The sequence below is a fragment of the Battus philenor genome, unplaced genomic scaffold, assembly GCF_028537555.1.
Source record: "Battus philenor isolate CCGP_79_NKW_IND1 unplaced genomic scaffold, ilBatPhil1.0.hap1 SCAF_3, whole genome shotgun sequence".
Taxonomy (NCBI): Eukaryota; Metazoa; Arthropoda; class Insecta; order Lepidoptera; family Papilionidae; genus Battus; species Battus philenor.
In genome coordinates, this window is record NW_027181693.1 from 7854122 (window position 1) to 7977653 (window position 123532).

The 123532-nt window shown below is 31.8% G+C and overlaps 2 protein-coding genes across 6 annotated transcripts; both read left to right on the forward strand.

The window, feature by feature from the left end:
• Positions 1 to 2479: 2479 nt before the first annotated feature.
• Positions 2480 to 35718, forward strand: LOC137926715 (myosin-IIIb-like). 5 transcript variants are annotated; one of them, XM_068770394.1, is made up of 22 exons: positions 2480 to 2647; positions 24375 to 24562; positions 25307 to 25462; positions 25549 to 25830; positions 25902 to 26204; positions 26287 to 26568; positions 26796 to 26984; positions 27062 to 27264; positions 27344 to 27524; positions 27596 to 27743; positions 28047 to 28257; positions 28340 to 28635; positions 28957 to 29249; positions 29319 to 29593; positions 29674 to 29839; positions 29914 to 30139; positions 30779 to 30916; positions 32156 to 32304; positions 33465 to 33643; positions 34081 to 34170; positions 34263 to 34370; positions 34636 to 35718. In XM_068770394.1, exons 2-22 carry the CDS (start codon positions 24398 to 24400, stop codon positions 34988 to 34990), a joined length of 4395 nt encoding a protein of 1464 aa, XP_068626495.1. In that variant the 5' UTR covers positions 2480 to 2647; positions 24375 to 24397; the 3' UTR covers positions 34991 to 35718. The 5 variants fall into 5 exon arrangements, with proteins under 5 accessions (XP_068626495.1, XP_068626496.1, XP_068626497.1 ...); XM_068770395.1 differs by having other exon boundaries at positions 24378 to 24562; XM_068770396.1 differs by lacking the exon at positions 34081 to 34170.
• A 1121-nt stretch (positions 35719 to 36839) lies between these two features.
• alpha-Catr (alpha-catenin related) lies at positions 36840 to 119549 on the forward strand. Its single transcript, XM_068770519.1, has 13 exons — positions 36840 to 36887; positions 40756 to 40936; positions 99007 to 99149; positions 101907 to 102116; positions 104125 to 104262; positions 109444 to 109701; positions 110809 to 111004; positions 112843 to 112925; positions 114183 to 114461; positions 114828 to 114991; positions 115115 to 115268; positions 115808 to 116014; positions 117753 to 119549. Exons 1-13 carry the CDS (start codon positions 36840 to 36842, stop codon positions 117885 to 117887), a joined length of 2196 nt encoding a protein of 731 aa, XP_068626620.1. The 3' UTR covers positions 117888 to 119549.
• The last annotated feature ends 3983 nt before the right edge of the window (positions 119550 to 123532 follow it).

The window sequence follows — 123532 nt, forward strand, 5'->3', positions numbered from 1 at the left end:
TTGGTGACATCTTTGGTTATTATATATGCTATTATTTCGTATCGGATCGTGTCTATAAATTAGGATATGTTTGTTCATCATTGAGTAACTTATACCACTATAAAAAAACTTTAACTATTGGTATAAAGTTAAACATATAAACCAAATAACTAGTGCTAAAAAATTCCACCAAAATTTAGGTGACGTACGACAACTTGATGAGAAAAACTGAGTGGCGCAAGTTAATATAAATTCGTAATACTAAGCCCGAGAATGACGCCGAAGAGGTATTCAATATTTTTCCTAGTAACTTCGCTGCTTGGTGGGTCTTGTATAACCGTGGCTTCCTGGAGTTGTGGGAATGTGTCAACGGTCGTCATATAGCAGATCGTCATTCATTTTACTACGATACTTATGTTTTGTTTATCTGTTCAAAATACTTAACAGAATTAATTGTTTGTCAGCAGACATAATTGTTCTTATTACATTTAACATAGCATAATTTATTTTTTTTATTTTATTGCATAATACAATTATTGCAACATTACTATTATTATTATTACTATATACGCAATCTTCCGTAGATTATTTATCTTAGCCCTTACCCTTCATGGTATCAGCTCATAGACGCCCACTGCAAGGCATAGGCCTACTCCAAAGACCTCCACGATAACCTGTTTTGCGATGCCTGCATCTAGCAACTTCCCGTGATCTTAATAAAGTTATCTATCTAAGTTGTGGACATTCTAAGCTGCGCTTCTCCGTGGTCGCCTCTTTAGAACCTTCAGGTCCCAGCGGCCATCTGTTTTGCATGATATATGGCATAAGCACTGCCAATTCAACTTGCCAATCTGTTGGGTTATGACGTTTACCTTAGTTCGACTACAAATTTCCTCATTCTTAATTCGGCCGCTGTTGCACCATGGCTCACTGAGCGGCAGTGTGCTTGCTGATGAGGCTCGTTGTGATGAATCACTTCTCCCGTTAATAATAACGCGTAACACATATCAGTGGTTGACTTTCAATTTAATTATAAATGAAATTAATTTTTTTGGCTTCCTAAATATTTGTATAAAAATGGTGATATTTTACCTTTTAAGCATGCCATGTCAATTTTTATTTACAGTCACGAATTTCCCAGTTGTAGTAAGAACGCAATTATTTAATACATGTTGTATATGTAAATAATGATGGGAGACGAAAAAGAACGATTATATTTAAACATTTGTACATATACTTATTAATGTTTTTTTTATTTGAATAGTCATTAAGACTGTCTCGAATTTGAATTTCTGATCAGTTATATTTGACTTCGGCATTTAATTAAACTTGTAAACTTGTAAAACAAAGTTAAGATTTTAAAATAATATTATTTTTCTACTTGGAAATAATACATCTTCAGAGAAATAAATTATATATTTATATCTTATATTATATATTAAATTATTGCTCATAAGTTTCATCTTACTTTAACAAAGTTAACAAAATCATGAGGAAATATTTACTAAAACATAGTCACTATTGTCTCGTCGTGTTGGGTACATCAGTTATTTTTGTGATATATATGGAACTTATCTACTGAATTGACGTGGTGATATTTAATGCTTGAAAATTTTTAGGTGAGCCACCCAACTTGATGTCCGTATTCTCTAATGATGTCACTGTATATTTGGTCACTTTGAAGCCCATTTATCCTAAATGTAAAACTAAAGTTCTATAGCAAATAAAGTGTTCCTGTAATTAAAAAAAATAGCACGGCATTCAAATTATTAAAAAAAAAAAAACATTTTATTTAATACCAATTATCGTTCAATAACATTATTGTAATATATAACATACAGAATTACTAGTATTTTCATCTCAATACTTAAACCATATGTAGATATTGATACAGACAAAAGGCTATAAAAAAGTGAAGGTTGTGTTTTTTTGTTAGTTTGCATTTATAGCGTACAAATGATTCATAGCTAAAAATATTTTTTCTGTCTGATTATTGCGTTTGTATGTAGAAAATATGTTAATTTCCATAATTAGTACATTAAATTCAATGATGGAAAAGACGGTAAATTTGTACTAATAAACTATAACCGTTGTATAAATAAATATTGTCAACAACTAATGACATCATTATTTAAGTTTAAAATGAGCAATAAGAATAAATAGGATGGTAATTCATGTATTTATTGAAATGTCTAAAAGAACAATACGTAATAGAATATTATCTTATCGCTGTGAATGCACATTTCAATACATATGATATAATTTCAAAATAATATCAAGCGATGTAGTACAATGACTGTATTCATTGGTTTTGTTTGGAAATGTGTGAAAATTTTGAATTATCAAATAAATTTTTGGTGTCTGTAAACAAACAAGGTGCCTGTTTTAATCTTATCTGTTTATCGCTAATACGGCCGATCTGAGGGGAGCGGGAGGGGAAGTTCCGTTACTCGCGGTGGTTCAAGCCACAGCTGATTTCACATCGTATGCGTCTGGCTGAGGTATCGTTCGCTCGCTTGTCGCTCCGCGCTGGCTCTAAACCCGACAATGTTTCGTATCCGAGCCTGAATATAGTTTCAATGAAAAGTGAATGGTGATTTTTTGGAGACTAAAATTAAATTCGAAGGATACTACTTGTAAAGGAACAATTGATATCAAATTTATGCGGGTGAGTACATTTTGTAAATTTTTAGTGTTATCACCATGTTTTCAAACAAACGTCGTCGAGTAAGTCAACAATCTCCTGTAAATTAACCGGAGTTTTATATTCTGTAAACGCAATTCGATTCATTTAACATTTTAACATTACGAACGTCTTGTCTTTACACTTCAATGATTATTAAATTAAAATATTGAGATAAAACATTAATTATAATAAAAAATTATTTCTATATTTTGTATTATTAATATGTGATTATAATATTTGATTTTTTTAATCTTTCTCGATAAACTATTTCTATGTTATTGCAATTAAATTGCATGAATATGTGAATTTTATTCGCTATTTCCAAAGTCGTTTATTGCCAAACTGGGTCTAATGCGTAGAAAATTTGCACTATTTGTGTAACTACTATTGCATTTATGTTTATAATCGCATAACACATTTGTAACATTAAATGGCTATTGTATTAAACTGAAAAAAGCCTCGGTGAGTAATTTCTGTACTGACCTTGGTTTCGGTAACAGTGACGACAAATACATCTCGTAAAGTACTAGTACTGTGCGTTTAGGTGGGTAATTGTTGCGTAAAGAAATAATTGCCGTTATAGAGAGAAGTGATGCGTAGACTTTGAATATGTATATACTATACCTAATGTGAATTGGTTCGTGTTTTGTAGATCATTAATCTCGAGCAACCTGATGCAACGAGTACGCGTACTATTTTTTTTATCTCTATCTACACCTACCTGTGTTACGATAGACAACGCAGCGTCTATTCATGTATTGTTAACTCGATTCGCATGATTTCCGATAGGGAATAAACTGTCAGTATTGTTCGTTTAATGCAATTACATTGTTAAAGATCGTCGAGTAAGTTGGGGTTCAGTTTATTATTTTTTAATATGCGTTCGTTGGTCAATGTTCAAAGCGTACTCCTAAAATTTAATCGGATGGCATCTATGTGTGGCGATGCAATTTGCAAAAAGATTTAAACACTGCATTATTAAACGTGTTAAATATACCACACGTATATAGTTAATACGTGCTATCATTCAAGTTTAAAATTGCGTTTAATTCATACAATGAAAATATTATAATACAATAAATTCACATAACATAAATAAAGTTGTTTTAAGGCTTTGTTATTTGTTATTTACAACATCATAAAGGGTGGCGAAAGACTTCAATGCACGATTCAGTTGTGAAATGCTATTAGTACTACGTATAGTTCCTATTGTTGGGTGCATAACGTCAACCTTAAAGTTTTTTTATCGTTTATAGGCGAAGCATTTTACCTTTGTCTCGTACATGCTTACATAGAAGAAACCTATTCACTTATCTTGAAGACTCCTAATTTATAGTTGGCTTGAAATAATAAGGCCGGTAGGCTGTTTCACTCTTTGGGTGTTAAAACTATAAAAGTAGTAGCTAAACCTTTAGGGTAAGTGGAAGCGATTTTAACTGTTTACGGACGCCGTAAATCCGTGCGTTTAACGATGGAAGAAAGGAAAAGGGGGAATTATTTGGTGTAATTCCGACGCACTCTGTCCAAAATGCAGTCTATAGAATACCAATAAATTGGAAACTCTTCACTTATGCTCTAAGCTTTGAAGCATAGCACTCACCAAAGCACCGTCCAAAGCTTTGAGTAGGTACATCGCCGATCTATGCCACAGATGGCTACATTATATAATACATGACCGGACCTGTGGTACATACAAACTTAAGAGCAGTCCTGGTGTAAAGGATTGCCGAACCTTTCCTAGAATAACTAGACCAATAATATTCACAATATTTTGAAGTATTCTAGTTTTGTGTCTTAATCGCTGTTAAGTTGTAGAAGTAAGTATTTTTTACTCGCGAAAAAACAGTAATCATCAAACATTAAAAACAATATGATTTCGATGCCAATTTTCCACGTCAAATTTTCCATAGGTATTCTTATAGTCCAGATTGATGCTGCCTTAGTTGAAGAAATAAATACGTGAAATGGCTGACATCACAATTATCACAGCAAATTATAGACAGACGATATCACTTACAATTAGATGGTCATCCAGCCGAGCGGGTCAATTTATAGTACAATAATAAACATTCGTACGTAGAGGTCTAGATTGATGCTTTTTGATTCTGGAACGGTAGTGAATAAATGTCATTACGATTAATATTATGAAAGTCTACAATGGCATTGTACTCTCGCTATTGTTTCGTATTCCATTTAAAAAAGGTGAACCCGTAATGCTTTCTGCACTTAACTGCACATCGTAGCGGAGGTGTTAACGCATGTTTACCTAAATTTAAACATCAGCGCGCGTTTAAGCTGTCCCAAACACCGCATAGCATTAGAGACGGTTCGCGGGTAATGCACAACCGACACTCTTCCGGATCTAATTGCGAAGCGTCAAGCCGCGTCAACAGTCGAGCGCGTCTTTGTACGTGCACAGAGATCGGCTGTTTAATGGAAAACATTTCAATTTATTTCATATCTCCCTCGGATTGGATGTTTTCAATTCGCTCATTAGTCTCGGTAGCAAAAGTGGCCCACCATCGATACGTCACGCCGATGGTCAATCGGGGCTGGCGAGAGGTCTGGGTACGATTGCACGATCTTTATTGTCAGCGATTTCACTGTCCACAAATAAAAAGATTCATTTGCCCAATTTTTACATTGTAAAGAAAATTTCAGGCTTGAATGTGGCTATGTACTGTGCGGTTCCGATATAGGTTTCCTCATTAAAATATTTCTAGAAAGCAATCATTTGTGTAAGAACTTTGCGACACTAGCATATAGTGTTGCGCTTTTAACTCATCGAAGTAATTCATCTACCTGATAATAAGTAAGACCGTGTGCGTTAACTTATATACATCATAGATACTATGTACTGTTTGAGGTATACATTATACTACATATAACTAAGATAAAATTATTAATTAAACACATACTCCCCACACAGATTTATAATACCATGAAAACTCATTCTTTTTTCTTTAACGTGCATTTGATAATTGTGTGTAAATTGCGTACAAGCTAAAAAAGAATAAATGTAAAATTTTTCTAGTAACATATTTGTTATCATCACGTTACAAAAGATAATACGCCATTTGTTCAGTAAATCCTATTATACCTTTGTCATCGCAAAGGCGTTGTAGTGATGAACACATAATCGCCTTGGAAAATAAGCATTAAGAACTAGTTCATAAATACAAATTGCTACAATCTATACTATTAAGGTACATAATAAAGAAACTACATCTCTTCTTTTCGACAAAAACGCAAGTAATGATACTATAATTACTTTCATAACAAGATATTTGCATCACTGTAAATGAATGCTTCTGTGATTTGTAATAGTCACATTTAGAGTAATGACGAATAGAATAGGGATAATCTATTTCTAAATTTGTAGTTAAGTAAAATCATGTTCGTAACGATTTAATATTAAATATAGTTGGCGCGTTTGAATAGCCATTTATGATGGTTAAACAATTATTTTATAATTAAACTATGGCGAATAGATACGTACTCAAGTAAATATTATTCAATATTTATAGCAGCAACGTTTATTTAAGTTAGGAATCGGGTGTGGCAGCCCTAAAAGAAGGAATGACAGATGGCCATGCAACAACATCGAACACATAAAACTGTACAACAAAACATGAAATAAATACCAATGGCATCCAGCAAGGAGTTTATATTATTTCACCAAAAGTGAAACTCAAAACCATATACGTTTTAGTGTGTACGTTATTTCGTATTGAATAATTCGGAAAATAATATTTTATTAAAAAATTCATAAGAAACGGCAAAAAGATGATATGTTAAATATAATGTGATCATTCCAATTATGTCATCTATATGATATAACGTAAACAAACTTACAATTACAATTGAATATTTAAAACAATTGTTAATTGTGAGCTACCGTAAACACATGAGGCGATTGGAATGAACTAATTGGTATCATTGTGTGCTGGACGATCGATTGGCCGATGATAAATTGCAGTAATTATGGTCTGACATCAATTTGTTGTTTGCAATGACTTGCGATCTAAATTGTTTAGCAACGAAATGGACCTTGTTGACAAGAGAACATATTCCTTAATCTACTATAAGTACTATATACTATACTATAAGTTAGATATGCCCTGATAGATTTGACAACTATTTTGTTGTTCCACGTTAATGATAATGGGGTCTCCATTTTTTTACTTTTCTTCATACAACACTAAAATGCATATGACAAAAAACAGAGACGAAAAAAGGGCCTCCCTGTACTGAGTAGAAAAATGCTATGATATTTATTAATTTGCGTGTTTTTAAGTCATTAGTGATAAATTTAAATATACTAAATAGCTTGAGCATGGACAGAAATAAATATTACTGCAATAAAATATTTAATTACTTAGAAATAAAACTTGAGTTATAAAGCTACTATGAAAATTTTATTTATAATTCCGAATAACTGATTTCAACGAATGCGGAAATTTTGGAACTTACATATATTATTTATTTAGAACACACATACTGGCAATGTGTGTTATTAATTGGTTTTATATGTAACATTAAAGGAAAGATAGTAAAAATATTTTTTTTTAAATTGACCGTAATCGTTCAACAAGCCACAGATTGAATTATTCTTGGGAACTCACTACGAAATGAAGGAAAGTAACCGAAATAACTCGATCAAAGTGGCGGTGGACAGAACACATAGCGTGCAGAACAGACGGCTTCAGGGATTTTAGAGTTCTGGTGTGGAGGCCACGGATAGGAAAGTGCGGTGTAGAATGTACACCCACAAGGCGAACAAAAAGACGCTTGAGGCAGACTCTTTCCATGGGGTTTTATTAGAAATCAATGGTAGAGGCTTATGTTCAGCAGTGAATATCCTACCGTTGAAATAGTGATGAAAGTCCTTATATTTAAAATATATTAATATTGTATACGTGTTTTCAAGTTGGCACAATTTAGTGACTCAATGATAAAGTCATAATTTAAGTAAGATAAAGTTCTCTGTATTTTGAATAAGAACTGTTTATCTATTAATTTTACCATCGTAATGAATAATTATTCTGTTTGGAGCTTCTTTAGTACTTGATTAGAAAACGCCGAGCGACGTTCCTTCACTAAATACTGTTAAATCATCCCAATTACCATGTACTCAACCGAATAAATTATCATGAATGCATTTTCAAACAGTAACTATGTAATTTGAATATACTGTTATGAAAATCATGATATTTAGTAATGTTATTAGTTAAAATCGGTACTAGAAGTAAATTAAAGGAATATATTAAAATCATAATATGAGTAAATTTTTAAACTTTACCATTACATGTACATTATACGGACGAGGTATGGCCAACAGAAAAAAAAACCAAAGATTATTTTAAATATAATATTTCAATGTTGTTTTAAAACTTTAGTAAAAACTACATTTTCGATACAAAATTATTGCTTCATAAGATGTATTTTTCGTATAAATATCCAACTTGTTGGTTATAATATTTAAACGGAGTGAAAGAAACGGCGGTCGAGTCGAGTCATGACTAGTTTCAAAACCTGTTGGCAAACTTTAAACCGCCTAATTATTCACCCACTTTTATTATTAACGCTTTACCTAAACATCATTTTATTGTTATTTTATTCACATTCGCAAGAAATAGTGCTGACAGCGGCTTGAATATTTTCTTAATTTAAGAGGCTTATTGACGTTGCAACCTCTCCACCAACCATCGTTGGTTACGTGTTGGAAGGTGACGGTCAGGATTACCCTCGCTCTTGACATTGGCAGTGAAGTCCTGCACGTGATAGTATATTTATAGGTTTATATGAAACCATTCTAGTGCTATAATACTCCGACAGAGCTGTACTCAAGTTCGTTCGTTATAAATTTGAAACTTGTTAAATTAAATTTATGTAGATGTACATTTGTTCTTAAAAAGTATACAAAAGCGTTAAAAATAAATTATAAAGGACGTCATTACAAACTTTGAGTCGTTCAAACTGTCTACAAATTGATGGGCGATTAATATTTTTAATGAAGTTTCCAGCATTAATTATTACTATAGTGTCTAGATTTTTTTACTCGTTATTTTTGTGTCATAGACAAGACAGCTGCATTTTAATTTTGACACAGTCTATGGACTTTTACCCGTTTTACAATAAAAGGATATTTAAAATGTTTAAATTGTATACTTGTGAAATTGATACAATTATAGACGTGACGTCATAAGACCGAACCTTGTAAATGAAGGACACGACGCTCAGAATTGAGAAGCATGATAATCTTAATCGATAATCTATTATTTTTCTGTTGAACAAATTTAAACTTCAAATGTTTACTTCGCTTACGAGTATAAATTAAATATGAAAATAGCTTAAAATTCGTTAAATTTCCTCGAACGGTTAAGTTAAAACTAAAGATTAATTTAACCTTGTTAAGTATTATTAGATAAATTTACACACAATAGTTAGATCCGGTGTAGCATGTAATTTAGTTACCAATTGTGGGACGGGGTCCGCGCACTCATCATTGTCTTCTTAAATTCCCTGTACAAAGATTTACGAAAACTTTTGGATTTCATAATATAAATAAAAAGTGGCATTTCGAAAGGGGATAAAATGATTGATAATAAATTGATAACAAATTAAGGTATCACATCATATGTAACATACACCATTTGATTAAAAATATAATACTGTGATTTAATTATTTATAATGCCAATAATATTTTAATTTTCCGCTATTTTGAAGTAAATTGAGAGGAAAGGTATGGATGTAGTTAGTTGAAATACATATAATCTAAACAACAGTGTACAATATTGTATAACATGTAAGATTAACAGTGTATAGTGCATGGTCAAATCAATTTTTTTTAAAAAACCCTAAAACTCATTATCATTATAATTGAATTCTGCCATAAATAATTGAACTGTGTATTAAGCGGGCGAAATAGCTACGATTATCTAACAAAACACATTTAAATGAAAGCACAATGTTATTAATATAATAATGCAAGGTATACGCCTCATATAAACGTATCTATATATATATATATACAATGCATGGCCGGCGGGTTGACGATCGCAGTGTGGTACGCAGAAGAACACTGCTCTGGAAACTTGTTTTGTGAGCAATGAAAATCCTAGATAATCAATGCTCGAAGTGTAAATTATACAAGGTTGTATCCCGAGAATCGAACCTGAGAACTACAATGGCAAGAATCAGTCCTCTATCGCTGGGCTAGCACTGCTCATTAATATATACATACACAATAATCGAGTAAAATAAAATGCGACGATTTATAAGATACAGAAACAAGTTCTTAATTTTGTGGGTCAAATGTAAATGTCTTTGCTTTATAAATCCTTACGTAAATAAGTAGTTTGGCTGTGATTTGAATAAAATTCAACATGGGTCAAGCAGATATATAATTTATTAATTGATCTTTTACGTCTGATTAAAATTTCACCCAAATACTAGTTAAGAGATTTAAACATTAAAAGCTTAAGGTTCAAATTTTAATTTTTTTTTGGCTTTAAATTTCATATCCTGAAAAATCGTGAACTTGATAAATGCCGTTTAATGTAATGTACTTTAATGTAATGTAAATAATAACGTTTAATGTGATGGTAGAATAATATTTGATACACACGTTTTTTCAGCCATACCAAAAATACAGACTAAAATAGTCACCTGATAAGTGATAGGTTTACCTTTTTGTTTCATTTTTACTTTTTTGCCTTCTTCTTTTCAGCCCATAGACGCACTGCATGCCATAGTACGTCCACTGAAAAACATTGTACTCGCCCAAAAGTCTACCACGATGACCGTTCTTTCACTGCTCATACCCGCGACCTTACTATGTTGTCGGTAACCGAAAGAAATATTAATATTTTGAAGAAATTTTAAATGGTATAAAACCTTTTGTAGCTCATTATTACTGGTCAGAAGTAAATACGTTCGAATTCAATGAAATGAAAGGCGATATTTGCGTGCTAGTGGACTGTAAGAACATTAGTAACGCGATAGTGTTGACGCAAGACATTTACTCCAATTCCTTGCAACCGCAAATATAAAATGGCCTTTTAAAGTAAAATATACTTCATATTCATATGTCTGATTCGGACTGATATTTTTTTTCTATGTAGTTTATAAATTATTATACCAGTTTTAAGTTTTTTTATATTCAATACTTTGTACACAAATTTGTTATTTCATAAAACTGTGTTTTATATGATAACGGCCATCACACGAACATTGCTCTAAGAACTCAAAATATTTAAAATATAAATAGCTTAACTAATTTCCCTTTTTCAATCATCACCATCATGTGTTTAGACCTCATATTTCCAGTAGGATCGGTGTCTCATCAATATTAGGAAAACCTTATGCTTGATTTTTAAGTTGTATCGTGTTTTTGTTGTGGTCACCTACCTGTGGTTACCCACCTTCACTAGACAAGATAATAACTTCATCGTTCTTCGTCAGTTACCTGGCTATCTCCATATACGTTTTGCTACTCGATATGGTATATATTGTAACTCCAGCTCTTAAGAAATCGAAGAGTTCAGTCTCTTTTCTTTCGTATATTTTGTCAGTCACTGTCTGGCGTTTATATTTATTGTTGTACTAGTAATACAGCTAAAATATCGTAGTAATCGCGGCAAACAGGTATTGTATCATTTCGAATACATTTACTAAAGTTAAAGTTATTTTATGTACTATTAATATCATTTTAATTGCTTTAGACAATTGCATGCTAACGAGTGCGTCGATACGTATTCATAACTGAATCGCGGTACTGTGGACCGTTATGAACGATCGATTCACTACGGACATGCTCTGGCATCAGTACGCATAACAAAGCATTTTTGTGCACGATAAGCTTATCGATTTGGACGCCGATATTCTCCACGTGTGCAGTTTTTAAAAGATAAGCAGTTTTTATACGTATTTTTAAACCGCCAAATGATATAATAGATCTAAAATTATATATGTAGATCATATAGAGCAGAAGTCAACCTGTGATTCGCGAGTACCATACGGTTATTTCAAGGATGTTTTGGCTTTGACTATTTGTCACATCATTTAAAAATATTTTACGGAGTACCGTACAATATACGTATTTGAAACTTTCTTTTTTTTACTTTAACATTCGGCAAATTCGAACACCGATCAGCATTAACTAACCAGCATTTGAAAGAATTTCTAAGGAGAGCTACTACCATTTATTCATAAAATTTCAAAGCATTATCAAAAGAAGAAAACTAAATCCGTTTATTTTTTTAATATTTAAACTCAATGTACTTGTTTTACAATTTTATTCTTATAGGTTTTAAATTATTAGAATTTAAATTTTTTTTAATATCTTCTAAATACGCATTCAATTGCGGCTCGCAAAAAATTTAAATTTTGAAAAATGGCTCCGTCTTTCAGGGATATTGGCTACCGTTGATATACAGAATGTTCCTAATCGGTGCTCTCTATCTAACATTAAAATATCTATTTGATTATTCACTTTAAAAAATTCAGTAAGAAATCAAAAAAAAAATTAAAAGAATAATTATTTCTTAAAATCATTTTTTTAGGGCATTATTACTTACACAAATATTTTCTATTATTTTCACATCGTGTCTTCATCATATAAATTGTACCAATGATTATTATGAAAACTAGTATGCATTCAGGTATACTATACCAGCTGCTTAAAATATTAAACAAAACCATAATTGATAGTGTTTTTGTCCTGAGAAAAGTGTATAGATTTGTGATTGTAGAAATTATTCCCACAAGTCTAAAACAATGGTGCTTAAGTTAAATATCTTCTATTGTTGTGTTGACATTCCTTTAATCAATAATAATATTAAATATTTCACATAGTTAAAAATATTATGTAATATTTAAAATACGCTGCCTGCTAATGTTGACAGAAATTTTTTGATACAATAATAATGTTATTAGGTTTTGTAGTATTTCGTTCAATTTTTTGATTAATTTAATCCATTATAGACATTTTCGTCTATTTATATTACGTATGTGTCTTGTTGTATTTGATAAATTATGTCGAAACGTGAAAATAACTTGTTAAACATTAGGAAATAAATTTCCGAAGCGTTTGTAAAAACTAATGTTTTGGTGTTCGAATAATGCAAATGACGTAACCGGCTCTCATTGCATAAGCGAATAACGAGCATAAGTCATTTGGAATTCTTGAAATCGATGCAATCCTGTCCCACGGATGTTATCATTGATACTTAATTGAAAACGATTATTTACTTTTGATTATGTCGAGAAAGTATTACTTTCTCTTCATGGTGATAACAATAAATTGAACCTTTCATTTATTTTGGAAGACGCCACGCTCGTATTGTCTTTATTTGCGCCAACGGAGCGTTAACCTAAGTAATATTTTTTAAACGACCCGTGTCCAACTAAGCTCGTTCCAATTTATTGCATAAAAAATCTAGTGCAGACCTACTAACCTCTGTATTTTTGATAGGAAATGCTAAATTAAAAATTAACGCGCATAAGGACTAAAGGTTATATTAATTATTAAGATAATTTTTATATAACTAATGAAGATATGACCACACAAGTTAATTCAAAGATATTTTTAAAACATTGTTTTATAAATAAAATATACATGACTTCGGAATAGTCTTAATTCATTTTTGTTACTTTCAAAAGTCTATGAAAAGTCGTCGATGAACGGATGTATACTTTTGGCGAAAATTCCGTTAAGTTTTATTAGCACTTGAATAATTTGTTTCCGGCTATTTTGGAAACATCAGGCGAGCCATATTTTTTGACGGTAGGTCATTGTTGCCGTTACTGGCTTTTATATATTTCGACAGCTTAAGGCGGCTTAACTCGGAGGGCACTTATTCTCAATTTCGGTAAAAAGGCTTAAGAACTCGCTCGGGAGCCTCCGCTTGGGCCGCTACATATTATTCTAAGAACCGGATTGGAGGTCGCAGACCTCTTAAATCGCTTGAGCGTCCTAAGGGTCACGCTCCGTGACTTGGCCAGTTGTTATCGCCAGATTAACATTCTTACCACTTCGAAAAGTGTTTGCGCTGAAAGAACAACCGGTGGAAGTTACTCCAATAACTGGTTTTGATTGCGAATTGTTTTATATGTGGCTTTTCTTACTGTCATATATTTACTCAGAAACTCTAGGGTGTGCAGACGCAGATCGGGGCGACATTTGAGGGTCTCGGAGGGATTGGTTATTGGTTGCACTCTCTGCAATCAAAGATCTGGACAGTCAAAGTAATAATTGGATGCCCGTTTAAAGAATTGGCCGATAGTTGGCAATTTGCAAGCAGGTTTTCATTAGGCATAAACTACGGCACTCCCGTGGCTCTGCGCATGACACCGTTCTGTATGACCTGAAGTCTGTGGACGACTGTAATTATGTGAGGATGTGTTTTATTACCGCTGCGTAGCGTTAGTTTTAATATAGATATAAGAAACAAAAAATTTTTTATTGGTTTTTATTTTCTTATTGTTAATGCTTTAGATAAAAGCGCTAAAGTAAGAAAAAACGTAATTGTAAAAGCTTAAACAAGTTATGATTAAACATTAATTAGGCATAAAAAGATGACGCGAATTTAAAAGTAGCAATTACCAACATCTGTAATTTTGAAGAAATCTTAATTAAAATAGTTTTCAATGCGATGTCTAAAGGTTTGAGAAAGCTTTGTGTTAACAAAGATAATAACTAATTTTAACATAAGCGTGATATTTTACTGAAACATACAAACAGCATTTCTGTGACACTATTTGTACGCTACCTATTTCTTCGTAAACTTTGTCCGTATGTGGTGGGCTTTTTAACATGCGGTATTAAACTTTAAAACTTTTCCTATTTTCCAATTTGGGCATGTATGGTATGTTTTGATAGATGATTCAAATTTATAATAACTTTAACGGATTAACTTCGCTTTGTTGTTCAAGTGAAAAAAAAAATAGTAAAAAGAAATAAAAAAGGAGTTTATTTGCTGTTTTCAAGTTGAACATTCCTTAAATCCATCCATTCCAGTTCATTACTGGAAATATATTATTTCTAGATTATGCGAATTTTCAATTGCCGATGTTAAGTTTAACAAAACATTTACCGTAATAGGTAAATAAATAGTCATCGCTGTATTTTTTGGCTAATGTAATCATAGTTAAATAAAGAGAATAAGTTTATTTACTCAAAATCTATATTTCTCTTAGTTCTTAATATGTTTCGATCTATGTCACTACTTATAGTAATGATGATTTTGTTAAAAAGTTAATTGTATATTGTAAGTTTTAAAAAGGGAAAGGTGAATAATTTACGAATTAACGCTTTAAGGTTAAAGTTAAATTTACTTGACTCGACTTAAATCCGAGACGGCATCCGGATTCGTACGTGCCCGGCCACTTAAACACGTTTGCCGACGGCTTGCTCCTTCGTCTAGCTAAATATAGCCTTTGGGCGCTCTGAACAACCCGTCGAGCATTTGTTTAGAGGTTTAGATAGTACATTTGTTTAGGTTTACTTTGAGCCAATATCTAAATTTATGGTGTGGACAAACATAAAGGTTTTAATTATAATGTTATCAGTATTATGTATTTCACGATTAAAATATATATATCAAGTGTTATTCAAGACAGTTTGCACTTTATAGGAGTCGTAATGCTATCTGTTTTACAGACGTGGTAGCCGTCGCTGCTACTTATAAATTAGGTTGAAGGGATTGTACCTTTTAAAAGGCTTCATAGGCCTGACATTTTTATTAAAATCTTTATATTTAAAATCTCAAGGTATGCTACTCTCTTAAAACATGTACTATTTAAAAATATATCTGCATCTTATCTGCGAAAGAATCACAAAAATACTTTAACGTTTTAAATTGTTATATTTTAGGTATGTAAAATTTGTATTATATCCTATTTACGAGTTACTTTGCGTCTTTAGAATAACCACTTGCAATTATCATTTCGTTGTAATTGGTTTCGTTTTAGATAAATGTGACAACATAAATTACATTAAAATTTATTAATAACTATGAATGGTTCAGCTAATATGCACTTTTGACATGAGAAAAAAACGCTGTTAGCTTACCTTAATGAGAAACTTTTAAAGATGCTTGTTATTAAAACTTAAATAAATACCTTAAACTTAACTGCTGAAGCTAATGGTAAAATTAACTTGTAGTGAATCATCAAATTAATGATAATATCATATTTATGGTAATTATGGAAATTATAAACAATATAATTATAGAAAAGGCCAAAAATAAACAGTAATTTGTCGGAATGTGGCTGATTATACTTAATAAGGGTTTCTGAGAGGAATGTAATGAAACTAATTTTCTGTTCATTGAGCGAGATTTTGGTTTATTTTTAACATACTGTGTATTTAATTATATTACTACTACTATTATTAGAGATTATTAGACTCTGTTTGGTAATTTTTTTTTTACTTTTTTACACATTTTTGATTTCATATTGCCATTTATGTAATTTTTAACACGTAGAAAATCAAATGGGCAAGGTAAGTATTCTATACATGTTAACCAATTACATTTTAGATTTATATACGGTTTGTCGTATAAGACGGCTGAAACAATTTGTGAGTCGTGAGAACATGAGTGCCTCGAAAATCATTGTTTGTTCACAATCGAGTCTCTGCATTATGTAACGTCTGTCTCCGTTTTTGAATGATTAAATGGTTAACGTAAATGTATACAAGCGTATATTTTGTCATAAAACCTGGTGAGCGCTCGGGACTGAAAGCTCAATTAGGGGCAACGAGGTATTCACAAATAAAGAATAACAGAGATATTTAAATTGTCCTCTAACCAATGTATAATCTTTTTATACATTTGATAATAGTATTACTTTCAAGCTTGTATTTTAAAACTCAATTTTTTGTAGCATCCTGCATGCAAATGACCTAGAATGAAAATTTGTTCTTGAACTGACTTTGACATTATTGTTTACATGAGAGAACTAACAAAGAAATGAATTTTAATCGTCAAAGCACAATATAAAAAGCTGCCTTCGATGTCTTATATAACAAACAAAACCCTATTCTTTAGTTATGCTACTTTTGTGAAGATTTTTTTTATGAAACATCATCTATACAGCAATATATATAATAAGATAAGCATTTACGGGTGATCGTTTTTAAAAAGTTTAAGTGCAATGTTGTCAATTGTAGTTTGTGTCGTATACGATCTGAATATTCAATAAATCGTTAAACTAAGTTACTTGTATCTTTGTTTTGATTTTCTAAATACATATTTAGTTAAAATCGTTGGATTGAATGGTCTCATAACTGTAGGCGTTATGATTTGGCAGTCAAAATGTTGGATAGCATTGTTATGGCCTGCCTTATTACTTTATAAGGATGCAACAGTTAAGCTTGAAAAAAAAAAACAGTGAAAGTGTCATCTTCAATCGCGTCCATCCGTCCGTCACGGCAAGCGAGACGTGTGTTTGCATGAAAATATTTTAATGCCACCATTACATGGCATTATGTGCGCTAATTAGCTGGTGCGGTGACTTGAGTGTTATGACGGATTAAGATCAGCGCCTTGACGGCTGCGACCCCGCTGTTCTATTGAAACTATGTTTCTTATTTAATTATTTAATTTCCTTCGTTTTTGTCGCGCTTATCGTACGCTCTAATTACTCAAATAAGTACTTTTTTAAATGATTTTAATTTATTATTGTTTTTTATTGATAACATGTGTATGTTAAGTCTTATTGATTTAATAACGCTCTTCAAATTAAAAGTAATTTCATTAAACCGTGGATGTGATAACACGTATGAGCATTTTACTAAGAATAAATAATTCTTCGAGAAGATTAAATTTTATTTTACTTCGTGAATCTATATAATGGTATGAAGATTTGAAATAAATACCATTTCTAATATTTATACTCATCACGTCCGTAACTCAAAAAGTTGCAGGAATTGATCTCATTTACTTACTTACCTATCGCTTTTCGCCTTTCAAAAGTATTATTGCAGTCTGTAGGTACTTTCTTTTTCTTTATCTAAATTGCAAATAATGACGTGACTTGAATAATTATGTATTCAAAATTTCACAGATACAATAAAAAGTAATTGTTTGCAATTTTGTAACACAAAAATACACCTTTCACGTATTCTTGTAAACGAATCACATATCCATGCTTCTTAAAGAGTACAAAATCACCATGTATACAATTTGAAAAAAAGTTTTAAGAATTGTACGGCTTCAAGGTTATCGTTCTAATTGTCAAATCATTTAACAAGTATTCGTAAAAGTTGATTATAGATAATTAATTTATAACTTGATTTTCTTAATGTTGAAATAGAAAGGTAATAGTTTTTATCTATGGCTGATTTTATTTGTAAAGGTTAATCTTCTGGTTTATATAACTTCAAAGACAGATAAAAGTATAAAGCATTTATACTTTTATCTGTCTCTGCTCTAGACCGTGTCGTCATAATCATTGCAAACGTAGGACGTGCCCTACTGGACATAGGTCTGCTCTTAGGCCGCATACTAACCTAATATTGAAAGATTTTCCTACTTACAATTTACGTGTAAACAGACATCTTTGTAGTTTGAGGAATAAATGAAGATTTTCTTTTTAGTGTGATACGGTCTCTAACTTTGTTCAAAGAATCTTTAAATCGATGTCTTTTAAAGTTTTTTAAATAAAACCTTGATCAACACTATTAAATTATTCTGTCATTTGAAACTCTTATAACGCTTTACGAATAAATTGCATAATTTACCATCGTGAATTTTGTGTAGTGGCAGTTGCAAGTAGTTTTTATAACACCATTATTATCGCTCAACAGTGGAAGATTAAATATCAGCAAGTCATTTCGTATTGCAAATATCCAATGTGACCGCGCTGTACGTGTTCAAAGCGTAAATATTTATTACCATGTCATGTTCGGTTACGGCATTCCGATATCACTCATACACGGTTGACATCAATTTGACAAAGCATTCGGGTACTGGTTCAAAACTGTGGCAATTACGTCACAGGCGGTACCAATATAAGAATGTCACAGAATTTAACGTTTTCTTGTAATGGTTACTCGAGCTCGGTTATACAATAGTGGGAATGTTCATTAGAACATGTTTTGCGGCGTTTCTATTGCGGCTAAAGTTGATAAATGTTACGAAAGTCTTAGTTAGACATGCAGTATTTCGGAATACATTAAGTGATTCGTATTAGTGCTATATTATTGTTGAGCCAGTGTTATGAGCCAAATTTTAACTACATTTACATTATAAGTTTCACTGGCAAACTACGAAAGATTAAAAATATCACTGTATAATCTAAACAATATACCCAATCGTAAAATAGTGTATGCATTCTGTCTTCGGGCAAAATACTCTCTATTTTACTAAGTCGCGATGGTTAGTACATTATTAGAAGATTTTTTCATCACCATCATCGTCATCGTTTCAACCCTAGGACGTCTACTGTTGGGCATAGGCCTCGCCGTGTATTTCCCATAAGACCAAAAATAAGTTGTTTGTATTTAAGGTCTTCCGAAGACTTTTGGAAGAGTGCCTTTTTACCTTGTGGGTGGACTTTATACATTGCGTTTGCCAGTCCGTGGACTTTACTGCGGCTCCTTAAGCCCCTAGCCGCTATCTCATCAGATCTCTTCATTCTTGATTCGATCTTGAAAAGAAAGACCGGGCACAGCCCTCTCGAAGCAGTTCTGAGCGGCTGAGAGCTTGTCAAAAATATTTAACAAAATTAAAATTTTATAAAAAATACCAAAGTCTTAATTGTTATTATGAAAGTATATATTTCAATTTGGCATAGTTTTATAACAAAACAGATGCCTGTTATATTGACCAATCCGTTTGTTCAGCAATGTACACTTCTGTGCTTCTGTGATTGCAATGATTATGATGGTTTACGCAAAAAAACGCGAAGCGCGAACGAAGCGATTATACTTGAATTCGTTTTCCGGAGTTAGCTCAATTAAGACATGGATTAGGTAAGCTGTAAACACGACCAGATGATAGTAAAGTTTATCCTACTTATAGCAGTTATTTTTATTGATGAGTTTGAAATTATTCTGCATACTGACCATCATCCTTTTCTTCGTATGGTTATCCTCTTGCGCGCTAATCTTTCAGTGAGTAGTGAAGAATAGCAACATTACATATTTTGAAAGGTACATCTTTAAACTTTTTAAAAGTACAATAAATTATGTAATTGGAAATTAGACATATTACATGACTAAATAAAAAGTTAAAGATGTATTTTATGTGTAAAGTGAAAAGCTTTCAAATCAGATTATATTCTTACTTTTATTATTGCCGACGTAGTTCTTAAGCTGCCAGCAATCTTGTTACAAACAAAAAAATTCTTAGTGGGCACTTGCCGAATTGGTCATTAACTACTTATAAACTTAATTCAATAGAACGAGTATTTTTTACTTATTCTTAAAATGATTATACTAAAAGCATTCATTTTGACGTTAAGATATTAATAAAATAAAAAAAATTATCGTGTAGATTAACTCATATTATCTTTATGAATAAGCTATTCGTAAGGATAACTTAATATAAATATTATACTACCGAAATTATTGATGATAAACAGCAAGATAGTCAACTGACTATACGAGTTAAGCTTAACTATATAAAATAGAGCGGATTGCCACCAAATTTGGGTAGATTACATTACACAAAACAGATGGCTGCTTTGCATTTCACTTTGCACTTGGACTTCAGTTCTGGGGTGGAGACCATGAACTGTTAAGTGCAGCGTAGGGCAAACGTAGGCAAAGTAGGTTGTTGGAAAACGCTGCATACAGGCCGCTTCCTACCGGTATTGTTGGAAATCCATGGGGGCCGCCAATATACATCAGTGGACGTCCTTTGACAGAGATGATTATGATACCTCATAAGTACCTTAACATTAACTTTGCAACCTGAGATAGATATAAGACTATAATTATTCCACTCAGTTAAGAAACTACTCAAACCGAAACTCGGCAATGTTTACATTCTGCTGCTTAAAGAAGTTTTTTGTAAAAGTAATCTACCATCAGAGACCTCGTATGTTTTTCCTAGTGCAGTTGTAATGAGAGTTCATTGCATGTCATCCGGGGCACTTCGTATTTAGGTGTGATTCCGTGATAGCCTCACTTGAATGCCATCATCAAAGTTGAGCGATCTCCGAATCTTCTATTCACTGTACAACAAGTCTCTCCGTAGGATCGTATAACATGTGTTTCGTATAACGTAGCCTCATATGCACGTACGTTGTTTGATATATATAAAATTAAAAAAATCCTTGAACCGAAAAATAATATTGTAAAGATAACAAATAAATCGTACGGGAAACTATCTGTAGGCAACAGATGTAACTTGCAGATGACCTATTTAAACCCTGGCTCGAACAAGGCGACTCGTCTATACTGAGGCAAGTGTTTATACCCAGCATGTACAAATAGCGGGGAGAATGTTTTGCGCAAATGTGAAATGCAGTACAGTCAACAGCTTATGATTTATGTTTGGAGTTTTTATTGTCGAACGATAACAAACACTGTCTACTTCGCCAAGTATTTGATGCAGTCATCCTTTGTGCGTGCTTGCATTGAAATCAAACGCATAAAATAACACGTTATGCGTGACTTAGCGTACTTCGCTTTTTTATCATAATTTCAATGGCGGATACGTCTGTGTAAAAATAACAATGTTTTGAGTAATTGTCAAATACAAATTTCGTAAATGTATAAATAAACACAAAATTTTGGATCATACGATGTAAATCTTATACCATAACAAATGATCACGCATTTGAAGGTAAATTAACTATAATCAAAGTAGCCCGTAAATATTAAAAACAAATAATAAATTCTGGAGGGAATCCACGTGACTATCTTAGGGAAGGTAAGTATAGATAATTGTATGTAATATTTAATTAACTGCAGTGTTGAATGTTTCCAGCAGGTTCTTATATCAAATGGTCTTGATTAGTGTATTCTTTTAGTAACATTAAAAATTAATTATAACGTTTTATTAACATGTTTTCTACGAGTCATTTATACTCAAAGTGATAAACAAATTAATTTTATTCGCTTATAGCAACTGAGAATATTGGAAATAATAGTAAAGTCTATTGAATAATTTCTTAACAGGTGAACAAGTATTATCTGTTATTTGGTATGTCTCGTTTTCATGTGTATTTCAATAGATTAAAAAAGACGTATCTACTACCGGTTATTTACTGTTATTAATGTATACTTCAATTAAAATAGCGTTATGTAAAAATGATAATGTACTTTTAAATATTTGTTGGAACTCAACCGCGTAACGCATGCGAATAAAACATGACAAAGGTAACGGACAGTAACAGAGCTCACGTTACATTAGTTCTTCATTTTTTTTCACTTACATACATACATATGTACATATATTTATACCTGACGGACTTGCTAGCGATCTTACACTGTAAAGGACTATATTTAATCGATTCGTTTCGATATTTATTTTATTTATTACACAGGATTAATATATCACAATAAATTTTTATCTTAAGTTGACTATAAGACCATACCTATTTTTTATAAATATATTGATAATATTTGATAAAAATGGTCCACGAGCGAATTACAAAAAGTATGTTTAAAAACATAAATCTAAGCAAACAATTATGTTTTAGTATAATTTGAATCATAACAAAATAGTAATATCTTTTATACAAGATGCAATAACCACAATGCTAAAAAGTTTCACAAAGTCACAGTTCCTTAAATTAAATACTTGTAAAATATGTAAACTCCCGTTCGTATTTATGTTTTCATTTAACATAGTTATATACGTATAACAGGTTTGTCATAACAATTAACTAGGTTAATATTTCTATTCGCATATATTGTTTTTTCTGTGGATGTAATTAAAAACAAATAAGATAATAAAATATTTAAATTTATAGCCCATTTTCTGACAATTAATTTATGGTACGCTTTATCTAAAAAAAGTACAAAGGGCGGTCTTATCACACAATGCAATCTCTTACAGGCAACCATAGTATGGAAAAGGTAGAAGTACTAATAAGGGGTAGTTGACGTGTACAAAACATACGTATTTACAAACAAACGTACATAAACATACATACATATGAATATAACATATATCTTTATAATAAATAAAGTATAATACATATTATAAATATAATACAATAATAAATGAAAACATCATACTGCTTTCTTTTTTATTATTTGTTTATTATGTCTTAAGTATTATTTATCTCGTCTGAATTTTTAATGTCAGAAATACTTGGCCTAAAACGAAAAAAAAAGTAATATATTTCATAGTGATCACTTTTAAATAGGTTGGTTGGAAATTGTAGTAAAAGCTTAAAAGTTTTTGCAGCCAATGGGCTATATATACACTCCCGCGTACTTCTTGGAATATTAAATCTTTAAATAAAAAGTTTCTTTGAAAAACGTACTTACTTTTATTTACTAGAACATCTTACTTCTAGGCACTTAAGTTCCTGTTCTGGAATATACAAACGAGTGACGTTAGGTATGCGGGCCCTACTGTTCTTCTGTGCTTTGAAATGCGGTTAAGCTACTTACTCATTGCACTTGTATTCCTTTAATCTACCCTTTTTGATGTCAATTACGTTAAATTAAAATATTTAAAGAGCTTAAATTTCCTGTTTGCGCTTTTCGACAAACAAGTCATATCGATGTAACGTTTATTTTTTCGGTTCATTAAAACTACTTATTAAACGTAGTCACTAAATAATTCAAATGAAATTAAAACCTTAATAGGTAAAGAATTGTGGTGACAGACTAATCGAAAGAAAGATCAGATTATTAATAAACGAAAAATCGGTCATACCTGTTTTCGTAATTCCTTACTTTTCCAAAAAGTTATAAATACAATATTATTGTTAAGCGTTTGTTTTATGTATAGTATCTGTAATATATCTCTTTTAAAGAACTTATTCCTCTTATTTTGCAATATTTTTTTATTTTCTTCAAGTATTGTTATTTTACTTAAAAAAAATTTTTAAACAACCACATGTTTCGTATGATATGATGTTCTTGATTTAGATGTTCTTGAGGCAGAAATACGTTTTAATAAGATGGTACCTGTATGCCCGTCTCCATCATTTCAGTCAAAGAACCTCAACTGTTAGACATAGGCCTCCTACGTAGATTACCAATAAGACTGACGGGAATCGGCTCGCATTCAGTGTCTTCCGAAGACTTTAACAAGATTATCAGCTCACCTTGTCGGTTTCCGCTATAGAACCTTATGGTATATAACCTAATGGCTATATAACCTGCCGTTTTAAATTTCAAATCCGATGGACTATGTCAATCACTTTCGTTAGATGGATCTCCTTACTCCGGATTCTATCTTGTAGAGAAATCCAACTTTCCAAGGCACATCGTAATAACAGTTTTTATTCATATTTATAGTCCCATGCATAATGCTAGCGCGATACTAAACACCTACAAAATCATTTCAAATTCGAAGCAATAATTTCGGACATATATATTAGATAGATTGTTAGATAGGCTTACTAAACTAAACAATTGAGGAAAACAAGAATAATTTTCGAAACGAATAATCGTGTTTAAAACTTTTGTAACAAAATTCCAGCTTTTTGTTTTAGAACTTTAAGGCAGATAAAACACGGGTATATGTAACAAAGAAACGCTAATCAAAGAATGTGGCAACTTATTTTCAGAAGATATCGATGTAAAAGCAGCGATGCGTAGCGACATGGCGTATCGCGGGCTCTCGCAGCACGTGGAACTCGATCGTGCGGCAGACCCCCGCGACCGCTTCACGTTACAAGAGCTAATCGGCGAAGGCACTTACGGCGAGGTCTACTGCGCCAAGGACAAAAAATCTGGACGACGAGTTGCTGTAAAGGTGCCTTTGTTGTTTATTTGTTTTTATTAAATGTAATTTAATGTAACCCTTTAATAGTTGAGTTTGCTACTTTCGTTTTAAGTCACTAAAACTTTCTTTTCATTGTAGTTTTCTAAAAAATAGTCCATTTATCGGTCTGAAGGTGATAAAGTCGACTTCTAACACCGTGAATTACTTCAACATCATATAAGTTAAAAGTACATAGTTTCATATTACCATCTGTAACATTTTGAAATAACCTGTACATCTTTGAACTAAAAAGTCTAAATCATAAGTGACGTCTTCTTCCACGTGATGGAATATCGTACACGATCTTCTTTGAAAGGAGACCTAGGTCCCAACATCAGAATCAGCATTACAATGAAAATAGAATGTCTATGTAATTATTTTATTATAGAATTTGTGGCAAATCTCACATTTTTTGTAACATGACGTTGTGTAAAGTATAAAAAGCGCACGAGGAGAATGTACTGTGTTAAAAATATTGCTTGTACAAATAAAATATGCGTATGTTTATGTTGTAATGAAACATTCCAATATGATTAAAATTCGCATCGATAAAAATTTAAATAGATGTCAAGGTTGTATAAACACAGTTTGATTATTTAGTAACCATTGTATTTTATCACTCACCGTCAGTAACCGGCTGCATGCACGCTGTTGCTATTGTTATTCATTTAATCGCAATCATTACTCACTATATAGAAAAAAATGAAATTAAAGTATTAACATGTAACGTTACAGATTTTGGAAAATATTGCCGAAAATATAGAGGAGATAGAAGAGGAATTCTTAGTATTCAGAGATCTGTCAAGCCATCCAAATATTCCTGAATTCTTCGGTTTATTTTTAAAAAGAGGCATAAGCTCAGAAGATGACCAAATATGGTTTGTTATGGAGGTTAGTATAAATTGTCTTTAATGTAACTGCGACTCGAATTTATAGTTCAATGCCTTTACGAACACGTTTGACCTTTTAAATTGCAGCTTTGTACCGGCGGTTCAGTCACTGATTTATGCGCAGGAATGCGCTCTCGAGGCAATAATATCACTGAACCTCAACTTGCTTATGTTCTAAGAGGGACAGTGCGGGCTCTGACTCACCTACATGCACATCGTTGTATGCATCGCGATGTAAAAGGTCACAATATACTTCTCACTGAGAACGCTGAAGTCAAGTTGGTTGATTTTGGTGTGTCGTCCCATTTGGCTGCAACAGCTGCGAGAAGAAATACGTCAGTTGGTACTCCATATTGGATGGCGCCAGAGGTAAAACCTTAATCAATACAAGTTAAAAAAATCTTAGAAGAAATAGTACTACATACATTTTAAAATTTCAGGTAATAGCGTGCGAGCAACAATTGGACCAGTCTTATGATTGTAGGTGTGACGTTTGGTCAGTTGGAATTACGGCCATAGAATTGGCAGAAGGAGAGCCTCCTCTTTCAGGTTTACATCCAATGAGAGCTCTTTTCCAAATCCCTCGGAATCCACCTCCTAGTTTAACACACCCAGAATTATTTTCATCCCAACTCTCTGGTTTTATATCAGAGTGTCTTATAAAGGACATGAGCCAAAGGCCTTTTGCCAGAGAACTTTTGGAACATCCTTTATTAATTGCTGTAAATACGTTCGAAGATAAGGTAACGATCCTTGGTTTAGATTATGTATTTTATTGTGATTACGCGTACTTTTTATTTATACACAATATTAATGTAATTGTAGATAAGGAAGGAACTTCAAGCAGAGATAAAGCGACAAAGAGCCGATGGGAGAAGTTTTCGTGCTCCAGAAGCAACTACTAAGCGAGGTAAATTAAAATCGCATCGAAAAGCACGGCCGGAAAAGATGTACACAGATGATTTAGCGACATTAGAAGCCTTGACTGAAGATGCTATAGTAGAACAATTACAAAAAAGATACAGTCAAAATCAAATTTACACCTATATAGGAGATATTCTCGTAGCAGTAAATCCTTTTACGGATATTGGGATTTATACTACTAAAGTGAGTTCACCTAATGTATTTATTAACTTAATGATCACCATTTTAGCCTTAGGATGCTAGACATAATTCGTCTCCATAGACCTTAGTAATTATTAACTAAAAGAAACTCTTGCTAATTTTACATAACAGGTGAAACAAACCCGTAACGACAATGGATAACCCTGAAACATTGTTACTGCAATTTCCCGTAAGACCTATTTCTCTATACTTTATCCTTACCTTTACAGACTCAACAGATGTACCATAGTCGATGTCGTTCTGATAACCCACCTCACATATATGCTGTAGCCGATGCAGCCCATCAGGCTTTACTGCACCAGAAACATCATCAAGCTATTGTCATATCTGGAGAAAGTGGTGCTGGAAAAACTGAATCAGCAAATCTTTTGCTGAAACAACTGGTTTTTCTTTCTAAGGTAAAATTGAAGTAATAAAATGAATTAATAAAATCTCTTTTATGCATAGTGATGTTTATTTTTGTCTTTTTTAATAGACTCAGCACGGAAATTTAGAGGAAAAAATATTACAAGTTAATCCAATAATGGAAGCTTTTGGTAATGCGAGAACGGGAATAAATGCTAATAGTTCTAGGTTTGGCAAGTATTTGGATTTGGCAATGATGAGAGTTGGACGAATATCTGGCGCAAGAATATCTGTGTACTTACTAGAACAGTCGCGGGTAGTTCACCAGGCTTTGTTAGTATTTTTTCATATTGTGAGAAAACTGTGTGGTCTAAAATTACATAATTTGAACAGATTTTAATATATCTTTTAGAGGCGAAAGCAATTTCCACATATTCTATTACTTATACGATGGCTTAGAAAGTGAAGGTCGTTGGAGGAAGTTTTATCTTGATGAACAATTAAAATCGAGACATCGGTATTTACAGCCACTTTCTGTAGCCCATCGCGAACATAATGTTCACCGGTGGCGCCAACTTAATCAAGCTTTTAAGGTATTTAAATTATATAAAATTATTTAAGTTTTGAATAAGAGAGTCAAAATAAATATTTTTTAATTTGGTAGGTTGTAGGATTTCATGATGACGAAGTTATTATTTTATACAAAATGCTTGCTGCTATACTTCATCTTGGTGATATAGAATTTGGCGAAACGGCAGAAGATAATACAGATAATCGAGCTACCATAATTGACACGGCTCCATTGCATAGAGGTATTTCTATATAATCACTTTTTAAAAATTGTTTTCTTATCTATACAAATAAATAAAAGAGCGGTGGCTGTTATATAATAACCTCTTTTTACTACATTTTTTTTAAATTACATAGTTAAATAAAATTCTGTCGGACTCACTATTTATTATGACCGATTTTGACGAGACTTATACTGGCGTATAGCTGATTTAATAAGGAGAATTTAAGCCACTTTTATTTTCAAAAAATCTTATAGTTAATAAATAAAAAAATAGCTATTAAATGATTTGAATGTCGGACTTTTACTTAAACACTTTTTACAGCTTCGTGTCTTTTGGGCGTTGAGACTGCTGACCTTAGAGAATGTTTAATCAGTAGCAGTATGGTTACAAGAGGCGAAATTATTGCTCGCCATAGCTCACCAACGGAGGCGGCTGTTGCAAGAGATGCCACTGCTCGTGGCCTATACGCTAGAACATTTGACCGGATAGTAGAAAGAATTAACGCACTTCTTTGTCAAAATAAACCACAAAGGTTAAACTCAATTATAAATAATATTTGGCGTTAAGTATTAATAATTCGTAGGCATAAATTCTATGTTATTATATCTTTGCAGTGCTGAACAATTATCGATTGGGATTTTGGATATCTTCGGTTTCGAAAATTTTCAAAAAAATTCTTTTGAACAACTTTGTATCAACATTGCGAATGAACAAATCCAGTACTATTTTAATCAGCATATTTTTACTTGGGAACAACAAGAATACATGGCAGAAGGTATACCGGTAGATCTTGTTGAGTTTTCTGATAACAGACCAGTTTTAGATATGCTGTTATCAAGACCCATGGGTTTGTTAGCTTTGCTTGATGAGGAAAGTCGTTTTCCGAGGTCCACCGATAGAAGCCTTATAGGTAAATATACATTGCAAATATAATAAATAATAGTGAAAATATAAAAATAAAGAGTTTAAACGTTTCATTAATGTGTAAATAATTTGGTATTTTGTTGTGTTTTCATCATTTTCACCAATTCCTTTCTTTTATTAATTTACAATTTTTTTTATCTCTATATAACGTTTGTACCTCTTTATAAATGTTAAAGTTATGAAAGAAAAAGAGACATCAACTTAAATTAAAAATTAAATTTCACATAAATTTTAGTTTTGTTTGTGACATGTTGTATATCACACAGGGGATGCCAACGCTTTATTAAATCTTATATTTATATTACAGAAAAATTTCATAACAACATCAAAAGCAAATATTACGTCCGTCCTAAATCAGACGCCATATGCTTTGCCATTCATCATTTCGCTGGAAGAGTCGTTTATCAAGCCGATGGCTTTCTAGAGAAGAATCGAAACTTTTTACCTCCTGAAGTCGTTCAACTTATGAGGCAAAGTCAATACGATATAATAAGATTTTTATTTCAATGCCCCATTACTAAAACAGGAAACTTATATTCGCCATTAAATGTAGATATGGATGCAAGGAGTTTAGAAAGCACTATTTCTAGTGATATAAAGGTAGGTAAAATTAAGTCGTTATATTTTTATAACTGCTAATGTTTTCATTTACACTCTAATTTCCAACAGGATCGATTCAACAGTCGCGGCTTAGCATCTCAATCACGAGCGCAACAAACGGTTTCAACTTATTTCCGCTATTCCCTAATGGAACTCCTTCAAAAAATGGTCAGTGGAAGCCCGCAATTTGTGAGATGCCTAAAGCCAAACGACACTCGATCACCAAAACATTTTGATTCAGCGAAAATTCTTAAACAACTTAGATACACAGGAGTACTTGAAACCATTAGAATACGACAAAACGGATTTTCCCACCGTTTGACTTTCGAGGAATTTATAAAACGGTAAGATTTTTTCCTATTCAATACGTCATTGGGTTAATAAATATAAAGATATTTAAAATGTTATTTCTCACTTTTTTAAGATACGGTTTCCTAGCTTTTGGATATGATGAAGAAGTTAAGCCAAATCGTGATTCATGTCGCCTCCTTTTGCTGCGCTTGAAAATGGATGGATGGGCGCTTGGAAAATCAAAAGTTTTTCTGAAATATTACCATGTAGAAGTAATGTCGAGAATATATGAAGAACAGGTACTAATTTTTTTCTTATATATATGTACTAAAAGTTATGTAATAAACGTTGAGAAAAAAAATTTTGGTTTTAGATAAGGAAAGTTATCCTTGTCCAATCATGCGTGAGAGCCTGGCTGGCACGACGACTTTGCGAGCGTCTCAGAGCTCAAATGGCGATTTCTGTCTTAACTCTTCAGCGTCACGTTCGAGGATGGCTCACAAGAAAACATCTTAAGGAGCGGCAGAGAATTATTGCAAGAGAATTTCAGCTGGAACAAATGGAAAGTTTAGATAATCAACGAAAACACCAAAAACCAGGTAAATAAATTTGAATTAAAAAATTTTTACCATACCTTCTTATACGTTTATTTAATGGAAAAAAAAACATACCGGGGATCTAAAAATTGAGCAGTGAATCAAATCAAGTTCAATAAATAAAAGTTCGAACCTCACATAAAATGTTACTGAATTTCATACCAAGGCTTGATTTGAAAAAATTCGACATGTTGTTTTCAGCTTTAGTCAAAAATAAACTTACCAAATTAGATTCAGCGGAGGCTCAATGTTGTCAACCAATACTTACAGTCAAATTTACGAATTGTAAATAACGCAGATGTCAAGTGGTCCTACGTTGAATTCGAGGTTGCGTTTTATGTTTATAGAAAAATATTTTCACAGAACCAATTCTACGACCAAATTTTTTCACCTGGATATTGAGAATATTGAGCTTCTATTCCTTTTTCTTAAACTTACTTGGAAAACTTTTTTTAATATGATGCTTTGGCCATATTAATTACAAAATGCGAGTGTTTTTTATCGTGATGCAATTTATCCGTACTCTAATACAAAGAAATAAATACCAAAGCTTATATTTAAGCGTTAGACTATAATAAAAAAAAATACTTGAATTCGTGGATTATTTAAGTTATAATAAATCCGTCACATTTATCTTCATAGGTGTCCCCATAAAGAACAAAGCACTGTTGAAAGCTAAATTACTAAGAACCATGACAACCGATAATGATAACAATGATATTAAATCAAGCAATAAAGAAAATATAGAAAATAATGAAGCAGCTGTGATTATACAAAGTCGTTAGTACTTGATCTGTGCATGTCAAAGAAATTTTAGAAAATTAGAACGCTTAGACATTACTTTTGCAGAACTCTTTACTTTTCTTGATTTTATAACTTACAATTCAAAGCAAGCCGCTCGAATCTTTAGGTTCTGGAGTACTGGGACCAACAAACGTAGCGCAGGGCGTCCACGTACAAGATAGACGACTTCATTGAGGTTGTCGGAAGACGGATGCAGGCCGCTTCAACCGGTGTTATTAGAAATCTTAGAAAAAAAAAGCATATCCGTCTGTGGACGTCCTACGCCTGAAATTGGGTTAACAGATAATAAAACAATTTAATTCATTTCAAAGTGTTTCGCAATGTTGCTTGCTTTGGATTTAAGTATTTCCCTCTTAAGATTCAATATCTGTCTGCACCTATGATAATCCTCTTCAAAGTCTCAGTAGATTCAGAACATGAGGTGAAAAGGAATAATTAAATACACATATGTATATAGCACAAAACGGTGTTAATGTTTTTGTTATATTTGGGTCATGTTTAGCGCTGTAACACTTCTGGCTTATCGAATTTTCGGTTTGCGGTTTCCGGATAAGAGAAATCCGCTAATAATAGTGGACAAATGTAGAGAAATATTTCAAAGTTTACTTGTCACTAATATATTATCTTTCTCTATTTAAGTATCCGCACAATAAGTGTTTAGGGAAATTATAATGGCACAGGGAAATAATATTATTTTTTGTTTTATGCTCACATAAAGTATTTATCTAATACGGTTTGTTATTTAAAAAATCAATTATCTTGAGCAGTATACGTTGTTTATGAAATAAAGCACGATTAACATATAAAATTTTCAGAAAAATAAAATTAAAGATCAAAATCTTTTGCGCTCTGATAATCTTCTGTTGAGATTAACTTCTGAAGAAGATAGCAATTACTAATTTATATCTAATAACTCCGAAGATAGAGAAAGAACAAATATGTATTGAAAGATTATGTTAATCCCTTTCTAATCTTAATCAATATAAATGATTTATTTTAAAAATATGCTTTATAAACCCTGTAAGTCGTTAATAAAAAGCCATTTTTTCATGATAATTTGGACTATTAAACCATTTATTACAATTTATCTCAAGACTAATCGCTTATAGTGATAGTATAGTTTTTTTTTTAATATTGTACGTGACGGGTAAGGGGCATTGTATTAAAAATAGAACACAAAACATACTCTTTAACAATTTGAAATTAATTTTATAGATTTCCGAGGGTACACAGCCCGGCGTAAATGGGCAAAAGGACGAGCTCCTCCACCGCCGCAACATCCTCCTCCTCCAACACCTCAAAACATGATGCAGCAATATTCTGTACAAGAACGCGCAGCGCAGCTGCAAACATTTGCAGATCAGGTACATTTGCCGATTTATTTAGAAGAACACACTATAAGAAGATGCTTAATATGGTACAAAAATCGTTACAATAATATATAAATCTGTTGCACGCACATATTTAAGGCGTGCAATGTAAAAAATATGTAGTGTAACATGAACCATATTTATGATGTACAACAGCAGATAAGTAATATAACTAGGTTAATATCTAAAAATTATATATATATATATATATATATATATATATATATATATACACTACTTTTTCCAAAACAAAAATAAATTTATTATTAAGCTTTATCCAGCAATTGTTTCATTATAAATAACCAGCTCGTTGTACCTTTTTAAACAGATCAGATTAACTTTCCTAAATACAAACAATCTGGAGACAGCATTTGCATAAAATAACTTCTAAAGAAGACAATTTTTTGTTTTAATTAAAACGTTTTAAAAGAAATCACAATTTTTGAGTTGCGATGCATACATTTGCCCTACTCTGTGTGAACTAAGAATATCTATAGGGTTTGAATTAGATATATATATCACAATATGTATAAAATGTTACACATTACATATAGGTAAGGGCAGCCGAATGTTCAAAATTGTAGTTGTACTATGTTATGATTCATAGAAAATAAATAAAAATTGTTCTTTTTAGCATTTGAGTTGAGTTCGTCGATAAAATTATGCAGTTTGTATGCAGTGTAAAAAGGAAGAATAAACTTCTTTATGACGTTATACGGAAAAATGTTGCCATTTCATTTGTATACTTTTTAAAATTAAAAGTTTAATGTTACGATAAATATTTAAGAACATTATTTTATTATGTTGGTATAATAGTTCACTTTTATATGGACAATGTATTTGAACCAGTTTTGTTAAATGAGGGAAAAAATTATATTTTTTCGTATCCTCAATTACTTTCGACTTTTTCAACAGTACTACGTTTCCATGCCATAACTACATCATGTGGATATTTGCAACTTATCTCACAATGGGGAAAATGTATTCTTCCTTTGTAAGTTTACATAGTAATAGATAAAAACACTTTTTATACATTTTACGGATAATATTGAATTTTTTTCTATTTATTTAGTTTCTTGCTGCGTGTACAGTTGATCACGATTAACAATTAACATCTTAATATTTATTTAACCTCACTTCTTTATATTTTCCAGGCGCATTACAGAAATCAAGATATCCATAAGAATCTCAGACGCAACAAACCTGGAATCCGGTTAATTAATGTAGAACGTCCTCCTGAAGAATATCGGGCACCGCCAGGTTTTTCGCTTATACCTGCCATGGTAAAAGGACATCCGACACAACTTGATCGAGATGCTAGTAGACTTTCCAGGTACATTCATAAGTTTGTGTAAGAAGTCAAACATTCACAATAGTTATCTACTATTACCGCACGCTTACAAATAAAGGACAAATATTACACTAAACTTAAAGCTTTTTTACAAATAAATAAAAATATGTATTATACATATTTATATATATTTTCAATTTTTATAACCTTATTTGATGGTAGATGGCAATTCGACGACATTTGAATAATAAACCTTGAATCTTACTCGTGTTACAACACTAGATCTCATCTTTATACAGGCTATTAATTTCACCGGTTAAGTGATTTTTAAACCGTAACACAGTAGATTGTTTGGATGAGGTAGATTAGAATACCGGTCTGTCGTCAATAACTATTAATTTTCATAAGATTCTTCACATTGGGATTATTTCTTCATAATTGAACTTCTTTGTTCATGCAAACAATTACCACTGGAGCAGCCCTTCGCCAGAATTTTTTGAAAGTTGCACTAGACCGTGGGATGTCCCGTTGAAGTCCAGTAAATATATTATAGAAACCAAGATTCCGAGGTGTGTAAGATGTTTAGAAATAAAACAATAACACTTCGTAAAATATTGATACGCATGTATACAAAAGTAAAATAATCAACTTATCTAAACAGATACCAACAGAATGGCCATGATCAAGAATACAACGAACAAAAGCATCTACAAATAAATCAAAATTGGCAAAATTTACCTTGCAATAGGCAATGCGGAGGCTTAGTCAGGTATGACGAAGAATATAATTTTCAAAGATTTTGGCCTTAAGTTAACCATTTTTCTTAATGCATGCATAATCTTTTGGATGATTAACAAAGGGTATGGAAAGAAATTTATTTACATTTTTTGTGGTTGTTTTTCTTATTCATGTAATTAACAAAAATTAATACGATGTAGTTTAATATTAGAAGTCGTTAAATATGCTTGTCAGTGTATAGTAGTATTGATATCACGGAACAAATTTATATTAAAATGTAGTTATAATATTTTCAGCAACAAAATAAATCAGCTTGTTAAGCAAACGCAGAAAGCAGACCCGCCTCCAAAACTCACGTACCAGCCAACGCACGATCCGGAGTCGAGTCTTCGGAAGATACTACGTAATTCGCCGGAAATTCTCGCCACTCCGATTTTCACATCCGATGAAGATTATAACGAAGGCCCGTTCCGTTTTAAGCAGCTTTTACGACCGACGTTAGGACCCACAGAGAGCCTCCGCAAGCGAAAAGTCCGCAACTCCGGACGAAGTCCATGGATGTCGGACAGTTCGCGAGATAGTTCCAGTTCTAACCAAGCCCTTTATAACAAACGGCGTCCACAAATTAGCATGGGTGTTTATTATAACTAAATGTATATTATGTCCATCCGGTACAAAAGTTCCGTTTTAAGTCCAATGTATTAATTAATATAATTAACATATTGTGACAAAATTTCTAAAAAGTTTTTAGTCTATTATTTATGCTAACGTGTGTATGTGCGATGTATTAACATCTAGATTATTATGTTTAAGTGTGTATTCAAATATGAATTAATTATTATATAGGCCCATTTAAAAAGATCAGCTAAAGTAACTGGATTGTTCTATTACGCTTTAATAATAATATTAACAACCAAAGGTTTAGTTTATAATTTATTTATAGAGTCTAATAATTTTGTCTCGTTGCCCAAAATTAACGTTAGTAATTATTTTAAATAGATTAATTAAGAATAGAGAAAGTGTGTATCAGTTTTTCAAAAGGTTATCAAATTAAAAAGAAGTAAAAAGCGACCCTGTGTTGGTTGAATTAAAGTTGTGTTTTGTTCCATATTAAATACAATCTGCATAAAGGATTTTTGTATCATGTTTTAAAAGTTAAATCCATTTTGAAATTAAGAAATTCATAAGAAATTTAACAAAGGCATATTCTAGTTCTTATTTATTTTGTTATTGTGAAATAGAATAATGCTATGATCCATTAAAAATATATGAATATGTTTATTGTCAATTTTTAAATTGGTGTATAAAAAATATTTAAAATAATTTATTTCAAAATTTTAAAAATAGTTTTCAAATTACTTGATGAATCATTGAGAAGTTTTGTGATAATGTGCCAATGATTATTATTTAAGTTATAATATTTAATCAAATAAATACTTCTTAATTTTTTGATAGTTTTATTTATCATGTTTTTGCAGCAGACTTACAAGACTATTCTTTACCAGAACATACCGAGATAGTTACAAACACTAAACCGAAATAGGTTACAGCTTCAGCGTGTACTTACATAATTGGCGTTCACAATCAAAACAAAATAAAACACGTAAAGCTTTTATATTCCCGCAAGAGTACGCGTTAACACGCAATCTCGTGTTTACGGGCGGACATCGGTGTGCGGAGCACGTGACGTGTGGCTGCCAATGGCGGTCCAGCGTCCGCGCAGTCGCGCACGCGCCAGCAATGGCGGCCGCCGGCTCGTCCGACGTCGACATTTCTCAAATAAAGACGCGCTCCATCGAGAAAACGCTTCTCCCACTCATTAAACAGGTACGCTAAATACGCTTGCAATATTTCAACAGCAACAGCTACTAGCATAACCGATGCGACCGTGACGTTCTACCACTGCACCGCGCTAATCCTCTGACGTCGTGAACAATTCTCTGACGAAAACTGACTTTTACGCAATGTCTAAAGCCGTAATATTATTTTCGGATCTGTTCAATCGTTGGTTCGCGACGTCGCTACTGCGTCTCGCGTCAGATGACGCCAAATTTTCCCGCCCAACGACAATCTGTTGAATATTTTTTGCGCCGTCGCAATAACTGCACCTCATCACAGCGCTTTTTTCAAATTAATATCTTGTTGCTGATTTATTTCTGATCTGTTAAGCTTATGCGTGTAAATACTAAAATAAAAATAAATAGTAAGTAATAACTTTATAAGTAATAGTCGTATTGTTAAGTAAGGTCGCGGTAAACTATAAAGAGAATAAAGTAAGGTAAAGCGTGAATTTGCGTAAGTTGTGGGGCGGGTGTAGCCACGTGTTGTCGTAGGGTAGAGTGTCAGAGGGCGCCGATCGATGCCCGTAGCCCGTCAGTGCCGCGGCGGACGCGAGCAGAGCACGTCGCATGTGAATTCAGCGTCTGGGAGCACGTGGGCCCGCGACAGCTCGCTGTCAAACGCGCGTGAATCCCCCGCACACTGAACAACCCCACACGATATGGACACGCTCTCAGATGACGATGAATTCGCACGCCGTGAACCCCAGGTATGTTTAAAGAAAACATAGGAAACAAAAACATGAATAAAAATTTATTGCACACACAGTCGTAGTATAGTGCGCAAGTATTGTTGAATTTAATAAATTAAAACGCAACAAGTGCTCTCAGGTACGAAAGAAGATCGCGTGTTTTTTGTATCATGCGATCCCCTCGATCAGAATGCGCGGCGTGCGGTGATACTCCGCATTCCAGCTGAGACTATCAGGAACGACGACTTTCCTCAGACGGATTAGTTGAGCGCGATAACTTTTTTTGAGATTAATAAATATAATCTACATAAAAATTTATTAATCTCAGAAATTTATATTATTATAATATAAAAATTAACATAAAAAGCCGTAAACGAAATAAAATTCACTTAAAATATTTCAATAAGAAAATACGAAAACGACACTTTCAACTTCTTCACTTAGTTTTGTATCAATATTATTAACGAAGAAATGAATCTACTTTAACTCTTAAAGCAATTGTTAAGTATCAATACCAATTAACTATTTTTTCTATTATATATAAATATAATTTGTAGTATATAAATTTTTAATTAATAAAATTATAGAATTTTGATACACATTTCAAATATATTTTAATTTTAGATGTACTTTGTAATTATAGACAGACATGAAATAGATTATGTATTAAGAACAATGGTTGAAAATTATTTATCGAATTGTCTACCGTTATCGGGCATCGTAGCTACTATTTGAACTGGTCCATTCAAAACTGATGTTTACTGTCATTCTAAAGAATTACATACATTGAAGATATATACGTACGTTTTATGTACTTACGTAATTTGTTTTGATTATGAATTTCACGTAAATAATTATTATTTTACGAGAGATACACGAGTCTTTAGTAGATACTGTAGTTGCGAAATCTCACTTGACATATGTTATACATGTAAAGACAGCCAATATATTTACAATGTTATTAATGCGAAACATCAATAAAACGTAATATTAAAAAAAATCATTTTTAATAATCAAAGACTTGTTAAAATAAACTTTATTAAAATATCCTCTAGTACACATTGTCAGTTTGTTTTATCTAAAACTGTCACATAATTGTATCTATTAAATGTGCGATAATGTTTTCATCCCGGTAAAGCAATGACGTTGGCTCGGAACCAGTAACCACATGATCGATCGACAAAGTATGCAGTCGAAATAAATTTTTAGCGTACAGTGAAAATTTAAACTTTATAACCGTATTCATAAACAATATATAAAAAAGGAATGCATCTTAATCTAATATTATATGTAAATGTTATTCTACATATAGCGGTAGCTAGAAGATGGTAACTAACACGTGAATGCCTCTGTGAAAAAAGAGTATCAATTAAAAATTAACATTAGATTATGATCGTTTCATTATTTTTCTCTAACTCTTTACGAGCCGTAGACGGGGCTCTCTTCTACGGATTTATGTACGAGATCGAATTTAGAATGAGGAAATCCGTAGACGAACAGAAGTAACCGATTGACTTAGCGGATTGACGTGTTAAAGTGGCAGTGATTATGAAAGTGATGATGATGAAAACCATACTGATCATCAAAGATAGGGTCTTATAGGAAAGGGGCATTGTTATATAACCTCTTGTTAGAAGCATCAAATCTGATATTTAAATATGTATATACATACATTACAAACATGTTTAATGTGTCTACATAATCGAACGTATTACTTAAAAGATAATAAAATCATATTATTAAGTAATTACGACAATAATTCTTTTTGTTCACTAATTATTCTATTGTAGAAGGAACGTGCATTAAGAACAACACGTTATAGGACCATAAAAGTCAAAGTATGTAGCTTCAGAAATATTCGATCAATTATAAAAATGGTAAACATTAATTTATTATTATCAATCATTATCATCATCATTCTAACCCTAGGACGTCTAGTGGTGAACATGTCCCACATAGATTTCAGTCCAATAAGGCATAACAAAGTAATCTGTCCTCTTTGAGGAAAAACGCCCACCTCTGCGCTCGCTCGTCGATGATCTCCACTCCCGGACCATAAGGCCTTTCATTTAATCTGCGCGCTGTGTAACCTGCTCATTGCCGCTTCAACTCGCCGACCAGGTCGGGCTGCCTTCGTCTGTAACTTGATTCGAAAAGAAATCTCTAGCGTGGCCCTCTCCGAGGCTCTCACATAGTTTCTCTATACTAAATTGGTCGGATTCCAGTTCAAAATTTGTGAAAATGATATATCCTACACATCTGTCCGCAGACGAAAGAAGATTGATTCTGTTACACAAGCCACATAGCTTGGATACAGGCAAAAAAATAAGTAAAAAATCTGATGTTTCTTTTTATACCAAACCAAATTATTATCTTTATACTAGTTAAACATCATCAAGATCTGACCTATTTCATCTCAACCACGCATCAATACTACAGAGGAAATATACAAAAATGTCACGCGCTAAGTCCACCCACGGAATGGCAGCAATTTTTTGGATGACTGCTTATTTCTTTTTGGGAATTGATATTGGTTTCCTGTATTTATTACATATACACCCGATGTTTCAGGTTTTCCTTTTCATTCTTCGTTGTTTCAGCCCATAGCTTGCCCACTACAAGGCATAGGTTTTTCCCAAAGATATCTATGGATCCATCTAAGATATATTATAATCGCCACCCTTAGCGGGCGGGTTGGCGATAGTAGTGCGGTATTATGGTACGCAGAGGACGCTGCTGCACATCTTCCGGAAACTTTCTGAGCAGTGGCTATCCTATATATTTAATATACAAAGTATGAATTATTTTAGATGGTATCCCGAGAATCAACCCGCGACCTACGATCGTAAGTCGTAGTCCACTATCGCTGGGTTACCACAGCTCATTATTTTCCTTCTTACTGAGTGGCATATTCCAATTTTTCGGGGCATGAGAGATTAGACGAGACTAGATACAGTTTTATGTCATTTATTCTAAATAGGTTTTCAAAGAAATAATGGCCAATAATTACTTGAGTCGAAGCTACCAGCACAATGATATAGACTTAAAATAAATTGATGTCTTGTTTTTAAATTTTTTTGCTCCTGAATACTGACAAAATAGTTTATTTAGGCGGTCAGTGGAAGATTTAATGCTTAAATTAAAAATATATTTAACATTGTGTATGACACTTATATTATCAGATTTTATGTAAATAATTATTGTAATAAACTAGTGTTATAGTCACAAAGCTATGCTAAAATATTATGTTGATGATAATATGTAATAACATAATTAATAATATAATTGTAATTCGTGTCGTTCGTGGGAAGGGGTGAACATATCGCATAAACATGTACAGGCACGATACATCAGAAGTCTGTGAGAAAAAATAGATGAATAGATCGTAATTGTGTCCACATTTGTGCCGAGAAAAAGTAGTGATATCTATTTTGCACTTTTAATGTTTTATCAGGATATAGTCTAAAAGAATCTGAAAGATTTAAGCTGTTTATTACTGAAGTATAATAACTGAAAAATCTTTCAGAAACAGTTTAGATAAAATGCTTGCGAAGATAGCGCTAAAGTTAATATAGGGTATATTTATGTATAATTGCAGAGTATAAAAGTAAAATAAAATGAATATACGACAAGATTAAAATTCGCGATAAATAACCATAATACACTCAAACGAAAATTTTCTTCGTTACAATTCTCACTATAACACGAAATTTTCAGATCACTTGATGAATAATTCATGCGTATTACCATTCTAATTTCACAAATTCAATGTTTGATTTACAATTTAAGTTAATTTAAGAATTATTTTAAGTTCAGTTAAGAATGCTTAACGGTGACAACAGTAATTTTAAATTTGAATAATAAATGATTACTTTCTTGTCTTTAGATCAGTAGCCTGGTGGCAACTCGTGGCGAAGCGTCAGCGGGTGGTGCAGCGGTTCAGAGAGTGGGCGCCGCAGTCTGTTGCGCGGTTGAAAGGTTCGTAGCTGTCGGCGAGACCATTGCCGATGACAACCCAGATGTGCGACATAGCATGGTGCTCGCTTGCAAAGAAGCACGTGCAGCAGGTAAGAACAAAAGATTATTTTAACAAATATAGATATATAAATTAATGACTCAGAATATATCCTTTTGGAATGCGAGGTATCTTTCATTCAATTAGTCACGCTTGTTAGCCGACAGACTCCCATTGCAAAGCATAGTCCTCCTCCAAAAATATCCAAAATGGCGGGTCTTGTTCATCCCGCATTCAGCGACTTCCCGCGACCTCATTTATGGAGTCGGTCTACCTAATATCTACCACGCCACTACCGGCTGGTGGCCAGTACTTAAGAAACTTTCGGTCCCAAGAGCCGTTTGCTGCACGTGCGACGTGTCCGGCCCTCTGCCGTTTCAGAAGAGCAATTAGTCGAACTATTTCGGCGATATTGCTTTGCCTGTTGCTTTCCTTACTTCTGGTTCAATTTCGCAGCAAAACTCTGAAGATTGGCCTCTCCATTGCTCTCTGGATGACCAAATTTTTTTATAAGGCATATCGTAAGCAATCACATTTCAGATCCATGTGTTCGTTTAACCATACCGTAAATAAATTTATTATTTGAATTGACGTGGTTGAAATTCCTTCGCTTGCACGCCCCTGCGGATGCAAGGAACGTTAATATCGAACTTGGAATACCCACGGTGTTGTTCCATCTTCGTTGAATGGCAAGCTCGTGACAGCCGCCCATGCAGTATCATCTTGGGGAATACCTCTCGCCTTCACCTAAGAACAGTCACGTCGAAACCTAGAACACAACACGGTGGACGAACTCCCTCAGAGTCCTTCATCTAGAGGCCAAAGCGAGCACTCACAAGAACATATATCATTCCAGCCCGCTACGGTAAATCCGAACTTAGGCTTCGTCGCCAATTATGATTGTGCAGTTTATTTGATAGATTCAAGTTATGTATACATATATTTTTAATAAAAAAAAAACAGTAAAAACATAAACTACGAATAAACAGAGAAATATGTTCATTATTTTTATATTCTGTGAAACAAATCATTGCTATATATTTCAATTTTGTCATAATTATATCAGTTATACGGCATAACAGTACAATTGTTTGGCGAACTTCGTAAATTTAATAAACAAGTCAGTCACGAAACCTCAATGTTCGTGCGTTCGACGATTAGGATTTGTGCTATATTTAATTTTTGGGTTTCCCTCTAATTGCGACATAAATAAAATAAGTGGTTAAAAATATAGAGACATGAATTTGTAGGGTTGTAGTAGATTTTCAATTAAAAGTAATAGTTTAATAGTATAAGTAATATTTAAAAATAAATTAGACAATACAAAACACAATATAAATCACTGTCTCTTAATGACACGGCATTAACTATCGTGAAATGAAAATAACATGTAAAATATTATGCTATATATTAACTGACCCGAGATATTTAACAATGTCCAAAATTTTTACTAATTACAGTGTAAATAAAAAAGTAATGAAACGTATATGATGAATGATCATTTTATGGTCTTAATATGAAACGATCGACGTTTACAAAGATAGGTTTTCTATTTCTTATACTGTAAAACTTTAAGATCTTTTTTCTCCTCCCACTACTACTATTTTTTACTCTGTTGTTTGTATGGGCAAAACTGAGGAATTATTATACATTTCGCACAGTATTTTATGTCTCTCTTATCTAGAAAACGTAAAAAATTGGTATATAATCATTAATTTATTGCTATCCATTTACAGTACTTTTATCTATAGTTTAATGTTGTGGTTGGCATAAAAATGGTCTATGCTGCGTACGACTACGACCGGCAGTCTTTTTAAAGATGTACAATATTACATAGAACTCATGGAAATATATAACACATTACACTGTTGTTGTGACTCAATAAATGGAAATAAAAATTACTGTGAGCATCGCATGTCACAAAGCGATAAACACGGTTGTGATATTGTAAATAAATTGATTTGACAATCGAAATTCTATTGTCATGATGTGGACACATCATTATTTAACAGGTACCCTATTTGTTTAGTCATTTACTAGATATAAAAAAAAGACATCGATGTATACAATTAAATCGGATAACTTTATTATCCACTAGTATATACACCAATTGGCTGGCTCATTTAGTGGGATGCGGTTTGTATTTTCTCTTGGGAAAGAATATCTACAAGAGACAACTAAAGATTAGAAACATAACAAAGAGGAATAAATTTACGATATTTCTTGACAACAGATACACCTGACTGGAATCGAGATTCAACCTGTAACTATAAGCCTTAATCTTAACCTTTTGTACCACTGACGGCAAGTGTCAATATCATTTCTCACAAATACCAAGTACGTATTTATAAAAAAAAATACTTAAGTTTTAATATATCAAGACGATTTCGTGAGTAAATATGATAAAACTAAATTACGAAGAAAATCTTTAATTTAATGCCGGATAATATCATCGCAACCCCCAAAATATATAATACAAAAAGGTTTCCTAAAAGAAAAATGTCATAAAAATACTCAACCTTTCGAATTCTGTACAAAAATTTTGCCCGAAACCGAAAAGGCCTTCTATTATATAATACTTGCAAAGAGAAAACTGGAACTTTTCAAATGTGTTTGTTTTATTTATTACAATACTCTACCTGGAATAATAAAAAATAATACATAAAGCAAGTTGATAATATAAGATTAAATCATTATAATAGATAATTAGTAGATATTATTTATAATTGGCCACCAATAAATTATAACAACCGGTTTTCAATGAATATTAATGAGTTATAAAAACCTTACATCATAGAGGTAAAATCAAGCCGTCTAATTTGTAAAGCCCTTATAAATTTTAGTCATCCCGACCTGAAATTTAATGCTTCAACGTTATTACCAAATTCAGTATGACAACAAACAAAAGAAGCCAACAAAAGCCACCCTCGTCTTTACTGTGTGCTCCCCTTTTCGTAAAATATGTTAACTGATCTGTGTGTAGAGTTTTTTCAAAATTAAATGTTTATGAAAAAAAACATTGCGTGTTAGATTTTTAACCAAATTAATTATACTGGAGGCACTTGGTCATTATATTGACGCACGCAATTTACGATTTTAATCATTTGGACTTACACATAAATCTCTTGTGCTTTGTAAAACTATTTTTACGTGTAATAAATTTGTTATATTACCTCCGACTGAATTTGTTCATGTTCATAGTTTAGGTTTTGTGTCAAAATTTGAATGACTGCATCGTAAAACTGTCTCACCGTTGGATAGAAACGAATGTTTATGCAAAATCGTATGTTTTTATAATAATGCTGAGATATGTAGTGAAAGTTATACCAAAATCACTTCTTTGAGCAATGTTTATTCTTATACCAGTTTAATGATAACTATGTCAATAAATTTATAGCTTAATTTACATTTTGTAATAATATTAATCGCATATGTTTACGATTTCTTTACAACTAGTTACAGAATACTGTAAATAAATAGAGAAGACATATCGAAGCAACAAAAATATACAAATGGATTATAATTGATAGTTTCTCAAACAAAATAATATTTACGAAATCTGATATTAGAAAAACTTTATTAAAACATCGCAAGCTCTGTTCTCTACTCAGAGAAGGCAAGTTTATTCAAAGAATTGATAGCACGTAATTAATTATGTCTTATCCCTTCCTACCCTTGTCAACTAAAATAATCAAATTTGGATTATATATGCATTAATCTTATATAAATTATTTCTGTTCTTCAATTGTCTACGGTGAAAACAAATAAATTACATTATTTTTAACAACACGCCTAATTTTAAGTTGATGAAATAAAATTGGTTAAACGTTGACCAAATACCAGACTATTTGTCCAGCAATGTCTTAGTAAATTATTGTGTAAATTAATAAATTTTACTTATCCCTACATATTGCAGTTTCACCGGATTATGAGAACGCAAAACTCTTTGAGCGTTTAGGCGGAAGCTCCTTGGAATATCTTAGCTGCAGGGGATCTCGGTTTGGGCAGTAAATTTTGTACATAAAATTATAATAATTAACATTGTACATTATTAAAGATTAAGATTCGTTTAATTATTCAGTAGCACATAAACCGTATCGTGGTATAACTTTGTGGTACCGGCAATATTCACTGCCCAGAGTCATAAATACGAGCGGGCGTAAATTCCAACTTCCGTCTAAACACCTCGCTGAAGTAACGCACAGCCGCATATAGCTTTAACAGCTTCTCCCTCCCTGTAACCCTCTACACCTTACAGTTATACACAAGCCTATAAATATAAACTGAACAGAATATTACTGATAAAATATTAAAATCATCTTCACAACAAGAACGAACTTTTAAATTAGATGGATTTTCTATGGTTACAAACAGATGCGTAGTGATTTTTGTACATAAAATTTAAAGACGTTTAAGATTTTAATTTATTTATTGTTAGTGTTTCACTCTTCCTATAAACATAAAATTCATTTAAAATTTTCTAACTTTTTGTACATTTATAATTAACCCTCCATTTTACTTGATTTAAGCATCCCATAACTTAGTTAACGAGAATGTGTCAATTCGTTGATAAAATATTTATTTGCAATTTTAAGTGCCTATTTACGTTTATGCAAGAATATAAAAAAATATGTCCGCGTAAACATATTTATTCCATTTTCATTTCGAAGCAGAAAGACACTTCCGACTTTGTATTTAAAACCAATAAATAAGAAAGAATTTGTTTAATAATTCAACTATTCGCAGCATTCAACATTAAAAAAAATTGTTTGGACAGATGCCATCACGTACAAGCTTACAAATATGGAATTTTCATCAAACTCTACAAAAATCGTTAACACATTTATGCCAAATTGCAAATTTACTTCAATTACTATTTCTTTCAATTCGGTTTTGAATTTTAAGGCTATTATTAACTTGATAGGCATCATAAAAACGCAATTTTAATATGAACTAATTTAGCGAAAGAATTCAGTAGTATTCGCATCATCAGGTCGGCCGTATTCTCAAAATTTGCCGTGAATTTCATATTTCGATGATTTTGTGACATGTGACACCTTTCTGTTTAAATCAATTTTAAGAGGTATCCGTAAAACTAAGTTCTAGGTATATACCCATGTTACGAAGGCATAACATATATATCAAGATGTTACCTAATACTGAGTGAGTAAGCCATACTATGTTTCCGTTTGACAGCACCATTCCATTGCTAGTGGAATCACTTGTTTCGTAATCTTCTGCTAAAAATTATATTGTTTTAAAAAAAAACCTATTCTCTTGTAAATATATACTATGTATATTATTTGAAAATAATACGAGCATCACAAATGATAGCATAATTAAATTTACACGTTTCCATGGATTTAATATTTAATTTGGTTGCAAAATTAGAAAGCTTGAATAAGTTATCCGCTTAGATTAAATATAAAAATCTATGTTCCGAGTTAGTGTTTCACCACTTAAATCTTTATGTTCAATTGAAGGCGATCCCGTGAGTCGTTACTTTGAATTGCTAGGAAGGCGTGCTTAAATTGGAAAAAAGGGCAACGGGGCGTAACTGAAGATAGTGAGCCGTGTCGTAAAAAAAGTTGTACAGTAGCTTTCATATAAAATATTTGCCTAAGAACTTTCAACAATCTCTGCAGCAAATAAAAAGTAAAACAAAAAAAAATCTGTTTTACATTTTTCAATCGTACTATTATTATTGTTTTTGCTGCTGTTGTAAGAGTATCCTCTGACTCTTCATTTAAACTATTAACAAAGATGCAATATGATTATCATATTTCAACCGCAAGATGTCCACTGCTGAAGGAAGGATGGATAAGTCTATTATCCCATAGATTTACAATACTTAATATTAATAATTTAACGAGAGAACGGAGGCATTCGCTCACCTACGTCCCACACGGCTTACCCCTTCGAGTATGTGAATGTTCGTCCGCCAAGCTCTGCCAATAGGGAAATCTCTGCAATACGTTTTATGCGCCATACGCGGTCTCTATAAAATTTATATTTTTCTTATTACGTAAAATGTAGGCTTTTACACAAGGTACAGAAAGGCTCACGAATTTCAAAATATAATCTCTACACAAATATGTTACGTAACGGTTTCTTTCCACAACTACATAATTTTTAAGTGTATGACAACAGGACTTGGTTCCAACAAAATGAAGCGTATCTCATACATTCAATGAGTCTTTTCCAGTTGTAAACGAAAAGTTTAGTGAGAAATCGCATATCGCAAAGATATTGTGTGGCCTTCTCGGAACACAGGTCCCACGCCTCTGGGTTTTTCTCTGGGGGTACCTCCCAAGCCGCGTTTACATTACGGTACGCGTTTAAAAACAACTTTCGCAAAGAAATATCCCGCAAGCGATGTGCCAGCAAGTTTTCAAAAAATTGCGGTCTAAATTAGATAGAACACCTAAACGATGTTCTTTTTTAAAAATAGTAATCCCATGTATTTACTATAAATATAAATTTTCTTCCCTAAGCTTCCTAGTTTCTTTTCTATGATATTTTAAATCCGCTTAACTTAAAGGCCTACTCTTTATTTAGCGCTAATAAGATATTAGTGCCGTACTTACACGGTACTGCATCTTCGTCCGTCACCTTGTGGAATATGTTATATTTCATTAGTCAAATAATTTTACTGACGTACACTGTCGAATAGTTATGCGGCAAATATTTTAGTTTAGAAATTTGTGACGTTATGTTAGAGGTGCCCAACTACTTCCCGCATGATTGTAGCCGAGGTCGCAACAGCCGTGGCTTTATCACCCACGGTGAATCTAAGAGCAATTCACATAGTTGTTTTATGTTGTAAGCCGGGCTGGAGGCGGTCGTTCTGAGTGGATTCTATGACTTCACTTCAGCGTCCACGTAGCCTGCGGGACAGAGGTCCGTATATCTCCTTTTACTTCCGCTGCGAAGGCGGAGTACCGAAGAGTATCAGTTTTAGGATGTGTCGGTCGTCCTAGTCTTAACGACTAAATGGGGTTCATGCGGTGGATGCAACGGTGGGGCTGTGGTGGTTACACGGCTTGTGGCGGTGTTAAATACCAAATCTGTTGTCAGGAGCTGAGAAAGGCCTATATGTGTGAGCGCTCGCTCGATTCGGGAGTAATATAAAAAGGTACCCTATGGTAAAAAAGAAAAGTCATTTATTATTTTTCGATGAAAACTTAATTTTTTAGTATATACTGGTAATCCGCAAAATTTCGGGAACCCAGAAATGATTAAAACTGTAACATATATAGCGCAAAAGTGAAAAGTTTTTCTTATACCCGCCGTATTACGAGACATCTTTACTAAAGAGAAAATTTTCCGTCAAAATGACAACATATGCACACAGGAACACAGCTCTTAAGAAATCTCATAGAAGAGTATAAGGTTAAGAAGAGGTGATCTGTTATTAGTCGGAATTGTCGTACTACGAGTAGTAAAGTTGTTGTTTTGTCTACTAACTGTTAATACAAAGAGATACATATGGAATAATGTAAGTTGCTAATTTAAGGTACTTTTTGTAAAAAGTTATGGACACAAATGAATGTAAAATAAAATTTAGACATTATTGTGTGTACACAGACAGGGATTTTGTGATGAGAATAAATCTCTATGGAATTGAATAATCAATATGTCGTAAACCTTTTCTAACAAAGAATATGTATTAATCTCTACGAAGCTCAGCTCTACCAGTAATACGTGTGTACACTAAATCCACAATATGGCGATACGCAACGTCATCAATATTTTTCACAACAAAGAACTTACACGCGGCATCGTTTTGACAGACGATAAATCATTATAAACATATTCTGATCTTGCAATTTTCACTATAATTAATTTTAGTTGGCAAAGTTAAAACAGAATTTTGCTTTAATTTTAATATTGAACATTTCATGTTTAATATTTGAATTCCACCTAAAACATTTTATTTGTGTTCTCGTTTCATTTCTGCGCTTATCTAAACTGTTTTGACTTATTTTATTATGCTCTATGTATAACTATAAGATGTTTTATATTAAGCTAAGCAAAATATCACTTATGATTTCCACGTGGTATTGATGCATTTTATTTAAAAACTCGCTGCTTCAACAGAATTGGTTCTGTTAAAAGTTACTAATCTGTCGCAATCAAATACTAATAATGTATAAGTCATAAGTATTTTAAAATGATAGCTGTATTTATTGATTCTATTACTATTATTCTTTTAGTCGTTGAACGTCTACTGCGAATTATGAGCTTAGCAATCTCTAAATCCGATGAAACTATGTAGCGGCCTAAACCGAAGCTCCCCGAGAGACTCCTGCAGCTTCTTTACTTTTACAGAGGTTAAGGATAAATGCTCTTTGCGCACTGCCTTGTCGAACTCTTGGAATTTGCAAATGCAACTTGGGTAGCAGTGTAAACCATTAAAACAATACAAAAATATATTTTTGAAAATCACACACCCTTTTGTCTTTATTTACAGCAACGAAATATCTTATTGCTATCACATAACAGGACATAGAACTTAATCTTAAGTTTTACCTATTTGCTCTTCGAAGGTTCTATTTTTTTCACTTCGTTATCATGTTGGGAAGTTTATTTGAACTTTTTGCAGTATTCTCGCACGTCAAATAATGCTTCTAAACCACTGCAATGTTAGCTAAGTTTTGTGCACAAGTGTACTTGTGCGCGCCTATTGTTCACAGTGTAATGTAAACCAGAGCCGCCCGGCACCGACTGCGCTACACAAACACGTGAAAGTGGTTCACTCGCTTTTAATACTGCTGCGTAAAGCATTTACATTCTTTCCTCTTTCCTTTCAAGTGTTGCCTAGTTCTCTATTATCGCGGTGCAAGGAAAATTTACATTGCTTTCTTCTTACAACACTTATGTAGTGCAATTTTTTTTATTCATAAATCATGTTTAACTGGTTTCTACAAAGACAGTAGATGTTTTGTAAACATCTGATTATTCATTCACAACTGGTTAATAACGAATACGGAATACCCATAGACAGTAATTACAAATAGTACCTAGCTATTTGTAATTCCTGTCTATGGGTAAAAATACTGACGCACTAGCGGCAGAGAGAGTGTTGTTGCCTGAACCGCCGTTTGGATCTCTAAGTCATTTTTCTGCTGTGTTGTATTAAATGTTTGTTGTAATCATCAAAACTGTGCTAACGATATTTGCAAACACCCGCTTACTGACTAATGTCGGAAACATGATCCAACATTGTACCATTAAAAAAATTTCATACTCAAATAATCTTTTAATCCCAATTATAGGAAATTCACGTGTTAATTTCCATTACCTTTAATAACAAATTCACAAAAAATGGACACCAAGAATCGTATTTTCATAAATTACGAAATTTTAAACTTCTCTCCGAAATTTACGGCTTTTTCTGCCATTACTTTTTATGAGAATATTTTAGTGGAGGAGAACGAACGTGGCTTTAATGGCATGGACGAACATTTCGGAACGCTCACTTTGTTCAAAATTGCCGACTCCGACTAAATGTTCACCTTTAAAAAAGAATAAATTATTTTTTGCATTAATTTTATTTATTATATGTGTAATTTCATTATGTTTTAATTAAATTTTTCAATCGTTATGAACACTACGGTAAACAATAACGAAAAGATTATCGCCATGGTATTGAAAATACAAGGTTAGTTTCACTAATCCTTTTATAATGATCGAAAAAAATAAAGTACGGATTTGTAAAAAAAATTCTATCATTGCCCAAACGCATACCTCCATTGTTCGGAGTGATATGCTTTCACATTAATATAATTAAAATGTTATCACTATTAAGTTATGGCTATATTTCAAATTATAGTAATCACGCAATCTGTGCATCGTAATTGCTCGATCGCATGTCCTATCTTGTGTTTTCGATGTCATAAACATTTGTCGCCATATCCGAAGTTTCAAACACAATGATACATCTTCCTAAACTTATTGTACAAGCTTCCGTGAGCGTCGTGTCATGTCATAAATCTGTAGCTACGCCTCAGTTTATTTTTATTTTTATGATGTTTTCATTAAATGTTCATGAGGTTAGTATTGAAGGCTTCGAAGTATATTAAGGGTGAAGATATAAAGGGTATTTTATTACCTCTCTCTTGACTTATCCCGTGTATAGAATTATTTTGGCCTACGAAGAAATACTTGCGTTCATTCAATTTGCAGTATGAAGCCCCTGAAGGCGGTAATCCCTAGCTTAGGTTTGTTGCGTTCCGCTTTTGATACTCCTCCACTAAATAGTGCCATCGACACGTTACATTGCTACGCTTTCTTATACTTTGATTGTAGCGATATACTATTGATTGTATTTTAAATTAATTTTCATTCTGCATAGTACAATTCAACTTTTTATTATATCTAATATTAACAGGTATTTTAAAACACATTGCAAATTATGTGATATTCTTAAATTTACTCGTGCAAATTGTGTAAACACTGTTGTTTATTGACGTTTTTTTTAATTAATCAAAAAGTGTATTATACATATTATAACTTTATTGAATAAAAAAAGTTTTTAAAAAGATAATTACATCAGTATGCATTTTAAAACTAAATAAAAACATAACTTTTAAATTTCGTTTGGACTCAAGATCGCCCTGCATAACCAAATTAGTAATGATTCGTTAGTTTTAGTACGAGTTCGGTTATGTCGGATAGAAAATAACCAACCAATACCATATAACCAATGGAAATTTTATGGTTCGAAAAACTTTAAAGAGGGGGACAAAGACAAGATTTGGCAGTGAATAAAATAGGTCACATAACTGAGCATAGCCAAATGGGGTTATAAATTTTCACAAAAGGGTGTTCATTGTTGCGCTTAGCTATTTATCATTGATGAGCATTGTACAATAAATAGGTGAATTTGACCCGAAATAAATTGTACGAGTTTATAATTTTTGGACGTAAAGTGTTTATGACGTGTAATATGGAATAGATGATCGTTTTTATTTGATTAACCAAATATTGAGATGAATTATAAAATTCCAAGTTTGTTTTAAATTTTTTTGTACAAAAAAATATTAAAAGTTCTTAAAAAAATATCAAAAAATTAATCAATTATGAACAAAAGTTTCTGAAATATTTGTAAAAAATTATTACATACATTAGAGTAAAATTATACAAATTAAATAACATAATAACACACATTAAACAGCAGCCTATTGTTATACACGAGGGTTTTAAATTTAGATCTATATAATTTAAATAATAAAATACTTAATATCTAATCACTATATTAAATTGTTAGCAAAGCAAAACATATATTTTTGTTAATATAGAAAAGTAATTTGCATCTTTATTAAAAGCTAACACGCGTTTTACTGTGATACAAAAGTGAAAGCATTACGCGAGGAAATTGAGGTGTAATGAATTTTTTATATGTAAATTGATCGCCAATTTTTAAACTCTTAACATAAAATAAAGAAAAAAATGTATTATTCCCGGCAAGAGATAGCTAAATCTGCATATAAAACTTATTAAAGCATCAGAGATTAGGCCGTAGTCTACAGCAACTGTAGCGAAAGTCCGCCCTCTAGAATCACATTACCAAAACATTATGCTGATACGTGTTTAAGTTGCGATATCACTACCTCGTCTTTATCTTTCACTGGTTAACAAATAACCAACAACTGTTTGTTTAAATTTCTTACGTATTGTATACCATTATATCTTACAAATTGTGTCTGTAGGCTCTTCGAGTCCTAATTTACCTTTTTTAGCTTATCCGTTTAAATGCGCACAAATAATGCGTGGGTTAATATACAATTACGGGTAACAATTGTACACTACCGTTTATATTATACTTTGATTAATAATTGCAATTTCACCAATAATAATTCTTTCACAAATAATCATATTACTCTCCGGACTTACAAATACACTTTTATTAGTCGCAATCTTAATGATTTTCCATTATACTGTCTTTTGTTGGTGTAATTTCATAATTAATTCTTGGTAATTTTTAACGTGTCAAAAACAAATTCTGTCAAAGTTTTATGCCCTCAACTCCCCATGAGGGTTTCTTGACCTTATGGTTCCTGAGATGTCGTGATGAGTCGGTACATAGGTGGAAATCTTTTATTTACAAATATATTCTTAACAATTATAAAACCTGCTTAAAATAAGATCTATATTAATAGCATAACATGATAATTATTCATAAATATGAATAATGTAGAACAAACAAAACGCGTTTTTCAAAATTTCAGCTTCGTAAATTTTCATTCAAATCTTTAACCACTGTTTAAACTTTTAATTTTACTGAGAAATTTGCTAATGCAAATGTTACTTTGGCCGGCCGTAATCTGTAATCGTCTTTTCGTAAGGAAAAAAGTGCGGATGTTTGAAATTAGAAAAACTATCAAGTATCTTTGTATGATAGTTCCCTTTAACAAAAATACAGTTTGTATTGACCGCAATTGATTACTTCGTAATTAACAGGAAATGTCGTATCAGGCGCCGGAAATTTGACAAAGGTGCTTGCAGTTTGTAACGTCGTCTAAAATTAGAAATTGAAAGGTCTGACAAAATGCATTCATTTTGAATAATTTATTTTATTCTGTACGTATGATTATATTTTTTATCAGCACTGATTGTTTTTAATCGATAAAAAATATATCCAATGTGACTTAGAATTACGTAATTTTCTTTATTGCGAGAGTTTTATGTCAGAATTAAAAATTACATACGTGATTACGATTAAAAATGTCATAGCGCAGCTTTTCGTTATGACCTTTTAATGCGTTCGTTAATTTAATTTAATCAACCTTTATTTTCTTTAAAACTCAGCCTCTCTAACTTACACTACCTCATTAGCGAAATGGACGCGCTGAATCATATTCACTCGCATTAAATACACTCGCGTCGACCGCCATAATTGCGCCACGTTTCCTCTAAGTTTTTAATTTAAGCTAAGTGTTCCTTTACGTTTTATAGAATATTATGTAACTGGGAACATATGTCCATAGTAATTTGTACTTACGACTGCGGAGAACATAGCATGGCCTTCCTTACAGCTTTTCAACTGTCGGAGATCTCTGAGACACTAGGATGCTCACCTGATACATCCATCGAAAAGCTGGGTGACTTATGGATTTTCAATCATTCGCTCATCTGGACGACAAGTTAAGACCAAACGGCGTCTTAACATGATGTGGCCAAAGGTCTTTAAAATTTGAGAGAATGATTGCTGAGAGTAGCGAATCTCTCTCCAAACATTAGTGCTATGTCGAGTTCGCGATTGTTGTGAGCTCTTCACTGATCCGGGTGCGTTTGGAACCATCACAGCTTTAAGTTGAGGAGTAGAAGGATAGCATCCATTTTAATTTATGTTCTCGATTATGTCATATTTGTATTTTTAACACGATTGATAATAGGCTCAAAAGAATGTTGTGCATATATATCATTAATAGTTAAAATTCTAGTTAATAGGGAGAGATAATCATTGTTAAAAGAATAAAAGTGTTAATATTGTTGACATGCCTCTTAAATAAATAAAATCACTGGGAGCACAAGGTAAGCTTTTATTGTAACAGTTGTTTTAATCACATGTAACATAGTAATATTCTCTAAAAAAAACGCACAGTCACATTAATTTTTTTTTAAAACACGCGAATAACTTAATCGTGATCTTTGTGGCTATTACTTATCATAGCAAAAAATAAAAGAAAAAGGCAAACATGAAATACGTGGGTGTATTTACAATTTACTTGTTCGTTGTTTTATAATACAAGTAGGATTTTCCTAAAATTATGTACCGAAGTAAGAATATATTAAACAAAAATACAAAATGAATAACACAATTTACATAATTCGCCGAATTTCTTATTCAATTAGGATTTGTCTTCAACATGCCTTTGTTGTTTTTAAATTAATGAGGTAATGAATAATTCTGTTATGATAATAATTACGCAGTGAAGATAAACCATTAATCAGAATCCGTCAACTTTAGAAAGAATCGTCCAACTACGCCCTCCATTTAATTGATGCGCTGTCGTGACTACCTGTCATAACGATTGTTCAGATTTACAGAGATACTTAAATGCACGCAAAGCATTAAGTGTACGTGAAATGTACAATTGAAATAATATGAGCGTAAAGATAAACTGTTCAAAGTGTTTCCATAAAAGATACGATTACCGTAAACATATTGGTAAAACAATTGTACTGTAGGCTAGAAATAGAACATTTGAATCGATACCGCAAGTGAAAATCTACATTATTTCAAACGTTTACAAACCATTTAATGAACTCTGATAGGTTTTTATAAAACTAAAACATCATAAGATAAACTGAATGTTATACTTTATAGTGATTTTGCTCGCATAAACATTTGATAAACACTTTAATACATAAGATATTATATTATTATCTTAGCTAGGCTCTCACTACGGCTATGCTTACTCCTGTTGTAACTTCAAACATAGTAGTCGCGGTGGGATCTATCTAAACTAACTTCAGCAACAAAGACATAATTTAGTAAGCAAAATCGAAAGTATTTACTAATAATCGCATAATATTTCTTGTTAGTGTAAACAATTTATTAAAAAAATTCCTATTAAAAAGGATAGACTTTAAAATCTTGGTAAAAGATGCTTCTAAAACATACAAACATATATTTTTAGTTTTAATTTTAAAATAATAATTGTAAACTATTATCTAGTGCCATATTGCAGGCCATAGAGCTTTAAATGTCTTCTTTCCTTTAGATCTTTTCCGTAGATATTTTCAATTTAAACAAAACAAAGGCTGAATAATAATAGAAATAGGTTACATGGAGTAAGCCGTCTTATTCAGCCGAGCACAACAAACTTATCCATCCCCGTTCTAGTTTTAGAAACTATCTTTCTCAGTTGGAAGTCGCTCGGCGACCCGTGACAACTCGGCTGGTCAACACATCGATCGTTCCTCAGAACTATTTCACAGTCATACCGTAAAGCGTGAATAAACACCCAAGAATAGCAAACAGTCAACTCCTTCGCTAACAATTTGATATAATATTTAGATAAATATAGTAATTTCATTTTAGGCAACCGTGTTTTACGATAATCTCCCTTGTATCTCAAAACTATGAGACTATATACTTAAAATGTCATTAAACAAAAACTAGTAAAAAAAACTAATATTTTTAAGTGATAATATAGCTTAGCTACTGCCTACTATAGCTCCAAATTATAAAAATTAATTCGACTGAATTTTTTGTTCGTTCTTCGTAAATTAAGACGCGTTAAGAAACCTCGTAACATTATTTTAAGCTATAGGATGTCGTTAATCTTGAGGTCTGTTTGATTTTAGTTTATATAAAATTTGACTCTTCTATTAGTTCAAAATTTATTATGTTCATTAATGTCTAAATTATAATATTTGTTATATTTATATTTGTAGTTATACGTTTTGCTCCCGTGAAGGTTTTTTGTTATTTTGCTGAAAGAAGGTAAGTTTGTAAAAATATCGATGCACAATACTCAATTTTGGAATTAAAACTTTTAGAAAATATCAATATATTATACGTTAAATATTTCAAAGTTTAAATAATTCTACAACTGATATTAGCGGTTTTAATAGCCGCTACTCGGCATAATGTGAGGTTGACGGAGACTAGTCATAACAAGGCCCGCTGAGTCGCTGCGATATATGAAGTCTGTCACCCAACGCCATGCGTAACGTGTCGTCGGACTCGTTGACACGTAATAAACATGTTGACTCCGAATAATTTGACGAATTCATTAAGACTGTAAATATGAACTAAAACTTACGTATATGTTAACGTTTACTTCATTTTATAGAGCGTTACTAGTGATTCTGAATCAATAATCAAGGTAACAAAAAGAATGTACCTGCTGAATTTCTGCAGCGACTCTATTGTATATGTGCTGGATAAAGGCATTACTCCCATATTAAGCAGGCCGCATAGAGAGCAGAATTTACCAATTCTTGGAGCTATGTCGGTTACTTTCGTTCTTCTATAGATTTCAACATTCCTGATTTGACCTCGTAGAATCTAATCTAATATAAAAACCATGGCTCAGAGACAGGGCAAACTCTCTACACTATGTATTCATCTTCTTCTTCTCTTCAGCCGATGGACGCCCACTGCAAGGCATAGGCCTCCCCTAAAAATCGCCACGATGACCGATCTTACCCCGCCCGCATCCAGCGACTTTCCGCGACCTTAACTATGTCATTGGTCCACTTAATGGGGGGCCTTACCCACGCCGCATTTATCTATATACTCGTGGTGGCACTCAAGAACCTTTCGGCCCCGCGATGTGTCCCGCTCGCTGCCACTTCAGACAGTACTGTACAGCTATTGATTAAATAAATTTAATTTCGTCCTAATTCACCTTAAACAGCATTCACTAACTTTTAGAATTATTTTAATAGTTGATTTTGACCAGACGGCGGCGGAATTTATTGAAATAGAAATATCAATAATTTCCCAAGAGATCTTCCTAAACGCCTCGCTCTCAATTTATTACAAAGATTTAACTAAAATTATTGCCTTCAGGTGCGCAGAAAGGCAAATGCTCTTATTAAATTTTACTATGAGAGATTCACCAAAGAGATGACTAAACACCCGGTATTAAAATTTAAATAAATATAAAGCATAAGTATAACAAACAAACCTATTAGGAAAAACAACTTTTTTTTTTAAATTTCCACTTCTCGATAATATTTAAATTTATAAGCTTAGAAATATTGTAACACGTTAATGTAATCTTTAGCTCTATTTGCTTCATACAAATATTACCAATGAAAGACAGATGTAATAGAAAATAACCGAGACCGTAATATGTTTGCAGTAGCTACGCAGCGATTAGTTCGTAGAACAATTAATACCCCTGTCATCTTTAACTGACAATCTGTTAGTATTGATTGATTGCCGAGCGTTTAACTCGGGTAAATAGATCTTGTTAAACGAGCGACAAGCAGTTTAACTGAACGTTTCTTTAATATTTTTCAAGGTCTGTAAATCTTTTCAAGTGTGACTTGTATTTATATGGTACAAAGAAGATTTTTATAATAATTTATTTTATGACCCGAGCAGGCCTCAACCATAAATAGATTCACTTTATATAACAAGAAAATAGCACACTGCGAATAATGTATTGGATTGTGCGAACAAGTGGCCGATTGGGATTTTTGGGATCTGGAGTGGAGACTACAGACCTGGTTACCTAGGCTAGGGCGTCTACCTTGTTAAGGTCGTTGGAAGATGCTGGATACAAGCCGCTTCATACCGGTCCTATTGGAATCTAAGGGGGAGTTCTACGTCTTATATGGATGTCGTACGGCTGAAATAATGATAATGAATTACTTTAGTTGTCATTACAAGGCTAATTATCATATACAGGGTGATTAGTTATAGTTGTTAAAGCATTAAGGGAGTTAATAGAGCTAGGTAGGTTTTATTTTATATATTAAACCCACCTATAATCCTCTGCCGCCAAATGGCAGAGTGTAGGGCTAGCTAGATTACACTATTTGCTGCCTTTTAATATATGGTACACCATATTCAAAAATAATAAACACCGTACTGATAATATGGTAGCGAAAAGCGTTTTCCAAATTGTGATAATACGTATTAAAATTAATTATTGTTTACTATCTGTCCATGCAGACGCTGTACGGCCAAAAGTTAATAATCTGATGTAGTCCAATAGAAAAAAAAACATAATTAAATTAAAACATATTTCGTAGCGATTGCTAATAAGTATAACATTTTTAAAGGCTTCAGATGGCAAATGTGCTATAAATTTACTCCATAAAAGCATTTATAGCCTGTGTATCACACAGTTTACCATTCAACAGTTGTAGTAACTCAACACCGAAGCAACAATGCTTAAGATTAAATTTATAATATTTTTTTAATCACATTAAAGACTTTTTCTAAATAATTTGGAATGTTAACAAAAATAATGAATGCAAATACATTATGAAATATATAATAATGTATGAAATAGAATCGTGGTAGTGCCAAAGTCGTAAATCAACAAGGTTGGTCATGACAAATGGTTTCGCAAATGCTACTGTGTATGCAGGTAATGCAATTTAAATAATATTTGCATTAGTCACTGGGCTCATCGATTATCTCATTGCCGCTCACCAAGCATTGAAAATAAATTAGATTAGAACATTTAATACATTTTATTGCTCACTACCCGTCTTGACTCATGTGCTGTCAGAAAAAATTGGCCTGCATTCCAATAGGAATAAAGATTAGTGTATACAACATCGTGTGATTATTTTATTTATAGGTTATTTGTGAAATAAGTAAATTAATTTTGTTTTGTAATTCATTGCTGTTACGGGAATGCACCGGTGGCTTTGAAATTCGTTTAAATTCAGCATTTGGAGAGTTGAAGTTTTGACGAAATTTTCTAAATATTTTTTTTTCATAAGAATACGCAAAAAAGTATTAGGAAAAATATAAAATGAAATCTGTAGTCGTTCTCAGGTTACGAAGTGAACAAAAGAAAATATTGATTCATTTTTAAATACATATGCATATAGATGTGCGAGTACGTACTTATGTACTACATATGCACTCATTATAAAATCTCCAGGTCCGATAGATGCCAGCAAGAGTCTATAAAATCACTTGACGCTATTACCAACAATGTTTAAAGGGTCAAGAGTTGACCTATACATCATCATAATTAAAGATTCGCTGTGAAAAACTAAATGATAATTCTTTGTAACTTTGAAACTTTGTAGAGAATTATTAAAAATATCAGATTTTTATTGCAAATATTATTGAACCAAAAATTACTTATTTTTTATGCATTTTTAATTTGTTATTATTTTTAATGTTAGAAGGTAGTGTCAGAACTAGCTTAGTGGATAAGTGACTGTGACTGTGCTGTAGTTTGCGGTTTCGACTCTCAACAGATTTACTTTCTGTGTGTGATTTATATCATCTACATCGTGGCGAAAACGGCATTTCCAAGGATCCAAAACTTTAAATATATGTGACATTTTCAAATCTTCTATTGCGTATCTCTGAAAAGAGTTCTGTATACGAATACTTTGAACAATACAAGACTTTACAATAATATACAGAATATACTGTTATAAAAAAAAATCTTACTGACAAAGCAGTTTTACTATGTTTATAAACTATATGATCTAATACGTTGATTATTTCTAAAGACATGTCTTTACATATGTACCACAATAAGTGAAATTTTATGTAGGCATGTGTTAGTATTAATATCTGTACACGTATTTAAGTAGCTAAATTGCATAATGCAATATAAACAGTATCATCTAAGAAAATATGTAAATCTTTCTTCATGTACTACTACTAGAATGCACTTTATACTAAATAACATAATTTAGATGTTTAAATGCAACACCCACTTTAAATTTAAAAGAAAAGTAAAAAAAGTTTAACGATGTCACATTTCAAAATTATTAACAAAATTTGAACCTGTATGCTTAAATTCTTTAGACGTAAAAACAAAATTAATTATATGTAAACAATGAGAAACCATTGCATGTCCGGTAACTATTTTGAATTTTCTGTTTGTGATTTGGTAATAGCAGGTCAATCTGTCGCCATTTTAAGCAGATTATTCAATGCGACAACATAAACGTATTTTTGCGTCTAAAATTATGTTTCCGTACTCGGTCACATAATTATCACGAAAACACAAGCCTCAAAAAGGATATACATTTCAAACAAAAATTAAATATTTTTATTTTCTGGTAAATACGATATATAAAAAAATATATTTTTTTCTCACGCAACTTAAATTTCCCCTTCCGTTATATAATAGGAAAGCTACGTGTCGCTAAAGGCGCGAAGTTAAGAAAAAAATGTACTCAAATAACTTTCCCTACATTACTTCTTTTATGGACGGTTTACGCTCTTTCCTTCTATTTATAGCACGCTCTTGACTTACCCGGAATATGCAAGCACCTTCTGGGGCGATATTAGTCGGAAAAATACGTTTTAGAGACATTTCGTGAGCTTTACACTAAACAATTATTTTTTTAAGAATCATGTTCCGCCTATTATGTTAAATATATTATTGTTATGATATATTTACGTTTACATTTATTAGAAATTGTAATTATAGTTTAAAAACATAACGTTTGACGTTACTTTACTGTACAATAATGTTTTAAAGCTTCGTTGTACGAACAAATTCTTAGAGAAACTATCGCACCGTTGATATAAGCACTTCTTAAACCTATATCTTATCGTGTTATATTAGAACTTAAGATGGAACAAACTTCAAAACAGATTTGCGACATGATCATTTTATAAGTAGTAACAAATTTTACTGAGAAAATTTTTTAATTTTACGGTAATTATCTGATCGTGTGTGGAATTGATAACCGCTACGGCTTTAAGTTTCTGGGGTGAAGTCCACGGAAAGGCAAGTGCAACGCAGGACGTCCACACACACACAGACGACCTTGTGAAGGTCCACGTCAGATGTCGGATGCAGGCCTCTTCCGACCGGTACTATTAATTAGATATTGATAGGTGAAACAATAAGCTATACCATCGTGCTAAACGCCATCTTTTAGACTAATAGAAGGCTTGCATGAATAATTATGACATTTAAATTAAGATTTACATAAACAATGATTAAATCTAAAAGTAAAGTTATTTATCATTGTAACTAGGAAATTAAGAAAGGAAATAAAGCTGTAAATAACGTAGCATAAGGTTGCTGCCCTTTTTGGAATTGAGGTTTATTGCGTCCAATATTTAAAAAAAGCTGTCTAGTTGGTAATCTATAGACAAGGTCAATGTTCTCGCCCTATCGCTGAAATGATGATTTTAATGATAAACTTGATGTCAAGTAAAAAACGTTAAGCGAAATTAATTCACTATTAAATTCATTACGTAGTCCTATAAATGTAACAAAAAAAATCGCTGAAAAAAATCCTTATCTTCGCCTTACTATTACGTAATTACTACAATTTATGTATTCTTATTATAAAACTGATATTAAACACAAATTATATTGCATATTTTTTATTCATTAAATAATTGTTGTAATGTTTTTTTTTTTTTTTCACTTACGCAACTACCATCCGTTATTCTAGATTAAATAAGGTATTTCTGTATTCTTCCCAGCGAAATGTAGGTAAGATGAGTCGTTGGCATTGTGCCACGACACAGAGGCGACAGTGCCACCTCCCTTACAAACACAGCTCTTAAATCAACCCAACTGATGTTTTAATTCATTGAAAGAACATAGAAGTATTATTATACGTTTACATGTGCTAGTAAACTTACGTTAAATAAACATATCATGGTAAATTTCTTAAAAACATCTGCACATAAACAAATATTTATGTAGAACATTTCCGTATATCTGGATCGTAAAAGTTCTACGTTTTTATTTTACCTTTTAGTGCTTACTCTTCACGCATATTTATTTAGAAAGAAATGTTAACAAAGTCAAACGAAAACATAGAAAAGGAGATGAATACATTTTTCTATTTTCAACATAAAGAAAACAAAATGAAATTTCTTAACGACCAATCTTGTCGTACCGAAACGATGTAAAAGATAAAATTTTCAGCGAGCGAAGGTTATCACGGACTTAAACATTGAAGTGTTTATTTTTAATTACTTTATAAAGTTTATAAGACTCTAGATTTGCTACCTTTTATGCGATTCTTATAGTTTATAAATATTACAATATTATGTTTTTGACTGTTACTGAAATATTCTTAAATAAATTTTATATTTTATATATTACATATGAAACACATAAACAAGTCGTTTAAATTTTAGAAGATTATAAAATTAATTTTCGTTTAATTAAATAATTTTCACATTTTACTATTTTATATTCATAATAAGCATTCTGCACATTAGATTTTGTCGCATAAGGCGGGCATTCGTTCAGCGAACATGAGGGTCGAGTGAGGTACATTGCGACTCGGCGGCAAAAGCCCCGGGTCCAACCAATATTGTGTAACACTGCGCACTCTGCAGTAGTCGATACAAACGCTGTTAGTGCTCCATTATCCTTATGTTATGCAATATGTACTGCAAAATTTATACAAAAAACTAAATTCGTAGTTTTAAATTAATTCAAAATTTCATCTTTATAAAAACAATCCAAAAGTACACCAACTTACACCTTTCACTACACTACACTACACCTTTCAACCTCACAAGACTCTTTCTCATTTAATATCGATACAAAAATATTAAAAAAAATCTGTTTCAACAATAATTTAAAAAACATTTTAATCACATTATATTTAATTTTCTATAGTTATTAAAATGAATTTTTAGTTAATAAAAAAATTGGGTTACTATAGACGGAATCTTTCATTAACAACAGTCGAATCCCTATGATATCACTTTTTTTTTAAAAACCATTTTGTGTTTTTATTCAACCAATAAAAAGATCTCGTTATCGTCTTTGCGGAACTCCGCCCAAGCCACGGGGCGTCATTAGTGCCAGTCGTTGGCTCGTTAGCGTAAGACACCTTTTAACTAAATGCTAGTTAAGACTTTACTTATATTACAGAACTGCCACAATTTTTAATTATTGGTTTTAATATAGTAAATTAATTATAACTTAAAATTAATAGCGGGTTGAAGGTTTTAACGTACTATCTGTATTACTGTATAATAACTACTTTAAATGATTTCAATAAATTAGAATCAAAGATAATACTCGCATTACGGAATTATTTACACATATAAAACTACTATTTAGATTTATTTATAACTAAATATATTTATTAATTAATAGTGTGACGTTTTCAATTTTACTTTCTAATTTTTATTGAAAACCACATAAAAATTATTTAATTAGCGATATTCGGGTGGTTAATTTGAGAGCTGGCTCTGGAATACTGGATAAAATAACAGATTTTCTAAAAAAACCTAAGCACTTAAAAATGGATAACTTCCGTCACGATAAAATGATTCGGTAATATGTCTGTGTTCCATACATGGCATAAATACAACTGCACAAGGACCTTCAATTTATTTTTTTTATAAAATTAATACAAATATATCGTTAATATTGTGTTATAAATAATTATATTAAAAAACAGGGTAATACAAAAACTTTTCGAGTAATCAATGGTATATAAAGAAACAGATATAAAGGGAGTAGCAATGCCAATCGTTATTTTAACAAATATGGATCTAATGTATGCTATACGAGAAAATCTTTTACATTATTCATTATGTTAGCAGATAAATTTACATTTTGGAGTATCTAAGAAAAACAGAAATACGAAATTGTATTTACTCCGCCATAAAATTATTCCATATATTTTCCCAATGAATGCTAAACTTTAAAAATGATTATTTTTTAATAATTAATAATATTATGACATCCTTTTCTTAATTTCAGCCTATAGACGTACTTTGGAAGGCATAGTCTTCTCCCAAATATCGCAACAATGACCGCTTCTGCGTTGTCCGCATCCAGCGACTTCCTGCGATTTAAACAATGTCCATCTAGTGGGGAACCAACCTACTCCAGGGAAACCATCTCCTCTCTGATAAGCCACGACCAATCACGAGAAATTTTATTAAAATTTTGCAAATATGTAATAAATAAAACAGTGAGTAGTATTAAGACCTAGACTACTTCTAGTGCAAGATAAATTAAGTAGTAGTATAAGTTAAATATTATTATATAGCAGTAACTAGTTTAAGAAAATAGAATAAGAGTATAATTGTAAAAATAAAGAAAAGATGGAAATAACCAAAAATGTAACTTAGTATAGCTGTAATATTAAAAATTGAGGTGGAGAATGAGAGAAGATGAAAGAACGGAATGTAATGAATGATAAAGAGTGGCAGATTTTTTGATGTGTGGCAGTAGAGAGAATGACAGACGAAATAAATTAATTATGTGAAAAACTTATTGAAATAAATATCCTTAGCCTTACACACGTTAGGGGAGTACAAGAGGCCTCCAATAAAGGGGGCCACAAAAAAAACTTACCCATTTCGCGTCTACCTACGGATCTCTTTATTTGTGATTTGAAATCATAGCTAAACTCGGCCAGATTGCACTTTTGTTACTAATTACAGTATATGACTTTTAAGCGTTAAATAATAGATTAAATTACAAAATCATCCTCGAAATAGTCGATTTTAATTAATATGTAAAAACTATCACGAAAAATAATCACGAAATTTTAGCCTTAAAGCTTCTTATTTACATGAAAAGCAAAACAAATCTTTACTTGCCAATTTATCCAGGGCATGAATCTAAAATTGGACAACAAAATTACGCTGCTTTGTTCGTACTTAAATTTTATCAAAAGATCTGTGCTTTAATTAATTTACTTTACCTGAATTATGTACAAGTAATAACGTTTTCAACATAATATTTTCGAAGAAAGGTATAATTTTTAAGTATTTTACATATATTTAAAGAACGTCACTTAGTTAAATTGATAATTTGTTCTAAATATTATGTTTATGTTTAATATAAAGTTACATTATTTAAAACGTCTAGATCATATCATCAACCTAATCAAACAATCGTATTGCATGTCATGTAACTTAGTAGTACGCTGGTAAAGTAACTATTTATTTACCATAATTTTAGGAATGCTGATTAGCATTAAACCGAGTGTTAAATTTTTTGCCACGGCGGCCATAGCACAGGGAAAATGAATACTAGTTTGTATAGCTACAAAGTTCCTCATAACAATTATTGTTTTATATTACGTGGTAATCAATGTTTTTGTAATTTAAGTCTTTACAGAATAAAGAACTATTAACAACATGAAAAATTATATTTACATATCGCATTTTAACGTAAACATTATTTACTTTATTTAATCAGTTTACGTATACTGGAAATTGTTAAACGTAAGATCAAACTACTTTGCGATATAGTGTTGTGAGAAAACTTAAATATATCATCACTGAAGGTGTGGTTCTAAACCACCAGACGTGTTTCATGTTATTATTTGGCATTTTCCATGTGTTGCATAGATGATTTTTTAATATGCCACAAACGGAAATGTAACCGATATTAAAGATAACTTCAACTCCAAAAACGTGAATTGAGCTGAGTCGTATTTTTATGCAGAGCACAGCAGCGCTGTCGCTTGCACTCGACCGTTCTCTGGTGAACAAAAGAATGAATACATATACGGGGGCTCGCGAATGCTCTTTCTTCCTTTTCATAGCCCGTCGAAAACGGTATTCACGACCTCTTAAACTTCAAGTCGATGAATGCAACTTCATCTAAAAGCCTCAAGGTTCTTAGGTGTCATAAGGCCAATCATAACATTTCGGCTTTTGTCATTTCTATCGTCTATTTTAACCTCAACGGACATGACATTTTTCATTGTTTTTCAATTCAACTCCACCTGATTAATTAATATGTTTTAAAATAATTTATTCAATTTTGTTAGGATTGCCAACGATTTTTTCAATATTCCTACTGGATTTCTAATTATATAGTTTATCTATAAGATATGAACCAACTTATATGTCAACTATACTTGCATTACGTTAACTTAAACCTAATTGACGATATAGATTTGTGCAAACAAAATAAAATTTTGACAGAATAAAATTGGCCTAGTAATGAGACTGGAAGAATGACCCCATTTAAAGAAAAGGGGTAGGAAGAAATCAGTTGAGAATATACTAAATAAATTCTGTCAAAATATACACCAGTAACTATTCCTGGGATCCACTATCAACTGGAATTCCTGTTCTGTGATTCCTGTACCTTTAGGAAATTCATTCTAATATAAGATATTACTTGTGTGTGAATTCCATTGGCATACAATACCACCATTTATATACATGATATTTCTTGGACATCGCGCAACACGCAGCGTAGGATGTGGACCCACAAAGTGATCAAACGACCTTGTTAAGATCTTCGGGACTACGAGATGCAGGTTGCTTACTAATTTCTTGTTGGAAATTTAGAGTAGAGGCCTCTGTGCAACAGTTGATGACATTTTTGATGCTATTTTTTAAAGTACTTCAAACAACAAATATTGCTTAAGTCTTTTAAATAAAAGAAAAGAATATAAACTTATCATTATCGCGTAAAACATACTTCCATTAACATTTGCAAAATGAAACAATCGACGCGGACGACCAAGGACTTTATGTAATAACAGCAGTTTATCGCTGTTACGCTGTCAAGTGGAAATGGTGCATTACACTTGTGCATGATGAATAACACATCTGCTTATTCCTTTAAATAGACTTTGTGTCTGACGTAGAAGTTCGCATAGGTTATTACCGGGTCGCATATTTCTATTGTCAACTAGACTATAATACATATTATATTTTGAATTTTAAAGTGCTTTAAATGAAAATTATTGCCCCGGAGGATGTAATATTTTGTTACAGACCGCAAACATAATAAGCACTTTATTATTGAAGAATTGTCACTCACTTTGATATTTCCTAGTCTCTCAAGAAAACACTGTTATTAATGTTTCTCTCTTTTGTAAACTGTTTTGTGTCCCAAAAGTGCTCTTACCCTGTATTTTTAAATAAAAGGAAACTACGGAGTAAATATCTCACTTCATTTCACTCTTCTTTCACAGATGATATGAAAGTTTTAAATTTTAAAATCCAGTAAATCACTGTTTTAGCGCCATCTTGAAATCTAGTGATCTATATAGTCAAAACGGTTCTTCGTAGCGAAAAACGGCAGTACTGTAAATACACTTGTGCTGAGTCGTAATTTTTTATGACGTAGAATTCACAGTCCTTTAATAAAACTACTTATATAGTACAATACTTTAGAAGTGCAACAGGGCATAGCAAAAAGAAAAAAAATATTGAATAAATATTATTTATTAACAATTACTTAAAGGCTCTTACTTGATAAAATATGAAATATAATAATTCGCTATCATAAGCTTTTTAAAATCAGTGTACAGCTACAAATTCAATAAAAGAAGAAATATATAAGAGTCTATAAGAAACTATATCAATCTTAGAGAATATCTTCAAACTGAAAAACTTAAATATTTTCATTTTTAGTGATAACATTCTTTTGAGAGTTAGTATTATTATAGTTCTTCCTCTATGATAAGTTAAATAATTTATAATACATTACAATCAAGGTAAAGATTTTCCTTCTAAGTGTCAAATTTTACTATCTTTATTTACTTATATTCGACTGTAGTTGTGGCCTTGTTAGTTTTATAAATTGTTGTTGTTTTTAAATAATCGATTTTAATTTATGTGAATATATATATTATAACTGACAAAATATTAATTAATAAAATTTTCAACTTTGCTCATTGCTACTCATCCTACGTAATTAAAGGTAGCATAAATTCAGGAGCAAGCAATTATCCCTACTCATCACAAACACGTCAAGAGTAATCAGAAGGATAACAGGCGTACCTGAGTGGGGTTAAGGCGCCTCGGGGAAATGGCCTTGTCCCACTGACGGCCGTCTATATTTAGCCCGACCTTCCCGCACATTCCCACGCGTCTCTCGCACTCGTAAAAGCTACTTTAAGAAAATACTTAACAGTACTCTTCACGAATTCATTTTCAATTGAAATATATCACATTTTATGTAAAACAGTTTTCATGTGAAATAGAATTCTAGTGTCTAATAATGGTAAATTACTCTAAGATGCAACTACAAAGAACTTTAATAGAAATCCTGCTAGTGTTATTTTTTCTCCACCAAAAAGGCAATGTTTCCAAAATCATATACACTTTCGTTGGTCCTCTGATTTATTTGTATTTTACAAAAACTAAGTTAAACTATACCTATAGAAGGCTGAAAAATAATTTAATTATCACAGTACAGTAATGTTTGCAACAATATAAATTCTCTTTTAAATAACACTTTTTCTTCTCAAATAATGAAACAAAGCCTACAAGCGGCTTTATGCTAAACGCTCATTGTCTTTTAAAAGGTAGCAAAATTTGTATAAATAATTGTTTCTCGTTAGTTTGGTTCAGATTAATATAAAATCAACAAAACTAAATAAAGATCGTAATATTACGGTAAATTATAATGTTAAAATAATTCTATTTTTTTGAATGATAAATTTAAAAGATATTTATATAAATAGTTTTTCGACGCTATTTAACTTGTATGAGTGGAATAATTGATATTGTACGACCGATCGAAAACACTGATATTTTCTTCTATTCGGTTATATTCCTTATATTACATTTATATTCCTTCTCCAAGAAAACAACTGTATCAAATTTCATGACGATTTCCAAAATATCCAATTAAAGTCTAAAATGAAATAATAATATTAACTAGCTTAGATCGTTACCAGACGTTTCTAATCAAATCAAAGTATACAGAGTATGTTTGAACCTAAGGATTTAATTTTAACAGTAATTACCAGATAAGGATTTAATTTTAATTTCGGTGTTTAAGAAAGACTATAACTAATACTAGAATTTTTATCAATTTCGTGAAGATTTTGCGAGAAAATTGTGACAATATTATCGATTTTTCAATCATTATAGAGGTACACAGGATTTTTAAATATTTAGCTTTTTCAGTTGGTTTGCATATAATGTCATCACAGCAAGGCATAAACTTTCCCCTAGGATCTCAGCGATGATCAGTCTTGCACTGCCTTCATCCAGTCCAGTCCAGTGTCCTTGACTATGTCGTCGCTCTACCTAGTTAGTGACCTACCCTCGCCGCGTCTACCGAATCATAATCACTACTCAAAAAGCTTTTTGACCCCAACGACCGTTCCTTGCAAGAGCGACTGCCACTTGAGAAGAGTTGCATATAATATTAGAAAAAATTAAAGTTATTCCTTGCCTCTAATCTGATCTTCATGCATAACTACGGGTCACGGCTTTCTTTTGTTTTAGGAATTAAATACAAGCTTTTTCAATACCAATTTTTTTCGGATAAACACCTGATGTACCATTACTATGATATGCGCAAACATTCTCTATTGCCAATCATTTTTACTTATTCGCACCTGTTTATATCGGCCGTTAGAAACTTGCCACGACGACAACCTTATGGATGTGAATTTTATTAATATTTAATAATCATTCTAATATTAGAATATTATGTCAAACAGCGTTTTAAACATATAACCCAAAAATATAATTTACAAATTGCACGTGAATATAAGTACAAAATAAAGTTTATTATTAAAAATAAATTCTTATATTTTGGAATATCAGTTATGATGTTAATTCTCTTTAATTTTTTTAGAAATCTAAAGTTTGTACTTTGTGAAAAGCTTTATTGTGTTCATACTTTTTTAGGGTAACAAAACTTCAGTATTTTTGGATAAGGATTCACGTTATTTAATAATCTCATTATGCCAAAACGACATCGCAAGTAAAAACTTCAAACCAATGAACCCGCTCAGATAACGTAAATAAATTCAGACTTGACATTCTATTTAGGGCTTCGATATTAAATAGTAAATCACAGTGCTTTTAACAAAATTACGGCTTAATGTTTAATGGGGAGTTTTACTTTAGATAATCGATTTAAACATTAATTACCTTACTTTTAGAAGAGAAAACTATTTTTAAAATATATTTAGCGTTTATTGAATAAGAACTAATCTCATTTAACGATGCTAGAAATATCTCAATATATATTATGACATACAAAATAGGACATCCATCATCTATTCGTTACAGATGAAATTCAAAATACGATGAGAAATTCTAAAAATATTTCGTGATAAAAACGGTGCACGGTTTTTTTTAAGCAAAAAAAAAGATCATTTTTCTTTAATATTTTCAAAATGTATTGTCAATTTTATAATATCATGAGTCGTTACGGTCATGAGTAACTGCTTTTATTTTATATTCGAATTCGTCCATGTAGAACTTGCAAACTTTTTATTAACTAATAACGGAGTAATGTTATATTAAAAATATTATTCTCTAAATTAAAAGTTACAAAAACCTGACGTTGATAGGCAATTAAATGTAGGTATAGGATAATAGAAAAAAACGTAATAATTCCAGATAAGAACATCAATTATACCAAATTCTTACCGATGTAATACAAAATTAAATTAATTGATTTTACTTTTGAATAGCGAAAATTAAAATATGGTCATTTATTATTCTTATCCATTCACAGTAATACTTGCGCTTATTGCTAGAATTTAGAAATACGATACTAACAAACCGATTTCTGATTCTAGAATATGCTTTTACAGTTATATGTACCTTTATGATCATATGCAAATGAGAGCCAATATTGATACAAAATACTCTTAGTCAAAACAACCGCACTGCGTAATAACATTATTTCAGGCGTCGTGAATATTTCATAATTCCTATGGCATCAGAAATGTAAATTCATAGATACAGTTCACCGCATTCACTGCGGAAGAGCAGGTGAGGTTTTAACAAAATATGTCGAAATTTCCCAATTATCGCAAGCTTTCGTGTTTCGCGTTACATTGTATGTATACGTCCAATTTACATAACCTTCATTTTAAATTTGAAACTTTATAACCTAAGTAACGAACATTATTAATAAGCCTTATTCATTTTTCACATTCGTGAATATTTTGTATGTTATTTTTTTAAAATAATTGGTACGCGATTTAAAAAAAAAACAATCTTTTTTGTATTACGCATTATTGAAGTATTTATATTGTGAGTAGTATTATTATTTATAGGTTTTTAAATACCTGATACTACTATTTTCCTTTTTTACAAAAAATTAAATATCACGTTAAAGTCTTAATTTAAATATTTGTTATTATTACTATTTTGAGTGAAACTTCCTTATAGCTTTTATGTTTCTCTTTCTGAAAATTCCGGTGAAATATATTTAACATCGTGAGTTACACCAGTGTTCCAGAAATGATGTAGTGTAAGTACTTGATAGTGTTGCTATAGGCACTAGTGAGGCACTTGAGATAAAAATATTTCTAAATGAATACGCCGAAGAAGCAAGTAACCGACAAAATTAAAATTTTATTGAAATGTTAAGACGTTCATTTCAAAGGATTAGCAAGAGATTTGAAAAATGAGGGTGCATATTGTACTTGAATGCCAGGCATTGAATATTACAACGTATTAATTTTCCACTGATTCAGCTAATACGGATCTAAAATATTATGAAGCTCAATAATTACGACTTAATTTAAAGGGTATAACTGATTCGCTATTCAACTTTCACCTTGTTGAAATTCGTCCATTCAAAACTTTGACGAGCACTTTATAAACAATGCCTGAAAAACTGTGTGCCATATTTATATCAAAAAATATTTTCGTCTAAACTGCAGACTTATTTCTATTGGACACGATGGTCCATTTGCCGGTACCAATTTACTTTTAATAACCAATACATGCCGTTACATGACAAAGAAAGTTAAGCTCATATACCTGTTACAAATTTATTTAAATTCGTCTTTTTGAATGAGAAATAATATAATATCAATTATAGTGACGCCGTAAACACAATAACTTTTTATGTGAAATGTGATGTTGTTGTTCAACTATTAATAACTTTCTTTGGTAGTTAAATTATTAATTACTTTGCTAAAACCTAACTTGTGACTTTAATGTTTAATGCAAAGTATTTTAATTTGTTGGTTTATGTTATAAAGTAAACTTTCTATCTCAAACAGCCAGCATTCGTAGGAATAAGTCATTTGCCATTTTATTTACGAAATATTAACAAATAAAATATTAATTTTGAAAGGATAGATATTAAAAACAATAATAAGTAACAATTTTGTGACATTGGTTAATAAACTAATGTATTTCTTCATCGTCATATCAGCCATAGGACGTACTCTGACGTCTCCGTTCTTCGCATTATTCGGCCTGCACACTGCCACTTTCATTTGCGTAACTGCTGGGTTTTGTCACTTACTTTCCTTGATCTATGGACCCCCTTCATTTTTAATTTCATCTTGTCGAGTCTTGAGCATAGCCCTTGGCTCTGAAGGATTTTCCTCAATGTATTTATTTCACAATTATTTTGTTTCTTGTCTTGTGACTTCAATTCTATATGTTACACAAAGTTGTACCATCAAAAATTCTTTCAAGGTAATTTATCTCTCAACAAACTTTAAGTATTCAAGCCTTTGAGTAAAATGTATAGCATAAATAAACGTAACTTTGTTGCATCGCAATTGCTGGAGTGAAGCGCCGCAAAAAACTCATCTGAGAACTTTCAATATCAGAGGCTTTAAGCCCTACGGTATTAAAATAAAGTTTGTGTCTACGCTTACAGACCGAGCTTCTTTATTACTATCGGTAGAAATGTCTGTTTATCTGTAAATACAAAGTATGAAATATATATATATTTTATAGCATTCGGAATTTCTTTTAACAACATTAAACCTTCAAGTACCATATAAGTATGGGTAACCTACATCATTATTTATTCAGCTGTAAGATGTCAAGTACTGAACATAGACCTCTGCCATAGATTTCCAACTGGACCGGTAGGAAAATGCCTTCATCCGTATTCCCACAACCTTGACAAGGTCGTCTGTTCACCGTCCGAGGTCATCCGACGCTGCGCTTGGTTCGCAGATCCTCCACTCTTAAACCTTAACACTCCTACAGCCATTAGTTCTACGTTTATTGTTTGTTTATTTGTTTATTGTTTTTATGTTATACTTGAAAAAATGGCTTGTTTAGAAAGCTCTATGAAAGAGAATATTTCTACTTTTAAAAAAATATTATGTAGTTTTTACATTTAAAAGGTTTTCCTTCTAGCAGTAATATTTCTGTTCATTAGAAAATTACACAACTACTTTGAATTTCAAGACAAGTTAAGTTATAAAAAATACGTTTCCAAATCACAATGATTATCTGGACACTATGGAACCGCAAAACAATTCCATTGATATATGTTAACGACGCAAATGACAGTGGATTGATACAGAATGTTTTATATTAAAAATGAAAATGTTTACTAGATAATGATCAATATAAACAATAAAAATAAAAAACAAAAAAGCGGAAGTTAAAACTACAGTTCAAATTTCCACTGTAGCGTATATATCATCCATAACAGTAATGCTACTTATTTATTATAAATCCTACACAATATTTTTTATGAATTGGGTGTAATTTATCGTTTAATTTGTGAAATATGCGTCCTAGTACCACTGATTTGATTTTGCCTCGCTGCAAAACAACAAAAAAATCCCGAGAGTAAATATTTGTTGTAATTAATAAAATAGTGAAAATAATAAACATCTACATGGATAAAACAATCATAAACATCTTTTTTGTCCAATGTAGTTTGTGTATTCAAAAATACACTAAAACACATCATAAGTCACTAATCAAAACTTGACTTTGCTCCGAAATTTAGCAAAGCTTGAGTCGTCAAATTGTCAATCGTCTGCTAACAGACAAACCAAAATTATTTTGTCGAACTATGGCACCTTAAAATTACACTCTGAAAGCGTCATTGTATGCTGGTTAAAATATTATCATTTATTTTCATTTCAAAACAAAGTGACAATTGTTGTCTCTTCTTATGTATTGTTATCTTTTCATTATAGTAAATAACATAAGCACACAGTCCACAAATGCTTTTGTATTTCGAAGATGATATTAATAATTCTGTCTATTTTTAGCAAATTATGCACTCAAAAAATTAATGTTAACTTAAAACTTTATTTTAAATAAATTGTCACTAGTTGTTACTCCGATATCTTATCACTCTACATAAAGTCTATCACTCTGAAATGTGTTACAATAATATATTTTTTCTAATGGAATACGATAGGCCAATAACTTCTACCAGTACAAAGTCAGCAGGAACAATAGTAAACAATGATTAATTTTAATATGTAATAATCCTTATTTTAAAAACGATTTTTCTTACTTTATTAATATTATTATTATTTGAGTAACGTGCACTACAGATTAATTGGCAGAAATTCATCACTTTAAAACCTATAACCAATATATATTATTGTCATATATAATCCTGCAACTTCCCCCGATCGGTCGACGCGACCGTTCTCCCGGAAGGCGACGAGATCGAGGTTCGCGATGTATGGCGGAGCTTCCGTATTTCCTCACGCGGCCTTCGAAAAAATCTGACATTTGTGAAATTCAAGATGGCAGCAGCACCGCGAGTACAGACTTTTGCCCTATGGCGTTTTTTCTCGATATTCGTGTCGTTTCCGGGTAATCGGAGGTCGCTCTATACGATGGAAGCATGTCGAGTTACATTTTTTACCCCTAAATCATAAAAATTATTCGACCTTTTAATTTAAAAAAATCAAGTAAGAAGGTGCAATCATTTTAATGAAAAAGTCACACCGGAGCATGCATCGTGGTCGGAGTAAGAACTTTTAATCATTTTCGTCGCTGTCTACTGGCAAAACTCGCCACAGGATTTTTTTTCAATCGGAAGCTATGTTCGAGTCTCTCTCCCTTAAAGTAAGAGATAGAAGTTCGCAATATTCGCATCTCAATCTTGTTCGCAATGTAACTCACACTTGTTAAGCGTAAAAACATCCTACAATAAAATATTAAAATTACCCGTCACAAAATTAAATTTTCAGAAAGTTGTATTAAACTTTCCTAAAAAAAAGGCATATAACTTTTTGAGCACTTTTTCTAGAAGCAATATAAAACTGCGCCTAACTTTTATCAGCGTCATTTTTACCTATCACGTTTACTTTCGGCTGTGCAGTCGGAATTGTGAAATCAACGGATAAAATCGCTACAGATTTTTTTTTATCACATCACCTATATTTTTTTAATTTTTAGATACAATTTATAAGTAACTATAAACTCTCTGTACGTTGAATACACGATATATAATACCTTCCACCCGAAATTTTCGATACGAAAAGAAAAGTTTTTTTTGTTTGGCAATATACAAGTTTGTTAATTTTTCTATAGTCCCCGTGTTAAACCAAACAATTTTGCCGTACATTATTTTAACCGCCCACTTATACTTAAGCCTGTAGAGTTTGTAACGTGAAAAGGTGACAGAAAGATCCTAAAAACCGTGTTACCACTTGTTAGCGACACTTATGGTCAATTGTCAGTGCTACAATACGAAATTAATTTAACGAAAAAAATATGATGTATTTTTAAACGATTGGTCTGAAAATTTATATTTTGTTTTAGAGTGAGCAAACGAGAAATTAATGGCTTCTAATCAATTTAAAAAGAAAAGTATGACTTATTTTTTAACTATTATAAGCGTGAAAACCTATTATTGGTTTTAGATTTATACTGTATAGATGGTTAAAAAAACATTACGCCTTCATACCAATTTAAAAAGAAAACTATGACGTATTTTTAAACGATAAGCGTGAAAATCTATATTCTGTGTTACATTCATACTCTATCGATTTAAAGATTTCAAGAAAATAATTATGAGTTTTAATCAAATCTTTGACATATTTTTGAAATGATTAGCGTGAAAAGCTATATTCTGTGTATAGAATAAAAATGTAACATTTTTATTCTATAGATTCGAAGATTTTTAAAAAGTAACTATGGCTTCAAACCAATTTAATATAAAACAATGAAGTATTTCAGACGATTGTCGTGAAAATCGATATTTGATTTAACATTTACTTGATTTAACATTTTGTTCTTCTATATAGGTCTGTGTTGTGTTGTATAATTCTTTCGTACTATATGTATAGTTTAGGCAAAAAAGAATTGTTTATATTTTTTGTACCAAGCAGAACCATAAAAAGTAAATTTCTGCAAAGTTATTTTCGATCTAACTTTGCAACTTTATACACGTTATACCCTGTGTACTATATTACACGAATGCACTGTTTAATCTGTTTAGCTGTTTAATCGAGAAAATATAAAAAAATGCTATTTTTAATCTCAGATTTTTGTTTTATTAAGTAATTGTCAATCAGATATTATACATTATAATAAATAAACATACTTAATACCATTAACAATTATTCTAAAAATTACATAACAAAAAGTTAATTTATTATTAGTATATTAGTAAAATTCAGTCATATTAATATGCAGTTACAATTCTAAGAAAACACGCATGTAGGTATCCGTAATTACTAAATAAAACTAGTCGCTGGCACTATGATTGTCGTGTAAATTATCGATATCAATAAACTGTACCTCTGAATCCGATGGAAAATGTAGCAGAAGCTCTTGGGCCTTTTAAGAGAGAACCATTACATTTTGTTTTACCATTCGAGGTCTAAGACTTGCGATTTTAGGATCAGATGATAAAACAAGATTCATTAGTCGCTGTCCTACTTACTTTTCTAGATTTATCTCTAAACTTCCGAAAATCATTATTATATATATTAGCCGAAAGAAATTAATATTTTATGCATACGGGACGGCCACATTATACCAAGGATATAATTCAACATATAACTTTGCAGTGTCTCTACAAAACGGGGGGAACATACCACGTTCGGCGGACGCTATGGCTTGCAGGATCACGTGAAACTTTTCCAGTAACTTCTAATTAATCCCCTTGATACGAGCTGTAGTATAGGCATCCCTAAAAATCTTCTTGCGGTATTGCCATCATTGCTGGTGAATGCTCCTTTTTGGACTACATCGATCAGCAAACCACACTGTTTCCTGAATTCTTGTTGTATAACTGACAAACTTATTATCATGTTTTCTTTATATCCATACCTTTTGCATTTAAATATACCTAACTTTAACACACATTATTATTAGCAGGTATTCAATTTGATTTAAAATAAATGAGAGAATAAATTACCTATATGGAGGAAACACTCCATGCATCTTATCCAAGCGTGCAGTAATAAAAACCCGTATTGGTACATTTCTTCATTAAGTGTCCTCTGATCTATTGATTGCAGCTTGTATATCTGAAGGTTTGGCTTTACAAATATCACAGACAGATTCAGCCGTCTGTGACAAGAATGTCGTTATCTTGCCATCAAGCATTGTCAAGCACATTCTTAACTTTGGATGGTTGGAGTTATTATATTTCACCTGTTATTATTAGATGTTGTGTTATAGCTTCTACTGTTTATTCTTTGGTAAATCTGAACATAATTGAACGATAGTAAAAGGTTGATGAAAGCCGGTCATTTTCTCAAACAACTGATCTATCATGTTTTTACTGCAGCCCTATTGGCACAAGACTAACCATAAAAATAGTCTTTTGCTTGTAATTAGCCGAAATTAGCCGTTTGACTGTTTCCAAAAGTCGATGTGCAATATTTATCGCCGGGTTCTTTATACACAAATACAGCACTATAGACACTTGTCTAAATATCTTAGGTCTTATGTTTTTTGTTCTGAGTGATGGATCTTGGGTATTGTAAGTGTCTACTTAAATAGCCTCTGAGATTTTTGACTTTGAAATTTTTCATTGTCTTTTAGTAGTTTTTTTTTTTTTTAACAACCCGGATGTATACTCAACGTGACCGATCGAATTAAATATAAGTTGAAAAATGTAACACGCGGATATTCTCTCACTATTTTGAATGTCCCTTGATTATTTTCTTTTGTCTCAATCATCACTGGCTTTGCAGACTTTTGTCAGCTGAGTAGGTGCACGCGTGCTGTGCAGCAACGCGCGCACAGGGCAACCTTGTCTTATTCTAATTAAGTATAATGCACAACTATCTCCTTATATTTTCTTAAGAAAAAAAGACCTAGAATGAACTACTCATGTTCAAATTTTAGATCATTCATGGGCAAGTTTAGTTAAAATTGGCGTTTAATATTATACTTTCCGTTGATATCATCGGTATATTACGTCCAATAAATTAAGAAAGAAAACTTTTACTCGCTGAAGTTTTCCAACTTATCCACTGCTATAACTAGAAGTCGAAAACTTATTAAGAGTACAGCAAGTCGTAACCCAGTTCTTAGTTATTCGAATAACACCAATTCAAAAGCGAAGTTAATGACTTGACTTACAAAATATTTTACAAATATATGCTTGTAAAATTTGTAATAGAATTATTAGATTATGACTAAAGAACTAATTCGAAGGTGTAGAAATATCGTTGACCTGTGCAAAAACCAACTCTGATAAAAAACTGATTAAACACAATTTACTTTTATAAAATTTGGTATGTATAAATACCGTAAATTCCGTAAATGGAACGGAAATTTTTCTTAACAATATACGTAACTACCACTTCATCACTAATTCATTTACTATTTATTAAGACTACTACTACTAATGCCAGTCACAAAATGCCGCATGGCTGCGGCCAGCCTACAAAGGCAAGACAAAACAGGTTTGCCGATGCATATTATAATGTTAAAAAAAAGATTTACGGCAAAATCTTTAAAAAAGGTCATCTGAAATACGCACGTATCACCGCAAATTCAACTTAGTTAAATATGAGCACAAAACGATATTGTTCTTATTTGAAGGGCATCATTGTTAGTAAATATAGCTGGCAATAAGGGTTTTATAACTCAAGGTAACAAGTATATGCATATACAGAGCTACTCATAGTTACGTGCCATTTCTCTTATAACATGAGCGGCTTCTGATTATAGTAAAAAATAAAAACTAACTTTTTCAACAATTGGTACCTTATGCTATATATATGTTTAAGTAAATGTGTAACATAATCACAAAGATAAATATAATAAATTACATAAATAAATTACTATAGTTAATTTCGTAGAAGTCCAGTGCCGGACATAGGCCTCCCTCAGAGATATTCAATAGGAACGGTAGAAACCGGCCTGCATCCGGAGTCTTCCGATGACCTAAATAATGTCGTATGCCCATTTTGTACGTAGACGTTCTACTCTGCGCTTGCCTGTCAGTGGTCTTCACACACCAAAAATCTTAAGACAATCACGGTCTACGGTTTGAAATAAAATTAAACGTTATATTGAATGCCATTAGATCAAGGTAACTTCTAATCAAGATCTTTTAATTTATTGATAGTATTACTTTTAGCTCAGTCTTACCGCAGAGAGCTGTTTGTGAATAACATACCAGACTTTCGGTCGCTGTGGTAAAGTTTTATGAACACATTTGGCTAAACGAAGTAGAGATATATTGCAGTAATGGAATAGATTAATGTTATACGAGTGAAGTATCTTTGCTTCTCATATCGTTCTAGGCTTAAATAAGATCTTAAGTAAGAATATCGTGTAAAAAATAACAACAATAAAAATTATCACAAATAGATTTTTAAGTAAACAATTCCACGAAAAACGCCAATCGCTATAACCTAAAAGTAAAAGACAAATATCACGAAAGTAATTAGTACAACACGAAATCTGATCGTTAGAAGCTAATGAGGTCAAGCGCATAATGACCGCGGTTGAGGTTTTGTCTTCTAGAAGTCTTATACAATTTAAGCATAAATTATATTTGGTATGTTTACAATACAAAATATGGTCTATCTATTGTATTAAACGCTACAAATGTAATATCTCAAGATGCTCTCTATGATTACACGTTAAAATTCGATACGTTAGTGTAAAGTACCCAATAGTCACAACGTACTCAAACACACAATTTACCTTATCATTACTATAGTACTACAGTTTAATATATAGTAATTATAATGTAAACAAAAAAAGAAAAGCAGGATTTTAGATGAAACTTCTTTATATTTTATCAAAGATAAAATGTAAAGTTTAATAAAATCATACATATTTTCATAGACAATAGTCCAAGTTGAATTTACATGTATATAAAAAAACTATTATATCAGAAAAAATATCATGAGAAATTCGCGCATTACTCCATTTTTCCCTCTAGTCACGTCTACGTGATATGTCATAGGGGACTAGAAAATGGGACGTTACCGGAAACGATAATGGGATCATTTGCTATTAACAAAAAAACATTGTTCTCATGAGATTATTTATTACAAAATGTTATAAATTCTCTAATTTATTTCTTATATATAAATATTAAAATGTATGCACCTAGTTCGACAACAATTTTTAACTTTGTCGTAACATTAATGTTATATTGAAAATAAAATGTTGAAAATAAAACAATAATTTTTAAAATTTGTAATTTCACATTTATGGATTCCTCCATAGATAACTTTGCTCGGATATATAGAGGTGATGGTTACATAGAGAATGTGACAACACATCCCAAACGAGTTCCAATAACTTTTGGGCAAGTCACCAAAGGTGTGCAGCGTTTGGAATCATTATGCTAAAAAATAACATCCTAACCATTTGCCAATTGTCGCCGCTTTACTTAAATTGTATTGCTCTGTTTGGCAAGTTATTGAATATACGCCGATAAATCATTCGCGTGGTTTTCAGGTAATAGTTCAAAGAGCAAAATTCCTTCATAATTCCACAAATCACACCGTAAGCATTACGTATCAAGCGATTTACATGCATACTAATAATGACAAACTATATGGTATTACGTATTATTAAGTTAACGTGCAACAAAATGGATTCGGTCGCAAGAGTTTTTTGACATTACCAAGCTTTACAATTTTTTTAATGTACTACATAGTGGCTTCGTTGAAATATAAAATGTTTCATTAAAACTATCTAAATCGATAATGGCTATTTTTAGACTCGTTAGTTGTGAATGTAACCTTAGCTTTCTTTCTTCTCAAGCTAGCTTGTATAAATAGACTGATGATTTTGGTGACAGTGTTAATTAACATACGTCAATTTTTTTATTATTATTCCGATTTCATTTCTTCTACTTTAAATCTCAAATATATAATATCTGGTGAAAAATTTATGTTTTATTTATGTTAGTAATGAACATTCAGAGGGCTTAGCCCTTCGTTTTCTTACTGAATATATTACATATGAAGAATAATCCGTGAAGAAAAGGTAGTGTAAATTCACTTTATTAAATACTCAGTGCAGTTAATTGTGTATCGAAAGATTTATTTGTGAAGAAGAGATAATGTAAGTGTTATTGACTCTATTAGATACACAATGCAGTTTATTTTTATTATCGTAAGGTTTTCAAAATATTAAAAGATTTTTTAAGTATTTATTTTTTTGTACATTGTTATTTTATATAGACAAAAAGGGATGAAAATTAATACTTTAGATAACGTCTAAAGCATAAGACAATTTAAAAATTTTAAAACACAGGAAAATAGTTTTTCGTAGCAATACTCAAAAAATTTAAAATCATTTTTAATAAACATTGTGCCGGAATAGAAAACAGAACGATGCCGTGAGTTGTGCGAAATATTTAAAAACTTTTTTCCTTTAATGTAGCAAATATTTTTAGAAAACTTTATCAGAAATACTCTTATCTGAATATACTGCAAAATTATTTTATCGGCTATATTGCATTGACCAGTCTTAGCGAAACATTGTCTTAAAGTAATAATAGCACTAGTAAATATTTTATAAATTTTGTATTATACATTGTAAACGTGTGAATTTATTAAATTTGAAACATTAATGTAAAAAACATGTTAAAATATTTGGAGATTATTGTTAGTGATTATTAAAATTACGTTATAAAGCGTTCTGAACGACATTCCAAGAGTACCCTCACTTCTAACAACAAAATAGTGAGGGTAGGAAGTGTGGAGGTCTTGGAAGTAATTGTCACAAATGGTAAGAAGTCTTGAATAGGTAGTAATAGATACATCGCTTATAAAAGCGGGCATAAGCGTCGCAAATACACAAAGCTTGTAGAGCTCCAATCCGAAAGCTCATGTTCGATGAAGCTGTAAGAGCTACTAGGCTAAACAACACTAACATCAACAGTGAGAAACAGTTCCTATATATTGCTATTTCTAAAAAGTCAATTATTATCGCGTTAATCTTGTGACAGGGACTACTATACTGTTATAATAAACAAGATTTTAGTAATTACTCCATGTTAAGAATTACAAAATCATAGTTCGTATCATTAACATTGTGATACATTTCAGCCACGCTTCAACAGTAATGTGCGTAGTCTGCGCTGGTGGACAAAGAACTCTCATAAAAATAATATAAATATTTATAGTTTCGGAGTCAAATGACAGTAATTTTGATTATAAAAATAGGAATTAAATAATTATTTTGTTATTAAATTATTTATTTGATTAAGGGCAATGAACTTACTTCAGCGCTTGAGAACTGAATACAGAACGTTCGAGAACGTTATTTAAATAAATTCATGTTTGGTATCAATTTAACAAACTTGTAATTTATTATCTGTGTACCATTTCATGATTACGAATATTGGACAATGTTTTACGTTCAGCTCTTACAGACGTAAACTTAAATTGGAAACGGCGTTATTAACGACGCGTACAAAGTAATAACTCCTTTACCCGAAATTACAAGGGCTGTCACGTTCAGAGAACTCTCGTTAGCAAAGTTAACAATTTAGTCATAACATATTTTTGTTTCTCATCCTCATTCATTAGTGTTTTCTGATGAAAATATACAGTCAACGTTTTTATGTGCTGTGACAATAATTTCATACTTCTGGCGCAGTTATTGTGCCTTTTACCTAGTGAAATAATCATATAAGAATAACCTATGTGTGGATATATGGACAATATTGTATTCTGTGTCCTGAAACATCCCAGCTGTATCAAAATTTGTTCCAAGTAGCTAAAACGACAAATTAAATAATCGACTATTATTATTCTATAAACCAAAAAAAATATGGAGTCAATAGAAACAAATCGCCTCAATCCAAATACAGGGTAGCCAGTATATGTTGGAAATCATTAGGTTAAGAGGAAATTTACGACCGCCGTTTCTCACGTTCAATCCATAAAGACAAAGTTACGATTCTCGGTTTTAATTATGAAAATAAATTATGCCCTTGTTTGATTTATGAATTATTATTGTTCAAAAATAAATGATGGTTAACTAATGATTATTGTCCTCGTTTCGAAAAAACATAATACAATACTTTCATTACACTCATTGCAACAAAAAATACTGATTGATATTTACACATTCTAAGCTGATGTAAAAAAAGAAACATGTTTAATATAAAGAATAAAAAAATATCATACGTAATAATAAATGTGCATATTCAACAATATTTTGTTGCGCTTTATTCGAAAAGGTAAATGCGAAATCACAAGAAAGAAAAATAGTGTAGATTATGCTTCAGTCATCGATTTTAATATTTTAGAATCCGTTCGATAAAAAATTAACTGCATTGTGTATCTAATAAAGTGAATACAGTTAAATCATCTCTTCTTCACAAATAATTCTTCATATATAATATATTCAATAACATAACGGAGGGCTAAGCCCTCCTCTACATGTTCACTACTAACATAAATAAAATATAAATGTTTCACTAAATATTATTTATTTGAGATTTAGAGTCGAAAAATTCAAAACAGAATAATAATAACAAAAATTGACATCTTTAAAATTATTGACATTGTCACCAAAACCACCAGTCTATCCTTACAACAACAAACACCTAAAAGCTCATGCAGCAGGGCCCAAATATGCAAAAAATCCCTACAACACTCAGCTGTAGAAATGATTCTGATGATTTATTTTAGATTATGTTAATTCCTCCTTTACAGTAAAGATATTTACTAGCCCCATTATTCTTTTAAGACAATGTTTTGATAAGATTGGTCAATGCGATATTATCGATTAAATGATTTTGCAGTGTATTCAGATAAGAATAAAGTTTTCTAAAAGTGTTTGCTTTATCTTTATAAAGGAAGAAGTTTTGAAACATTTGCACAAGTCAGGGCATCGTCCTCTTTTTTATTTCGGCATAATGTTTATTAAAAATGAGATTTTCAATACTTTGAATATTTCTACTTAAAAAACTATTTTCATGTGTTTTCAAATTTTTAAATTGTCTTATGCTTTAGACGATGCTATTTTTACATTGTTAATTATATTCAACTCTTTTTTTCTAAAATCATTACATATAAAAAAACAAATACTCATAATTGATTCGTTTTAATAATAATTACCGACGGCCGTTAGGACCCGAAGTTTTTCGAGTGGCGATCACGATGGACCAAGAACATAGATAAAGCAGCAACGCCATAAGTCGCCGGACACGGGCAACGCGAGATCGATCATCGTAGCGAACTTTAGGAGAAGCCTGCTTTGCCGTGGGCGTGCACCGGCTGATGTGACGATGATGTTGATGAAGAGTATTATGCTGAAAGATTAAATTGTTGTAAACTACTTTTAAAAGAAAAAAAAAACATCACGATTTCGCCTCATGTATTAAGTATTAACCAGTTTTCTTTTACAATTTAATGTCATTTAAGTGGCTTGTGCTATTTTTATACTGGTAATAATTACCACGCCTCGCTCAAAGCGTCAATTAAGAAAAGAAAGATGAAAACTCTGCGCATTTGTGCTCGCACTCGACATTTTCTACCTTAATTTAATATTTAAACGACTGCAGGTAAATGTTTGAAATCCAAAAAAAGCAGTTAGCGCTATGCCTACCATAGCTTTTAACGTTTTAATACAGTTTGTCAATCCTTAAAGTATATTCCGCTTTTCTTTCATAATAACCTTTTAAATGTATTTAACTTTAAAATTTTCCATACATTTTTTTCACACATTACATTTTTTCACTATCACTCTTATATTTTTCAATACTGATATTTCTAAAAGCATTTCAAACATATACTTCGTGATGCTCTTATAAATATTAACTATGAATTTATATTAAAATTAAATAAAATATATGGATGTCAATAATGCCTTTCAATAAACCTGAAAAAAATTAAGGTTAAATTTTTATATTACAAATAGAGACAAGCGTTCTCTACCAGTTATCATTTTGGGCGGTGCAGAGATAAATCAATGAAGGTAGGTGAAGCAAGTTAATGTCATAATAAACAAAAAAATATAAAATAAAAAAGTACAGTCAGATTGGGAAGAATAATAATCGCTAAGATATAAATACCTTACAGATATCTTACCTTATGTATCTGTACCATATTGAGCCAATTTTCAAACGCGCTATACATGTGTCGTAACGAATCACCAAACATTCCAACACTTTTAACGGCCTATCATGGGCTCGTATCATCCACATTTCGATATTGCATAATGTTTTGGTGCAATTGCATATATAAATCTGACACATTAATAGTTTAAAAAAGATGTATCGGAGCAATTTGAAATTAGAAACCAAGAAACGGCTTTAAGCCATATTTTAGAAATTTAAAGTTTATTTACAGTCCCATCGTTATACATATACTGCGACTGCTATATATATGTACTGCTTTTCCCGAGGGTTAAATACACTTGCACCAATGTTTTTCTGACCAGCGCTATAAAACAAAACTTAGTTGCCCAAAATCTAAACCACTTTTTTTTTTAGAAAAAGTACAATTTTTGCGGGTGGATATATAACAAACTATCTGCTCATTTAAATGGTAACTTGTACTCGCTTTTGATCGGAAAAGCATTTAATGTTGAATTTTTTTAATGATAAATTATTTTTTTAGACTGTCTTTCGTGTATTATTATTAACATGTTTAATAAATTCTAATTTGACATTTTATATTTTATTGTAATGACTATTATGAATATAAATTTATATTTGAACAAACAATTGACAGGAAGAACACATTTGGACTATTGACTCTCTTTTGTAATTACCATATTTGACATTTGTTTCACCAAAAAAATTATTTGATTTAATTTTATAATAAAGATTGGCCACATAAATTGTTCCCTGTATAATGCTAAATAATTTGTAAAATTAAACACTTCAGAATATTAATCTTATAATAAAGTTCTTCCGAATAAGTTAAATACATAAACTACACCCTAAAAGAAAATGCGGAAAGTCTGACGTTTCTGCCGACGTCGAGAGATGGCGCTAGTTGTTCGTGAACGGATAAAAAGATCACTTCGCTGTAGAATTAACTTTAAAAGAAAAGAAAAGAAAAAGAAGACTCAACAACGACATAACAAACAAAGAAGGGATTGAACAAGGTTACCAAACTTAATTGTAAATTAAAACACTTCTTCACAAAATCTTAAATTGCTTGTAAATTATATTATAATATGTTTATACCTCTGTACTCCAAAAACAAAGTTTTACTTTTTCTTCGTTTTATTAAATTATATAAATAGGGAAAAATAAATAATTCATTCATCTGTGTGAAAATTATTACATTTTTTTTAATTCGAATGAAAATAAAACGTCATAGCATAATGGGTGGGCAAGTAAAAGTGGCAAGGATTGATGGCCACTGGAGCCTTAAGGTTCTGGAGTGGACATCACGGCATCAGCAAGCTCACAGAAGGATGGATATCCTAAGGGCATCCGCCCTCACCAGGCATAGACGACCTTAATAAGGTCGTTGAGAGGCGCTGAGCGCAGACCGCTTTCCCATTAGAAGTCTTAAGCCCAGCAGTAGAAGTCATATCGCTGAAATGATGGTGATGATGATTATTATACTATTATTTCAGTTTACTTTTATTACAAAACCAACTTGAGGTCACTTTTTCTCTGGAATATAACACTAACATTATACGAAAAATTAGGCAGGCGGTTATTTACATATTCCAACATACATTCCGTTTGTTTTATCATGGGCTGAGTGCTTTTAAGTGGGGTTGCCTTAAAAGAACCTCTTGCAACTTGAAAACCACTGGGATCTTTAGTCATTCTCAATAAGGTTGCTTTTTAAGTTAAAAGCATTTTTACAATTTGAAATACGTTATAATTACTAAATCGTTGTGAGAAGAAAAAGAAATGTTTTAAATCAAAAATAAACTAAATACAGGTCATACTTGGCTCTAGATTGATTGTAAAATGTTTTATATTATTAAAATTTTAGTTTTTCTTTGCGTGATTGTATTAGAGTATAGCGGATTTTTTAATAAAATGGAAATGACATTACAGGCAAATTAAATAAACACGTTGCGTAAACATTCGTGACAAATAATTTTGTAATTGCCCAGTTCTTCCATCTTCTTTCTTCTATCACACAAGTATGGATTCACGACATCCATACACGGTGGAAATTCCTTCCACTGCACTAAGCATTTTGCTAATACTTTTTTATTTATTAAAGGAGTGATCCTTGGCTTTTCGCACTATATCAATCTACCGGCTTCATTGTTTCTAAAAAGTTATAACTTGGAAGTCTTCAAAGCAAGACTGAATAAGTTTCTTCTAGGAAACATTTACCACCGTAGACCTCGACATCGTTTATGATCAGGTGAGACAGAGGTCAATTGCTTCGCAACAGTGGTTAAAGGAAAGTAATTTGCAAGCCATAGATCGGGTTATGCTCGGAATTTCTCTACAAGAATGAATTAGTAATGAGGAGATTCGTAAACAAACGAAAGAAAGCGACACAACCTAGCGTATCAGCAAGTGAAAGTGGCAATGGGCAAAGGACATAGCACGCAAAATAGGTGGTCGCTCCTTGAGCCTTGAGGTCGAAAGATCCGTATATATATATACATATATAATAACGACGAAACCTTTTTCTTTGAGCTACTGCTAATTTTTGTAAATAAGCGAAGATAAAAAATTCTTTCTTTTATATAATTACATAATAGCGTTTATCCGACTTATTAACGCATAAGACTATGAATAAACCGCAAACCGCAAAACAATAACATTACAAATAAATCACATATCAAATTCAAATATGGTTTGTATCATTACTTGAAATATCATATTTAAAATATATTGATAAATGTTCTTTTTATTCCAACAACTTTTTGTCTTGCTCTAAAATCAATGTTAGTTAAATAAAATTTAAAGAAAGAAAAAGTCTTTTCATTTGATTTAATTTACTTCAAAAACCATATATTATAAATAGCCTTATTAATTAACCTAGACTCGGTTTTAATTTTATTGGTCATAGCTTTATTATAAACGCATTAAAATCTTGTACAATCAGCCTTCGCTCAGAAATCTTCTTGAATATTGATAATGAACAGAAAAAAGTACGTGAAAATATTTCGATAATTGGCTATAATATGTTTTATTGATTTTTTGATACATTATTTTTTTAAGGATTGTTCATACGTTATTATGTGTCGCCATAACTGAGTCTTTAATGAATTAAAGAGCAAAGATGCAGCCTTATTCACGTTTCAAACCTATACCACGTAACAATTTTGTAAGACAATTTAATTTAAGTCAATGGACAGTTTTAGAACGATTTATAAAAGCCATAATTCACACGCGTATATATGAAGTATATATGAAGAATAATAATGAACGCACGTTATTTTAACTCTCCGTTTTGTTATTATACTTTATTCTTTTTGATAGCTTCGCCTAATGACTAAACACTATAAGTTATAATTGTTGCCTTCGGATTTTTATTCGTCAATGACAAAGACAAAATAGCTTTATCATATGACATCATTACAATCATTTATAATCGTCAGCATAAAATGAAGTTTACATTTGTTCATAACGCGCTACTTACTGTGAATAAATAACAAGACACTCGGTATTGTAACATTTTTTATGTCAATTTTAAGAATTTTTTTATTTATTATTATAACTAACCAATTCATTGATAAATATCTTTATTGTGAACATACCTTGAAATAAAGTAATATACCTTTTGGCAGAGCCTGTGCTTAGTAAATTTCTTGAATTTAGAATGAGATAATAGAAAGAGATAACTGCACCGCTTCCTTTGGAAGTTTTTTTTTATAAAATCTTATACATTAACACACGAATGAGTGAGACACTATAGAGCCTTATGGCTAGTACATCTTGTTTATTTTTATTCCCCAGATTATGTTGATGGAGATGACTATTTATCATAACTTTACATTGAATTTTATGTACATACATAAGGTTACCGTAAATATATTGTGAGCGTAGTGCGAGAATGATTGTTCTTGGCAGGCGCAAAATTGTTGTAAAAAACCTTACCAGCGGCACAAGTGCCGCAAAATACATAAAAAATGTATTAATCAGGAATCCCCACTATAAAGTCTAATCAACATATTAGATCATCATCATTAAATCGATAGAAAGACGTACGACATTTAATATATAAAATAAAATAATATAAGTTTTAGTAAATTAACACATGAGTATAAAATAAACATAAGTGATATCATAAAAATAAATTTAGGTTACACAAAATAGAGTAGAAAACTAGGTTTACAACTGTTGATAATTTCTCGTACAATGTTTCCAGGCGGAACAGAAAGCTATTACTTTAAATCTTAAGTTCGTATTGGCTACAAGCTAACGGCAATTAATTGACGGGAGTATCGGAAGTAATGGCTAACGATCTCTATTTAAGGATCGTTGTCTATTTGATTTTCATTTCTAAAAGAGTCGTTTAAGAAGTTGCTAACATTTTGTAGCCATATAAAGACTGACAATTCCTAAAAAATATCACAGGTGCATTTATTTATACGATGCTGATAGTTCAGATTTTAATTTCAATCGATTAAAATTGCTAATAGAATTAAAAGTATGGTGTTTTAAAACAATAAAAATCAAACTTAAATAGATATTCTATAATTCTTTCAAGACGTCAAGATCAATTTCCCACCTGGGATAATATATACTTCAGACCAGAGAAGAACAGGCAAAAAAACTCAGTGAGGCGATGTTTTTTTTTATAGAAAAAAGAGTGTAAAAGTACATATTTAATAAACATTGAAATGGAGACGAAAACATAATTTCCAGGAAGTCCTATCTTCCATGAAGTACTTACAGAATGCGTCAGTATTTTAATTTCTAATTTTTTTTGTCGGGAAACAGGAACGAAAATAGTAAAAAAATAAACTTCAAATAAATAAAAATTTCATCTATCTAATGCGAATGATTTCGAAATATATATATATATATATATATATATATTTAAATATATATATATATATATATATATATATATATATATATATATATATATATATATATATATATATATATATATATATATATATATATAGACAGCCAACGGTTTTAACTTGAATAAAAATTTAGGATATATATTTTAATTTAAGTTCGTGATTATTTTTTTAAGCTTTCATCAAAAAGTGTTTTTTGGAAAAGTGATAAAAGTTGAAAAGTGACCGTTCATTATAAATTGATTTATGTTGAGTGGTTTAATTAGTTTTTTTTATATTTAGTGACTCAAAAGAAAATAAACTATTTGAAATACTTTTTCTGTTATGATAAAATAGAATAATGGTAAAATATGTTACAGATCAAAATAAATTAAAATCGTTTAAAAAGAGCTTGAATAAATTTGATCCGTCGCTCATAAAAAAACAAGAGTTTTTACGTGGAATTTTTATTAAAAATTCGAACTACAATTCAATTGTTTCATCAATCGTTCTGCCCGAGTTCAAATTGTTTGAATAAAGAACAAAATTGATAGTTGAAATTCTGTACAAATAGCAAATACATTGATCGCCGTTTTACAGAAATAGATAAAACAAAACTTTCATTTGCATAACTTTATTTAAACTAGCCTCTATCCTTGTTTGAAAATTGTCACTAATAATTTTAATGAGATTTCCTAAATAATTCGCACTAGAAATTTGAAACTTAATTGAATATTCGTACGCTCTTTAAACGGGTTTTGTTAGAGTTAATAACTTTACGGAAATTTAATTATTGTATATAAAAGCTGTTCTTAATGAAATTTAAAATCACCATTTATTCTTACATTGTTCCCGCCAAGCACATCATCAAACATCGTTTTAAATAAGCTTTACTTTAGAAAATTACATGATAATCTATATTAAAACGCCAACGTTGCTTGGAAAGCTATCAATATGTAAAAAGAGTGGATGTAAAGTACACACAGCGCCCATACTAAAATAAATTTATGTACATCGGTACGAAAATTTGTTCTAGTCTTTTTCCCTATAATATTTTTAAAATAAGCAAGAAGAATGAAGGTATAAGATTTATAAATATTTCTTTTATGTAACGCCTTTTAAAATGCAAGATTCTGCGCAGCATCGTACTCGCTTTTTCTACCTTAGAACTGTAACACTTCTCACGTAATATAGGAGTATATTTGCACTTGAATTACTTTTTAACTCTTAAAATGTATATTAAACATACAGCGTAACTGAAGAAGTTCATAGCGCAAACATAAAAAAGATTTAAAAAAATGTTTTTAAAAGCGTACTTTATTTTTAGCTTAAATAACGGAAATAGCGGACATGACTGGAATCCGATCGATTTCCACTTGCATTGCTATTCCATTTAAGTGACGTGTTGAATGGGGGCAGAGCTATAACGACGCAAACAGAAACGGCCACTTAACTCTGTAGATAACTTGAAATAAGATTATACGAATTGCATTTGCCTACATTGTTGTACGTATAATATTTCACTTTTAATTTTAAAAAAATGTATTTGTCGCTATTGGTAAACTATTTCCTAAACATAGTTGTATGATTGTGTTTTTGAATCAAGCTGTTCTGCCTGCCCCGCGTGACCGGTACTGCCTCTTGTAGGTGTTATTTCATAAGAACCATTCTAGGCCTTTTTAGTATTTTTCTAGTATTTTTTAATTTTCTAGGATTTTTTCTAACATATCAAATGTTAGAAAAAATACTCTGTCCATGTTCTAAACTAAGAACTATAGTTTTAAAAATTGTTTTTTTTCATTAATGCCCTTTCAAAACTTCTTGCGAGTAAAATTTCGAACAACTTTTCCACTATTCGCTAAAAAGGTATGTAAGCCTAATGGTTCCAGAGATATCTTGATGAGTCAGTACATAGGTGGAAATCTCTTACTATACCCAAAAATATTACAAATCTGTGAGGAAAATGTTAAAAACTTTATACTGACAATTGATCTATGCATTCACCACTTTAAAGCTTTTACACCTACAATTAATCATCTTGTTGTTGTCATTAAATAATATTAGCAAGTTAAACAACATACGTATGTTATTTTTTTAATAAAGTCTTCATTTTTTGAAACAAAGAGATTATTTCTCGTAAATTGATTTTAGATTATAAAACGCATATCGAATATATGATGAAACAATCACTGAGCTGAGAGAACATCATTGCCAATTTTGGAATATCGGCAGTCGTGCAAAACCAAAACTAGGTCTACAATAAATACTTTAGTATTTTTCTCAATTTAATGGGGTTAGAAATAATAAACTACCTTGTGGTAAAAATGTATTACACAATTAAACACTAAAATTATCTGATACGCTGTAGACACATTCGTTCGACGATGTAATAAACAAAAACGAACAAAAAATTATTTAACATACTTTGTAGCAAATCGTTAGTAAAAATGAACAATATAAAATTATAGAATAGACAGTTTACAAAGTTTTAGCGAGAATAAGTTGTCGGGGACACGCGAAGTTTGCAGAAGGCAACATAAAGGAATTCTTTCCGTGTACTTTATCATGGAAAAGTTTTAACGCAGAACACTGTCTTAATCAACAACTTGAAATGTTTTCACAAATTCTTTTACCCTCTCAAACTAACTGGTTGTCTAACAAAAGGCACTAACAGTTTTTAACTTTTAAGCAATCGCTTTTGTACTTATTTCTGTTGTATTATAAGTTGTGCTTCGTAAATCCTAAAATATATATTTTAAGCTTTTTCGTATTTATCTTTAAATTTAAAAATACTGTAAATTAAATACAGCATCCAATGCAATTACCTTTTAATTTTAGACGGTTTTATATGCTGTTAATTACTATAGGGTCAACCTAATGAAAAAAGATCCTAAAGACCCAATACGCATGTGAATTGGATAAAATGGCTCTCTAACAATAGCAGTAAAAGATTACGTATAGTCAAAAATCTTTTATATGCAAAATGATTTCCTGTTTTAAAAAACCGTCCACATTCATTAAGGTATCATTAACGATACACAATGCGAGGTAACAGTTCATTGTTTTATTACTGCAATCTGAACCACGCCTTTGAAACGGCAACGTTTCTCATAAATCATACATCTGGCTAAAACATATCTCGCATATTGCGAAGCCTGCACGTAGAATATGTGGAAACATTAAGCAAAATCGAATTTCTACTTCGTATAACATTTCCTTTTATAAAGTACTTAATACAACGCTTAAAATTTTACCTTTTTTCATATTGGTGTACGTTTATTCATTCTCTTTTCGTATAGCCATAGCCGACTTGATTGATCAACCTTGTATTGTTTTTCTATTATTTTAACATTTTTCTTTATATTATTAAATAGCCATATTATCTCATGTAAGAAATTTATATTGATTCGTCATTTACAAAGACATTTCATAATTTTTGGTCAATAATCAAGAAATACGTAGGTGTTAAATCAATGAATATATTCGTACATGTATGAGAAAGTTATGAGGTATGATATAAACTGACATCAAATTATTTACAAAAAAGAATTTAACATATAACAGTTTAGACAGAGTACTGTGACGCAATAAGGCAAGATTAACTTCTCCTCGTTGGATTTAAATGTTGTTAAAAAAGTTAGAAAAATAGTCTCTATTCAGCACACTTCAAAAATTGCATACCGTTTGCATTGCGCGTAGTGGAGGCGGTTATCAAAAAATATTGCATGAGAACAAAAAGTTTCACTAAACTGCATGTTATTAGACATTAATATGTTATATATCTACCTTTGTTTTGACATTAAACCATTTTATTTGCGTTGCATATAACAATACTTTTTGTAAAACAAACTAAGAAAAAACGCTATAGAGAAGCACGGAGGAATGACAAGGAAGGCCACGAAAGATATATTAATCTAATAAACCAAATGAGATGTAAAAGAACATAAGTTGGTTGAACTAAAATGAATGAACATTCTTTTTCTGAAACAAAACTCTTCGTATTATAAAAAAAAACTTTGTTGTTATTTTAAAATCGTTTGTAATAGAGATAGTACTATAATCAATTATATTCTTTCACAATCATGGTCCCAAAGAGGTTAAGATTGAGGGTAAACAAATATGTTTTATGAATTGTTTGAAAACCTTCGTTACGATCCCCCACGTGTGTGATGTTAATAATCGTGACAAATGGATATCAAAATCCAATACATTAGCATCAAAAATTAAAAATAAAGATGAAATCTACGAATTTGTACTGATTTCTTAGTTCTCTCACGAGATAGTAAAGAAAATGATTCTTTCTTGATTCATTTCGAACATAGTTCGGACAGTGGAGACATTAAGATATTAACGACATTTTTAGTTTCGCCGTGACGTAGTAATTATTCTGATAGTTTATTCCCAATTAGGTTTTATCTTTCAAACATTACCAGAGAAATATTGAAACTCGACAGTAAACAAGGATATTTTTTTATTTTTCAACGAACCAAGTAGCACTTGAGATAAGGGCTTGTAGCGGTGCGCTACTGATCCTCGAAACAAGGTTTCTCCAACATTTCTGTCCCCGTTTGCTTAACAAATGTACATCATTATGTAAATTCATTGTATCCGATATTAAATCACGTTGGCCTGTGAATTGTTAAAATGTAATAATTCAAAAGCATAATAACTTTCTTTACAAATTAAGAAATTTTTTTATTAAAAAATAACATTATTTATTCGTTTAATTTTAAATATTAATAGAAAACTTATATCATTAAGACTACTCTGTAATAAATAAGCAAATTTACATCATCATCATTTTTTCGTAGGATGTCCATCAAGCTTCTTTCGGTGATTTCCATAAAGACCGATTGGAAGAAGCCTCCTTCCAAATTCCTCCTCCTCCTTTAACAAGGTCGTCCCTCCATTTTATAAATGGGTGTTACGCTTTACTTGCCGGTTCGTACTCTGTCGGCAGTCGGTTCTACGCGGTGTTGGGCCTCCCCTCTGCCATTTTAACTTGCCAATCCGCTGCACTACTTGCTCACCTACTACTCTACTCTTCGGATCACCCAAATTCTGATTCGATATTATGAATATTATAAATTCATATATCATATTATTCGCAAACATATTAATTACTAAAAATAAGTGAATTATTCAAGATGTCTACATTATATTTATTCAAATACACGTATCATTGTTATATTATTTTAAATACAAGAGTAAGGAGACAAAAGCGGCTCATTCCTACATTGAAGCGAAGTTAGATTTCGACCTTATGCAAACGTTACCTATGACCATTGTTTCTTTTTCTCCCTGTGTTTTGTATTTATTTGTTTTTTTTTTTTTTTTTGTTATCAACGTACTAACATTTTCCTCTTGAAGATATGTTTGTCGTACGTAATACTAAACAAATAGCACTGAACAAATTGTCTTTCGTCGCCGACCGCTTTTCATGTCTTATTTACCACATTAATGTAAAGTAATCTTTGTCTGTGTAGGTAATATTAGATATTTATTATATTTTTGATCCCACCAGAGCTTTCGCCAAATAATTTCTCACTGCTCAACTGTAATTGGTTTGTGACAGTCCAAAAAAAAAATTCAATACATAATAAAGTTACCTTTTCTTTTTTTAAATAATTTCTTCCCAAAGTTTCGAAATCTCAATGAGAGCATACATCTAATGTCGACATGGAGGTCATACGAGAAATATTCTCATAGAAAACTCATATCGAAGTGGTGACAAAAATGTATATTCGTCAAAGCACAACATGTATTTTAATTGTGATATTTTCAACAGTGAACTTGATTAGTTTACCGTTTATCAGATGCCTTTTAGAGGGTACACTATACATATAACTTTGAAATCGTAACAATAATCAAGGATTACTGGAAAACACATTCTTTGACTACAAGACTAGAAAAAATGTGATCATATTATTTCATTATAAGGCTTTTTACACTCTATTTTATTTTGTTTAACTTTAAATATTTTTCAGCTGGGCATCAGTGTTAGTTAACCTATTGTTTGTAGGGGAAAAGAAACTTGTTATTTTTACTATTTTCCATTTCTTCTCTCCATATGTACGAAAAACTGGCGAATATGAAATACGTATGAAAAAACTGGCCGAATTTATCGAACCGTACCCGAGCTTTGGGCTTAGCAACATATTTAGCGATTAATTTTCATTTATATACATATATTTTTATGCGAGTCACGTAATACAACAGATTAAGGTAAAATGTTTTTTTGTTGATTTTTCTTTAAATATTGGCAGACAAATCTCTTCTGATGCTATAAAGTCACACTTCGATTTTATTTTAAAAAAATTGTTATATGTAAATCTTTTTTATAATGCATGTAAATATAATTTAATTCAAAAAATATTGGTTACAACCATGGATATGTAAATATGAAAGAGTGAACTTTTTGAAAAAAGGTGAAATATAAATAAAATTGGTTTTCAACAAAAAAAAGACTAACGCCATATTCATTTTACACATATGATATTTTTAAATATTATAATATGCTTAAAGAATAAACGAGTGTTCACTTTCACCTAATAAGAAATCTTAGCACGTCTTTGAAAAAAGATAAATGAGCGGACCTCTACAGGCTAAGGAAGAATGCCTCTTACTCACTAATTGAGTTCTTCACTTACAAGGAACACCGACAGAATTGTAATTTTGTCAATATTCGGTTTACAAAGATTTTGTAAGAAACCAGAGAACATGATAATTTATGAGTGCGTATTTAATTAAATTATAAAATACTGAACTAGTTTCCCATTGACTAATAAATTACAACAGCCCCGTCTTTCTACAAGAACTATTACACTTTAGAAACTGAAATTGAATCTCGATTAGGATCTAATAGTTTCACCTTTCTCATTCGTAGGAAACAAATTAAATTAACTTTCGCCCTTAAAGTATACGTCGTAACTTGTAACTTAATACGTAACGTACTGCACCAGGTGCTATATGAAATAACAATGAATAGCTAAGATTAAAATGTACTGAAGAGATGTTATGTTAGGTCTCTTGGCAGAGATAGCATTGAATATATACTATACATTGAGTATATAGTATATGTGAAGGTGTTAAGAAAAATCCGATGTTTATCTTAATATTAATCTAAATTTTACGTAATATACTTCGCATAGAAAAGGTTTTTATTAATTCTTTATTTGTTTATTAATTAGGTTTTGTCTATAGATACGTCACTCCCATAATTAAGGTTACATTACATACACTATCCAGAAAAAAATATTATCTATATTTAATCACCAAAAAATAGATTTGTATAACAACTTTGCTTCTTCTATATATGGATGCATCAGAATACAATTGCAAGCGCCATTGTCATATTTGTTTCATTCCATATTAATATTACTATATTTCATATTACACAGTTCGAAGAGGTTACTTTTTTTATGCTGAAGAAAAAGTTGTTTGACCAATAGAGAGTGTTTCCAGATCTAAGTCAATCAAATAATTTCTGAATGATTTGCATTCCTTAAACCATAGAGATCGAGCCATATTGTTTTATACCACCATATGCCTTTTACTGAATACCTTTGATAAAAGTACTCGTCTCATGCCTTGTAATAGTATTTATAAATTTGATATAAATGACTTTATACAACGATAAACAGTCGTACCTATCTCCGTCACTGTTTCCCTTGCAAGTCGATCGACTTCCTCATTTCCTGCTATCCCAACATGTGACCCTCTGTATCACTACATGTGTGTTCACGGCTTTGAGTTTAACAATGGCATCGATAATAGCATGTCCCATATGCACTGTGCTGGATGGTGAATGATACTTTTAGAATCTATAGCTATCTCAAATTTATTTCGATCAATACTTTTAACATAGGAAAGATCTCCCAGAATAGCAATGTTTTCTGTACACATAATGAACGTTTTACTTTATATACGGAGTTTAATGGTTTAATAAGTTTGCCAGTCTAGAAACGCGACACTACTAGTTTTATTTGTCTTAGATCTATCCGTAAACAATACATAGTACTCATAATAATTTTGTAGCATGTTATGACTTTGATTAGAGTTGTAATATTATATTTGGACAAGATTAAAACTACTATTTTATAATTATTGTAATCTTGATTTATGTAGATTATTATAAACGTCCTGTCAATTCGAAATTTTTTTTTAATAGCTCAAAGAAATTCTCGACTGAAGGTTACTTCTCTATTAAGTAGGCGGAGCATATCGTTCGCACAACTGACGCCTGTTGGGGCCGAAAGGTTTTCGAGTACACACGGCAAGGGTAGACTCCACTCTAGATGGACCCAAGACATAGTCAAGGTCGCGGAATGGCGCTGGATGCGGGCAGTGCGAGACCGGCCATCGTTGCGATCTTTAGAGAAGGCCTAAACCTTGCAGCAAGTATCTCTCGGCTAACATGATGACAATTATACTATTTGTTCATTATTCTTAATATTTCTAATATTTGTACCCAGGGCGTGCCATCGAACGCGTGTGCGCCGGGGCGGACGGCTCGGGCATGGTGTCGGCGGCGCGAGCCCTGCTTGCCGCGGTCACGCGCGTATTGTTACTCGCAGACATGGTCGTTGTACGACAACTCTTACTCGCCAAGGATAAGGTAAATGAAAACATAACTTTTTCTCGTTACGTATTGATTAATCCCTTTGCAAGAGATCGTTTAATAGCAATAGCGCTAAGATTTTTCCGCCGACCAACATTAGTGCTAAATTACTAATGTGTTCTCATCGACAGTTAAACTGAAGTAGATTACTAAAAATTCGGAAATCTTAAACACCTGGGTTATGAAACAATAAATTTTAGAACCGGTATCAATAATCGACCTGCTGATCCTACGACTGAAATGATGATCTATGATGGTAGCCTGTATCTTGCTAGATATCCAATAGGATCGGTTGGAAGCGGCCTGCGTCCAGCGTCTTTAGTTCCACAAGATATATTAGACATTACTTTTCGTAGTTTTTAATTTAAAACAAAAACCATTTTAATTAAATGAATATTATTAAAAACTTTAAAATTTTTTACGTAATCATAATATATAGAACTTTGTTTAAGAACTAATTTGCACGGTTGATACTATAATGTATACGTAAAAAGGAAACATTTTCAATTTTCTAACCGGTTTTTCTCAGGAGATCAGCATTCTGCGCCATAACTTACTACATTTAATGTTAAAATATTTGACGATTCAAAAGTGCGTGTAAATACCTAATTGAATATATTTTGAATAAGAAAATGAATATTAACTTAATAAGGAGTCTGTCCACGTCTTTCGCTGACCTTCTGAGGTCCACGAAATCTTAGGTCCCTCTGCTACTTCAATTTCCCATGCTATGAAGGTTACTTTCGATATTAGCAAAATGTGTATGATAAAAGTATAGTATATGTATTAAATAATATAATAATTAGAATATATAGTAAATGTACTAGCAGAATAAATAAATCGTGTTTGCAAAACGTACGAGTCGAAATTAAACTAATTTTTAACAGATCACACAACAGTTAATATTATTTTTATGTTCTCGAAGTTTCGAATATTTTAACGCGTTATGAATCTCGAGTAAGATAGATGGTTTTGGACCTCCATGTCATTTCATAAGTATTTCGAAGTAATAATGTGTGTAAAGGAATATAAGCGTGATATGATCGATGTACAAAGTCAACTGTCACCGCATTGGGACATTGGCCTCTATGCGCAAAATTTAACAGACAACTGTTAAGCATGAAGCGACTGATAATAAGTAACAATCGAAATTTCTGAACTATGATCGATGATTTACCACCTAAATAACGAATGGTCTTGCAAACACGATAACTTTAGTATTTTAAAATCCAGCATAACATCCCACTCGTGGACAGATTATTTCTGGTCTTAAAATATTCGCTCTGACCGTCCCGTCGCTTTAAAAAATATATATCCTTTATGTCTGTTTAATAAGGTAGATTCATTGTTTCCTTTTTCCATGTTAGAGATATTATTAAGAGATAGACCTCTTAATTTGATAAAGAGACCAAGAGTTAGGCATTATATCAATTACATAATTTATACCAAATGCAATTACTTTTACTTTATCAAAATTGTTTCAGAAATATCTTTGCTTAACAACTAGACTACTCCATCTTCTTTAATGTATAAGTCAAAAGTTTGTTTTCTAACTTACTCAGCTTCCTTTTACGACTCAACTTTTGTTATAGAACTTTATCTAATGACATACAGTCGATTGCACATCAAGTTTAATGTTGTCGTGACTTAATAGCGTAGAAAACTCTGGCACATTTCGTACCAAGTTTTTTTCTAAAGTAAACATTTTGAAATCTGCAGAGTTAATGTAAACTCATTGAAATTATTTTGAAATTAATGTACAGTGAAAAAAAAAACATTTTAAAAATTAATATGTAATTATTGCACTTAATTTATCTAGTTACAAAAGAAACACAGTAACAAGAACAGTTTATTTGATTAGTTGAAATGATATTACAACCGTAGTTATTAACTAGCTTTGATACAATCAAAAACTGGATATCAGAAAGATATATTTTATTTATTAAACTGCTTTTGGATCTAAATAACTTCGTTATCCAAAATCCGGTAACGAGTTAACAGTTATTCTTGCTGAATTCGGGAAGGTATACTAAAGCACATTCTATAATCGTTTGTGTTTTAATATAAAAGTTATGTATAAAAAGGTTTAGATCTTATTATTATCGACTAGAGAAAAACGTTGAAAAAGACTTTCTGGCAATGTTTTACCATAAAAACTTAAACGTAATCGCCAGTGTCTATGATTACATGCCTATCCACAAATAAACATCAAGCTGTAATCGAAAGTCTAACGATAGGACAATAAATGGCTATCCATAGATTTTTTTATTTTAAAAAATCTGTGGCGAAATATTAAAAATACTTGATTTATCCAAAAGTGTAATTTACAAAATTTGGCCAAAGCACCATAAAGTTTTGTCTGTTGTTTACTCTTTAGCGACTACGCTAAAAAAGTTACGCACGGTAACATCAAGATGAGAAAAAATAAAAATACGTATATTTGTAGTAATAGCAATCGAAAGAAAATCAATAACAAACATAAAATTCATAAACTTTTTGAAAACAATAATTTTAAAAATGGAAGTCAAAGATTTCTTGTTAGATTTTTGAAGATTATCATCTGATTTAGTCTTGACGTTGATTCATGGGAAACTTTGTGTAAATTGAATTACATCCTTCTGTGTTATAATTAATTTTCAATTTAAACGAGCACAACTTTAAACTTTCCTTTTGTAATTCCTGCAAAGAAAGAGGTATTATTAAACTTTCATAATAGAGTTTTCTAATTGTCTATAAATTATCGATACACGACAGGTGGCGCGTTCGCTAGACCGCTTGGAGTCGGTGTCAAACTTTGCGGAATTTGTTCGTGCTTTCACGGAATTCGGAGGTGGTATGGTGGAACTGGCGCGGCTTACGGCGGAGAGGCGTGCCGACCTCCGCGATGAAAGGAGGAGGGCGCAGGTGGCGGCCGCGAGGAACGTTCTGGAAAGATCTACACTTATGCTCCTTACGTCGTCGAAGGTATTTATTTTTCTGTATATCTCACAATCATAACATATACCGTGTTTACAAATAACAATCATCTTCATCATGTCAGTCGATAGAGGCTCTCTGCAAGGCATAGGTTAAAGACGACTACAATGACCCGACTTGCGTTGCCCGCATTTAATGACCACCGCGACATTGATAATATCGTCGGTCCAGCTAGTGAGATGCCTACCCACGCCGCGTCTACCAGCTCGTGGTCGCCAGCCGAAAATCTAACTGTGCTATTAACATTACGGAAGAACAATTGATGATCTCATCTCATTACGCAATTTCTTACTGACAACCTTTGGATGGATTAGAAAAATTAGTCGACTGAAACGAAAAACGAAAAATTATATAACGTATAAAAAAAAACATATAACTATCAATACAAAAATATACGATAACGTACCAAACGATAAATATTGTAGCAAGACGAATGACAATTAAACACAACATTAATCTAAATAAATTGGTTAGCAGTTAAATAACGCCCTAGGCGTACCGATAAAAAATTTGGGTTCAGTTTGAATAATCCGTGTTATATTAAAACTGTATCCATCGAAAGTTTCCTTTACATTAAAAACAATTTTTTTCGCATAAAAACAACGTACCTCAAGGCTCTTCACACCTCAATTTACTTTTTTTGCTCTGTTCATTTTCTTGAGGTTTATGTGTGGGTATATTGCATAGGTTACCAGGCGAAAAATAAATATGTTCTACCGTTAAAATTACACTTTATTTGTAAATACAATATAACTTATAATAATTTTCACATGCAATCACTACATTTGCAATGTTTTTCGAAGTTTGGCAGAAAAATAAATCCTCTACCAGCCCTGAACTGCCATAAATACCTTGAAGTGCTTACATATCCATAAATGAAATAGTTTATTTGCGTTCATGCGGTCAACTAAGCCGAGAAGTAATCGTGATTAAATAATACGACAATGTTTCATGATGGATAGACTTGATTACTGTTCACCATTACATTATTTCCGTGCAGCTATATAAAAACTTATACTTTATACTGTAATGCATTTAATGATTTTATCATAATACATGTTAAAATAATGGTTATAAAAGACTGTTTATAAATTTTTGTACAGTTTTTCGTATCTAAATTTGTATAAACATTTTCTTATTCACTGAATTGTCTATTGCATGTGCGTCTGTCTAAGTATCGTCTATTCTTTTTATATTTGGTATTAAATATGCTAAATTGAAACGTGATAAATGCTCTATGAACTGATTATATAAAACATCATCATGGTACACGGGTTGTCTAAATTTCTTTATTTGTTATTTATTCGGTAGGAGCTGTTATATCTTACATATACTATACAGTACACGAAAAAGATAAGTACAACTAAATAAACTTCGCGTGGTACAACGGTTCCTGTCGGACATTAGATAAAATTTCTTAGCTATTTTATGTAAAGCAATGTAAACGATTAGTATGATCTTACTAGAATTCCATAATTACTCGAGAAAATAAACGTTTCGAAAATTTCTTTGTATTATTTCTTACTTTATTGTGATAATAAGTAAATCATAGGTCGGTAGAAATACGGATCGAGGATGGTTATTATTCTGTTGTAGTTTCAAAGCTTGGGGTTAGTTTCGGGTTAAAATAAGATTTATCCTTAGATATTTTTATATTAAAAAAATATCAATGACCATAAACTCATTAGAAAACTGCATGTTGCAAGACGTCTACTGTTGAACATAGGCCTTCTCTATAGAGAGTCGCCAACATCCATTGTTTCTCTACGTCCTTAATAAAGCCGTCTGTCCACTACAACACAAAGTCGCTTTGTATCAGGCGAGTTGGCGGTCAAACGCGACCAAGAAAGCGCTAAAAAAATTATGATACAGTGTTTTGTTCAATTCTTACCTGTGCGTTAATATATTTACGTTTCAACAATTTTTTTTTTGACCCTCACACAATATAAAAAATGTTTAACTATTACGTTTAGTTTATGTGTGCACTTTGTCTTAGACATGTATGCGACACCCGGGCAGTGCATCGGCGCGGGAGAATCGAGACACGGTGTTTTGTCAAATGAGACGTGCCATGGACCTTATACATTATGTAGTCCGCGATGGTTTGCCGGGACACGAGGAACAATCGCATGAGGTTTGTCCTTTTAACTTTTTTTTTAATATTGCTAATTCTGATCTTAAACTTGTAAATAATTTCATTTCTTAATATAGTTAACGTTAATTTATCACTTGAGCATACTGTGTATATTGTTGTGTCGAAACTGTGCACGGCGGCTTTGATAAGTCGTCTGAGCTGTTTGTACATTTGCTAACATTCACTAAAATATAAAAATAGTAAGTATCAAGAATTTATGTATTAATTGGAAGAAACTTGCAGTTTATGTATAGAGCTACAAGGCATAATAAATTCTGTAAGAAACGGATTTTATATTAGTATTGTTTTTTTAATTATTGAAGACCCCAGTAATCAAAAAGTTTTTAAAAAAATATTACAACCATCACCTACAGGGGTTTTCAGCTATAATACCCGGTACGTAGCTCATATGGTTGAAGAGTAAGACTTACGACGAAGATCGGCTGTGTTTGGGTTTGAAGAGCGTTGTCTTTGTCACACTGTCCTCCTATACTTTAAGAATTGTAATAGACAAAGAGATGTAGTAACATATCTTTGTCTATCGCAATTACCAAATATTACTATACATACGTCTGGTAACGTTTTGCAGTCTTATCGCTTCCGTTAAATAGCCACTATATTTAGTCTCGCTCTTATTTTCGACGTACCAAATGAAATGCCTTGGATAAATCATTACTTCTGAAAAAAACATGAATTAACTCCATCACGATTCATTTACAAATACATTTTGGTTATATAATTAATTAATAGTTCTGCTAACCTAACTTCGTTATTGTCAAAAATGTTATATTTTATAATATTTAAATCTAACTACAACTATATATTTGTGTTTTAATTTAATTTCGGAAAAGATAATTTTATATTTGAGAAGCAAAAAGGTGTAACGAGTCATTCGTTTGATATATATATTTAATGAATAAATTTCGTAAGTGCGACACTTATTTCAACATTTTGGAAAACTGTAATAAATTATAATTAAATTACAATATGCTTTTTATATTTGCTGCTGTGATGTATTCGTCGACATGTTCGCATAACACTTAAACTCTACGGACATTTCACGATTTCGCTATTAAAGTCGCATTGCTGTGAATTGAAACGCTGAAACGCTATTTAAGCCGGGACGTTCAAGTAATTCCTAGCGATTATGTTCGAGACAAACGCTAATAGATCAGACCTATACTACGACAGACAATTTGTATAACGCTATATTGTAGTAAGTTTGTCCAAACTTCTGGCTATATTAAATTAAGAGTTTTGATTTCCGGTTACGTACTCTTATTAAAATAATTTTATCGATTAATCGAATATTCAAGGTTTGAATTATGACGTAAATATTTGATATAAATATCAAGTTTTCACAAGGATTTTTGGTAGGGTAAAATTAACAATTTTTTTTAAAGGGGTATTATATTATATATTAACTAAAAACATTTTTATGTAGTTAAAAATTATTTTATTTTATTGCAGAGACATCATGTTCTTAAAGAATCTAAAAATATTTACCTCCAATTACAGTGGCAAGTAGATATAAGAAACTGTAAATTTGCAACTGTCTAGAATTTCACATACGTATTGGTATCAAATAGCGGCAACTCTCTCCCAACTGTTTGCGATTAGTAAAAGCGGAAAAAAAAATTGTAAAAAAAAACACTAGCGATACAAATTAGAATGAATAAAAAACTTGTCTAGAATTAGCGTGCCCAAAAAAAGAAGTAGCAAAAAAAGCCTGTGCATATATATATATGAACGTATACAATTAATGATTACTAACAAATATATTGAAAACTTCGCTAATCATAGTATACGTTCATGTCGCTCTTATTATACTATCGTGTAATGTTACAATTGACACATCTCTGACCTACATCTTTTATGCTGCATAAATAAAGTCTAAACAATCAACACAAAATTATAAAATTTTTACTAAACAAAATAAAACTTTTTTTTACAAATTATATTACTCTTTAAAACAATTAAAATATTTGGTAGGTAAAAGGTAGAAGCACAAGAGCCCAAAAAGTAATAGCGCAAGAAGCGTATACAGTAAAGTTGGATTATTAATCGTAATTCCTTTAAATTTCCTTTGGAATATAAATAACATGATCCATTTCTAGACACTATATAGTGCCTTTATTTTACCAGACTCCCCTTAACTTTAATTAATTGTAACTTAACTAACAATAATATCAATTTCCTATCGCTTTTACCTGAGTTCGGAGCGTGCACTAAGAAATTATTACCTTTAATATAATGTGATTTGTTATAGGTCTAAAAGCTTTAAGTATATAAATGTATGTCACATTTAATGTCCATAAATGTGTGGTACAATCTAAAAACATTGGTTTCAGGATCGAGTTTTGTTATAATAATAATTGTTTACTATTTATCTCTGCAAATTTCTTACTGTGAAAAGCTATAGAAAAAATAAATTAATAGAACATATTTCAGAGTGATTACTTTATTTAGAGTGATTGAAAATGGGTGTGAAAACTTTAAAGTTTTTTGCGGATAAATGAATTGTATATTTACCTAGTTTAAAGCTTTTGCATCTATAAAGCCAGGTAATCACTCTCTATACTTGTAATAATAGACGTCTAGCGCTAACGAGCTCTTGGACTTTAACGTAAAGTTTTTTATTTTAATAATATATAACCTCTATCAAGTGTTGAAATGATCCTATAAGTGATCCGATTATAAATAACTTGCTGCACAACTGACTCAAGGTTTAAAAGCGACTCTGCACCAACACAGCCGGAGATTTAATTTTAATATTACATAAATCCAGTAAATATAGTTATTAAAACGAAACACTAAGCTTTCTTATCCAACCAGATAACCTTACTGCTAAGATTTGATAATTTTTGATTTAGTTTTATGAAACTTACGAGATCAAAATCATAAAGGATTAGTTAAATTTCCATATTCCTTAATTCAAACGTACTGACTTGAAGGTCAATCTGTTGACTGTCAAGATTCCGTTCTATATTTTTATTTTTGAATAATTCAAGAGCATATTCCTGAATTTATATTACATATAAATCGTTTTACACCAAAAATATGCTCAAAATTTTTTGACGCTACAAAGCGTTTAGTGTTTCTAAAAATTAATTTGCAAAAAATAAAGAGAAATATAGTGTATTACTCAGGCCTAATTAATTAGGCAAAAATTAAAAAAAAACTCAAATTAATTAAGTTTACTAAATTCATGATCTCTTTAAAGGTACTTACATATAAATAACAATTTATCTTTAATTTTAATCTTGATTGAATTATGGTATTTTTGTGTAATACTGAAAGCAATCGCAAAATAACCTAAATGATATTTCAATATATTTATAAACAGATATTACAAATTTAGATGTTTTGAGGTATAATCCGATAAAAGTATAATAGTTAAATTTCAGAATCACTGTGAACGAGCGACGACTACATGTAATTAGATCAATCGATTTATTTAATTGACTTTCGTTTCCAATTAGATTATGTTTATCCAGGATATAGTTACCAATATACCAAAATGTCACTAATTGAATCGTTAGAAAAGTGTTAGACGTTAATAGAAATGTAACTCGTTTTTATTCTATAATACTCAACTGTTGATGTGCGTCTACTTATGAAATCCATTGATGCGTGTAAACAGATTAAATAAAAACTATTATCTAAAAATGTATTATTAAAAGTAATAACTAAAAGAAATTGTGAAGAGACACAAACTCGAAAGTTGCACGTCGTAATTTAGAAGCAATCAGATTTTTCGATTGCAAAGTAACAAAAAATATCAGTTTTATTTATGCAATAGATTATAAAATAATTTCAATAAATTCCCAACGAACTATTTTTATTTAAATCAGTTATTTTTCTAATAATTTTATTTAGGGCGCTACTTAAATTGTATATAGTAATAAATTTTTAATTGTTTATGATTAATATTTAAATTTATTGTTATTTATAATCTATTTTCATTTATTTATACTGTGCACTTTTTTCATAAACACGCAATTTTAAAGTGTACTTTCTTTAAAGAAACTTACAACTAAGTATATTCATTGTTTTATTGTGCAGAATGTTATTAAGTTCAAGTCGATTTTCGAGGTTTTGAATTCCAGGTAATGTGACTGACGTAAATAATTATAGCGGAGCGTAGGTAAAGCAATACGTAAGTAAATTAGGACACTTAGCTCCCCGATCCGCTTACAATTACTTGATTTAATTTTTTATCCCTTTATTTGTTACCCTTTCTATTTATCAAAACATAAACTCGATATTAATTTCTTTTGTAGTTGCAACCTTTCTCGGATAGCCATGAGCAGGTACAAATCTTATGTTGGTATTATTTATGGTCTAGCCGAGTGCCTTTTTTGAAATCAATACAGCCGTATGTATATCTGCTACAAAATTTTTATTATATGCTTCCGTTTTCCTTAATATAATTTTATTTATACCTAGCCATACTATCATTTTTTTCCTCATATTAAAATCACAGAATTAGTACTTAACATTTTGTATTTAACTTATTCAAATTTTTCACTATTATACGTAATATGAGGAAGGATAATGACTTTCTCTGCACCCTCGAAATGTTCACGAGTTTTATTTTCAAGAGTTAACTTTATTTAAACGGAGAAACTCTGAGATCGGTACGTTTTTTCTATGTACCTCTAGTTTTCTATCCGACAAGTTTAAATTTGCTTAGGACTATGTAGGTTCAGTAGGATATAGTGATGCTTCACGCCATAATATTTACAACGATACTCGAATTACGAATTAATACGTGCCACACTACAGGTATGAAGAATATATTCGAACAGTAGGTATGTGTGCTAAGCTTCATTGGCAGCTTAAGCAATTCACGCGCTAGAGTAACCAGTAAGCAAAATTTACGTCACACTACACTATTAGGCATAATTAGAATACATTAGCTTTTTTAATAATCATTATACAGTAAGTCAAATCAAACAGGACATTCTTAGAATAATAATACGACTTCACATTAAATAGAAAATACGAGAAACGTTTGCATCGTGTGTAGCAAAATTGGCAATCGCGTGATAAAAATAATTTCAGTCCGCATGCAAATTTTTCAAATATTTTTTTTTCATTATTGGAGTCTGATGGTTAGCAGTAGGTTTGAGGTTATTGTGTTGTGTATAAATATTTGTATATTAGTGTTGGGTACAGGCGGCGCAATGGGAAACTGGAACAGCTTTGGGAGCGCTCCGTGGTTTAACGGCTCAAGTCCGGACAGCAAGAGCTAGAGGCGGTGCTGACGCCGCACGAAGAAGAGCCCTCGCTAGTACTCTTCGCGCTCTCGTTGAAAGGACGCACGACTTCACTGACTCCGCCTACACGTCGCACGACCATCGACAAAGAATATTAGCCCTCGCTGAAAGAATAGCTTATGAACTGGAGAGGCTGGTTGCTGTCGCCGTCTCTGTGGTTAGTGCAAAAAACGTTCAAGTTTTCGTAGATTATAACAATACAACGTTCAAAGAATTTTTCTTAATATAATCATATTGCGAGAATCTAATAACAACCCTTAATAATCAAGGTGTGACAAAAAAAACAATGACACGTAAATAATATTACAATATCTCTATTCTGACTTGTAGACCAAAAACAAAAAAAAAATGGAATCAGTTTTGACTTCAAAGTATACAATCTTACCGATAAATAATTTAAGTTATTTGTGACTAAGTGGTTGAATTTAAATAATATTGATAATTTTATGATTAACCTTTTGTAATAATAATTTGTTGTCTCATGGTCGTTTAGGAAGAGAATAATAATAGGAAAGTACTATTCTCGGGACTTGTCTACGAGATCGAATCCGAAATGGGGAAATCCACAGACTAACCAAAGTAACCGACAAGTCCAGCGCATTGGCAAGTTGAAGTGGCAATGGGTAGACTATATAACGAGCAGAATAAATGATTGTTGAAGCCTTACGATTCTGAAATAAAGACCACGGACTAGCAAGCGCAGCGATGTCGACCGAAAAGGTTAAAAAAACGTTGGATGAAAGCCGCTTTGCATCGGTCATATTGGAAATTTATGGAAGAGAGCAGTAGATATCGTACGGCTAAAATGATGAAAATATAACGTTCACCCTCCGTGTTGCTAGCCACAACGGCCAAAATACTTTTTAGTGTTCATTTTTGTGGTTTCGAATTAAAACTCGATTTTAATTCGGACGCTGTCACTTACGTAGTATATCATTGCGTTCGGGTAGAAGTTGTGTAAGATATGCAGCCTCGATCACTCTTCTTACAATTTTCCTCATCAATAAGGAACAGACACGTGCTTGGGTGGTAACTAACTAATATGGATGATGATGATGTATGATGATACTGGATGGAGATCCGCTAAGCGTTTAGATTGGGTAATGGGGGAAGAAATACGTGCTAGAGAGGTAAATTCAATTTCATCCGCTAAACGAGTATAAAATGGTGTACTATTATGTAATCTATAAATCTCTCTCGAAAAAACATATGATTACATTGGTTACTTTGTTGTATATAATTAATTTGAATAAAAAACCATTAGGAGGAGCAAGGATCAAGCGGTAGCGGAGCGGCGCTTGAGAGCGCTTGTACGGGTGCGACTAGCGCGGCGGGCGAGCTGGAACGAGCGTTGGTGGCAGCGGCACGGGAGCAAGCACGAGACCTGCCACCGCTTGCAGACGACGCACGTCGTCTGGCGACTGACCTCGCCTACATAGGTAACCCACCGCGCCCAATAGGTACAGTTCCCTTTGAATTTCGACGAACACTTGCGTGCGCCAATTTGCCTTATGCTTCACACTAGCAATCATCATTTTAGATATGTTACGCTGTTTTTTTAGCCATTTTATTTGAAGAACCAGTAAATAAAAAGTATACGTAATAAGCAAAATGTAGTCCTACACCAAATATCAGAATTTTGGGATAACGTACGCGCCATTCGTGCCTGTACACTTAACTTATACCTTATAAATTATACACCGAATGTAAAAATTCTGAATGAACACATGTGCCATACATGCTTGTACACTTTTACACTTGTAATCACTATAAAACTGCTTAAAAGTTATACACCCAATGTAGAAGTTCTAGATGGAGGAACATATGCGCCGTATATACCTGTAACTTTTAACCTTAGCAATCACTACAAAACTGCCTATAAGTTATAACATATATGTTGAATGTACTTCTGAATGAACATATGCACCTAACAAGCCTATACTCTTTTGAACACTAGTAATCACTTTAAGACTGCCTAAAAGCTTAGGATCGTCGACATCTCTCTTTGTACTTAAAGCTGCCATCGACGTGAGGCCTCAGAAGGGCAATTTGATTGTTAAGGGGGGTAATTCGAAGATTGACCCGACATGAGTTTAACTTTTTCGCTTCAATATAAAAATTATGGATGTTACATGAGGGAGGCATAAAAATTTTAGAAAGTCTAAGGTGGAACATGATACAAAAAAGATCGAGAAACACTTGGATAGATAGTACTCAATACTAACAAGCAATAGGGCTTACACGTGCTTTATAAAGTAGAAGTTTTTGTCGGCTTTGTTTCATCCTATTCAGAACACCGACTTTCTGTGATGCCAGTATTTTGACATGCAATTAAAAACTGTGTCGACAACAGGACATTAGCAGGATTCTGGCGTGAAGGTTTTTTTAAGTTTTCTGAACAAATATGAGCAGCATTAACTCGTTTTTCTGTTTATTTATTCATTCTATTATCTTACTATCCACTTAGAAACATTAACGGTGACCAAATGCACACGTCATGAGAAGAATGCTAGATGAACCTAATATAACAGAAACAGGAACCTGATTGACCTCCTCTAATGCTAAAAGCTATTGAGGTTCCAAACGCCCCCTTATCTAAAAAAAGCCTACAACAATATCAGACTAGTTTTTTTTTTCTAGTCACTTTTAGAATATTCTTAATAGAGTAATAGACAAATTTATTCCCAAGTTTTATTATCGCTTAAAAATTTTTAACACTACTATAGGTTTTTTTACAGTTCTCTTTTGTTTAACTTTGAAGATATTACATGAGAATGTACTCCTAGATATTAACCAATTACCCACAAAATTGAACAATTTTATGACGCCTAGAGAAAGCCAATGTTTATTTTACTAGAATAATGCAGCGCTTGAATTAATCGAATAACTCTACATTAAATCCTTCTTTGACTTTTATTGGCATATTTTGCCAAACTCTTTTTACCATCATTTTGTAGACTGGTAATCTTTTGCATTTTTTGAGAAAGTTGGTGGTACCTTTCCGAACAGCTAGTTAATCTATAAAGATATCAGTTTATGATACCTAAAAATGTTGATTACATTACGTAAGACATTGCTAGCTTATTAGCTATGATATATTCATCAACTTTTTTCCATTTCTAATATGACTGGAGAATCGAGCTTGTATTCTTTAGCCCGTAGCTGACTTAGATAATTTAAAAAAATATTTTCATTAGGTTTCTAGTCGCACAGCACGTAAGTGTTCGTTCATGTCTTTAACTTTTACTAACTTCGAATTTCATAGGACAACCTTAAAAAAATATATTACTGCTTTCAGCTAGTACCTGTGGTGAAAGGGAATCGGAGAGACTGCACAATATAGCCAGTCGGTTACACGAACAATTAGACCATATTATCGAGGTGCGTTTTACTGATACTCAATATATTTTTTAAATGGAGAAGGAGGGGTAAATATACGTTAAGTAATCTGTTTCGAAATATCTCGTGTGCGCCTTATCAGTGACGTCCTATCCTTTGCATACTACAGCGGACCGGTGGAACACAGACAAGTACATGAGCTTTAAATTCACTGTCGTATGAATTTGTATGCAGTTTCCACACTAAGTTTTGCTCCAGTATGTTGCTTTTGAGATTTGAATTCACAATTGCGATTATTAGGCGAAGATCTTAACCACTAAGCCATCACAGCTACACAAAGTTTAGTCTTCTTCGGTTATTTTTTATATATTTGCAATATTTACTTGTACCTCTATTGTATTAAGATTTGTAAAAAGTCATGTAATTGGCAATTAAATTTTTAAGAGATTTTTTCTTATCCCGGCACTTTCATCTTCGTGTTTGTAACGCTAACTGCGAGAGATGGTATACTCAAATAAAGATAGAGAAAAAACACTTTGCACGTAAATAATCGTGTGTCTCATGTTACATCGAAATAAACTGTAATACATAGGAAGTTTCATACTTAGTTAACATTAATGGGAAAAATACTTTTAACGAGAATTACGTATACATTTGTACAATATAAGCCAGGAAATTTAAAAACTAATCTAAATTGATATTATAGTTTACTGTCGGCGTGGCTATTTTAAATAAATATATACGTATATTTGCTATATTGGTGTGTCATCACTTTTTGGATCTCATTGAAGAGCTTACAGTCTCTCAACGAGCCATGAAGAGGAATATGCTGGGGGTTTCTCTACAAGGTCGAGTCAGGAATGAGATGCGAAAACGAATAATAATAACCGATATAGCCTAGCAGATTGCAAAGTTGAAGTGGCGGTGTGCAGTCCACGTGGCGCACAGAACAGAAAGTCGTCTAAAGGTTCTGAAGTGGAGACCATCGACCGGCAAGCGCAGCGTAGGATATCGATCATCCTGCGTAACAGGTCGTTTTCTACCGTTCCTTTGACAAATCTAGAGAGAGGGAACTCCATGTCCAGTAGTGGATGTCCTCCGGATGAAAATAAAAACTTCGATGAAGTATCTATGCTATATATATGATGAAGAACGAAGACGTAAGGGCGACCACGTTATTCTTGTATACGTGTATGTACATTAGTCCATGTGCATACTTGTGTTTATATACACAATGAAGCAGTATTAAACATATAATTAAATCTTAACCTAATTAATGAACATTAAAATTAATTACAGGTATGCAAACTACTTCGACATATTGCAATGTCAGAAACCCTCCAAGTGAGCGCAAAGTTCGCTGAAATAAACCTTAGGATATATGGGCCGCAAGTTGTAACTGCCGCACGTACGTTAGCAGCGCACCCGGGCAGCGCAGTTGCAAGGGAGAACCTGGACGTGTTCGTGGACATGTGGGCGTGGCTGTTGGCCGACGCAGCCCGCCTCGCTAAGGAGCTACTCGATCTAACCGACGACAGACCGGACAAGCAACAGTACAGCAGCTTGCCGAGGCCTGGCGTAAGTTTTACCCTCGACGTGTTCGTTAAATTTCCAGAACTCTAATATCAATATTACAATATTGCTTAACTACTACGTTTCTTAATCACCTGAACGTTTTAATTTTTATGTAAAATAAATTTTCTGTGATAAACTAAAGAACTTTGTATAATTTCACGCATAAATTTGAAAAGCACCGGTCATCGTGGCGATCTTTGGTGGAATGGCTTTTAAATGGACTTTTATCGGTTGATGTGATGATGATCTTGAAGTAAAAATGTAACCTTTAAATGTTTCTCTAATCTAATGCGCTTGTTCTTTTAAATTATTGGGAATTCTGGGAAAAATGTAACGACTATATGGCTTAAAAAATGATTAATATTTCAGAAACACGGTACGACCAGTAAACCTCTAAAAGCTGTTAAACTGGATTCTGATGAACAGGCTAAAATTGCTAAATCGGGACTTGAGATGAAATTAATGTCTTCTGAGATGGACGCGGAAACGGAAAAATGGCAGGGAGCGGACGAGAACAATGACATCGTGAAAAGGTATTTAAAAACGAATTATGAAGTACACTTTAATTGCAATAGCAAGTAAATAACATGACGGTTTTTATTTAAAGACTTCAAAAAATCTATCCAGTAACTTTGAGAAAAACTTTATATTAACAGGGCGAAAAATATGTCTTCCATGGCTTTCGCTATGTACCAATTCACAAAAGGCGAAGGGCGGCTAAATACAACGCAAGACCTCTTCACACAAGCGGAATATTTTGCTGAAGAAGCTAATAGGCTTTATAAGATAGTTCGACAATTTTCATACCAGGTATGTGTACATTAATACACTTGAGTCATTTTTTTTCTTACGAGGTTAGTTAATGAAAATACTTATAACAATAAAAAAAACAAGAGATGTCGCTCAAAACGTTGTTCAAACTCAATATTTTTGACTGACGTATCTACTCAGTAGATAGCATTTTCGGTATAATCTGTAACAAACGAGCACACTTGTTATCAAGTACCGATAAATATTTACAAAATCGTTTTATGTTTTGTACTTATGAATTGAATTTGACTGTACACTAATTTATTTATTTTTTGTAATAAAAATGTATTGTTTACGTTTTATAAATATAACGCTTATGTAGTTTGGGTTTTATTATTATCACTTTTTCTTCTTTTTTGGGAAATGTAGTTTTTTTATCATAAACGTTAACTTAAAACGTTAAATTTACCATATATCGCATGATACTTGATGTTTATTAAACTTTGATTTGATTTTTTTTTTGTTATAAAAAGAGTTGGGTATACCTCAATCGTAACAATGAACACGATCGAGGACTTCAGCTATTAATTCTTGCGCAGGTTCCAGCAGGAACAATGAAGAAAGAGCTATTAGAACACTTAGACAAAGTGCCAACGTACGTGCAGCAACTGCAGTTTACGGTAAAGGAACCGACCGTTGGTCGGGCGGCGACCTTTAGTAAGGTCGACAACGTCATCCAGGAGACGAAGCATCTGATGAACGTCATCAGCAAAGTAGTTACAACGTGCTTCGACTGCGCGAACAAGGTGATTCATCTGCCCTTTAATTTATTCTCAGTTCTTCCAAGAATTTGAGCATCACATCGCACATTTGAAAATTTAGAGAATTTTCTAGAAATATTAAAGATTTTAGTGCATTGGAACGTAATGTTCCTTAGGTACCTTTGCCGTGGGAGGCGAGTGTGGGAGTGATTAAAAGGCACCAGAGTGTTGCACCTGTTAAGTACTTTAAAATTTTATTTCGTTCGTGGCTGTTAGACTTTCGGGATACGGGTGGAAGAGTGTGATGATTGTAATGAAGGTTTATTCTTGATTAAATGTGTATTTTAATAAAGTAACGTTGCCAAGATTGCTTTAAACAAGAATAAATCTTTTAGCTATTTAGAAATTAGTTTGTAATAGACATAGAAAAATTAAAAAACCGGAACCCCTTCTAGTTAAATTGTATGTTTTATTTGAAATTTGTTTCTGTTTTTCTACCGCTATGCACTGGGTGGTTCCTTCCGCGCCAGGGTCTTATTCCGTTGGACAAAGCGATTAACAAATCGTCCACCAAAACAAGTGATAAACCGGTCTGTCTCATTGTCTGTCTTACATTTCATAACGTATCCTCCCATGTTTATGTAATTCTGTGTGTAGTTACATCCGAGCATGTTTCGTGTTATCCTTGAAAGTATACAATTCAATATTTAAATATTTATGTAAATTTTGTACTCGTTGTTATTATTTACATTGGTATTTATGTAAAACGTCAGCTAGTTTGCTAGGTGTAACTCAAAAAACCCAAACCAAAATAGCAAAAAACTCGCCCCGTGCTAATACGCTTCTCTTCAATCGACAATTGGGAAAATTTCTTTATTTTATTTTATTTCTTTTCTCCTTTTTACGTTATAATTTGTTTCCTAATTTCAGTATTCCCTATGTATGCCCGAGAGAGTACCTATGCATTGGAAACCAAACTTACAAAAAGCATCTACATTTAAAAGTGAAAATAGTGTATTAAATGGATGAAGTAGGTATATGTGTGGGTTAAAGTTTTTGATCACTAAACAAAAATGTGGCAATAACATACTCGTAATTCAGCCTAACGTACTACATCGTGGTTACAGAGAATAGCGTAGTTTTGTTAAATGGTGTATTAATAGCTAATGTCTGAATGTTGTTTATTGTGTGTTGTGATGACTTATTATATTTACTTAGATTAGTATCTGTGTGTCATTACTAAACGCATTCATCTTAGAGTTTATAAGATTATTTATAAACTTTAGGATGTTCTACGCCTGCGCTCTATTTCCCATAAAATGAATATACTAGAATATTTCCATGATTTTTCAATGTTATTGATGTTAAAGACTATATATTAAATACTACTACGAAGAGTTTTATGTGGCGAATTAGTTTTGCGTAAAATTGGTTCGCGTGCATGGTGTTTATCATTTCAATGGGTGCAGTAGCAAAGGGTAGACGTCTATTTTATTGGTAGCGGTTTCGCCACAACACATTTGTATTATTAACCTCAAATGATAACCTTGTATTGACATGACAGCGTTGCGCTCGATGCTTGGAAATTATTCATGAAATTCAATGGCTAGAACCACACTCGCAGACCGAATAGCAGACCTGTGGTGAAATTTACTTCAAAATTTTCGGACACTCATCCTCATTACTAGCCAACTAGGCATTTTATGTGATCTGAATAGTGTGGCAAAACCGCGCCAAGGTGTTGGTGTAAGCGGCAGATAATAAAGTTGTTAATACAATGCAGTACAAATTGGACTTCACGGGTCTGTCGGCGGGCACAGCTGGGGCGGGAGGGCGTGCAGCGCGAGACGAGGACACAGCTGGTGGAGGAGGAGGCGACGCGAAGCCAGGAGGGAGTTCCTCCGACACGGCCATGTGACAGTACGGCATGGGCCGACGCGGCAAGGGCGACGCGCGTCGGACCAGGGTCAGCTTCCTCTTGTTCTAAAGGCTTAACGTCTTTAACTCGTCGCCTGCGGTCGCTCGGACAAACGCTATGGAACATTTACTTACAAATAGGTACGTCGGTACGTGTTCGTTTCCCGCTATTTTGCGGTTGGACCTAAATCTTATCCCTTTTATATTAATCGACAATTTTGAGAGATTTCGTAGCTAGAATTGACAAGCTACAATTCAAGATGTATCCATTTATTTTCAGCTATGCTCTGATAGATTTAAATAATAATATTGTTAATCAGATATGGCATCATAAATATTCGAAACGAAACGACGACGACGAAGATAACGCGTAATAATACGCTTCAAAATCCTTTTATATACAAAATAATTTGTCGCCTAGCGTTTGTCCTGAAATCCGACCATTTTGTTGGTAACCCATTGAACAGTTCGCACAAATATTGCAGCCTCAATGGGTTCCAACAAATATTTAGTTTTAAGATGATTAGTACGATATACAGGATAATCTTCCACCACGACCACTTGCGACACACTAAAGTACCGCTGGCGCCAAGTTATTTAATGTACATATTTTACCTGAAATCTCATCTGTAAGAATATAGGGCATTATGCTACCTAAAGTAATCTAATACATGACATTTCATATTTTTGCATTTTACCCTTAATACCTACGTTGGTAAAGTTCAATGAGGCTCTAGAATATACAGCATTGGATTTAGTACGCCTCGTCATAAAAACATTTATGATTTCTATAAAAAAGAGTGAAAACGTACAATAATTAATAAATATTACATTAAAATGTTTACACGGTGTTACACAAATACGTAAATAACACAGGAAATGTATCTTTTTAAGTTTCCCCGTACCTCTAACATCAATGTTTAGTAAGTTCCAACCCTGATGCTTTAATTATAAGTTTTTTTTCTCTCCTTTTACATGCACATGTTGCACCTTTGTAATCCTGTTGAACCTGTCTTCATTTTGCATAGCACGCTTCCTCTGTTTGTTTGGCAATAGCTTATTATGTTTACATGTAACATATCAGACATTGTACTTCAGAACGACACGACCTCACCATTTCGTTGTGCATTAGTCTATTGTCTAACATTGATCTTGTGTAAATACTAATAATGGAAACGCGCGGCGGATATTGCATGATTGTAAAACGATAGATGTGTGTTGCATGTGTGTATGTGACTGTCATTATGGATGTCGTACTTCATCTGTATCAAAAGAGAGGATGTTTAGCACTAAGAGAAGGGAAAATTGACTCTGGTTGCTGCCGATGCAGCACTTATGTCGCCCGGAGAAACTTTGTGTTATATAGACCATTCACTTCAGCTCCACAGAGGAGTAGACGGGGATTGCACCAAGTTTTTGCATGAACATGTGTGACTTGCTGTTGGCCTTGACGCAAACCTTACCGCTCAGCATGTCGCTAATTTGTCGTCCAATAACATGATTAAACCGTTCCTCCAATAATCAATCCACTTTTAAAGCGTTATGAAATGTAATATTTAATTAATAATGAAATTTTTTTATGGAGGGCCAATGTAAAATGATCACACTTTTGAATAAATTAAAAAAGATTCATGTGACAACAACAATACTAGTAATAGTATGTCTTTATCAACCATGTGGAAAACGTTTTAACTTTTTTAAACTCTACAGAGTAGTTACTTATTTACAAATAATATTTTGATCAAATAGTGATTAAAAATAAACCTCATGTTAAATACGGAAAAACTTGAGTTTTACTTTATTTGAATAAATATAACAACTGAATATAAAAATTTGCTTAAAATTTTAGTACTTTAAATGTTTAACAGATTTGTGTTATTCTGCTTGAGCTAAAGCTATTTATTTTATACAAGTCCTGTCAGCAATCTGCTCCCATTGTAGAATCGGTCTGTATAACACTGTTTCTATTACTGCTTAAAACATCATAAAGGCTTATTTTGCACTAAACAAATTATTGTGTAAATACGGTTAATTGCTTTCGGAATACACTATAATATACTATATATTTAAGATATTTTCAATTCTCGTACAATATTTACAATTATGTAAAGAGCTTCATTAAGCTTTATAATAAGAGTTGTGAATCGAAACTATGGCCACTTAGACTTGGAGTATTATTAGAATACTGCATCGAAATAAATGTCGATAAGTTTAGGAAAAAATAACAAATGTCCAATTATATTCATTCAACAATTAAAGAATAATTTAAATTAGTTATTTCCAAACATGATTTTTATAACTTAATTTATTGCCTTATATTCTCGACGTACAATAACGTTATTAAGTAATACAGTAGTATACAAATATATATACAAATCAACAAATATAACAGCGCTGGTAGGTATAACTAGGAAATAAAGATTGACAATTGTTTCAAACAATGTTATTCGTAGTTTCATCTGTCTATTATTATGATTAAAATGTGACGTTTCTTTATAAGTAATTAATAACATAACATTAATTAACAGAAAAGTTACGCTATTGTAAAATAGGATATTATCGACATTGTAGTATAATTTATTCTTGTCAGAATTTTTTTTCTACTCTATTCGCTGGATAAAGTTAATACCCTGATATAAGCAACTTATCTCATTGTTGTTTAGCGATATCCAGTTAAGTGTGTGTTTACATTTATCCGTCATTTACACAGTCATTGCTACTTTCTCTTGTTCGTATATAGTGTTCCTGTTTATTCAGCGCCTTGCCAACGAACTGATGTTTCTAATTAAAAATTGCAAAGAATAAGTTACAGCATTAAAGATGAATGCTGTGTGTACATAAAAACAATTATTAAAAAATATTATTATTGTTGGATCGCAACTGTAAACTTCTTTACAATTGTTGGCACTCTCTACAAATATCTGTCATTTGTCACTTCTGTCGCTTAGGAAACTGCGTTTCAAAATAAGCTATATTAACTCTTTTCAGCGAATATAATATACCCACATGATTTATCAAGAGCAATAAGAAGACAAAACTTGTTTTTTTTATGGTTCGTAAGTTTTAATATTAATGACAAAAATTATCTTTTGATATAGTGTTTAAGTACTAAATCTAAATTAATGTAGCAAAAATGTTCACAAATACAATAGCTGTGCCATTGTGCCTCTTAATGTAGAATAACAATGATTATAGGGCGAAGATGTAAGTCCATTCATAACACAATTATTACCGCTATTTGCAGCTGAGAAACTTTTATTGAAACAGTATAACTGCAGACGCATTTACAATATTTTTAACAGTTAAGTATATAGTTCTTAGCTATACAGAGATTTGTGATATTACAAAATACTAATAAAGAGATTTAGTACAACTTTTATGGTTTCAAAATTTATAAAGTAGTTAACTTTAGCGGAACACGAGAAGAACACCAATAAAATAGTAACTATTAACGTTAATATAATATAGTTTAAGATACGGTAGAAAAAATGTTCGGGGTAGGGTCCGGAATGAATGTGATGAAAACAGATATAATATTTTTCATTGATCAGCTTATTCAACGAAAGATTCCTATTATTTGCACTACCAACTTAATTGTAGACAATATTCATTATATATAATATACTATCCAAATAATCATTTACAAAGTTGTTAAAGTTTGAGCAAAGTTTTAGCATTAGACATATATTATCATGGGCTAACCAAATTCACTTGAAATGTACCAAATAACGTAGCTTATATAAATTTTAGCCTTTAAAATGTCATAACTCAAGTGCAAAAAAAAATAATCAATATATTTTTATTTGAAAACTATATTGAACTATACAAGAATGTAACCCTAAATGAAAACCCCGTTTATAATTGTAAATATAATCATTTTGTTATTGTTAAATAATTATAGATATTAGTTAATTCACTTCTCAAAGATATGTTTGAAATAAATATAATATTAATCCCATTGAGATTTAAGATTAAAATAAATAAAAACTATGGTAAAGAAACTGTTGTGATTGTTATAATTATAATATATTTAAAGTTGCATTTTCATTAATAATAATTAGAAATATATTTTCCATAGTGCTGCCAAAGTTTAATATACATAGAGTTAGTAAAATTGTTTACATAAAAAAATATTTTGAAGTTACTTGTGCATTTACGGATCGAGTAATGTGGTGTGATTTAAGAACCTTTAAATTAGTCGCTAATGGTTCATAATTCTAGCGACTTTTTTAGGGGACTTCAGCAGTTAAATGCATTTTGTGTGATTGTATCAGTAAATGTAAAATGGATTTGTTGCAACTCCAAATAAAAGAGATTCATTGGATCAGAATCTTTCATTTGTACCCTGCAGTTTAAAATTTTATTTTCGTCGTTACTACCCAAATGCTTGATAAAGTTTAACAATTTTTAACATAATAAGAAAAGGTAGAATAATGATTTTCCTTTTTAAATTATGAAGGCGGCTTCAATTAGTTCTAATAGATGAATTAACAAAAGAAACTATTTTTAAAATGTAGACTTGCACGACCGGTGACAGCACTCGAGAGTGTGAACAATTCAACTTCAATCAAAAACCAAAATGTTCTTTATTCGAATAGACTGTGAGAAGCACTTTCAAATCCTCAATCAACATAAAATGTTGGCATTGTTATCCCTACAATAAGCTACAACCAGCTCAAAAGGCCGTTCTGCTAAGAAGAGTCTGGGAAAACCTCAACAGTTGATCTTTACAAATATACTTTTATAAAGAGTACTTTACTTGATTTAGCTTCCTGAGTGTTAATGCTCAACAAGCTAATTCCACGCATTAACATAAATACATTGACACATATATTGGATATAAATGCTAACAATAGTGCAATATTTAAGATAATAGATTTCAGACGCTTTACAGTATACATAAGGATTATTAAGTTTCGCCAATTTCTTCTGGTGCAAAAGTGAAACACTTTGTGAGAACTGAATTGCAACTAATGGAGATGATTTTAATGACTAAGATGCTCTAACCGGTATTTCCGCAAAGTAATTTTAAAAAATATTATCAAATTCTAAACTTATTAACCTGTTACCTATTTTTGGTTCAACCAGTTTATTTCAAACTTAGATGTCCCTGTTGTACTAGTTATAATGTCTTTAGTTATACTTATCTCACTATCCGAATTTAATATTTTGTTTCTTACATATATAATTATGCTTGCATACAAACTTTTTCATATAATTTCTTTCTACTACAATATATTCCCACGGATGCCCAGTCCCTGAATTTTATTTTTAAATTTTTACATAACATTAATTTAAATATAGTATTGAAATTCATTTAAAAGTAAAGTAAATATTGTCGTTAATATGACAAGAATCTATCCTGTTCGAATTTTTTAAAAAAATTGAAAATATTAGACGGAAGAATGTCAGCAGGACCAATATTTTTAATGTTAAACAGAGATCCGCAGCAGAGTTAACCTGGTAGCAAGTGATTCGTTCGGCCCATGACTGTACTATCTCTCTCCGTTCAGTCAGTCCTACGTCAACGCTATCGGTAGCGGCACTCATGTTTTTCCTCAACCCCTACTTCGCCGCGTTTTCCTGAGACGCGGTACAGCGATTATCACTGAAGAGAGCGTTTTTCGTGACATCCTCAAATGAACC

What these genes read in the sequence shown, in the direction of transcription:
- alpha-Catr (XM_068770519.1), top strand. Translation starts at nt 36,840, where the DNA reads ATGGACACGCTCTCAGATGACGATGAATTCGCACGCCGTGAACCCCAG. An exon ending in TAACCCACCGCGCCCAATAG is followed by an intron (nt 111,005 to 112,842) that starts GTACAGTTCCCT and finishes TACTGCTTTCAG; the next exon opens with CTAGTACCTGTGGTGAAAGG. An exon ending in GCAGCTTGCCGAGGCCTGGC is followed by an intron (nt 114,462 to 114,827) that starts GTAAGTTTTACC and finishes TTAATATTTCAG; the next exon opens with AAACACGGTACGACCAGTAA.
- LOC137926715 (XM_068770394.1), top strand. Translation starts at nt 24,398, where the DNA reads ATGCGTAGCGACATGGCGTATCGCGGGCTCTCGCAGCACGTGGAACTC. An exon ending in GACGACGAGTTGCTGTAAAG is followed by an intron (nt 24,563 to 25,306) that starts GTGCCTTTGTTG and finishes GTAACGTTACAG; the next exon opens with ATTTTGGAAAATATTGCCGA. An exon ending in CGAGAATATATGAAGAACAG is followed by an intron (nt 29,840 to 29,913) that starts GTACTAATTTTT and finishes TTTTGGTTTTAG; the next exon opens with ATAAGGAAAGTTATCCTTGT.